At 38.5% G+C, this 121,795-nt stretch overlaps 7 protein-coding genes and 1 long non-coding RNA gene across 11 annotated transcripts; 7 read left to right on the top strand and 1 right to left on the bottom strand.

Moving 5' to 3' along the window:
• Positions 1-6,119: 6,119 nt before the first annotated feature.
• LOC145492236 (uncharacterized) lies at positions 6,120-11,977 on the top strand. The gene is made up of 4 exons (XM_081471593.1): positions 6,120-6,383; positions 8,612-8,654; positions 9,275-9,371; positions 9,887-11,977. The coding sequence occupies exons 1-4, from the start codon at positions 6,372-6,374 to the stop codon at positions 10,050-10,052; spliced, it is 318 nt and encodes a 105-aa protein (XP_081327719.1). The 5' UTR covers positions 6,120-6,371; the 3' UTR covers positions 10,053-11,977.
• Positions 11,978-12,341: 364 nt separating this feature from the next.
• On the top strand, positions 12,342-18,958 carry LOC145493406 (uncharacterized). The gene is made up of 6 exons (XM_081472875.1): positions 12,342-12,645; positions 13,894-13,953; positions 14,048-14,144; positions 15,641-15,755; positions 17,119-17,240; positions 17,377-18,958. The coding sequence occupies exons 1-6, from the start codon at positions 12,582-12,584 to the stop codon at positions 17,387-17,389; spliced, it is 471 nt and encodes a 156-aa protein (XP_081329001.1). The 5' UTR covers positions 12,342-12,581; the 3' UTR covers positions 17,390-18,958.
• Positions 18,959-19,083: 125 nt separating this feature from the next.
• Positions 19,084-26,592, top strand: LOC145493092 (uncharacterized). Its single transcript, XR_014050090.1, has 4 exons — positions 19,084-22,750; positions 23,312-23,511; positions 24,651-24,780; positions 25,530-26,592. It is a non-coding gene; the product is annotated as an uncharacterized LOC145493092 (long non-coding RNA).
• A 45-nt stretch (positions 26,593-26,637) lies between these two features.
• Positions 26,638-32,572, top strand: LOC145493090 (uncharacterized). Its single transcript, XM_081472496.1, has 4 exons — positions 26,638-27,094; positions 28,804-28,854; positions 29,435-29,537; positions 30,247-32,572. The coding sequence occupies exons 1-4, from the start codon at positions 27,034-27,036 to the stop codon at positions 30,500-30,502; spliced, it is 471 nt and encodes a 156-aa protein (XP_081328622.1). The 5' UTR covers positions 26,638-27,033; the 3' UTR covers positions 30,503-32,572.
• A 49-nt stretch (positions 32,573-32,621) lies between these two features.
• Positions 32,622-56,747, top strand: LOC145493091 (dynein light chain Tctex-type protein 2B-like). The gene is made up of 5 exons (XM_081472498.1): positions 32,622-32,811; positions 32,949-33,082; positions 44,273-44,342; positions 45,281-45,344; positions 56,295-56,747. The coding sequence occupies exons 1-5, from the start codon at positions 32,759-32,761 to the stop codon at positions 56,340-56,342; spliced, it is 369 nt and encodes a 122-aa protein (XP_081328624.1). The 5' UTR covers positions 32,622-32,758; the 3' UTR covers positions 56,343-56,747.
• Positions 56,748-56,829: 82 nt separating this feature from the next.
• On the top strand, positions 56,830-83,508 carry LOC145493093 (uncharacterized). Its single transcript, XM_081472499.1, has 11 exons — positions 56,830-59,892; positions 60,086-60,269; positions 68,926-68,943; positions 70,200-70,217; positions 72,312-72,329; positions 72,632-72,694; positions 73,897-73,923; positions 74,422-74,490; positions 74,934-75,052; positions 75,587-75,653; positions 78,047-83,508. Exons 1-11 carry the CDS (start codon positions 59,587-59,589, stop codon positions 78,427-78,429), a joined length of 1,272 nt encoding a protein of 423 aa, XP_081328625.1. The 5' UTR covers positions 56,830-59,586; the 3' UTR covers positions 78,430-83,508.
• Positions 83,509-91,493: 7,985 nt separating this feature from the next.
• LOC145492230 (uncharacterized) lies at positions 91,494-104,321 on the bottom strand. Of its 4 annotated transcripts, none has more exons than XM_081471585.1 (6): positions 102,689-104,321; positions 99,361-99,485; positions 97,500-97,577; positions 95,258-95,345; positions 94,235-94,312; positions 91,494-92,981 (listed from the first exon to the last, which is right to left on the bottom strand). In XM_081471585.1, the coding sequence occupies exons 1-2, from the start codon at positions 103,200-103,202 to the stop codon at positions 99,472-99,474; spliced, it is 528 nt and encodes a 175-aa protein (XP_081327711.1). In that variant the 5' UTR covers positions 103,203-104,321; the 3' UTR covers positions 91,494-92,981; positions 94,235-94,312; positions 95,258-95,345; positions 97,500-97,577; positions 99,361-99,471. The 4 variants fall into 4 exon arrangements, with proteins under 4 accessions (XP_081327711.1, XP_081327710.1, XP_081327709.1 ...); XM_081471584.1 differs by having other exon boundaries at positions 95,258-95,356; XM_081471583.1 differs by having other exon boundaries at positions 95,258-97,577.
• A 2,743-nt stretch (positions 104,322-107,064) lies between these two features.
• Positions 107,065-117,865, top strand: LOC145491959 (uncharacterized). The gene is made up of 7 exons (XM_081471264.1): positions 107,065-107,598; positions 109,931-109,999; positions 111,329-111,533; positions 112,716-112,857; positions 113,752-113,884; positions 114,973-115,031; positions 115,832-117,865. Exons 1-7 carry the CDS (start codon positions 107,373-107,375, stop codon positions 115,856-115,858), a joined length of 861 nt encoding a protein of 286 aa, XP_081327390.1. The 5' UTR covers positions 107,065-107,372; the 3' UTR covers positions 115,859-117,865.
• Positions 117,866-121,795: the final 3,930 nt, after the last annotated feature.

The following is a 121,795-nucleotide window of genomic DNA, read 5'->3' on the forward strand; positions in this document are numbered from 1 at the left end:
ACTTCTTTTCCGGGGGACACTAAACAAAAGTTTATGCTAGAAGGCTCCACACCAAATCCAAACCTTTGCGCTATTATACACCATTTTTGACACAAGAGGTAACCTTTTCGTATACCTTCCAGAGGAAAATAGCGTCCTTTATGGCTTTTACATACTTACAGTACAAACGCTGCCGTGATGCGATAAAAAGCTCCTCCAGTAAAAACCTCTCTGTCATCGAAATTGCGATAAAATATGGCTAAGGGCCATCAACAATGTCACCATAATATAAAGTCGAAATTGGCGAGACAGTTGTAAGATATTTTGGAAAGCCCTTTTAAATACCTAAATGATAGTTGTCCTCGACCCTTTTCTACATTTCAATCCTGATAGTAAAAACCCGTCCCCTTTCGGGCGGAGCCTCCCCGCACAGTTCACTATAAGGAGTACCCCCCGAGACTTCCTCTATTTTTGAAGTGATTATGCTGGTCTCTCTGGATCACTATCCGAAAACTTGTTTCAATTTAGAATATTCCATCATATCACCTATTATTGTCCATGCGATTACGTATACAGGCATGTGGTTTTCTAATTTTGAGCCGTTTAAGACATAGTGTATGAGAAAGCACATAAATTGCTTTACATAATGTATGTGGAATGGAATTAAAGTGGTAATCCCCGCGGGACTTTCTATTTTTGAAATGATTATACTGGTCTCCGTTTCACTATCAGAAAAACCCTCCGGATGTCGCGAAGCTAGTTCCTGCTTAAGACCATTCTTGGAGTATAACTACCATTTTGAAAACCAGGAGAGGCATTTATATTCAACTCACGTAGACCGTTTTCTGAGCCAGGGCCGCCTGTGGTGTCAGTACATATACTTCTTTCCCCGGGGTCTCCTAACAAAAGTTTATGCGGGGAGGCTTCGCTCTGAATCCAAACCCTTAGGCTATTATTCACCATTTTGATAGGAAAGTTAAGCCTTTCAAAAACCTTTCAGGGGAAAATAGCATCCCTATCACATACTTACAGTAGAAATACTGCCGTGATGAGTTAAATTTAAAAGCTCCTCAAATAAGACGCTCACTGTCATCGAAATCGTAATAAGATTCGTCGCTAAGGGCCATCAGCAATTTCAATTTTTAAAGTGGAAAATGGTACAACATTTCAAGATATTTTGGAACGTTCTTTTAAATACCTAAATGAAAGTTCTCCTTACCCTTTTCTACACTTCAACTCGCGAATACCCTACCTTATATAAAAGGGTTCACTTTCGGGCGGAGTTTCCCCGCATGGTCCATTATACGGAATGCCCCCGGGAGCTTCTTGGAATTTTGACCATGATGTTTTGAATTTTGCCCTCTGGCCTGAATTCAATAATGCTACTTCACTGACGAGTAAATTAAAAATATAATAACAGTAATGTAATCGTAAGCTCTAATTTATTCTTAGCAATTGTTTGACTTTTATAGCATGCTCCATGCGACTACATAAGGTGAGTTTGTAAGTTCGGTTTTTATTTTTTGTTTGTTTTGTTTGTTTTTTTTGCTTTTTTTGTTTTCAATTCTTTAAGACATTCAAGTCACGTAGACCGTTTTCTGAGACAGGACCGCCTGTCGTGTCAGAAGTAATTGTACTTCCTTCACGGGGGAATACTCAACAAAGGTTTATTGGTGGAGCTAGAAAACCCTCACGCTATTATATACCATTTTTGACATAAAAGATAACCTTTTCAGTTACCTCCCAAAGGAAATGGTATCCCTTTCACATATCTGCAGTATAAACTATAAACACCGCTGTGATGCCTGAAATATCTACTCCAATAAGAAAATCAAGCTCTCTGCGTCTAAACCGAGATAATATGCGTCGCTGAGGGCTATCATGAGTGTCTATGTCAACTGGAAAATGGTGACAGGTTTATAAGAACTTTTGAAGGCCGTTTTAATTATCTAAATGATATTTTTCCTACCCTTTTCTACACTTCAACTTGTCAAAACACTACTTTTTTCAAGTTGGAGGCATATAAAAGGATTCCCTTCCGGCTGGAGTCGATCTATTATAAGGAGTATCCCAGGGAATAGCTGGAGACTAGCGGACTACTTAGATTTTTGAAATGATTATACTGGTCTCTCTGGATCACGTTCAGAAAAAATCTAAAGTACGACGCCGTGCTAATTCGTCGCTTAATTCGTGAAGTCAATCAAGTCCATTCTGGGAGTGTAACTACCATTTTGAAAAACAGAGACATTAAAATAACACAAGACAAACATAAGGTGAGTTGGTAAGCTAGTTTTTTTTTTTTTTACCAGTTCTTTCAGGGATTTATATTCAAGTCACGTAGACCGTTTTCTAATCCAGGGCCGCCTGTGGTGTCAGTACATGTACTTCTTTCCCGGGGGGACACCGAACAAAAGTTTATGCGAGGAGGCTCCGCCCCGAAAACAATCTCTTATGCTATTATACACCATTTTTGTCACAAGAGATAAGCCTTTCATATACCTTCCAGAGTAAAATAGTATCCCTATCATATACTTACAGTAGAAACGCTACCATAATGAGTTAGAAGCTCCTCCAATAAGAAGCTCTCTGTCATCGAAATCGTGATAAAATGTGTCGCTACGGGCCATTAACAATGTAAATTTAACGTAGAAAGATACTTTGGAGAGCCCTTTTAAATAACTAAATGATAGTCCACTTACCCTTTTCTACACTTGAATTCGTGAAATCTCTACGGAGGTATATAAAAGGTTCCCCTTTCGGGTGCAGCCCTTCCCCGCATAGTCTATTACAGGGAGTGCTTACCCGGATTTCTTCAATTTTTGAAAATGTTTTAATTTAATCGAACGTATGACGCGAAGTTAATTTGAGTCAACTGGATCGATTTAAGCTGCAACTGCTCCGTGGTTTTAGTTTGACTAGATTTCCTCTGCGCCCTGCAGGGACAATGCTAGTGGAAATGTACTGCAGCGTACTTGACTTCTTTACAAACAATATCGAATTGCTCGTTTACTTCTGTTGTCAATTTCTGGTTTTAATATGTAATTAGACTGTTCACAGCCCTCTAATTTGTCGTATTTTTATTCGATCGTTGAACGCGCGTATAGATTCACGAGAGAACTGGTCGCCAGCGCAAAACGGAAGACTTGACTGGGAAGGGTTTAAGCTCAACAGATTAATTTTCCTTCAATATGTAAGAAGAATAGCCAAAATTCCCCAAGCGAATAGCAAAGGAACAAGCGCATATCCTGCAAAAATCGGACGGACTGCTTGCTTTTGGCTTTCTCCCCCTTTTTCCAAGTTTTTTAATTAGGAGTTGAAGAAGTCGTCTTAGACGACTTCCTCAACACCTGAACGTACGTGTTGTTGTTTGCAAACTGATACTTGTAATCAATTAAACAAGCAATTTACCGCTCAGATTTTATTGGTCCGATTTAGTTAATTGGTCAAGGGGCGGAGCTGTTAATAACAAGGCAATAACAGGGGGAGGAGTCTAATAAGTCCATTTTTTTCCAATGTCTACAGTTTCTCTGTTGTTCTTGCTCTCTTTGCTCGCAAACCCCCTCCCCCCCCCCCCCTCCCCCCCGCGTGCTTCACGCTCGCGCGCTTCGCTCGCTTTTTCTTTCGCGTGCGCGTGAATAGAGAGGCTGGGAACAGTCTAGTATACAATCGACGTCTTTGTTTGTCTGAAGCGTCAGACGTCTTCTCTCCCTATGTCACGGTGTCACTAATTCCTTACATGGATTATAATCAACACGTTGCTGATTATTTGAATCAAACAAGTTTTTCGACTTCGTTTAAAGCCACCATCTGTTTCTAGATATCAAGTAACATACTTGACCTTCGGAGACGAACATTTGATAATGCAACTAATCTGTATTTCACGGTGATATTAAAAATAGAATTTTAATGCCCCTAAGTTCCTGATGTCAGTAAGGCCATTCTTGGAGTAAAATTACCATTCTGGGACCCAGACATGAAAATAACACGAGACAAACGTAAGGAGAGTTGGTAAGCTAGTTTTTCTCCAGTTCTTTCAGACATTTACATTCAAGTCACGTAGACCGTTTTCTGAGGTAGGGTCAGCAGTATTTGTACTTGTTTCCCGGGAGGGGGGGTGGTTACTCAACAAAGGTTTATGCGGGCAGCCTCTGCCCAGAATCCAGACCCTTACTTAAATTATATACCATTTTTGAGACAAAAGGTAACCGTTTCATACACCTCCCAAAGAAAATAGCATCCCTTTCACATACTTACAGTAGAAACACCGCCGTGACAGGTTAAATAGCTCCTCCAATAAGAACCTATAACTCTCTGGCATTTTATGTGTCGCTCAGGGCTATCAAATATCTTATCGTAAGAACACAACCTTTCTCAAGTTGGAGTTATATAAAAGGATTCCCTTTCGGGTGGAGCCTCCCCGAGTAGTCCACTATAAGCAATACTCCTACTCCCAGGGAATTCTTCGATTTATGAAATGATTATTCTGATCTCTGGATCACTATGATCAGAAAAACCCAATGTATGACGCAAAGCTAATTCGTCGCTGAGTTCCTGAAGTCAGTTAAGGCTATTCTGGGAATATAACTACTATTTTGAGGTAAGCTAGAATTTTTTCCAGTTCTTTCAGACATTTGTATTCAAGTTACGTAGATCGTTTACAAAGCCAGGGCCGCCTGTGGTGTCTGTACATGTACTTTTTTCCCGGGGGATACCGAACAAAAGTTTGTACGGGGAGGCTCAAACCCTCGCGCTATTGTACACCATTTTTGACACTAAAGATAACCTTTTCATAAACCTTCTAGAGGAAAATAGTACCCCTATCACATACAGTAGAAATGCTGCCGTAATGAGTTAAAAAGCTCCTCCAATAAGAAGCTCTCTGTCATCGAAATCGTGGTAAGATACGTCGCTAAGGGCCGTCAACAATTTCAAGTTAAAGTGGAAAATGGTGAAATATTTATTTGATATTTTGGAAAGCCCCTTTGAATACCTAAATGATAGTTGTCCTACCCTTGTCTACACTTTAACTCGTAACAACCCTACCTTCTTTAAGTTGGAGGTACATGTATATAAAAGGGTCGTATAGTCCACTAAAGGGAGTACCCCCCGGACCGGCTTCTCTCTGGATCACTATCCAAAACACCGAACGTATGAAGCGAAGTTAATTTGAGTTAACTGGATCGATTTTAAAAGCTGCAGGGCCGCACCGTGGTCAGTTTTATCTTAACTGCAACTTCCTACAATTGCTCATGTACTTCTGTTGTCGGTTTCTGTTTCTGTAATCGACGTTTGCGTTTGTCTGAATTCTCAGACGTCTTCTTTCGCTATGTCAAGGGGAATTCCTTATTTAGACCGTATAGATGTAAGTGGTGTACAAACCTATATACATTACTTAAGCCGTTTTGGTCGAAATTAGGGCATGAATTTTGACACTAATGTTTCGAATTGTTCCCACTGGCCTTAAATTGCCTACAATGTTTCCATGAAACTGAAGTTTCCCCCGTCCCTCAACTCCCACCGTTAAAAGCGAGGAATTTGAAACCATCTTTCCTTTTGCGCCAACGTTAGCCATTCTTGGTTAGCTGATGTCATGTGATAGAGACGTGAATTAATTTTAGAGTTCTAAACACAGTTAATTAATAGTGAGAAATTGGCAAAGGGAGGAAACAAAGATAGATTTATGTTGCAAAAAAGCCAATAAAAACATACAACAAAAACCTTTGCTGGGTTTCACAACCATTTCCCTCTTCTAACTAGGGTCTGAACCAGAGCATAAATTTTCGGTCAGGTCCGTAACTGGGCTTTGAAAATCATACATTTCGCTCTGAATTTAGGAAGAAACGTGAACTGCTAGCGTAAAATTTTCGAGAAATAAGCTTGTATGTACTCCCCCCGGACCTGCATAGGACGTGACTAGAAACGATTAATAAAACATTCCGAGACATGGCCAGTGGCGGATCAAGGGAAGGGGCCCGGGGTTGGGGGGCGGGCCCCCTCCTAATTTTGGGTAAAACGATAGAAAATCGCATAAGAAAGAAAAGCCGGCAGGGCAAGCAAAACAAAACCGCTTTCCCTTCCCCCTCTCCCCCCCCACCCCCCCCCCCCCCGCTAGGTCAAGGTCTGGATCCGCCACTGCATGGTGCATTTAAAAAAACATTAGAGGGGTAAGACATATGACCAAGATGTGAATAACGGTCATATTTGTGACATAACATTCCATTCTATTCTAAAACTCGCATGTTGGTCACACGATTTTCGTATGTTTTTCATACACGGTTTGATTTAACAAAAATCCAGTAGTTACCAAGTGTCTAGACATTACCACTTTTCTTCCCAACGGAGGAGAATTAAGCACGCAGCTAGCTAAGAAAAAGGAAGAAGCGCCCGCTTTGATGGATGATGAGGTACCCATGTATTTGATTGTTTTATTTTGAATGGAGATGCTTATATCCTTAAAATTTCCGGCCCATTACCCTCAGGGGTTATGGCAAAAAGTGAAGTTAACTTAAAAAATATTGTACGCTAGGAACATTACCACTTTTAGCATCCGGAACCGAAAACTTTCTAGTTTTCCTTAAAAGTTTTGTTCGCCGGGCATTGGTTTAATGCACAGTTTACTGATTCAGACAATCGACCAAAGAATTGGCAAGCAACCAGAGTTAAAGTTATTAAAAAGGTTAAGAAATGCGTTCTCTTGTTAAATGTATTTTAAGCCCTACACGAGGTTTCAGTTGCCCGGTTAAAATGTTTAATCTTTAGATCGATACGCTTAGCGGCAAATCGCTAGTTGTCAGGCATGCCAATTCAAACTGAAAGAAAAAAGTATTTGTGGAAAGAAATAGTTGCAGCGTTTTTCGAACGAAAACCATCTTTTCAAACAGGCTGCAACCTGCAGAGCTGCAAATTCATAGCTTTAGAAGACTTTTAACCGGAGACAGCTTTTCAAGCTTTTTAAGCAAATTACATCATCAATGGGGAAATCCCAATTGAAACCACGAGTCACGAGAGAGTGAACTCTGCAACGCGTTGGTCAAATTATTTTGTCATTTTTATGGTCCATAGCAGTGTAGATCATAAAAATATGTGGTCAGTTTGCTTCCATTTTTTACAGTTACTCTGAAAATTTACTGGCGAACAGTAGCAAAAATTGTTGGGGGTGTGTAGGCGGGACAACTCGTTGTATCACTTTCATGGCAGCCGACGATCGAGTTCGTCCCAGATTTTCGCCTCAAATATCAATACCGAGACACTTCAAAACTCACTGGTTTCAATATTTTGGAAGAGATGAAATAATTTCTCAAGGTTTCCAAAGTTGCCTTTGGTTACGTTACAAGCCTCACAAGCTACATCATTTTTAGGGAGAAGGGCATATATCGCATAGCTCTCTAACATTTTATTTCAAAAACATAACTAACAAATCATTCATATTTGATGATTGACAGACACGCTGACATCATGCTATTTTAGGGTTCTTTCATTCTGCCAGAGTAAATCATATTCTTTTACTTTTTAAATAGTTTACCCTTTGAACATTTTACGGATACCCTGTTCCTAATTTGGGATAAATAATTTCCTTGAAATTGATCTCGCAAAACATCATCATGCTTCGGCGAAAACAAAATGCATTTCTACGTAGACTGAAGCCTTGTAAAATTCGCTAGGACCTCGTGTTAGACAGATCAGTTGAACTTCGTTTGAATTTTATTTATATATAACTGAGGGGGTCTCCTCAATGGTCGATCTAGTTGACTTTTCCTAGCCGTTATTCTATTTTTTTTTTTTTTTTTTTTTTTTTTTTTTTTTTTTTTTAATGGTGAAGTGAGTTTAGTCTATTATTATTTTAAAAAAGTCTGAAGTTGCAACGCAAACATTAACTTGCCTCGTCTTGCAGCAATTGCGCCATAGGTAGGGAAATTCCCATAATATTTAAGAAATACCTTATGTATTTGACTTGAGTCTACCTTCGCCAGACTTCACGTCTGGAGCGTTCTTTTTAATCACAGAAGAAAATACTCTCTCAATTTCTTTTTGGACTAATGGAAAGGGCCTCACATGTAATTAAGTTGCAATTGCTTATCAAAAAGTAGATTATTTATCTTTACTGGTAATATTAATTGTATTTGACGGAGTAGGTTCAGTTATAAACTGCACTTAGTCGGCTTTTCAGTCTCATAGGTCCTACGATTGTTTATCCTCGCGAACGCGAGTGCAAAATAGTGGTATGAGTGAGAAGGGATTGGAGCGAGACGATGTTTTTCATGGTTTTTCTTCTTGCCCGCGTTGTGCGCGTCACTCTTGTCGCTTCTTAATCCCTTCTTGTCTTAAATCCCCTGCCCCGTACTAGATTACCATTATCGCTCCTTACAGTAATAAAGCGATAATAAATGACTTCATGCATTTTACGCATCTGGAACTGTTACGATATAACTATCACGCACCATAGAAAGTTTTTACAGTTTGAGGTAGAAAGCAAGGCGACGAAAAAGACTGTTGTCCGTTGCACGTTGATATTTGAAAGTGACAGATTTGCTTACCAAGCCCTTCAAACTGAATGGTGGAATCACCTGAAGTTCTTACACCATTACAATAAAAACGAAGCCATTCCATAACTGAATTTTTTTGTGTGTATTAGGGTCCAAATGCAAATCTCAACAAGGAAGAAAACAACGGAGCTAGTAAGTCTTATAATGTACTCATCTTTCACGATCATACCCTAACTAGGGAATTTCTCTATGATGGGTCTGAGTCGTGAAAAAAATCGCGTAAAGTCGCCTGAATTTGCTCAAAATTATGGTGGCTTAATCTTTCGAACCCAGAGTAGGCTAGAGTTGGCTAGGGGCGTAGCTTGCCAGCAGGCAAATGGAAAAATAAAGAAATGAACAGACCAAGCCTAAATCTCCTAGAAATGCTGACCAATCCTTTGTGTATCATCGAGGGAGATGGCTTGGGATCATATACTGTGACCGTAATTAATTTTTGTCCACTGCTTTTTCTCTCCACTCAAGCTAAGCGTTTTCTATCAAATAATGGCCGAATTTATATTAGAGACAAATTATCCGACGCCGAATTTGTATTAGGAGACGATTTATCCATCTGAGATAATTTATCCCTCACAGGCAGACGAATTACCCGTCTCAGAGGGCTAATTCGCCACAGACGGATAATTTATTCCTTGCAAACTTTGGTCAGTGACAATGCTAACCAACGTGTCATATGTCTCCACCTTTCTTGTTAGCTTGTCGTAAGTGTGCATTAGCACATAAAAGCCTAACATGTTTTTCTTTACTTTTTTCAGCTGGTTTCACTCTTTTGGTCGTGCTAGGACTTGTCTTAGTCATTCAGTTCATGGTATTCATTCTGTTTGCATGTAAAGGATGGTCTGTCGTGTTTGGGTGAGTATTTTGAAGTCATTCCATAAAGTAGTGCCCGAGTGTAGATTTACTCATCAAACAGGGAGATGGCATAGTTTGTCATGTGATACTAACACATCTGAGCATGCGCATGCCTATTACACTGGATGCGCACGCGCATCCAATGTAACGTACATCCAACGTACATCCGTACATTCATCCTTCGCATCGCACTCGCTGTCTTTAAAAATAAACACGTATTTTTATGCCATGTGTTTCCTAGACTAAATCACAACAGAAGAGACGAAAACAAATGAGAATGAGATAACGTTACATGGCCTGACCTGGCATGACATTGAAATGATGGAGCGGTAAATGTGAGACGATTTTCCCAAAATGCAAGGAAAATAATCATTCTCCTTAATTTTTGCAGCGAAATTTCAGCCTAAATTTATAATATCGCATGTGAAATTACAAAGTAGTAATTTTAGTAAGTTTTTAAACTCTCTAAGCCAAAACTTGTAACTATTCAGAAGAATTTTTCTTTCGCTCTGCAGGCATCGACCAGTAACGGAGGAACCTGATTTGCCCTGGCCTTACCAATTTCCATTCTTGCCCTCTTATGATATGGCGGTGAATGAAATGCATGCAACTCCACAGAGCATCGACGCCGTGCAAGACAATCCACAAGATGATTTTAGAGAAGGAGTTGTCGGAGTGTGAACGGGCAACGACGAAGCAACGTAGTCTATGATGGAGTTTTACAACCATCAGTTCTTGGGCAGTTTCCAGTGTGACTATGTCCCTTAAAAAACGAACACCATAAAGTCAAGCGAACCAACATTGTGGAGGAAAAACATACCATGTAAACATACCATTAAAGAACTCATATAAAGACAATGAAGTCTAATTAAAATAGGTCTGACAAGCGTACATATCAAGTATAAGGATTGTAAGATGGTCAGAAAATTCACATTGGAGTAGGCATAAGACTAAGAAAGTTCTTATCTTATCTTATCTCATCTGTCGTAGAGAACCACACGCTTTAGCTTCAACCGAAAGGTTACCTCCTTCTCGACAAAATTGTCGTTTGGTTTTTCGCGCCAAATTTGTACACTATTTCATCGAAAACTGTTTCTACACGATCAGTCATAGTTCCTTTAAGTTTGACATGGACTTCATCATAAAAAACATTATAGAAGTACTAACAAACCGAAAAAGGAACGATGATGCTAATTAGATGTGAGAAAGAACACGGTCGGGTTACGGGGGGGCGTTATTAAGGCAATTATGATAATGATGATGATGATGATGATGATGGTAAATTTATTATCGTGTCAATTACATCTAGCAGTGGAGAATCCCCACTGCTAATAGGTGGGAACCTAACTAGAACTATCTAAATATAATATACAGAAAAGTCCTATAAGAGAAATTAAAATTATGAGTTACAAAGATGGCAGCCACTACATCCATCTAGGATGTTGCCTAGATCTAGCCTCCGTACGTGGGTCTTAAACTGCTTGACACTTGAAAAGGCAGAATTTCTGCTAACTTTGTCATCACGTTATGATACATATGACACGTAGGTGTAATTAGCTTAGTTAAGCAAAACGTTACCTCTGAGAAACATAGGGTTTGATTTTGTGTACTACAAAAAAATTTCACTCAATTTTATTATTTAAAGAGAGCGAAAGAGTTGTCTGTTCCCAAATCTTTAATTTTATCTAAAAACAACGCCCTTGTTTGTGATCCGTCGTTTATCTCATGACCTCTCTGTTGATTATGGTTTTTTAAGTACCGTCATTTTCACGACTGGATTGACTGTCATGAGATTGCATTTTCAATAGAGTTACTTGAATGGAGTTGCACATTTTCGGAATTTTTGGACTAAGAGAGTTCTGACGAGTAGGGATTTTAAAATGGGAATAATTGTGCCTTACCGTTCTATATTCAGTGTAACAAATGTGTCATTTCGTTAATGCGTTATAACGTAGATGCGTAAACAGAGAGTGACTAAATTAAAAATTTCGTTTGCCCAAAAGTGACTAAGATGGGGTCTATAATTAGCCACCGACATGAATAGACTATAATGGGTAGGGGTTCTAAGAGGCCAGCGGCACATGTCCTGCGAAAAATTTCCCAAGTTAACCCCCGCCTCAGGGCAGTCATTTTAGTACAGTTATAAATAGGCCTCGTGCCTAGTTCCATTCCCAAGTCACTCCCCCACCCCCCACCCCTCACCACACCTAGCCCCTCTCCTCCGTGCAGTCATTTTCGTACAGTTATGAATAGGCCTCGTGCCCAGTTCCATTCTTGCATGAAGAGATTAGATTTAGAAAGAGTCCATTGGTTTTATGTCATGCGGACAATAGATTCGAAACACCAGTGACAAATAAAGCCTGCATAGAATATTTATGTAAATACGATCGTAAAGTGACAGGCAGTAGATAAGCAATGTTAATTAATATCCAATTCTTGTACAAATATAGATGTGGATTTTAATGATGAAAATATGGAATACACCTTTGTTCTAGAACATTCTAAACGATAGATTAAATAGTCAAAACTGGAGTAACGATCAGCATGATACCAGATTTATCCACCTACAGGTCTATACTTGACTCAGTTCATGCCCGCGGGTGGATTGCACAAGGTGACACCTTAGCACTGGTTAGCTTTAAAAGACAAATTCGTATCTATTTATTTTCCTCAAAAAAATACGTTAGCTAACAAGAAATGTTATGGCCGTTTATTATAAACAGGCTTTAAGTTGGAGAAAACAACATTTGGAAAACAATATATTGCTTCATTGTAACTGCATTGTTTCTGTTCAAAATTAGTCCGTCAATTTTCTTTCATTAACGATTCCATGTATAAGCTGTCGCTGTTCAAACACTGCTGCTATACATGTCTACATCAGTTTTGGATAAAATACTAAAGTTTGCAACATGCCGTTCGTAAAAAACCCCAGCAACTGAGAGATTGTTTTCATTCTTTCCAGCTCTTTCTGTTTTTTCCACGCTTCCCTGATGTCCATTGTGCTCATTTTAATCCATAGGGGAGAAAAATATCATGCTTGAAAAGTCATGCAGAACCTCATTACTCCTCCAAAAAAGAACTCTGAATTTCAATGCAAAATTTTGTCGGTGTAACCTAATGTTTAAGCACATACTGCATTTGAAGGCCTTCAAGTGAAATTTCTCGACGTTGTGACACACAATCAGGATTTCCGATTGACAACTAATAACTATGCAGCTGAACTCCAAAGCCATTTTTGTCGCTTATTTGTTATTCCTTAGTTTATGCGATGAAGGTAAGTTAATCATTTCCAAGCCGAGAGAGAGAATACAAATATTAATATGCATTTCACAGGTAGCTTTCATCCAAAGACGAGAGTTTCACGATATAAACTTAATTATGTATCATTCTGGAAGTAGTTTCACTTATGTGGTCTGTCCAGCAACGAATCTATTACAAACAGCTTTATATGATGTTGTTTATTGTCAGTGAATTTGATACGTACTGGCTTGTTATTGATACAAAATGGCGTACAAAATGGCGTCATGTTCATATTTATCGATATTCTATGACTTTGACTCTGCCAAACCTGGAAATCTTAAGATACTCAAGATTAAAACTTAGTAGCAAATAAATTAAACAATGTAGGAAGATTAACGGGGCGTATTCATTTCAAAAACGTTACATTCGTTAATTTTCGGCGATATTCGGAAATGATTCGGACACTTGACGGATAACTTCGTAAAACGCTTTATCTTCAAGTTACTGTGGCTTGGACTGCTACTTGATTTCGCTAGCTGGGCTACTCCACGTGCAGAGCCCTCTTAAAATTGATGTGTCTGGCCGGCTGCCGTAAACGACAAATAATGTGGATTTTTTTTTTAACATATTTCCGTGTCAACGATTTCACTAGCGCAGCATTATACGCAGACGAAGTTAGAAGTTGATAATAAGCACCTTTTGTTTGAAAAACTTTTTAAAAAAAGGCACCACTTAACATCACTCTAATACGTCTTCGCATGTTGCTTAATTATGCTTATGCTTGTGCGTTCGTGGAAACCATAATTGATAAGGCCGCAGAGAGTGGAATTCTGACCAAATTTCTCTTATTAGTACTACTTCACGCTTAAGCAAAATATATTGCATGTGGATTGAACTGTTGTTAGAAACTTGCAGCTGCTTTCACGCGTTCATCAGTTCATTGAACAATTCTGAGGTTTTAAAGTCGCACAACGGTCAATTTTCGTTTTTTTACAGATAATTTAATAATCCAGTAATATTTCTACAGTTTCCTCCGAAAAATCGAAGAAACTAGAAACCGTTGCCAATGCCATGTGGCAACTCTGAACTATTGCACACCAATGGCTGATAATGTACAAAGGCTCAGCCAATCAGATTGCAGCATTTTCATTAGCATTCTAGTAAATTTATGCATATTAAGAAAGTCACGTGAGCAAAGATCCATTGTCTTTTTTTGTTTTCACTGGAATAAGAGCGTAATTGATATTCTCATTTCATTATTGTTATTACTGTTATTTTTTAGTTTCAGCTGAGTGTTGTTCTGGCGGTACACTGATATGTTGTAGCAAGACGATCGAAATACGTGAGTGTGAAAATTGTTGTCTGCTTGACACCACAGAAAAGTATTTGAATGTAACTAACTCCGATGTTAATAACCTGAACTGCTTCTCTTGCAGTCGTCATCGCTGTACTCATCGCATTGTGCGTAGTTTTCTTCATTCAATGTATTATCATTGTCTGTCTGGCACAAAGGCTTAACAAGGTACAAAAAAGGTGAGGCTGTTATTTCATTTTCTCAGCTAAACTGGGAGAGCCTTCCGTGCCGTAAGTCCGTAAGGGGGTGGGGGGGAATCGGGTTTATTGGTATCCCACTAACCCACCTGGCCGGGCCTATGTCTAAGAGGCATTGACTTACATCGAGGAATGCTCTGCTTACCTTTCACGGGTCTTTGTAAAAATCGTGATTTGGTAACACTTAGTATACTCTGATTATAACTGTTGGTATTAAATGTTTATAAGGCGAAACCTCTGCTGGTATATAAATATTATGCATGAAACCAATTGAAAGGCTGACCAGACGGCTGAAAAAGGTTCATATCTACTTAGCTTCAGTTTAGCCCCTGAAGAAGGTTAGTCCTGTCTAACCGAAATATTGGGCATTAAATTTACTCTTGTCAGCCGTCTGGTCAGCCTTTCAATTGGTTTTATGTTTTATTTTACACTGCTGATCCTGATCTAAACCAAGATCCAGCTTCACTGCGCTGCTGTTTGTACAAGTGGTCCTTGCGCATGCATTACAGTTAACCCTATATAAATATTATCTCTGGTGACTCTTGAGGTACAAAATATATAAACATGAACCAGACGTAAACTGAACTGAACTGACTATTAATGTAGATTCAGATACCTTTAATTTTGGAATTGTCTCCAAAGTGTCTCACGACCATCCTAAATACCTTTATATAGAGGTTCCTCCGGGTTTGTCCCAAACTAATAAGGCAGAAAAATGTTCCCCAATGATACACCCAAATAAACAATGAAAACATTTCCATTTTTATTCATTCTCGCTTTTTTCTTTCCTTTTCCTCCTCACTACCTTATTAGTTCCTTTATCTATAAAGCACAGTTCAAAACAGTCAATCCACCATTGGTCAGCAGTCCCTTTGCCCTAGATCTGTTATACCTCTTACAGGTTTTCAAGGGCATCTAGCCCCTTCTTACGTGTAAAGGTTTAGTTCCATATGTCTCTGCCTTCAGCTGAATTCGGTGGGATTATAAAATCAAGTCACTTGACCTATTCGGCCTTTTCAAAGGCGTCAAGCCCCTTTTACTTGTACTGGTTTAGTTCTATGTATTTCTGTCTTTTGTTCAATTTGATGGGGTTATAAAATCACGGATCACTTGAACCATTTAAGTAGTCACTTGAGGCATTAGGTTTTGAATGACATCAATCTCCTTTTACTTGTTCAGATTTAGTTTTATGTATCCCTGCCTGCTGTTGGGTGCGGTAGATCATAAGGTCAAGTTACTTGAGTCATTTAAGGAGATAAATACCATGTAATCATCATGATCGCAAAAGGGGGTGGAGCTGAGGGAAATTGAAATTTGACACCAAAACAAAAAGCCCGGTATTTGTTTCCCTCGTACATGCATGCCCGTCAGGGCCATGTAAGAAGTCCCCCTCCCATCCCCGATCCCCCACCCCTCCACCCGAGGGATAATCTAGTAATCTAGTCTAACCAAGATGCTTTTGTTTTTGTTTGTTTCAGACTAGACATAGTATGTTTACACAATAGAGGGTCGTCATACACGATGTATTCCACTTACCCCGGACATTATTCAGCACAGGAAAGAGCACGGGAAGAGACAGAGGAACCGAATACGGTAAAAACTACCTCTTGATAACGAATGAATTTACCGTTTTTCTTCTTTCTAACCGCTCTAAAATCAATCATACAGTCCCAGTGAACTGATCACGAACAGTGAAAGATTTCTACCTGGTAGCCTCAAAACTTTAACCTCAAAACAGTCTCGAAAAGTGGAAGACAACGTTACTTGTTCATTTTATAGAAATAAAAGATCAGTCTGATTTGAAGGTACACATGTACGATTGTGAATTAAAATCGTGCACTAAATCACTTTTGAGTTTTATTTCATTAGCACTGAAGTTTCCGGAGGTGCGGTGGTGCGCTCGTCTCCGGATTGAGCGGTCCGGGTTCGAGCCCTGGCTGGAAACACTGTGTTGTGTTCTTGGGACACATACTTTGCTCTCACAGTGTCTCTATCCACCCAGGTGTATAAATGGGTACGTACAGGGGAACTTAATGCTGGGAGTAACCCTGCAATGGATATATTCGCATCCCATCCCGGGGGAGAAAAAATATTCCTAGTCGCTTTATGTTACGGAAACCGGGACAAGCTCCGGCCTGATGGACCGCTTGGCTCGTATGCAGACTTTGCCTACTGGAGTTTCTAGTTAGCCAAAAAGCTAACAATATTAAAAAACGTAGTTCGCCATTTTTAAGATTCAGTTTATTGTTATTTTGCCACACATTAATTTAAATGTTCTCATAGATATCAAATCTATGAGGCAAGGAAGTCCAGGGAAGTCAATAAGGCTTATGTATAAAAAGGGCTACCTTTTGAGATATTTACGACTAAATAAATTAAAATACTCTCACCGACAGAACAATTTATCTAAATATATAGATACATGGATCACTTATATTTTTTCTAAGATTCAAATATGATCATTATTTAGGACAAAAATAGAGAAGCAATGCTAAACGCGTAAATGCGCGCAAGCCCCGTCCACATTACGCCGGAGAAATATGAAAACGGCCTTTTCAATCGGAAAACACGTCAGATGTGTCTCGTCCACACTACGCCAGAGAATTTTGAAAACGCAACAATCACCGTTCATCTGGAATTGTGCTTGAGGAGGACTCGAGCAGGAAAATCTCATGATTATTGTGACTTCATCGTTTTAGAAAAGCTCCGTTTTCAAAACGTTTTCTGTCCACATTAAAACGCAAAGCTGACGTTTTCAAATTCCTCCGGTTTGAAGAGCGTTTTCAAAAAGTTCCGTTTTCGTGACAGATTAGTGTGGAAGTTAGGAATAACCGTAGACATTAAGTTGCTTTTTCAAATTTCTCCGACGTGGTGTGGACAGGGTCTAAATCTCAATACCAAGGACAAAAGCCTTGGTCTCGTACAATTCTTAAAGCTCTAATATTTCTCTTTGTAGCACATCCCTCGTGCACGCCGTGTTTCTGGAGCTCGCGCCCTTTCTGCTCTCGTTCCGGCTGGAAAATCCAGCCCAGTTGCAATTTTTGATAATCTAAACGGCAACAGTGACAAGGAGATTTGGTAAGTTTCAAGTTATTAATTGTTTGCCTACTTGCCAGCTTACCTGCATGCCACTAGAAAATTGCATTAGATCTTCCAATCCTTCCCTATTTGCAAGCTATAACTGACTTAAACCCACTGTGTTGTTTCTCTGTAGGGGCTTGTACTAACCTCACAAAGACGACGTACCATGCCTTTCAGAATTTCCCCCCATTTATGGCACACAGCAGATTTACTCTGAGAGCCGGTACCGTGAGGCCATGTTCACTAACAACTCGATCGCGGAAAGTCGAAGAGACTCTTCGTAAAATTTAGTTCACGATTTTAACAAGTTTATGAAGCGTTAGCAAGTACACTAAGTATTAATTTGACATAACCAAACATTTTTTCAACTAAATAAAAACGGAGATGGAATCAGAGAAAGCATTCTCTTTTATTTACTTTGCAATAACGCTTCCACATGATTGTCTGGACTTGGTTTGGCTTTTTTCGTCGAATCAGTTGTACAGTTGAACCCCGCTATTTCGTAATCTCAGGGGAAACGAAAATTTGCTGGAAATAACGAGAGTTCGAAATAGCCGATAACGAAAGGCTGAAGGGCAAATCAAAGGGAAATAATCCTGAGTTCGAAATAGTGGGGAATTCGAAATAACAGAATTGGAATTAGTAGGGTTCAATTGTAAAACCAAAACCAATAGGCCCTTTGCAGGATCTGGTCACATGGTACGGAATAAATTATGCTGGGACGCAAGTTACACAGTGGGACTTCCAAAACAAAGGAACTCGTACCAGTTCGGCCCGACTTTCCTTTGTTTTAGAAGTCCCACTGTGTAACTTGCGTCCCAGCATAATTTATTCCGTACCATGTGACCGGATCCTGCAAAGGGCCTATTGCGCTTTCTCTCACGAGCGCTTCGTACCAACTGCAGGTATTTACTTCACTTTTGTTTGGTTCACTTGATTGTCTGGGTAACGCGTGCGTGATTGGCCAAATTCATAACTTCGGTTTAGGTTTCACGTCAAGCAATTTAAAAATCGCTAAAGCTTATTTATCATCGTTCCATCCAAAAGCCCTTGCCTTTGTTCTGTTCTAATTTGATTCAGAGTCGACTGGACTATATAGCCTAAAACCAACTGTTGCCTTTTTAGGTTGCGGAGTTTCATATGTTATCAAATGTTGACGCTACCTTTGTATGCAGATTCCAAACCATGTTTTTGGTCAGTTGAATAGCTTAATTTGGCCGAGCCTTTTAAACCTACACCATGTTAAAACAACGTGTGTTTGCATTATTTTATTGCATATATTGCAGCAAATCCGTGTTGTACATGCGTAGTTTTTTGCCAAATTTCTGTGAAAATCAAGCTTCTGATCAAATTAGATTCTCGTCCTTGCATGTCTTTCAGAAGACGCGTGCGCGTTTTAGGAGCGCGGGAAGTGATGGGAAGGGAAAGTGGAGACTCTCCGGTTTCTTCTCCTTCCCTTCGCGCGCCGCTCCTCTATGACTATAGACAGACGGCTGGGGTCGAGTCTTATTCTACCCGAAGATATTCACTTGGTAAAAGAGTGAGACTATTTGGGTTGGAAAACATTGGAAACACTAGTATTGAAAATGGATGTAAGTGATCTAAAATGTATCACATAAACGCACACAAGTAACAATTAGAAAACTATTGGATCTTTTACGCTGGTTTCTGTAGGAACTGATTAAGTGCCTCTGACTGCTGCATTCCCCTAAATATGTTAGATGGGATACAAACATACATACTTTATTCGTCCCAAAAGGGCTTTTTGGAATAAATAAAGGAACCATTAATTAAAAAATTAAATTAATTAAAAAATTCTATTTACAACTCAATTAATTAATTAAATAATAAGTAACTAATTAACAATTAATCCATGCTAATTTTTAATGCAGGCAAGTTATCTTCTAGAAATATTTACAACAACAGCTCGCTCATAACAATTAATATCATTTACAAGCTCTACATTCTGGAACATGTATAGTTCCCCCTCACCCCTCCCCCTACAATGTTGAAAATCGGTTATTTTGTCCCTGACATAGGTTAGGGGAAATGGGGGATATTTCATCCAGCTTAAATGTCCCAACTACATTTGTCCGGGATTGTGAGTGATGAGAAGATCCATCGGTGATTGACGTGGATTGTACCACAATAAATATCACAGACGCCATTTTTGCTCATTCCTTGTAGTGGCTGACATTTCATTGGCAACAGTCCCTTTTTCAATCGTAAGCTCAAGGTCAAATATCTCTCTAGGTTTGGAAATTTCATTTCAGTGTCTTCTTAATTCTAATTTGAACTTCAAATTAAAAATACGACATGAAATACTCATTTGCTGATACCGTCTCAGCCAACAAATAGTAAGTAAGTAAGTAAAGACTTTATTTAAAGAGGCTAGCACTAAAATAGTATAAAAATACCAACAAACCAGTGGCCCTCTAAAAGTTATGTACGATACGGATGTTAAAACTATGCCATAACTATGATATAACATAATATAACGAATAAAAATACGATAGATAAGATATAAAATCAATTAAAAGTACAAAAAGTATAACTAAATCACAGAATAAAATGATTTAAAAGCTGCTGTTCTTCAAAACAATTTTTCCAAAGAGAGTTCCTAAAAGAATTAAGCGACGCTATTTTCCGCATTGATGGCGGTAAGCCGTTCCAGGCTTGACAGGCAGTCACAGTAAATGTTCTTCCTCCTTCAATTTTACGTTTTATAACAGGGCGAGCAATATTGAAGTTGCCATACCTAGTCTGCCGTGAATAAGTGTCGCTAGTAAGCTTAAGTAAACTTTTAAGATAGATAAAACGAATGCTGTTTACTCAGGCTCCGTAGACCATGCTCTATTCATCAGTACAAATTAACTAAACATCTATTATTTACTTTTCTGTCCTTTTGTAGTCCGATTTGGGCTTTTCAGAAGTTCATTACTCAATTAACTAAGTCCATGTTAAGGATAATGCACTTCCGATCTTTTCTCATTTTGACACATCCCGTTGCGGCTTCCATTTGCCACCGTAGTACTTCATCTGTGTTTTTTATAGCTTTGTAAATCAATTAGTTGCCATTTTACTCGACGTGACTAAGATCACTTTGTAAGTAACAAATCACTTCATGTAGCGTTGACCTTGCGCCCACAAAATACCTTTCATCGTCGAGTTTGTGAAAAAAATAAATATCTGCCATCTTGTTCCATTATTCATGTAAACGTTTCAAAGATTAGAGAGTTCTTTAGCTTCTTCATTCGCATCTTATTGCTGCTAAAGGTTTTTAAATTTAACGCAGCGATACATGTTATAGATAACTCTCGTCACAGCTTTATTTTGTTAGTTCTCTTGCAGCCATTTGAGCGGTATAGCCGGCTTGAGTTTTAGAGAAGAATTATTCGTTGTTACAGTTTTCCTCATATTTTGTCATACGCGCCTCTTCAAACTTGCACTATCTGTGAAGAATCCATTATTGCATTTCCATTTTCCTTGCCGTTAGCTTTCAATTCTCCATTTCTAAGATCTCCACAACATCCCACATCGCCCTCAGCGGTGCACAGATATTCATGGCAGCAGGTAAAATACAGACACAGGTAAACGCCACCAAAGCAAAATAACACAATTATCAGCATGCCTACGAAGGAAAACTCGGCATCGAAGATTCCATTGTCCTGTCCATGAACGAATTCAGTTCCTGTGATCAGAGCCAGAAGAGCAATGATTTTCCAATGCATAATTCGTTTGGATTAGTAAATCTCTTGTTTTGTTCTAGCGCTGAGGTCAGGATAACAGAACATTCCTCACAACAATTTGTCACCTGATAAGGGAGCTATAGATAACCCGTGGGCACTCCGTCGCAAAACATGGATCGATCTCAGCGGCTTCAAAGGGTATATGGCTTTGAGCTGTTTTAGTTTGAAATAGGGCATAGAAATCACTTAATCATTCAATGAAACTACATTTCCCATTAAAATCGAGTGATTTCGAGCCCTTCCGATATGTTTGACGCATTGTTACCCAAATCCATTCTTAATTAACCAAGGACCCACTAAGGCATGATGTATGTCAGGTATAAGAAAAACATATAATAGTTTTAGAGGTCTGAAATGGGTAATCGATTTTTCGGTCAGGTCTGAAAATAGGATTTCGAAAATCAGTCATCTTTTTATGACATAGCCTATTCAAGTCTATTCGTCATAGTGTCACGCTTTTCGGCAATGATTCAGATTTGTCAAGAGAGAATGATCTGTCATATTTTATTAACTTTCGATATTTTCATTTTTTCAGCGTTTTTAATTACTCTTTTGAAGAGACAACACGGTAGCTTAGTTTTCCTCTGGCTAAAAGAACTATTTTGTGTGCGGTAATTCCTAGCATCTATTTTCTTTCGGAAGTTTCTTATGGATTTGTTAAACATAGCCACATTAAAGAAGCACAGTCTGCGAATGAATTACTAGACGTTTTAATGAGGACTTACTTTTTTATCCATCATGGAAAGAAGGAAAGAAATTGAATATCAAGACACTTGATGAAATTAGGAGTGGACTGAAAGGATGTAGGACTGTAGCTAGTAACAAGCACTTGTCTTAGTCATATTTTTTACGGAATCCCAGTGTTGTTGTAGTCATCATAAACACACTTACTGACCTAGGAAGGGAATTTAACCATGGACATTGTCTCATTCATATTTTTTTCTCGATCAGTAACCGTGGACATCATGCCTCAGTCATAATTTTTTTCTTTTTCTGGCTACGGCCTAGGCTAAAGGACGTTTTTGGAAGAACAGCGGGATTGTAATAGCGGTATGGATGAATGACCTTTCTGACTAATCTTTTGATCAGGAGGTGCAAGCATAGCCTCCTACGCGCACGCGGACGTCCTTATGGTTAGTCGAGTCACGCATTGTTTCCACCCCATGTTCTGGGTAACGAAGATTGCGTGAATATAACCATAAGAATGTCTGCTCAGGAGGCTATAGTGGAAGCAAAGCTTTCAGACCACAACTGAGTACGAATCTTGGAATGGACTGCCTTTTGTGGGGGATGGGGGAGGGGGACTAATCAATCTCGAGCAAATCTTGAGCACGTATTAAGAATTTAGTGGATACTTACTAGCCCAGTTAGTTAATCTAGCCTGCGTAGCCGGCCTTTATTTTCAAATGCACGCAAAAGGAATTAAACCGCGAGCGAGCGCGAAAAAATATGAGGGGGCAGGGGGAGGGGGTGGGGCAAGTCGCTCGCTAATTCGATCCCCCGCCTGGGAAATGAAAAGGAAAGGTCTACTACGCAGGCTACAGTTAATCTGAAGTTAGTTATTACCTACATAAGGAGTTAATTATAATTTTGTCACAGCATTTACCTAATCAAACATTTCAAAACCAAAGCAAACAAAACAACTGTGACTTTAATTAATCCAACTTGATAAGTAAAAGATTCATAATTTTGCACCAATGGATCAACTGTTCATCAATACAGTTGGCGCTTAGGGCGATCTTGAACCTTTGGTTAAAGGTGAGTTTGTTAATTTGATTGTGCTCGAGCTGGTAAAAAGTACCTCTGTGGGGCTGCAGTGAAACTTGAACGGCATATTTCCTTGTAATGGTGTCGACTACAAAGGAATTCGGCGCTTAACATGAACAATGCCTTTGCGCTGCAATTCAGCTGTCATGTAGAACTTCATGTCCTGCATAAACGTCTCGAAAAGCTTCTTAAATACAGTAGAACTTTCCAAAAGGGCTCAGTCTGCTATCTCGAAAAGCACGCAGTGTCCGTGTAAAAATCCGATGCGAGTTGCAATCGGTGTTCTGCGGTGTTTGGATGCGTATTGATTGGTTAAATGTAATGAATCCCTTTGTTTTTAGTTTTATAAACTGCAGTAATACGGAAAACCTCCCTTGGTAGAACAACTAAAAACGTTATCACCTACATACAGGCATATTTGCAAGTGTCTTTTACCCTGTGGGGATGAAACTTGTAGCGTTTGTGGGCTATCAAGGACAACGGTTCTGTGTCGCTATATGGAAGGTGTGCCATAGAGCGGTTTTTGACCGTGCCACTCACTTTTTATTTCAGTACAAAGGAAAACTGGTACACTTGGATTTCTGTACCACTGACAGTGAAAACTAAACAAGTGCTGCATCAAACTGGTATTGACCGCGACACCGTGCAAATACTCACCATACATTGTACACTTCGTACATACCTTCCCGGTGAGCCGTCAACTAAGGACCAACGGCAAACTGGAAGTAAGCCTTTTACAAAATGATGAAAAAGTAAGTCCAGCTGAAAAGTAGTTATAGCATTATAAATGTCTCAATAACACAAAGGAGCACTCACGTATAGCCTAGGCAGAACTGATTTGATCATGTCACGTTAAATTGTTGTTTGGCAGAAAACGGAACACGCAAGTGCGCAGTTCTGCTTATTCAGTAGATCTTTTGTTTATTAGTGACTTTCCCGCAGGTAATCGTTGCCGTTGCACTTTTCTTAAGCTCCCTAATATTACTCGAGCGCCTGCTACACAGGCTATTGACGGACAGATAACATCAACTCCATATTTTTCCTTCCTTTTACCTCGTACCGAAGTCGACACGAGGTGAAAGAGAGTACTAGTCAGACATCCTTGATATGGCGTTATTACCACCATTGCTATCATTAACATCCTTATCCAGTACCATGCTTTAATTAATAGATAAATAGATAGACAGCCTTTATTTTAAGGCGATCAGAATTAAACGTAACAGCTTGTGGGGTAGTTTGTACTAAAGCTAACTGATCTTTGGTAAAACTGTAGCTAGAAAATCTACAATAAAAAAACTGAAAAATCAAGTATATTCGAACTATTCAAATCTAAAACTACCAGTGGATGGATATATAAATCACGTTACAATTGAATTCATTAAAAATGTCTAGTGGTTTTTAAGCCCCTAACGTCGCTGAATCGAGTCCTGTTCGCCAGGCCATTATGTTTGTAAGTCACAGTATTTCAGAGGATTGAACCTCTGTACACTACATAACCTTTCATGTCAGTATTACAGAATGATACTACAGAATCTTACATTTTCTTGCACTCTCGCATCTGGTCCGATTTGACCAATAACACTAAACAAAACACAAAATCATCTAACTCCCACCCTTAATCTTTTGACCCATCCTTCAACATTCTAGCTTTGAGCACTTTATATATTTCTTTAAAAGTCTTCTTTTATTTATATCGTTCAACAGGAGTCCACATTATATAACGTAACAGAAATAGTAAGAGCAATCCAAAAGCTGTAATGTCACTTTAAAGGTCCATAAGATACGTCTCGTTGCTAAGCAACATTTAATCAGTATAGTGCTATATATGTGCTCACCCTAGAATACGTATTTTATTTCTCACGTGAGGTGAATAATCCATATCTATTCCCAGGATTGGCCACAGTCGCGCGGTGTATGAAATCAACTTATCCGAAGATCATGGGTCTGTTCCTGCGTCGAGTCCCGCAGGTGACACCAGAGTGAGGCGGCAAGAAGAAATGCCCATTCCATTGAAAACCGCGGTACTTTATCATGAGCGTTTTTGCTGTTTTATGGGGGGGGGGGGGGGTAGGGGGTCTTTTATCCTTTAGCTTTCTAACCAAGAAAAGTTTACGCTACCTATTTGCATGTAAAACCTTTGCTCCCTGTTTAACGTAATGAAAGATATTAATGCGACTTTCATTCACCCTGGGTCCTGTAGTTACACACACGAAAGAATTTTTGAGACAGTTAAATAAGTATCCAGCTTCAATAGACAATAGACCAATTTCGATATATTAAAATTCAGTACACCTCAGAACGAAGCTCCGGGGTATAAACCTCACAAACTCTGTAGTTATTCTCCGGAGCCTTGTGCTGAGGTCTATTGTTTTAGGATGAATTTTAATATATCGAAATTGGCCTATTTCCCTCTGTGAGACACGCCAGCAGGGAATCATGGCAGTTGTGTTCATCAATAATAACAATAATAATAATAATAATAATAATAATAACAATAATAATAATAATAATAATAATAATAACAATAATAATAATAATAATAACAGTTAATTTATCAAAACACATATCCAGTCCAAGATGATGAATACAACTACCATGATTCCCTGCAGGCGCATCTCATAGAGCGGAACTGGCCATTGTAATCACTATTCAATTGTTTGGCTAAAAATAAAGGTCAAAACTGTGGGAGTTTAATAACTGTAGACTTATATTTGATTGCAGTATTATTAGTAGACTGATTTCTTAGATACGTCCATTACTTGCATTGCAGAGCCCACGAAAAGAGGAAGAACCAAAGTTTAAATTTACCAAGTTCCCAGTACGCAATCAAGAGGCAAAGAGCTCTGAGGAGCCGTGTACTGCTCCTACTCAAGTTAAATGACATTTTATATGTTTACATCCTGTCCAAATTAAGCTACATTTCAAATGCTAAAAAAAAATTGAGTGAATGCTGTATACTGTCTTGCTGACGCCTGGTTTTTTCCTTGCCCCAGTCTGAATTTGATGTATGACGATAAACTCTAGTTACACGTTCAGGTATTTTTCTTCAATATTTTTCAAGGAGGGAATAATTTTGAGGGGGAGCAGGGGAGGAGGATTTAAGGGGAGGAGGACGTGGCGTCTTTCAAATCAGTGACTAGCACGTATAGAATATGTGACAGGCCTGAATAAATGTTTATTATCTCAAACAAAGAAACAATAAAAGATAAATGTTATGCATTTCAGTATTAATAAGCCTCGACGCATAGTTACCTCGAAATAAAAGTTTTAATTCCTGGTTTCAAATTGTCTTTTCTTGTCATCTTGGGAACTGGGGTAGTAAAACGGGGAAATGGGTGGAGATGGGGGCTGGGAGATGGGGGCTGGGTGTTCTTATCGAAAAGTTGAAGTTCAAAAAGGATTTTTTTAGAGTGTAATTTATAAAAATTGTTAATCCTGAATCTTATAAAAGACCCGATTCATAAATGGGTTCCAATTAAAAATTCTTTTGTAAGTATTAAAATTAGCCCAACTAACGTCATTTTTGAGTTGATGATTCAAAAGAATTTTTACTCTCAAACGAGGGTAGTCGGGCTAATTTAAATCCATACAAAAGAATTTTAATTGGCAACCATTTATGAATAGGGTCTATTTGTTTTCCCATGCACCACTGCTCTCACTAACTATAGCAGAAGTCTACAAAATAAGGAAATACGGTAAACATCTGTTGATTTTAAAGCTTTTTGCCTATTTTAAATAAGCGGCAAATATTTCTCGATGAAAAAAACACTAACACAAGGATCTGGTAGTTAATAAAGAATGTGGCTATACCGCACAATACCCTTTGTGTATTGGAATGACGCACAAAAATGCGAGAAACTAGATTATGTTAAAACCGATATGCTTGAGCTGGTTTCTACGTGCGGTTGCTGAGTTCTGACACAGGAAAAGTTGTCGACCGGTTTATATGCTTTCCTTACGTTATTAAGAAACTTGCAGCGAGTCAAGGAAGAGACTAGAGGACTGGGTTTTGAACAACGCAAGTTACCAAGAATCGAAAGAAAGTCCGAAATTTTTGTTCGTACACAGACTTTACAGCCAGACTCGATAAACATAATTTCACAATGAGAGAAGACAACTGAACAGCTTCGGAACAGCAATATAGCCAAGAACAGCCTGCTCGTAACCCACACTAGATATCAAGATTAAGTCTCAACGACTGTTCCTTCTGTGGAAGAATTTACCGAAGGAAATTTTAATCGTGACGAATCATTGGACATTTGAGAAGGCTTCAAATGGCTGAAGGGTATAAGAATCGCTTTCTTTGCAGAATATTTCTCATTTTGGCGTCAACAGGTACGAAACTTTATCCTGAAGTGTTTTTAAAAGATATTAGGTCAGTCAAGCTGAGTTGTCTTTACTAAGAAATGAAGAAGGCAAGATGAAAAAAGCAATATTCTTTTGTAATTGCGCGAGCTTGACTTTTCAATGTTTTGCAATTTTAACACATTATTATAAGCTGTGCAGTTCACTGTTATTTCTGTTACTATTTGTGTAAATGTTTAATATTTTATCATAGAAGTAACAATGATATAATAAGCTCAATATCGTGAACGCAGATTCCAAACAACTTTAAAGGTATAATTATTGCTCAGATCCGCGAAGCGCCATATTATATAAAATCAAAGAACTTTCTAGATAAATTCGTTTTCAAAACACCGAAAACTTCAGAAGATCTCAGACTTTAAAACAATGCAGTGATTTTCTTATTGCGTCATAAGAAGCTATTTAGCATATATAGGCCCCACATTTAGCAACAAAAACAGACAAAAATATATGGTCCGATCCGTTGCTATGACGAAATAGTTCAGATTTTACGGATTAATTAGCTTTGAAGATAATGACAGAAAAACTCCTGGGCTAGACAGATATGTAATCAGTGTGCCGTATGAATCTGGAATACTGGGACTTTAATATGTTAATAAGCCTTCGGTATCTTAGAATTCTAATGTTGGCTCCAAAGACCCGAAGATAAGAGCAAAAGAAGACACATTTAAATCGAGGGATAAAAAAAAAAAATACGCCTAAAAGCTGTACAATATATGCTAGAGTTTGAATTTAATTCCTATCAAGAGACGATGATCGTCGTCGCTGTTTCTATTTATCAAAATAAGAGGTAATGTCGGTGGAGAGGAAATAGTTTAGATAGGGGGGTATTTCAAATTATAAATCAGCTGGGGTACCTATAATATGGTCAATTTCCTCAGAGAGACACGCCTGCAGGGAATCATGGTAGTTGTATTCATCAAAACAAATACCCAGTCCAAGATGACGAATAAAACTACCATGATTCCCTGCAGGTATGTCTCATAAAGAAAATTAATTGAACTCGAATGACCTTTCCTATGTCTATTTGCTGTGTAATAGCACTGTTCTCTTTCATAAACCGTCATGATTTAAAGTGCGTAAAGGGGGAGGGGTGATTTTTAGAGAAGAAGGATGGTTATCCAAAGATATAAGTTTCGTTGTTTATAGGGGAATCCTTGTTTACAATATTTGCCTCATTAGCATAAGCACTTCAGTTTCTGATGGAGCTACAAATAAATAAGTTCTGAATATTGAAAGGTCAGAGTACGATTAACTCTGCCAATGAATATGAGCCTGATGTATTGAATACTTTTTGTGCAACACGGGTTTGAAAACTCAAAATTTTACAAAGAATGTACGAGCTCATTTTGCCGCCCATAAATTTTGCAGTTTTTGAAAGACAATATCTCCTTGAATATTACGCCCAAAGAGCTAATTATTTCACCATGTATTAAGTTTCACTAGCCCTTTAGCTGCCTGGAGTCAATTCATATCATAACATGATTCTTTCTCTACGCAAAGCCGTATGCAAATGAACAAAAAAGTAAACAACGACGTCAGCATGAATCCCCCTATTGACAATGCGTCTTCACTACTTCTAATTCGATTACTTCCTCGACGAAAAAATGTCCGCTTTCATATTTTTTGGGCATTGCTGGCAACGACGTTTTTTTTTATTGTTATTGTTTTTTTTACAGGGTTAGCAAAATGTGACAAACTGGACGAAATCTTGGAGGACAACGAGCTTCGTAAGTTGCACCATTACTGAATAAATTTAAACTGACAATGATGACCGGTTCGTTCTAGACAAGGCCTAGGTAACTACAAACAAGTGCCATTCAGTTATCTTCAAACAATGAATTCATCAATACGCTCTCTCTTTGTTCTGGTTTGTCCGGAACGATCTCTAGGCTCCATTACCAGCCGCTGTTCGGGAAAAGAGCCCGCGCTCCTCCCGCGAAGACACTCTCTTCTCGGGGAGAAACTTTAGACCGGACTCGAGAGAGCGGTGGAAACCAAGCCTAGAATGATCTCGCGACTGTCAGTAAAGTTAATTACCTTGATCAAGGGATTTTAACTTGAGTGTAAGTTTAGTGCTGCCATTGAAGAAACAAGAAGTTTGTGGAGGTTTCTATTCGTATTAAAAGAGTTTTCCGAGAGCCTTAAACCACCGTATATCACTTGAAAGGATTATAATTGTGTTGCTTCCAAACATCAAAACGTTGCCGGGAGGAGGCCCTAAGTCGCCTGCACAGGTGACTTGGTTTACGGGAAACGTCCATTGCTGTAGTCGATCTTGTCAGTAACACGTTGTTTTTCTCTCTCCAGTCCTTTACATAGCCATTGGATTTCTTTGTTTTTCTGTGCTGTTCCTGTTTGCTGTGATTCTGATGATATCTATTGTCATGATCAAGATACAAAAGATAAAAGAGTAAGTCGCACTATATATAATGATGCGAAACTAGTTTGCCGTGGACGTGGTTAGAGCGCAGCACAATTCTCGTATTTCTCGATCTTAAAACCCAAGTCTACTGTAAACTGAGTCATTTCCTTCGTATTTCCTTGAGGCCAACAACGCATGTTTGTGCGCATGTTTCTGAAATAGCGTGTGTTTCTAAGGAGCGCATGTTTCTGAAATAGCGTGTGTAAACGACCTCTGTAGCATTGATTTAAATCTTAGCGACCATCTGCACGACACCGGGTGCCATTTTTTCAAAGGGTGGATGACGCTCTCTTATGGATAAATCACTATCCTGTGAATAAATGTGTTCAACGTTATCCACTCTTTGAAAAACTGGCGCCTGATCAGTTTACATGACAATTCACTTTCCTATGACATCATTTGAAGCCTGTTTTTGAAGTCAGCAACTCTGAGTAACTTGTAAGTAAATTGGTGGTTGGTGCTTCACAGTTCTCCTGTCAAGTATCCCCAACAGGTTTGATTTTCCGGTACCAATTAATCCCAACGGATGTCATAGAGAGAGGTACTGTGAGAGTTAAGACACGAAAAAATTGCAGGCAGCTTTGTTTCTGAACCCTATCGTCACTCCACCGTACTTATCATAAAGCCACATGGCCTCTCAATTCTTCCTAACTTGCACAGTTTATATCCAATTCATTTTTGATCGTGTTCTTTACAGAGCGCAACTTGACACCCATAGTAGGATCAGTGAAACCGTCATCGCGAACCCTTATGTCTTTCCTCTCCCTGGAAGAAGCTTAAACGACCCAACAAAGTGGGACCAATACCTGCCTGAGCCGAGGATGAATGGTGCGAGTACGTTGAACGGTACAGCCAATGTGGATTATCTGGACTACATGGACTTGATTATCATGGACGCAAACAACGTGAATCTACCACGGGCTAAAATTGATATCGAAGAGAAGACAGTATAATTTAGTGGTGCATGTAGTCTTCAGCGTAATATTTGTTATAGAGACCCTTCAGTACATGCAAGTACGACCGCGAGAAAAGATTACACGTTTTTCACTAAATTCTTAGAAGCTGAAGCTTTCTGTCACTTTTCACGAGCGACATAATGAACTTGCCTCACTCTTTTTTTCCCGTTTTTGTAACGGTTTTGTTGTTCGATCTCGTTACGTTGTTGTTGTTCTTTTTTTGAGGGAGAAAGAAAAACGCTCTTTAATGCCTCACCCGTATTTTTCTCTAGCTGCGTCGTTGGTCATTGTGTCGCTTAAAGCCCGTTTTGATAGTTTCGTAATCGACAAAAGAATCATGTTACCTACCTATAGAGAACTTTTTTTCGTTTTTGCCACTAAGACATTTTCTTGAAAACTAAAAATAACGGCGCCGCCACTTCTTTTTCCGCCAAAATAACCCTTGCTCGCACGCGTCCACTTTTTTTACTGCAAGAGTGTTGGTAACGTTCAAACTCGTAGCCGCACTTGCACTAGAATCAAAATTAAACGGTTTTCTATATCATAGGATTGCTGTCAGAGCACGTGAGTCTGAGACATGGTGATTAGGATCTGAAACGACTTGCAAACGCTTGCGAACCAGTTGACGGTCATAGTTCTGTTCACCAATGATTGGTTCTAAAACATTGTTTCTGATGTGGTTAGTTAGAGTCTTACGTTTCACGAGTGTCTTATTTAAAATAATTTCTAAACAGGAAATTGAAAATTACACGAGGTACAATCAAACACCCGGAGAGGCAACTGACAAAACATGTAGACAAGGCTTTTTTTCCCGACTAACGAATGCATAGGTTATGAAATTAAATAAGGATAAAATACTGTTAATATTCCGTGTGCGGTCTATGTATATGAAACACGATAAAATATGCTAGCACCAGAAGTTATAAACAATACAAATCTAGCATAATAAACAGGATTTGTCTGTTATCAGCCTTGGAAGTCCATATTGTATTATTTTAATGCTCAAAAAAGATCGACTCATCTCATGAAGACTGATATGGGGAGTGGAATGGCAAGGCCCTGAGAAAATGATGAGCATGAAAACAATTCAGTATTTTGAGGTAATTAACTAGGTTTATAGAACAGTTCCAGAAAAAAAACTTATCTTTGATGGAAGCTGTACCATCAACAACCCGGGCCTGGAGGTAAAACAATAACATGAACGGAACGGAACGGCCCGGATTAATAACTAACGAGAATTTCTAGCATACGAGAAAAATACTCAAGGAAAGACGACAATGATGGAAGGAATTTATTCTTTAGCGATAGCCATTGCAGTCAGTCACACAAGGTACATGGAAAATACTCTAAGAAAAACAAGCCGGATGAGTGTGGTTCAACACTTATTCCTCCCCTATTCTCCCTTCTTACCCCCTGCTAGAAGAATATTCTCAAACTGTACGGATCGTAAAGTTTTGTCCACAGGCGGTATCAGTTTTTGTCTACTGCACATGCCTGGGGCTGGCATTAAGGACAACAACAACGAAATATCCGTGTGGGTAATTCAGAAACCCACAAACCCCATATAAAGCATCAAGCATCAAGCATCAAGCATCTACAACAGAACTCACTCCAAAAAATACCAGCCCACGCCGACTCCCCATGTTAGCGGGACTGCACAATTATAAAAACCTTAGGAACCATAACCGCAACGATTCATGTGAAGGTGGATAAAAATATGGCCATAAATGTTCTTCCTGAAATCTTCACGCCGATTCGATTTAACAAAATGTCGTCAGTTTTTCATGCGTCTGTCCTGTTACTGATCATGAATTTCGTCATAACATTGTCAAAGTAGCTGTGGATCCACGAGGCGATAGCCGAGTGGATCCGCAGACTACTTTGACAATGTTATGACGAAATTCATTGTCAAAAACAAGACAGACGCATTAAAAACTGACATCAATTTGGTTTTTTACGATAACAAATCGTCAAAAACTCCGCTATCGCCTGGCTCTTGCTCGCTGACGCATCGCATAAATTATACATTCATGTGTCTGTCCGCTTATTGATTGATTAAAAAAAAAAAGAAGATAATAAAAATTAGCCAATGAGCGCGCGAGAATTTGTGCAGCTATTGCGCGCGCCCTTTTGGCACACTAATCCTGGGTACAAGTTTATCTTTTTTTCGTCGTCATGGAGATGAAGCCTGTTCGCCGCCATATTTGAAGTAAAGCTTTTCGTCGAACGATTCAAGTTTTCTAACATAACAAAATGCCCGAGGACTCGTCGAATTCGTATAATATACGACCCAACTTTAAGCAGAAGTAAGTCGATTACATTGTTACCAAAATGGCTAGGTTTATTCACGTTCATTTTAGCTTTGAAGTAGGTTTCTATATCGAATTTGTGTTATCCCACATGATTAAAGGCTGAGATTTTCTATGATTTTTGGTGAAAATAGATTTCGTCCCGCTGCTGTAAAAGCAGTAATTCATGATGTTTTAAACGAAGAGTTGTCTGGAAAGAAATACAGTTCAGAAGAGGCTACTTCATGGTGTAAACAGATATCTGACACAGTGAAAGAAAAGTTGAAAGGTAAGTGTAAGCTTACATGTAAGCTATTATTTTAAAAACTAAAAATCTTTTCGAAACATGTGATAATTTGCAGAGGAAATGGGCCAGTCTATTTAATTTCCGCACCTCCCCTCCTATTAAAGTGCTTGTTACCTGTACCTCCCCCTCACTGTTCAGATATCTCCCTCAGGTATGCTCAGCACAGTCAGTAACCTGCAAAATGGCCACCCATGGCCCGCTTTCTGCATTTTATTCTAATTTGTGACCGCTTTGCACAGTGATATCATGTTATCCAAATTTGAAACTAGCCAATAAAGTCTACTTTCCTGGTAGGTCCTGGTATCCTTCAATAGCAATTCACTAATCTGGTTTACCTTTTTGTTCGCTTTGCCACCACCTACATCGATATGTTCATTATGCTTTGATCTAAAATTGGTTATTCCAGAAAAAATCCACACCTGCCCAACAGATGCGTTTCTGGAAATTCTCTCAGGAGGGGAGGGGGGAGGGGTGGGGGGTCAAAGGCTATGGAAATCCAGGCAGGAGCAGAGGGGGTAGGGAAGGTCTTGAACCTAAAAAAGGGCTTTTCGGGGATCCTGAACATGTGACACTTGAGTTCTCTCTGAATCTGAAAAAAATGTAATCTTTCAGTGATATCTTTCTTTCCTGATATACTTCAAGTTACTTGCACAGATTCTTCCCAAATCACAGTAAAAACACAGAAAACATGACAAAAAGACAAACATAAAGAAAGCCCTCAAAACAAAGTTCGCTATGAGTGTGTAAGGCCTACACTATTTGTATTGTTGTACCTAGACCCTGTGCGCTGCTGAACGTAACTGTTCACAGAAATAGCCGCCCTAGCTCACCATCATAGAAATTCACTGCTCTTGTACAGTTTACGTACAGTCGTTTAAATCCACAAGAGTAGAATGTTTTTCAAAGAGTTAGCATGGCTACAAGCTCTTGGTTGCAATACATTTCGCACCATTCTCCAAAACCAAGACAAGCTACAGCCAACCATCTGTGTTTGCAGGTCACAAAATCCCGCACAATCCTTAAAGATTCAGGGCTGTTGTTAAGTTTTGATTCACTGGTAGCCTTGGTCTTCACACCCATAACAAACTTGTTACTTTGTAGGTGAACTGTATTTTTTACATACAAGTTCACATATAGCATCAAGGGCCCATCAGGTATGCTCAGCTGTAACAGGTGCTAAGGGCTACGGCCCTTATTGACAGCCCTGAAGATTAGCTTAAATATTTCAATAAAACAGGTTCCTATTGCTTCCAGAGATTCCTACAAACTTTTCAGGCTATTTACCTTTCAAAGCAAGCAAGAAATCTCACGATTCTTCCTCAATCAAAGTGCTCCAGTGAATATTAACAATAACAAGGCATCAAATCCAATTGTATGTAATTTGGATAAACTTTCAGTTTGTGTTTTTTGTGGATAACATCCAAGAATTTACAAACCTTAATGCAGTTTATGAAGGAATATTCAAGCTATATATTTTTATTGAATTAAGGTAGGAATATTTTAAAATGGAACTCATTTATAATGGAAGATACAGCATTCTAGTTTGGTTTCATGTGTGTCGAGTTAGTCGTGTCATTCAACATGATTTTGTTTAGACAGAGTCAGTCACGCAACACAGTTTGCTTCACAAGTGGCAATTGCTAGGTGTATTTGAACTACAAGTGAAATAAATTTGGCTAAATTATCGTCAATGCAGAATTTCCTTGTTGTAGGACTAGGCAACAACACTTAAAATTGAAATTTAGTTCATCAAAAGATTGCACAATCCCGCACAATTCCCTGCACAATCAAAGTTGTTTTTCCTGCACAATTTTCCTTCAAAATTCAGCACAATTAATTGTTTTTTTCTCCGCACCCTAGTAGAAGGCCAACTTAGAGGTAAGATATTTAATTCAAGTTACCAAAAGTCTTGTCATTATAAATTTGGAAATGTACATGTATTTTGGGCGGTGTAGGAAACAAGTCACAGCTATGAGTTCTGAAACTCTTTTTGTGTTTAGCTTGTTTTATTGAGTTCCACAGCTTAATATTTGCTTAAGGTGGCCAAACACAGTTTTCAAGAGCCTACGCCTAATTCACCATTACTTTTAAGCTATTTATGCTTTGGCGCTCGTTTTTTGCAAGAGTCAAGGTTAACCACAGAAAAGTTTATTTTCACATTTTGGCTAAGGTGTGTGCTGTTGCCATGGCAATGGAGCTGGTTAAAAACAAGGCTTAAAAAATGGTTTTTGTTTATTTAAAAAAAATCCAGTCGTTAGATTTTTTTCATCTTTTGCCCACTACGAATTGACATTAAATCCCTTCTGTCAACACTGTTCTAATAAAATTTTGACATAGGCGATTTTTGTAATTCGCCGTAAATCGTTTTCACCACATGTTCTGTATTATTAAAAATTCCCTTTGTCAAAATTCAGATTTTTTGCGATAGATCATTCACGCGGTTTCTGAACTAATGGCTGGATCGTCAGAAATCCGTAAGTTTCTGCAAAAGCAATCGGTCTCAATTTTCGAGCAACTGCACATGCGCTGCATTTAACTGGGTTCTTTCGGTAACAAAGAGAAAGCTGAGAATTGCTGGTTTCTTTGCGTTGTTACCTTTTCTAACATATCTTTGTAATAAAAGACTAAAGCCATCAATACACTGCATTCAATAATAGAGAAAAAATAGCACAGATAGTGCGGGTGTTGAGTAAATAAAATGATCGCTCTTTGCAATCCTTGTGTGCGCGCTCAATTGCATCAGTAAAAGCGCGCGCGAAAACTGTGTTCGGCCACCTTAAGCTTTGGAAATTGCACAAGAGCTTCTTCTGGATGTGATTTTGCATATAATTCTACTGGATATAAGTTAAAGTTAAGGCTCTTAATGTTTTTTTTGGAAATCCAGGTGGGAGGGGGGGGGGGGTTTGCCTTGGAAATCCAGGTAGAAGGAGGGTCTAGCGCTTCAGGAAATCTGGGTGGGAAGGGGGGGGGGGGGGTTAAAAAAAGTGCCCAGTGTGTGGATTTTTTTCTGGAATAACCCAGTTTATAATCCATCAAATATTTTCGCTCATGCGCGATTGCTTTAAACGGGTCACCTGACCAAATATTCCCCAGCCAAAACTGGGGAATATCCGAGAATATTCCCCAACTTTTGAAACTGCGCATGTTGCCAGAAATATTTGAAGGATAATAAACACAATAGCCTCCATTTGTCTTTGAAAATATGCTCGGATATTTGTCCTTGGACAGTATCTGCTCCTTGCACCTCACAGTTTTCCTCGAGCTTTGCTCTCGGAAAACTGTTCGCATCTCAGAACAGATGATGTCCGAGGACAAATATCCGAGCATATTTTCACGCCAAATGGAGGCTATTGTTTACATATTCAAACGATTCACCATACATATCACAGTAAAGAAGGATAAGCACGCTTAAGTTTATCAAATATAGAGACATACAATTAGGCTCAATCAGGGTTTTCTGCAATTTAAGCTTGGCCTGAGGTAGTCATATCTAGAGATCAGAGGCATTGTTTATGTTAATCATCCTGAAAAGCCGGTATGAAAAAGACTCAAGGTAGGTCCCCATTTCCTATTTCCAGTCTTCAATAATCAAATTCTGAAAGTCTGTTAAGGAAATACAGTCATCAAAGTTGAGATTCTTTAGGCTAACCTTTCTGGTCGCTAGAGGAGGACATGGTGGGGGGTCTGAACACCGCAACACCCCACCAAAAAAATTAACAAACACCGCATCACCGCAAAAAAAGTCAATGAAACACCATCACTGCAACACGTATTTTTAGCACCATGATTCGTTCATCTACATTTAAAATAATACTTTTATTCCACAAAATAAACACATCACAATGCTTTTTGTATTGCGCATATGTTGATACTGCTGATGCATGTAAATCAGTTTTCTTGCTCTTGTGAAGAAACCTTGTGCAAAGCTAGGAAGCAGACAAAGAAAAAAGAGAGGAGCTTCAAGAGATGGCCTTTACCCCAGATCCCTCTCTTCTTTTACTTCGCTCACTTTTCTTAGTGTATAAACCCACTGCTTGAAGCCCTATCTTGACTGAAAGTATTGCTTTCTGGAGCTAGCTGCATTTGCGTTCGATATCAATAATCATTTGAGGAAATAGAAGGTCAAGAAAGTCGCAGGACCTTGAAGCGGGTATAGACTGGTATCAGAATGACCTATAGACAAAGCTGAATAGCTGCACAGTCAATAATACATTATATTCGGCCTTGGTGTTTCCAGAATTTCCAGGATTGTTTGTGTCTTCACTCCTCCACATGTCTACAGAACACTGAGCTCCAGGTGGCAGAGGTCGAGTTACTTGTCACGTTGTAAACATATAAATCAAAACAGCTTCGGATTGGCAGCCGAAGCATATTGAAGATTGACTAGAGGGTGATGGTCTGTATTTTGTTACAAATTATTAACCTGACATTGGTACATGTTTGTCATAAATTAACATCGGATTAACGAAGTTTACATGTTAAATTTAGGTCAAATTTAGGTTTTAGAAAGGTAAATCAAAAAAACCCAGTACCACAAACAATTTCATTTCACTGAACACCGCAGCGTGAAAAACACATTTAACATTGCACACTGTAGGGTTTGAAATCACTGCAACCCCATAAGTTGAGATTTTATTCACCGCATCACCGCATTAAAGAAAAACATCAACACCGCAACACTGCAAATCCCCATGTTCCCCTCTCACTAGGATATATCGTTTAGGGTCACTTCACACACTAAAGGATTCAACTGTAAAAGCCCTCTCTAAGCCTCTGTGACTCAACGAATTCCTGCAGAGTAATGAAGTAACTGCAACATTGAGCATTTTTATTATCTATTTCCCCACTACTGTCCACGTAAAATGAGGCCTTCCAAGGGGTAAAAGAGACAAGCAACCCTTCCCTGAAAACCAGAGACACAGGTATTTCTAATCAGTGACAAGCAAATTGAATGCACTGCTAAAATTCAACAGGGACACAAGAAGCACTAGAAAAGAAAGTGACATTGACCCTTAAATTGGACTTTTTACCTATTTAGAAATTGTATTCTCTTGAAGTCTGTAAATGTCAGAAACTTGTGTGCTTTTCCATTGAACGAACTCTTGAAAAAATCAACCTTGTTGCGACAGTGCACGCGACATACAACTTGATGCAGAAAAATGATCGTAGTGACATTTGCTTCCACTCAGGTAGGCAACATGTGTACACTAAAGGATGCAACATGGCAACATGGCTATCCCTCTTGGAAGGCCTCTAAAACAAGAGCTAAAATTATCAAAAGTTCAAGTATTCAATTACTAATACCAGATTGCACTGTTAAATTTGCCAGTACCCATTTATACAGTCCTGGGTGGAGAGAGAGACTTTGTGAGTAAAGCATCTTGCCCAAGAACACACCACAGTCAATGGATTGAACCCCATTGAGTTGATCTCCAGTCTAGTAGATCAATGAAACCATGAGACCCCTGGTGCACCTCTGGACATCTGGTTTAAATTGATTACAATCATTTTCCAGGTCATCTTGAGGCTTGAGTCTCTAAAGTGAGCCTTTGTAGACTGAGTCAAACTCCCTACTGGTATTAGTGGACACCTGGTATGAAACACACATCCTTTGTTAAGAGGAAAGTAAGAGGTCCCCTTGATTGGAATTACTTTTTTATTTGTTGAACATCTTGATTATCTCTCTATTTCGTGGTGGACTTATCTGTTAAGTTGGTTTGGGCACCTAAGCAGTGGTTGAAACAGATGATTCTATTAAAAACCTGGCTATTAATCAGAGGATTTGTAATACAAGTTTATTTTATAAGTACTGAGATTTATCCACAGAGATGACAGTGATGAAAAAGTCATTCTGTTTTTAGTCACAGCCAATCAGCGACGCAAACGATGAAATTTCACTAGTGAAAAATCATCGTTCGCGGTGTCTGATTGGACGAACAATGTTTTTCACTAGTGAAAATTGATCGTACGGCAAGCCACGTCATCCTTGGTGCAAAAACTGGCAAGCCGCCTTTTTATTTTCAAGATGTCGGAAAGCCTTTGTGGAAGTCGGTTCAGTTGACAATTTTATTGCAGAACAAGAAAACAAAGCCACATTACAAAAAACACAATGAGATGTAAAACTTTTGCAAAACTTTTTAGGAACCAGGAATGAACTTAGAAAAGTTGAAGAAATTCCAGCATTGCAGTTAAACAAATACATCTGCGAGTTTATCATTTCGGTCAGAACCAAAGATGGCAAAGACTATGAGCCTTCTTCACTTCGAAGTCTATTGGCAAGTTTTGAACGACATCTAAAAAAGACCAGCCACTCTGCCAGTATCGTGAATGACCTCGTATTTGAGAATACAAGAAAAGTCCTCCTGTCCAAACAGAAAGAGTTAAAGCAAAAAGGAAAAGGAAACAGGTCAAATGCTTCAATAGTTTTAACCAGTGATGAATTGAATACACTCTACAAAAAAGGCCTCCTCGGTACACGAAATCCTGAAGCATTGTTGAACACACTCTGGTTAAACAGCACTATGCATTGTGGGCTCAGAGGCTGCAAAGAACATAGAGACATGTGCTGGGGCAATGTAAAGTTGAAGGAAACAGCTGATGGCAAGGAATATTTGGAATTTAATGAAAGACAAACCAAAACAAGAACTGGTTCAGACTGCCGCGATATCAGGGCAATGCCGCCTAAAATGTTTGCCACTGATGGATCAGAAAAAGATCCTATAGTGGTCTACAAGCTCTACGCCCAGAAGAGACCTGAGAAAATGAATGAAGACGATTCTCCCTTTTATTTAGCTGTCAACAACAACTTAAAGGCAGAGTCGCTTCAGACAAAAGAGTGGTTCAAGGTTGGTCCTGTTGGCATAAACAAACTTAAAGGTCTCATGAAAACTATGGCTGAAAAAGCAGGAATAAACAACGAATGTCTCCAAAATCACAGTGGTAAAAAAACTATGATACAAACACACTTAGCGAAAATGATATTCCACCGACTCATATCGCTCAGTTGTCAGGACATAAAAATCTAAAAAGTATCGAAAACTACAGCAAGGTCTCGACAAAACAGCAGATGAAAATGTCTCAAGTTCTTAGCAGTGTTGTAGCTGGTACTGCAACCAAGACGTTCTCGTATGAAAAAGCCAATCCAGTGATTTCTCCATCTACTTCTGAATCACAGCAATCTATGGCTTTGTTCAGCGGGGCTGTCATTCAAGGGGACAATTTTTCAATCAACATAAACACAGTACTAGTTAATCAGTCACCAAAGCTCACACTACAGGAGTCTAGCCCACCAGAAGCATTGCCATGATGGAAGAGACTGAGGCCATTGGAGAACAGTGACGATGAGTAAAAACATTGCTATGATATGAATATGTTGTTATATATCACTAGCTTTAAAATTTCTTCTTTTCCCTTGCTGAAATTTTGAAAAGAAAATGTTGAAGTTTTTATGTTTTTGAGTGAATGAAACTCATTTCATTGTCTAGAAATTTTGAAAAGATGTCGAATTTTTAAAGAGCATATGTTGAGTAAATAAAACTAATTTCATTGTCTTATCGCTGTTAATTGTCATTATTGTTGGAAAGAAACCTCAGTACTTATAAAATAAACAAAGAACTTCATGGTTGGTTCGCTTGTACGATTTTTATTCACTTGTTGTGAAGAATCGCAAACTCACTTGCTTGAAGACTCACTCGTTCGTTTGCGATTCTTCACAACTTGTGAATAAAAATCATAAGCATTCACCAACCATGAAGTAATCTATATATACCACCCAACATGCCTTATACCAGGAAAAAGCCTGCACCAATAAACTGAGATGAACTCCAGATTTAATATCACAGTACTGAATAGGATAAAGCCATGAGCTTAAGTGCAGGATAATACAATAACACTTGAAGCATGCGTAGATGGAGGAAACTGTGGAAGACTGCGGGCGCGGCTTGTGAAGGGTAGGGATGCAAAGCCAGGGAGTACATTGTGGACTGTAATGAGGTATACAACCAGGTCCCGGGATAAAGACACAAAAAGGGCATTTTTACGATAACTGCAAAAATTCTCACACACTTATTGGTTAATTTTCATTGTCAATAAGCATAGACACATGAATTTATAATTTACGCCATGAGAGCAGACAATAATTTAACAATCTTATGCCAAAATTCATAGTCAATAACAGGACAGATGCATGAAAAACTGATGTCAATTTGTTTTTTACAATAACCAATTATTGGTTATTGTAAAAAAAACAATTTATCACAGTGGCAATGGACAGTGTTTAGGGTTGCACTGACAGCATACATTCTGATAGAACCAGCAGTCTCGATCCAGAGATGATCTTCAGATTTGGGGAAGATAATGAAATTGTTGGATGAATAATAATAATGAGAGAGAGAGAGAGATGAGATGAGAGAGCTTTTGGGGTGGAATGGAAGGATGCCAGGAGCTTATCAGACCAGGTCACTGTGTCCTGTGATTAGCAACCAGCGATAAGTGCTTCGAGTGGTGTAAGGAGGTGCACAAAACCAATCAGGACACAACCAAGCATCTTGTAAGAAGAGATGAAGGAGTGGGGAGCACAGACAGTCTTGGGGTGCTTACAGAATGATAGGACAGCTATACAATGCGGTGAAGCATGAATGGAGCCTTGGGATCATATTCAGGCAAGAATAGAAATGGAAGCAGGGCGAATGATGGTTTTACCACCAGACAGCTGAAGGTCACGCCGATCTACTGTCAAAAGGTTTTTGTGCCAGTTTACACAGTGTTGAGGATTGTTATAGCTGCTGTATAGACCATTGGCTATCTTAGTAACACAATCCTTCTTGAAGAAGATCATCCATTAATTTTCCTAGAGCTGTTCTGGAGTGAGGAATCTCCATATCACAGCAGCTGTAGAGCCATACTCCCTTGAAGGGGGAAACTATGCCTCAGTACCTCAGTATGTGCTTCAAGTGACTGTCTTGATAACTGGGATTTAATAGAAATCTGTTTGTGTCTGTCTGTTTGTTCACAAAAATACTATGGAACACGACCTTTATGCTGGGTGGCTCAACTGGGCCCTTATTTATTAAATGCCTCTTATTGGGCCAGCATCATCATTGTACCCAGGAACGCGAGGGTCAAATAGAACTTGGAATTCTTTTAGGAGTGACATGAGGAAGCGTGTAGTAATTCATAGTTATCAGCATGGACTGTCTCTATGGGGGAGTTCAGAGCTGGTTTAGGTCTGGTTGAAGGATGACTTGGTCAGTGTTGACTTGTGAGGAGGATCAGAAGTGACAAGGCATGCCGGGCAAAAATGGTCATTTTGGCTTACGAGTAGAGGTTCTTCTGATCAGTGTCTTTGAGAAGTCTCAACTTATCACCGACAGACTGAATAATGCAGGCATGAATGGATTTGAGGAAGCTAGAGGAAGCTGAGTTCATGCCAAGGTTTAATGGCATGTGAGATGTCCTTAACCAAGGCAGGAGGGGCTTGAACTTTTAGTCACTTTTCCTGGCCAAACATTGGTGTTCACACCAGAGGCACAAAGGAGATGGCAAGCCCTGACAGCTCAATGGGTTTGTGAGGTTTGAGAGAATCCATAAGAGAAAGTGTATAAACCAGCAATAATGATTTTGTGTTTGGCAGGATGGAAGGCAGTGTCATTGGTGGTCATGAATTGAGGTCTTCAACAACAAGGGAATCTAGTGTAAGCATTCTTCCACAACAGGTCAGAGGTCGATGGGTCCCACCAAGAATGGAAAGCAGGTGAGGCCGCCAGGGGGGGGGGGGGGGGGGGTACTCGCTTATATGAGCTATATAGGTATGTGCGGCCCCAAAGGGTATGGTTTTTCAACCGTTTTGGTCATAAATAGGGTATCGATTTTAGCTGATTTTAGCCATTTTGGTCATAAATAGGGTATGGATTTTGCACTCTAGCCTTGATGGATATGTTTTTAAGAAGAAGCCACTTTTTCATCATTATCGAAAAGAAAATCAACAAGAACCCCTCACAAATTATGTTAACGGCAATTTAACATTGGTCTGAACTAGGGGACTAATAGTAATGCAGGTCTGAAACAGGGTTTTGATGTAAGAGTCAGGTCATAAATAGGGTTTTGAATTTTTGGTCAGGTCATAAAGAGGGTAGGGAGTACGACCAATTTTGGTCAGAAACAGGGTAAGGGTTTTGGGAAGCGGGCCACACATCCCTGTCCAATTGTTCCGGGTGCACCCCCCGGGGTGAGGCCATCAGCTTGTAAGGCAGACTAGTAGCTCTTGGTGCTCATAGTGCCAATGAATTCTGCAAGGGAAGTTGTTATTATGTTGGTTTCTGCACCAGCATCAATCATGATGCTTACAGAATGGTGGTTGTAGATCAGAAGATGTGGAGAAATGGGGACCAGGAGATGTTCACACAGCAGAAACAGTATGTTCCTTTTGGGCTAAGCACTAAATTTTGTTAGTCTCTGGATGGTCTAGGAGGCTGTATTGATCATATCCCCACCCATCAATCATTGTCAAGGCCAGAGATTAATTTTGAAAACATAGTCAGTCAGGTGGAGGTGGTAATGACCAAGGTGATGACATGGGGGAGGAGACTGAAAAGTGTCTTTTTTCCAAACAAGTCCATAAACATTTAATTTTTTTGTGCCAGTTTTGGGGCTGCTTTCATGCATTGCTTGCATGCTTGAAGAAAAATAACTCATAGCAGAAAAATAAATGTCTGTGAATAGATTAGAAAATTGGTCCTCCCCACTTACTCAAACTGAAATCATTTTCCATTGGACAAGCTTCTTCTGTCATTTACTATTGGCTGACTCAGGTCCCTTCCATCTCAAACTATTTTTGTTTCTCTTAAGGTAGGTCATAACAACTGATATTGCTACCCTTTTTCAGTTTGTGATTTTTGTCTATGCCATTTAATTTCAGTGTTAACTAAAAATGAGTAGCAGTGTGAATCTATCAAAGTAGTGTTCAGAACAGGCTGGCAACTGTTGTGAGCCACCTTAGGAATTTGCAATTATTATAGCTTGGTTCAATGATGTATAGGTTATAACTAGCTGTTTGCTAGTACTATCGATGTGTTCAACAAGCTGATTGATTATGACTAGTTGCAGGGTAAAACAAAGGCCTTTGAATAATAATTCTACTTTAATATGGTTTCTCTGAATCTTAATTCATTTCAGAACTTGAATTGGACAGATATAAATTTATTGTCCAGGTAGTCATTGGTGAACAGAGAGGAGAAGGAGTCAAGTAAGTTTTGTATAGATATGTTCCATATAAATTGTGGAAATTAGTGAACTTATATTTTATTAATATTGTATCATTTAAAAGTACTGTTAGTGTCTCACTAATATTTAGTGAGATGACCAAATACATCTCATTCTTATAACAGGCAAAAATATTCTAAATTCGATAGAGGTAAGGGCACTGTGTTTGAGCCTATTGGCCTTGGCTGGTGCTTACATCCTTTTTTGTTACCGTAGCATGAAGCGACAAGGAGTAGTTCCCCCCCCCCCCCCCGGATGAGATGTCCGTCCATTACAGGGTTACCCCCAGGATTAAATTTGACGGTACCCATGTATACTCCAGGCTAGGGAAAGGCACTGTGACAGTAAAGTGTCTTGCCTAAGAATACAGCACAAGGAACCTGTTTCTGGTTCCAACCTGGACTCACTCAATCTTGAATCCACCACACTAACCATTAGGCCACAATGCCTTCCACAATAATATTCAAAAGGATTTTTTTCAAATATTTGGAGTTTCTTAGGTTTTTCAATAAGTGTATGATTTAATGGAACATATTGAATTTTAAGGCCCCTTTTTGCATCTCTGATCTGGGGAACTGGAATTGATGATGATGAGTTTCACTTTGTTTTTCAAAGTTTTGACTTACAGGGGAAGATGAAGAATACATACCAATAACTACAGTCGAAACCCACAGTCAAACCACTCTTTATGACGACCTGACTCGTTGACATTTGTATTTCATTTTGCTTTCATTTACAAAAGCCTGTGTCACCACTACAGGTCATCACCTTGTGGTCACACCTCTGATGAGTGACTGCCTCCCATAAGTGACATACATGTTTTGTATCAAATTTTTTTGTCACCTTACGGCAGGTTTCACTTCATAACTCTGTTTCAAACCAAGTTCTAATACAGTTCTAATAATTATCGTTCATTTTCAGGGTAGCGTGCAGATGCCTTTGGGATTCAGACACAGACAATTACGCCCAAGATGTTTTCATGAATGTAAGTTTAGAGTTAACACACATCTTTCAAACGAGAAAACAGTGCCTTTGTCAGCCAGAATCATCTACATGCACAAAACTTGCAATCTATAAACCCCACCACAGAGTAAGCTCCTTTCACTGTCTTCTTATTTTGTTCATCATCTGTTTATACATCAGCCCAATTTTTTTAAAAATTAATTTTAGCTGTCTTGTTCCTGTTGCTGATAATCCAAACAAAAAAGCCTTTAACTAAGTGTGAGCTAATAGCTCTTGTTTCAGTTATCAGTGGTTTCAAACACAAACAAGGTGAAAAGGTGAAACTGCTTTCTAGTGTTAATTGACTCTTTTACCTTGTCTGTATGCCTTGTTAAACAAAGGAATATTTCACTGCAGACTCAACTGCAATAAAAGCTATGTTGAAAATTACAATATGACACTGAAGACAGGTTTGGCTAGGCAAGTGGCAGGGAAAAATAGGCGTGACATGCTAAGAGAGTGGATAAGTCACTTTTAGGGGATTTGGGAACAAGATATTCTTATCTCACTTCCTCAGTTCCTTTACAGTTGAGCCTCTTGCTTCATTGCTTTATGCTTCATGTTCCCTCCCTGTGCCTACCTGTGCCAGCCATCCTGGTCTCAGTTATCCAAAGGATAAATAATGTTTAATCCAGTGGATAGCATTACCCACTCATTGAACAACTGGGCCCAGGATACAGCAGAATATTCAATTCCTAGGCACGTGCAAATGTGTTTTGTGCAGAAAATATTCAGACCCATAGACAAAAAAATGTTTGGTTTGAACCCTCCTATCTGGAAATTCCAGTTTAGTTCATGTAGCTTCATACTTTTCTTTGAAACCCTGCCCCTCCCCCCTTCGGAATTTTCTTTACCCCTCTTTGAGGTGGGTGTGGCTATTTTCTGGGGCTGCACAATAGAAGGTGCAGGAGTTTGACTTGCAATGAAATTATTGCATAAAATTATATTGCAGTGAAGCAAATTCAGATCAGTTCAAGTTGACTAGTATTAATCTGAGTTAACTGGGGTTTATGTTATGTGGAGCTTACCAAAAAGTGGCTTTCATAATCAAGAGCTGCCAGGTGGCTGCAGCTTAAATTTTTATCATCATAATTCACGGTTTTTTATTTTGATTAGTGCAATAAGTAATCAACAGGCAGCTGCGATAATTTTAGCAAACGTTTTAGCTACTTACAGAGAGTTCTTGAGATAATGATGCCTCATGATTGGAAGCTTGATATTAAAACTGTCGTCAGTTTTGACATGTATCTGTGTGTTCTGTTGCTTAATGATCATGTTGTCAAAATAACTGGACCAAATTAAAGATACATGGTGGCATTGTCTCAAATACTTAAGTGCAGAAACCTTATGAAGTGCATGCACTAACATTGTTTATCTGTGCACCCTCTGGTATTTCAGATTTAAGTCTTATCTTTGTGGTTTTGAGCGCCAATATCCATCTGTACTTGTTTTTTTTTTGTTTTGTTTTGTTTTTTTTTCCTTTTCTTGTGGAATCTTGATAAATTAATCCGCTTTGGTACACATCTGTCTGTTCTGTTGAATGTCAAATAGCTTGACCAAAGATATATGCTACTTTTGCCTCAGATGGTTAGTGTAGAAACTTAGAGAAGTACTTAGAGAAGCAACTCTATTTAAAAATCCATTACCTGTTGATAGTTTTAAGAGATAAAGAATAAATGTGATACCGAGTAAATGTATTGTGTCTATAATACAGGCAACAAATGCAAGGAATCGCGCGTGTAATATTTCGATATAATTCTATATCATCTTCAGACTGAGGTGACATACAGGTAGCAGAAATTTAAACACTGCAGGATGGTACATTAGCATTAGCACCTGAAAATACAAAACAAAGACGGTAAAATCAAGTATTTCCTGTGTGTCCTTTGAGTTTTTTTCGCTTCGTTCTGGTTTCTGGCACACTCGTCCATTGATGCTTTTTAGAAACAAACATTGACCACTGGATTGCGCTGGAGTTCTAAGTCTGTTGTTCTAAGGCAAGGCACTTTTCTCTCACAGTGCGTCTCTCTAGCTATGAGTATTACTGGTTACTGAACCTGACAAAAATATTGGGCGTAACCTTTAGTGTACTACCATTGAATTGTTCATTATTTGAACCACCGACAGAAAACCAGTGAGACATCAGACTTGGAACAGAGTCTTCACCCAACGACAAAGACGTGTTCATTGTTATCTCCTAAACAGTAGTATTTACACTTCACATCACTGGTCATACTATTTGAAAAGACAAACCGTGGAAAAAATCTCCAAGTTGAGCCGAGGCATTAGCAGGCATGACCACCCTTCGTGACAGTCTCAGACCTCTAACCTGTCGTCTTTTATGTGGTCTTTCCAAACTTAAGCGGCTCAAAGCATGGGAGCTACATGGATTTGCCAGAAGAAACTGTCTGCATGTGGTTAGCACATTCAAAAGAAGATTTTAATTCACAATAACTATCGACATTTTTGCAATTCCTGTTCTACATCAGCACATTGCCGAACAGAAGGCGACCAGAAGAAAGAAATCGTCAAGTCGAAAATACTGAGTGTATTGCGTTCATTGAACATCAGATTCTTACAAAAAGCTCTGAAAAGTAGTAGTGGTATTTGATAAGGAGAGTTAGTATTTTGAACTTACGCCTAAAAGAGTTGAAGAAAACGTAGATTTTGCACAAACGCCAAAACGTACTTTTCGTGGATTTGGTGCAAAAATGTTTAGCCATTCCCTGCAGAAAATTTAATTTAGTCTGCATTCTTTCAATTGTACGCGTATTAAAACCTGCTTAAAATACTTAATCTAGTTCTCAAGTCTAGCACTGAAAGGGTGGATTAATCAAACATGGATTAAAGACTTTGTCATCAAGGAAAACCAGACATTCCTATTAGCTTGCATTCATGGCTCTGTGCTTGGTTTGTGTCAATAATGACTGCGGCAAAGAGCTTACACAAAATTTTGATCACTTAATTGTCAAAATGATTAAAAACGTACTTTTTGAAACCTGCTGAATGAGAATCACTAAAGTATAAGAATCAAGACAGATTTGTTATCACAAGCTTTGCTTCACAGCTAAGTAATCGTCACGAATTTAATAACTTGTCTGAAAAGAGATGAAAAAACCTTTTTGCACGCAAACAGGAACCATGAGATTCGCGTCGCCTCAGGCTGAAAACAGTTTTTACTCACGAACACGTCGACAGAGCAGTTGTCTTTTAGACGATAAATTTAGCCCAACTACCAGCTTTCCTTTGCTGTTTCGCCAAACTTTCCCCGGTGTTCAGTAAGCAGATAAAACGTCTCTACTTTCAATGCTGTAGTCATTTTTCTTTTATCCAAACACTCAAGTTTATAGAAATTCTTACAAAACTAAGTAATCTCCAAGGTAGGCACTCAAACATTCAAAAGCTCATCATTTAGAATACAGCATAAGCTAATTGTGGAGGCTCCGTCAACAAGTGTTTTTCCATGCACTCAGCGAAAAATGTAACTGAGAGCACTGCTTAGGAAAACATAAATTGGAATTTGAGATTGTTTCTGTAGACCCCATCAGTAGAATAAACACAACCATATGCAGTCTTGTACTCACCAGCCACCTTTATTTGAATCGTAACATTTCGCATTTTTTCCATCAGCAAAAGCGTCAGTCACTCTTTTCTCAAAAAGGTTCATGCTGACCACAGGGGCTAGAATATTTTGGGACGTTCACGTCTCTCTGATATGAAACTCTCTTGGGTTTGGTCACCGCGCTATTAGCTTTACGCCATAACCGTGAAAGTTAAACCTCTCATCGATAGCTTTCGCTTTCAACAAGGCAATAATCGCCAGAACTATTTCTGCCAAGCGGAAGAGATTTCACTCATCATCAGCTCACGGAAATCTCACACTTCTTCGCCAATTCAATCCTGACTTTTGTTTGTGTGCTATCGGTGAACAGCGCTGCAAGAATATGCTGGAAAAACTGCCTGCATGACCTGCTCATTCGGAAAGCTCACCTATTGGGCTTTCAAGTGATTGACAGACATTGGATTTCGATTTAAGAATCAAAAACACGCAGGGCTCAGTAAATTCCTTGCCAGGGCAATACATACAGTGTAGGAAATTTTTAATGCGTCACGTTTTCCTCTTGTTTTTCTCACGTTTTTCTCTTGAAAAAGTCACAGTTTGAGGGAGAACGTTACAACGCTACCATGTGCAGCGCCGTTTTACTCTCCACAAACAACACACTTTCCTAAAATGCACTTTTCTAAATACTAAAGAACTTTCTGTTTCGGCCTTACCCTAAGTTAGCGTCTTAAAATAGCAGTTTGCGATCAAACCTCACGAGTATTTTATCCTATTATGGCTGTCGCAGGGCGACATAAGTAGAATTCTACTGCAGTCTATAAAACATGAAAGCGTGACAATAAAACAGCCATGTTAACCTTCACCGTAAATTAGGGATATTGTAAATCGAGCAAGAAAAAGAATTTAGCAGTAAGTTATGTTAGCGAAAAACATCGCTCTTTCTGCAGGTATATACGTGATTTCTTTTGTGCGACTTACAGTTTGTCGCTGTTTGCCGCACCTGCCCGCAATTGTTCGTCGACACGATCCGTCCATCTTATTGATACAAACGGACACTATTTCTCTTAGTTTAACTTTCCTCTGATTAGTTTTCAGGCAACGAAGACACTAAAAAACTTTTTAATTGTAGATCTTTCTGGTGTTTTGTAACAAAGCTTGAAATTCCACGAAAATGTTTAGAGAGTGAGAATTGATTGGTTGTTTTTTAAAACAACACCCGAGCCTCGTCCTGCTACCAGACAAAGATGATCTTTTCAAACAATCCTACAGAGCAGAAGTGTAGCGCTAGATGCATGGTTGCGTAGCAAGAAAACATATTTTAGTTTTCCATTTAGCAGGTGTTTTCAATCGCAGCTGGAACGTTCCAATTGTGTTGTAACAAATACACTTTGTTTTTGTGCTCGGTTCTCGCCAAGCCCCATTGACGGCGAATTCCTTTGTCTCAATTTGTATTACCTACGCGCGTTGGAAAATTCGGGAATTTGAAGCGGCCTTTCTCTAGCCACTTGCCCCCCTCGCAGTGTGCGATAATTGGAGTGTTTGTCTCTGCAAAATGAACTTAGTTTTTCGCACAGACAGTTCCTGCGGTGCTTGATGCAAAGAAACGATAAATATCGGCTGTTGTGACATATTTGTTTATTTGCCAAACTTGTTTCAAAACAACGTAGTAAATTTGCCCGAAAATAAGAAAACTTTTGGATGCTAATTGCAAAAGTTTAACACTCGTGATATTACAACAAGCGACTATACGGACAATAAACCACCAATGTTCATAGCCCCTGGGCACTTCTTGAATTTAATGTGGTACAAAGGCACGATTACTTCGTTCATTCAAGTCGTCGCACGTTGTTAAGTTAATGTTACATAACCTAACAGCTTTTATTCAGGCTTTTGTTAATCCTTTTTGGCGCGCAATCTGTCAGTAAAATCACGACCTGAAAACTGGACGTTTAGCTCGCGGTGCCCTTTTGTCATTTGGAGTTCAAAATTGATTGTCGGCTCGCGTAAACCAACCGATATCGTGTTGTTTCGTGGCGTTGTTGTGTAGAAAACGCGCTGCGGTAACAAATTTGCAAGTTTTCGAGACAACGTAATCCTGTTACGGATGAACGATCAACAACCTCGACCACTGTTATATAAACACAGAGCGCCTGAAACAATGCGACTTAACCGCGACAGGTGTGTTTGCTAATAAAGAGAATGAACTGAATGCTGCAAGCTTTTGTGGCCAGAACATATAGTTTTCTCACGGTTTGTTCCCACGACCCCGCTTCAGGCAAGCATCTAATAATCGCGACGACGTTACCGGCAAAGCGCAACGTCATTAGAAGTGTGGCTTTTTCCTTGTTTAGCAAAAAAGCTATTTGCATGGGGTTTGGGGTTTTAGCGCGGCATGTGAGCAAAAATAATGCGAAATAAACGAAGTGCGATACACCGGAGACTGTCAAGCCCCCTTCGGAAACATTTTTCGGTACTCTTTGAGAGTTGCAATGAGCCCCCGTTCTAGCTTTTGAGACAAACAGCGCGCTGGACTTCATCATGCTAAGAGGCGCAGGGGCGCTTGGCAACAGACCATATCGTGTGGAATCACATGCATCGGGGGGTTAATTTGCCTGCGTGGTTTGTATAGCTTTAATTTAACGTTTTGTATATTGGTCCCATAACTTGAATTGAGAACACGTGCTTGGCGAAGGAGCCCTTACCACGAGGCGGACCAAGCCTAGTGATCATACATCAAGCGGCGCGTTGTTTTGATTTCATGGGTAATTTAGTTGCACGTGAAGAGTTTTCGGGATCATGTTTCTGTGACTGCTTTTAAGCTTTTTTATTGTCTTTGTCATCCGTGTTCCATGATTTTGGCCAATAGAAAATTGGTTGAAGACACGTGAACTTCACTGAAAACAATTCATCTGTCAACTTGTTTTCGTCGCAAGTGTTTATTGTTGATCAATAGAGGCTTTACATTGTTAAAAAACACAATTTGAAATTAAATAGACAGTTTGTTTCCACCTGTCTGTGTATATGTTTGAAGTTCAAGGTTACCTTGGCAAAGTAGATTTTACATTGTGAACACTTTACAACTGACGAAAGCTATGCTTCGACAGAGGTTTGATTTGTTCGTTGTTCAAAGTAAAACCCTCAACTTACAGTCGATCAATGTTTTCTTTTCTTTCAGTTACTATATTTATCAGAAAGATCACTTATTAGAGGCTCGTTTCAATTCGGAAATTAAACTCATTGTGTCCAAAAACCGCGATAATTTTGGCAGAGCTGTGTTATTAAGTATCATTGTATCCCTTGCCTGAAGCTAAAAGTTGACAGAACTAATTAATCCTGCATTTTAAACTTGTTAATTATTTTCTCTTTGTAGTCAGTAAACCGCCACCATCATGCACAAGGTTCCGCATTGTTAAGCACAGTTTGGAATAGCTTCTCTCGTGTTTTTGCGTTGCTTGGGAATTTGTATCTTATCACCGGACTTGAATCCACTCCTCGGAGACGACGCGTTCAATTTCAAAAATATCAGATCTCCGGCGAAATCAGCAGGCAAACTTTCGTCAAGTGCTAGATTGAATTCTAATCGTATTTTCAGCTCTTGTAATTTCTCCTCACACCAGTTCCTTGCATACCAAACGATTTGCTCTGATGAGAGATTGTTTTAAAACTTAACCGGCTTACCATATTAATGTTCAAAGTAGCTGGGAAAAAATTGAACCATTTTGAAATGACGCCGACGGATTACTCTTTGTGCCCTCTTAGCGTAGCCGAACAACGATTCTCCTTATTCTAGCAACTCCTGCATAAATCAGGTCAAAAAAGGGATCTCGGTGAAAAAAACTTGTTTCTTTTTCTAGGTCGTTTTCGTTTGTGACTGTGTAAGCGAGTAGTTAATAGTAAAGTTAATGGCAGCATTCACGTTTTAAAAACGTGCCTCTAGCGAAAACACACCTTCGACCCCATCTGTTGACCGATGACTTGAATTTAGCTCCATGTCAAAGTCAGTGGTTTACATTACCATCAGTATTCCCGCTAATGAGGACGCTGGATTATTTTTTTAGGGAAAAGAAAAACAAGGTATTAAAAGTAACCAGCTCTCTTTGGTTATTTAACGTTTTTTTTTTTTTTGGCTATTATGTGCAAATGTCGTCAGTAGTTACAGAACTTGTTTGAACTCCCAGCAAACTAACAGTGAATAAACGAAATAGATGAAAAGATGAGTACCAACAAGGTATTGACTGATAGGACGGTTTTTAGTATTTTTGAACAGGTTTTAGATGGCGTAGAAAATGCCGAGGATATCCCACAAGAAAACAACCAAAACAGAAAGATTAAAATTATGAAGTGGTATATGACATGGAAAATGCCGAGGATATCCCACGAAAAAACAACCAAAAAGAAAGATTAAAATTATGAAGTGGTGTATGACATGTGAGATGTGTAAAAAAATAACTTTCCCACGGGACGCAGGGTGCGTTCAGATTGCCTATTTTGCTTTTGCCTGTTGTGTAGCTTGAAATCACTGTCGCTTTTTCATCGCGTGTATTTTTCTCAACGTGTGCTTTCTGAAAAGATGTTTTAAGGGAGGCGGGATTTATTCTTGAAGGCCGCGCGCGCTAACTCGTGCGCCTTACTGCACGTGTCGCGCAGAAAAAAGAAACTATTGTTATTTTAAACGAGGCGACTCTGGTTTCTGCTTCTGAATTAGTGTTGCTACTATTGTTACAGTGAGATGCCTTGGGCTAATAAACAGTTTTTGGTTCATGTCAGCTAGACATGCCCTTCTCTTAGACATAACAAGTGTTGTTTTTCACTTCAGAGATGAAATTGGGATATGCGGGGCTTTGATGTCGTCAATTTACCAGACTGCATCAAAGAACCGTGTTGTTTTCAACTGCAGGGCTCTAATTTTTTTTTAGGTAGTGTTATCAGCTTTGGTTTCATTTTATTACAGCCGTAAAAACGATTTATGAAGTAACTCGCTCGTATAAATAACAAACAAACAAGAACAGCGAAAATTGACGACTTTTAAAGCATTGAGCGGCAGTTTTCTATGCTGAAATGTAAAACATTAGTCTTACAGGGCATTTCAGTTGCCGTTTAGAATTTACTGTTATCACCCATTGGTGTCAGAAAAGAACTTAGGAAGCTTAAACTCGACGACAATAGCCAAAACACGCTTGTTAAAGACAAAGTTTCATGAGTAGTACAATGGTTCTGCACGTGGGTTGTCCGTCATCTTGGTTCGTTCATCCTTCACTTAGATAAATAAACTGAATTGAACAATGGCTATATTCTTGAAAAATACACCAATTGGCCGTGTTCGGATCAACAAGTAATAGTGGAGTCATTTAGTTCAGCGTGTTGTCAGCCTAGGCCGTCCGCGCTTTTGTTGTTCAACAGTTGTAAACCCGTCGGAGAAGGAGACAACTGAATGAGATCTTCATCTTGCAGACAGCCATTAGCAAGACAAACGATAAGGATTGGGATATGACGCGTTGACCTAACGACCCCGTTTTATGTCGAGAAAAGTGGTACACCCTTCGAGCTAACGCGAGAGCGTGGAGGTCGCAAATCGCGCATCGTGCGCGACAGCTCGCGCGGATCCCTCCCTTTGCGGCACTCCCGCGATCAGAGTGTGAAAAATGGGCGTTTCATTACTTGTCAAGAATACTCCACCGAGACATTCTGCGGTAAAATAATAGCTTGGTGATATTGTTTTAAGGCTCAAACCGCCGAGGCCGCAGTCTAATCACCATGCTGTTATGTTAAGCTGTGTGATACTGGCTTATAATAACCAAAATAGATTAGCGAACCTTAAGTTCGGCTTGAAATCATTTGTCTTCCCTGCGGGCACGGAAGCAGCCACGTCGTTAACGCTAGAGCCAGGGAAATATCGTGTTCCGCTTTCGGTTATTAATCTCTGCTAGTTCTTGTTTTAGAGAAGTTGACCGAAATCATTTGGTTATGCCTGTGCGCGTCTGATACCCTTAAACTATATTCAAGGCTTGACTCGCCTTAAAATAACAAAACTTGAAGATCACTGTTAACCTGAGTTGGGATTATTCTTGTAGATGTACAGCTAGCTGGGTGACTCACCCACTTCGGCTGAATTTCTAGTATTCCTTTCCTCTTTCCGCCTCTTTTTCCGTCTCCGTCACCCTTCCCCTTTTACACTGCAACGCAAGGTAGTATTTGCACAACTTTTTTACTCTTGTGTTTCTGTGAGGAAAAAATACACCATGTATTGTACACAAGGTTACGGTAGAGTTGGTTTGCTGCGGAAATTGTCTCTTTCTACTATAAACTGGCTGGAAATTTTAAATTAATTGTTTGATTTTAGCAGCATTTTCACGCGTTAACACCCTTAAACAAATTTTAATACGTCCTTCCTTCAGACATTGGACAGTTCGAGGCCGCGCGGAAACAGCCTGATTTCAAGCGGCAAGATCAGTTGTCGGCGCGTTTCACACCACGCTGAACTCCAAAGAACGTACTCTTTGTTTTCTCACAGTTGTAATATATTTGATATTTTTGGATAAACGACCGTTCACTACTAGTTGTTTACAAGTGCCTTTTCCGGTACGAACCCTTTTCAGAGAATTCAGCGAGCCCGCGCCCTTCTCGAGAGATACGTTGCTCGGCGACATGGTGTCATCGCATGACGTCAGGCTGACGTGGAAACTTTCGGCGTGCTCGAGAGTGTTCGTGCACTCTTCTGATTGGTTAGCTGCAGTCGCACTATTCGGAAGTTTTTCCGGGAGTTTTGGCGAGAGTAGGCGCCGAAAAATGACGGTAACATGTTTGCCAATACGTTCGCCAACTGAAGTATTTCTTTAGGTTTTATTTCGTTGACAGAGTGGATTTTTTTTAAAACTGAGAAGGTGAGAAGCTTTATAGAAAAAGCCCGATGTGACAGCCAGGGTTATTCTGCGTTTTTATGTTCTTGATGTAGCTGTAACGTTGTAACATCTTACTTGTGCTGAATACCAACGAAACGTACAAAAAGAATGCATGGAACTCCCGCGTGTCAGCGTGCACGAGATATTTAAATGTTTGTCTTGCGGCCAACCGAACGACAACAAAGAAATCAGTTTTTTAGGTAATCGCATTTGAATCTTTCGTTGAACAAGATCGTGTGTTTGGCTGCTTATGACTGCTTTTTATTTCACCGCTCTTGTTTTGCATCGGGAACTCATTATTTCTGCAAATTGCTTCGACTTATATTGGTGTTACTGAGAGAGCAGTGCCCCCTTAAAATAGTAAGCAGCTGATACAGACAGTCGTAGTTCGGCAGGCAGTTATCTCACAGTATTCACTTTCCATAAGAAGCCATCAGTTGATTTAGTCCTTGTTTCTTTCTGTTTTTTTTAGGATACCTTGTTTTGTTTGGTGGCAGCTTATGGTGTCTTCTACTATTAAACACAATGGGAACCTCGTGGATTCAATCAAACATCTCCGTACAAAAGCTTCGCCGCTGTAAATATAAATATTGGTCTTGTGTAAATATCAGTTTTGATCCCTTTCAATGCGTGGCGTAGTTTCTTTCTCGCCAGAGACTGTGGTAAAAATGCTGTTTTTTTTTATACAACATGAAAATTGTTATCCATGTATTATTTAACACTTTTCGCGCGCTCTTAACACGCCAGTCTTCTCATGTGTCTGTACGGAAATGAGCTTTGTTGTTAAATGCTAACTCGATGAAAAGTCATCTTGATCCTAGTAATAAGGTATAGAATTTCTTAAATACGAAGGGTATCTGATGTTAGGAATATTTTTTTGTAGCACGGTTTCTCGTAATAAAGTTGTCTCTTTGAAACTGTCGAAGAGCTGGGTAGATGGATTTTTTTTTTCGTCTCGCACTATTGATTGCCAAATTAAGTGGTCTTTTTCTTTATCGTTGTTTTATCCCTGCCTTTTTATCCGGTTGACTCTTACTTGACAAAGATTTCTTTCCGAAATTGTGATTGAATTTCCTACAATCGGAAATCGCTCAGCTGACGTGTAATCTACGTGGTTTCGTACTCAAGATAAGATGAGGCGATCAAGATTGTGGGTAACAACGTAGAACAAAGGAAAGACATCATGTTCGTCGTGTCTAGAAGAAATGGAAGAAGGAAATGCCCTTGAACAATTGAACAACGATTCTCGGAAATGCCAATACAAGAATCGAACTTCCATTTCATTAACCTGATCAATTTATGTTCTGCTCTGGTGTGATGTGATTGTATAGGAGTGCTTCAAGTTGTAATGAACACATACACAACACTGCCAGCACTGCCTAATAGCCTTTTTTGCTATTTATTCTTAACTATCAGTTGCGTTGTTAGCTTGTCATTTTCTGTGGGTGTGTCGTCCCGTAAGCTAAAAGGGAAAATGTGAGTCCACTTACATTTCCTAATACAGAAAACCCTTGCCTTGGCTCGGTAGCGTGTTCGGTTTTTAATTTCCTTTCCTTTCGGCACGTTGGGAAATAGCGACTGTAGACGTCTCTAAAGGGATTATCATCTAGCACATTTTATCCAGGACTCCAGATCAGAGGCACCTAACACTACTTATCAATTTGCAAAGATCACGAACGGGACCTTTTAATTTAATTCGCAGAAAAAAAAAAAAAAAGATTTTTGTCTCATTATCTGGCACTGGTTTGAAGGTTAAAATTAAAGATGGTCTGTAGCCTTTTTTAACAAAATAATATCAAATAAAACATCGCTTTGTTTCAGTTTGAGCTGTTCAGGGGGGCATCTAAACATTCTTATTTCTTTAAACCTGTTAACGCCCGTTTGACGAAAAGAGGGCTGACTGCAAGAGCAGATTTGAGCTTCTCTGCGAAGGGATGAGTATTAGCTATGTCTTGGTGGTGAAATAAGGAGCAAATCTGTCGAGATAGCGATCTACAGTTTTGTCGCGAACTAAAACAGCCCCACGAACAACTTGTGGATAAATCTGTGTGATAAATCTGTGTGATATCAATGCCAAAACAAACAGCATTCATCCCATCCCGTTTGCGGAGAGTTTTTATTTGCTTGCGTTCCATAAACAGTCCCATTGAAGCTGTGAAATCTGGTTTGTGTGCGTAGTATTTGTGTCAAGAAACTTGACGTTCGTTTTCTAATTCGTTTGTCGGAAACTTGAACGATTTCCGAACTTTTGAGCTTCTGTTTGTTGTGAGTTGTGGAATTGTGATTGTCACGGACGCTTTCTGTCACAATTGTTCCTGTGAGTGTTCATTTATTATTGATGTTACGAATAAAGATGATAAGATAAAGATTACATAAGGCATGGACTGGGCGTTTGGCATAGACTGGGCGGTGTATTGAATTCTCTGTCAGAGAGGTACTCAGTAAAGTTGATTTATTTTCCTTCGCGACAGAGTACACAAGTAAAATTAGTCGTGCGCGGTCGCGCGTGCTCGACAATTTTGCAAGTGGAATGAGTTATTCTTGACGTTGATCGATGAAAGACGCTCAAAGTTGCACAACGCATAGCTCTGTAAACTTCCGTTCCTGTGGCTTAAGATCGGAAGTGTGCTGCCTCGTGGGTAGGGATCGTCGCCTTTTCGAGGCTTTCCAGTCACGACTGGGGCAAACTGCCTCTCGCCAGCGCGGCTCTCGAGGAATTTGTTCGGCAAATATTGGGCAACACACGCAAATCGATAAGTTCACAAAGCTGTTTTGTCATTTCCTCAGAGACACTTTATTAACAATTTCCTGTTTATCTCGTGTTGTTTTGGCTGTTTACTTTTGAGTTCGACGTTGGGAAAAAGGAAAGAGAGGTTTAAAAATTTCTCACTATCGCTTCCTAAATCAATCGGCAACGCCCTGGAGTGTTTGTCAATGAGTTGCGCGCCCCATAGAAAATGACTTCATCGCTTGAGGTGCAATGGTCGACAAGAGACAGGCATGTCACGCCACTTAATAGTTCGGAACAGCGGTTAATAAATGCCATGTGCTTTTCTGGCAGCAATCCAATTGTTTCACTGTCTAGTCCAGGTCAAGGCTATGAAGCAATTTCACTCGCGGATGATTGAGTTCAACGTAATCCACACCCCCAGCGGATGTTGGAAATCGGTGGAGGGTTTCACTTCGAAATCGCTCCAAATCGCGCGCATTCCTTCACATGGAGTTGTCTCTCCACAGAGTTTTCTGAGCTCGCAGCAGTTCGCGAAAGGGATGAATTTGAATGACAATTGATCAATTAAATAAACCGTTTTAAGTGTTTTCTCTCGCCATAGAACCAACAATGCCATTGGCCCAAAAGTGTGAATGTATCATGCCTATTGTTTTCCACCAATCAGCGCTTGTTTGTAGGAGATCGTTATCCACCCAGCGCGTGCTGTGATTGGTTGAGTGCGCCTTTCTTGACACATTAGCTTGTTTTGATCGCGAGACACGTGTGTACGGTTCTTCCGCGAAGGGTGACTGACGCATAAACGCTTGGCTATTGTTATGAACAGAATTTTGGCGCGTAGAAATTGACTGGTACCAACTATATATACCACAAGACAGGCTAAGAGGAAGTTTGTAATCGCTTGCGCGAAGGCCGAGTTCTTGGTCCCGGAAAGTGAAAATTCGTATGGAAGACTGTAGATTTGGCAGGAATGTTTTGAAGTGGAAAAGTTGTATACTAGCTACACTTACACGTGGTTTCATCTCCATTAAGAAATATGGAGAGTTCACGACAAGATGAACACAACTCGCGCACACCATGGATTTGGTCTTGTGGAAAATGTGGTCTTACTGCAACGAACTTACTGCTGTGCTTTTCATTTTTGTTAAATATTGTATTGGTTGTACTCTTTTCGGTTGTATTTATTCAACTGGAGAACGTTAAAACGCGCTTAGAGAAACTTGAATCGCCTTCCATTGCGAGCGAGGGACCAAGTAAACTGCCTCTGCGAGGGAACTCCAGTAGGCTTACACCGATTCCCGTTCTCACCACAAACGCTACAGCTCCACCGAACTTAATTAAGGTACGTGTGTTTTCTCGTTGTTAAATTGATCGTAATATCTTTGGGAAGCAAAAGCAAGCGAGCTATGGATGATATCAGAAATTTTACGCGGAGGGTTTTCCATTGATTGGGTTACATCTCAGCGACACTATTCATGTTTGCCGTGTAATCTGAGAGATGCTCACTTGAAAAATTATTTTTCCGTCCCAAACAGAGCATTCCTATACACGTTTCGCGGAGAAGTACTTCACAACTGGATCCTACCAGACCCTCGACAACACATACTAAACCACATAATAAAGTGGACAGAGCGACTCGGGAATATGTCAAGAAACAGATCAAACGGGAGCTTATAGGTCGTGGGAGAGGGGCCGCACTTTGTTCGTCAATCTGTTCAGGTATGAAAGTTACATCATTTCTTTCGCGGAACGACAGCGATCGTGGTGGAACCATGAAATGCATGCTTCGTAAATCGAGTTCCGTTTCTGCGACAGATCTGCTTTACGAAGCGTAAAAACCACGCTTTTATTTTAAGCATCTAGACTGTGACATGGGCACGAATGAACGAATGGCTCAGAACCAAGATTTTACGACGTGCGTAGTTAAGCTTTTCATTCATTCCTATGCGTACATAAAGATACGATAGTATTTCGACAAGGTTATTTATAATTGTGCACGCCGCTTCGAAAGTGAAATAGTAATAAGGTGAAGTTTGTAAGTGATATTCCATGAATTGGCTTTTCGCTGTTTGAATTAAGCTCGTGGTTATTAGAAGGTCTTCGAGTTGGGTTTTCGAAGACATAATCGATGTATGTTGCATAAAAAAGATTCTACTCCACACTCCAGTCTTTATTTACTTATTAAAATCGCTTCATTGGCGAACTACTGGAGTAGAACGTGTATTGTGCTGTGCCTCGAGTGTACATTGTGAATATTGACCGCGAAACGCCAGTTCTTTTATGATGGTCCCCCATTCATCGCTTGGTTAGTTATAGCTCGTGATCATGTATGCCTGTGTGTGTTTTCTGCACGTGAACAAGAAAAGGAAAACTTGGACACTTCGCTTACAGATTGATTCATGTGTTAGGTCTGGATCAAAACGAGATATTTTTTTACCTTTCTCATTTTATCAGACGTTAATTTTTGCCCCATTGTGAAGAGTACCACAGATCGGCTTTTCGAATTTGCGATTTGCTGAATCGTTTCCAAGCACGGAAATTTTACAATCGATAGGCCTCATTACGATCTCATAGGTTCTTGTCGCTTCCTTTTGCAAACTTCGTGGCCATAGGAAACCAATTTAATTGACAGCTATTGAAATTACGCGTATTCATGATTTCCTGCAAGGAGTGTTTAGTATATTGTTTCATACATGCGGTTTAGTTCGCGTTTTTCGCCAAATAGGTTTAATAGTAAGGTTTAAACCACGCTGAATTCTATATTCCTAATCCTGTTTTATTATGGTGCGCACACCCATTCTCCACCTACACTTGACACCCTTCTCTCCATTGTGTCTTTTGCCAGTTTTATAAACTGACAGGTGTTGCTTTGTTAGCATACATTTTCAATAATTTCATTATCTCCAAATCACTCCATTAAGATTCATTCAAGATAATCACTCTAATTGCAAGCTGAAAAACAAAATGCATGCATTGTAAACTGGGCCAGTCATTCAATGTGGATTGTTGGGAATAGGAAATTCAAAATGTACACAGGCGTATGTGCATTTGAGAAGGTGTGGGATAACTTTAAAGCTCAAGCCTGTGTTTTACCAATCGGTTGTTTATATTGAAGACCGTTGTATATGTATATCACTATGTGTATGTGCTAGTCGTAACATAGTTACAGTGCATTACGAAGCGATCCTTTTTTCATTTAAACACTTGATGTTATTTAGACAAGATAGGAAATGAGCAATAGTTAACTTTAATACTCAAGCCTGTGTTTTACCAGGCAGTTGTTTATATTGAAGATTGCTGTATATTTATATCACAATTTGTATGTGCTAGTCCTAACATAGTTATAGATTGAGAAATGATCCATTTTATTTGAACACCTGATGTTATTTAGACCAGATAAAAGAACTTGCAATTTCTGCAGCTAGTTTTTCAAAAAAAAATATTGCATGACCTGGCAGTCCTCTACTCTGAGATGTTTTCTTTTGCAAACATAGTGTTGTTTTCTTAAGTCGCAATACATTTACCCTCTAATACACCAGACAAGGACAGATTAAATTAAACACAACATTAACAGGCAAGGCATTGAAAGGCAATGGTGTGTCTTCCACCATGTTTGAGAGAAAGTTGATAAGGAAAATAAGAAGGCAATGTCGTAATGGCTGTTTATTTGTTTTGTTTTTGTTTTGGTTTGGTTTTTCTGTAGCCTGCTTGATACAATGTATATCAAATATCTTAGTTCACGGATTGTTTTATGCCCTTTATGCTACATTGCAGTGGCAGATCCAAACCTTGAGCTAAGGGGTGAGGGGTCTTTTTTGCCTGCCATGCTGCCTTTTCTTCCTTCCACTGCATTGTTACAGAAGCGTTTCTTGTTAATAGTATTTGCTCACGTGAGTATCTGATTACTTTTGTTAAAAAGTTAAGGTAGTCGTGTTTCTCACCAGTAATAATTTACGTTAAATCAGGTTGTTGTATATAGAGAGTAGATTGAAATGAGATCAGCAAATATGAAGGACTGACAATAACATATTCTCAAAAAAAGATTAAAAAAATGTTTTCACAAATTAATTTGGGATAAGAATAGAAAATTAGCATTTAAAATAACCCTAGTGTTTGAATGCCATGTTATTAATTCCACTAATATTTGTCAGAAAGAGTAGTTCTTAATAGAAAAAGGCTAGTTTTTTTTTTAATTCTAAGCCAAGATTTCATTGCATAGTACAGTTGTTTGAATCTTTGATTCATGGTGCAGCTCTCACTCCATCAACTAGCAGTTTCAAGACATCTATCTACCACAAGAAGTATTTGTAATTATTTGGAGAGCTAGAAGCTTTGATGTTAAGAAATGATATTTTCCTAACTTTATAATTCAAACCTTTGTGATTTATATGCCTCTCATATGGCCCACCCAAAATATGCACTTAATTGTCATAACTTTTATCCATACACTTAGAAGCGGTTGCTAGGAACAAAGCAAAATTCAAGTTATGGCTAAGAAGAGAGAACAGGTGTTGCGAACAACAAAGCAAACCACAAAATGAAAAGGCATTTGCAAATGTTGAATTGTATCTGGGGATGCAGAAAACTAGCAAAAACATGCCCTTAAAACAAACAGTTATGTCCCAGTTGTTCAAAGGATGGATAATGGTATCCACTGGAAAATTGCTATACAGCAGATTGTAAAATAAACCATGCTATCTGCTAGTTAGTGATTTATCCAGTGGACAGTGTTATCCACCTTTCAAACAACCTGGGCCAGGGAGATAAATTTAAAGGTTAACAACTAAACTCTTAAACAAAGGGTGGAATTATGTCAAACATTAAGCAGAATGACGATTATCTGGCTAAAAATACTTATGTGACAAACAGTGAAGAATGTGATTGTGAAAAATAAATTATTATTATTATTATTTATAGATAATAGTTTAATAAGGAAAAAATTGCCAATTCACTACACAGAAGTATGGGTACCCAGCTTTGATTTACAGAGAAGGTAAACCTGATAAGGAAGTCAAAACATTAAACCCTAAAGTTATTACAAGTTGGTTTTTGTTGTAAAAGAAGACAGAGCATCCAAAAATGAACAATTTTAACTATGGAAATAAATTATATTTTGCATTTGATTCTTATTCTAGCAGAAAAACAAAATTAAGTGGTAAGCTGAAACAGATTTTGATCATCCATGAATAACTCAGTGCTTTCAATAAAACCTAGCACCCACCCACTTCTTTGATTCTCAAACAAAAACAAGGCTGTAAATGTGTAGATTTAATCAGCTTTGAATTTGTTTCCTCGTGTTGTGAGCAAATAAATGTCCATGTTGTATGTTTGGCCACCTATGCAAGAATTAAATTTCCAATCAACATAAATTATTTTAAATGAATCAGTTAATGGACACGAAAAATTTCTCGAATTGTTATCAATCAGTTCCTAGAAGAAGTGACAGTAGTTCCTAATAACATTAATTTTTAGTGCTATGTCACATATCTCAAAGTACCATGATAACCATCCTCATGTTGGTTTACTGCGTGAAGTATTATATTTACAGATTTTGTGTAAGAAGATATGGGAATTTTCTGCCTGGTTTTCCAGACCTTGAAAGCAAAGAACAAATAATCGTGTCTTAAAAAAAGTCTGGAATTTTGTACATGTTGTAACCAGCTCTCATTTGTTAAGTAAAATCAACAGTCTACCAATGCCTGTCCACATGTGGATACGGAACTCAGTAAAATTTGCACTTGTACCTACTCAGCAAGGAATGGTGTCTGCCAAAAGGAGAAGTGACTGTATAATATAATAACATGAGTTAAACGTACTCAGTGGAACAAACTGTATTCACCCAGGGGTGTGTCACTTTGGCCCTCAACTTCAAAAGAAGCTGGAAGTAGAGATAGCTAATCAGAAATTTCAACTCTACTTCTCTCTTAGGGAGACACTACTCTAAAGCAGACATATGAAGCTGCTGCCAATCTTTCTTTGATCTTACCATGATAAATATTATAGCCTTTCAAATAAATGGTGGTCATGTCTCTTACTATAGGAAACAGCCTTCTAAAGCAGTTACTCTGCTGAGGAATTCTCTCTGAGACAGCCATACAGGTGTCTGAACTAATAAACTCCCCTTAGGAGATACAGATTTCTTGTTGTTTCCATCTCTTTCATGGCCATATTTACATTTACATTTGATTCTTGCAAAATCACTCAGTGACAACTTGACTTTGACTTTTAACCAGAATCCCCAGGGGGTGATGGGCTGGAAATTCTTCTACACCATGTCACTCAGTCATGTGCAACCACTGCTGTTGCGTTCTATGATGAAGAACCCAAGGTTGTCCTTTCATTCTTTGCAGTTCTGCCGGGTGTCATGAGTGCAAGATTAAATAAACGAAATTTGAACACAATAATAAATAGAGAACAAAACAAAATACTGGGGACAAAACTAATTAGCCACCGCCCCAGAATAAACACCGCTCCAAGAAGGTATCTTTAAAGTGCACACCAGAGGCAAAAAAACCCTCTTGTTGGAGACCTCTCTCAAGGGAAATCTCTGTCTCTCTAAGGTGGATAGCCCTTTGAAGGAGAGTTAAGTCAATTCCAAGTGCGGCAATGTAAAGAGACATCCTTTAGGCATCAGATGAGCTGATTGAAAAAGTAGTTGATTTTGTCGCAAACTGTCTACTTGATCTACAATGATTGTGTATCCATTGTAAGGATAACTTTACGGGTTTTTTGTGTTGGTGTTTTATTTGGTATGCAGTCTTGTGGTCAGGCTATTCTCAGAGATCATTATTTAGTCTTGCACAGATTGACACTTCAGTGACATTTTTTTTTTTTGGCGAGAAGTAATCATTGATAGCTTCTTTTGTTTTCATATCACCAGCAGCTTGTCTAAACCTTCCTGAGACCATGGTCTCGTTCAAATAAAGAGTAGACATGTCAAAGAAGCTAAACACGAATCATACAACTGTTAAGCTACTTCTCTTATTTCTTCTTGTTTACGTTGTGTTCATTCACATGCATCAAGTTACCAAGATCAAGTGTCAAGCCACAGAAATAAGCTCTGAGCTTCTTCTGTAAACACTGAAATCAGTTAAGCTGCTAACGTTAGGTAGTATTAAATCAAAATGTATTTAAGGAATGTTAGTAAAGCTAAACCACTTTTAAATTTTACACCATGGGAACTAATTATGCAATAGGTATTTTTCTTGTTGTCATCTTGAAATAAAATTTATTAAAGCTTGCATGTCACACAAAATGAAATATTACTCTCTATAGGTTGTCTTAGTCTCCTTTATGCTGCAAAAAAAATATATTGTCTGTTTTGGACGGATGGCAAAATGATCCATTTGTAATTTACTTAATATTACATTTTTCATTTGTGAAAATTTGTCCACATTGAGGTGGAGTTGTTTCTGACCAAATGTCCCCCAATTCTCTTTGCCATGAAAACTGATTCACTCTTCTGTGTTGTTTAGATTTCAAATTAGGCAGTTTACGTTTTTTTTTTTTCTTTTCCTGGGTTTAATAACTTTGGTGACGTTCAACATCTGGAAATGTTTCAGACGGTTGGCTTCTGCTGTCATGAGGGTTAAATTTAGTACATAATTTAGTCACGTCCAAGAGAAAGCAATTGATCAATTTAAAGAGACTTGACTTGTTGAAGTGCTAAATATCTTTAACAATTGTTGTTTGGTTACACTCTTGCTGAAAACTTCACCTTTGATTTGATTTTGAAAACAAGGAGAGTTTGTTTGCTAAAAGTTCAGATTGATTTAAATCTAATTAAGTGGCTGTTTTTTATTGTCTTAAAATATGTTTGGGAGGGAAGTGTGATCTGTAATAAGGGGACTTTTAAAGGTAGGAGGGCGATTGCTGTTTTTTGTCTGTAGTTGGGTAATCCTGTTTAAGATGTCTGGATCAAATTTCAATGCTAGACTGAAGAGCTAATTTAGAAGTTTTGATTAGTGTAAAATTAAATTAAATTGTCATCGCCATGAGAAGAAGAATATGTTGATCACCTCAGGCAACTATAGAGTAAGTCATGTTAGAATTTTCCTATATTTTGGGAAGAGAAACTGACAGTAATGTTAAATCCAGTTGGCAAAATTTTGTATCTGTGCTAAAAATACTTGAGTTTCAGGTCAAGAGACACCAAATTGTTGACAACTTCTTTCATCAACTCAAACTATCATCTACACATGGTTACCATTCCCTATACACTAGTCACAAACTGATGCTTTATTGTGCGTTTACTTGTTGCAAAGAGTTATTTATAGGAAGTAATTGTGTGATGTGTTGTTTAGATTAAACTTAAATTAGGGTTAATAGACTGTAAAAGTTAAGTAAAACACAGAGGAGAGGAAACAAATAACCAGCTATTAATCATCCAAAAATCCCAGTGTCAGTTACATGACATACTGAAAGACGTGTAGCCTTCAAATTTTTTCTCTCTAAAATTAGGAGCAATTGTTATGGCTTTCATTTCATTAACACTGAAATCATTTCATGTTCAAGTAGAAAAGTAAACATTGGGAAATCAGTTGGTAAAAGTAGGTTTTGGTCAAATTATTTGTGTGATATCACCATTGAAAGCTACAAATTAAGGAGTGTGAATTGATTTTTTTATTTTTTAATGATTGTGTTATGGCATCAAGAATATTCTTGTATGCATGTTTTCCCCCCTTTAATGTGGACATTGGAATTACTAGGAATATTATGTAAATCTTGCTTGTTAGTTGTGGGACATACATTTCTGCTCAAAACCACTGATCCACTTACATTAATGGCAATATCTCAGAAGGTTTTTTGTTGTTGTTTTTGGGAGGGGTTTTAAGATAGAAATTCTAAGAGTAAGAAGCTTGACTGACATTGAGACATATTGTGCAGTTAGGTTTTCTCACTTCAAGGCTTTTGAACACATTTTCATGCACACTATATATTTTTTAAACTTCCTTTTTTATACTTTGTGGATTAATTACCTGTTTTTACTGGTCAGGATTAAAAGCCGCTGTATGGGAAAGTGAGCCCGCACTCCTACCCATACAAAGAATGACAGAAATTGAGCCCTAAAATAATGCGTTTATCCTAAAGGGTTTTGTTGGCTTTTTCTGATGATTAATGGGCTAATATTTATATGTGTGGGAGTTTGTATTAAAAACACATCCTAGTATATACAAGTTATACCAGACTACCATGCAATGTAGTAGTTCATAAAGATAAAAATTAAAAACTATGGTAAAAGAAGTATTATGGTGGGTAAGTGTTGAACATGTGTATACACGTGTGCTAGATCTAAGGATAAAAGTAAGGTGGAGCTTTTATTACCACAACAATTTTTGTCTGAGATGTGTGGGATATTTTTGGACATCAGTCAATTACTTGTAATCTGGCATTTCACGGCAGTTGTTGTTCTTTCAGAGTGTTTCCAAAATAGAAATTTATTTTATCTAATTTGTAAAAAAAAGTGTCTGACATAGTCGAACAAGCGAAAGTGTAGGCTTTTATATGAATGTCATTAATATACATATTAACTTTTACTTCGCTTGTCCATAAAAATGTCAAAAGGTGGTCTTAAACTGGTATAAGTTTATCTCTTTTCACTGGAATATTTGTGGTGCATTCCTGAATTTCAGTACAGTTAGTGGAAGATGCAGCCATATTGAAGTTCCACTGTTTTTGGTTAAACACATAGCTAATAGAAATGCTTGCCTGTAGGTATTTATCATTTTCTGGAGCTGTATGTCTATGAGAATAAGGAACAGCTTTCGCATGCAGGCTTATACCACATTAATTTTATCTTTTCTTCTATTATTAGTAATAATAAGTCTTTTGCATTCCTGACATTTTGGCATCTTTAAGAATTCTATTTTTGCCATTAACTTTCCAATTAAACAGGATATGTTTTTTTTTGTGAGTCTTCAATGTCATGACATATGTTGCAATGTTGATTGGCAGGCAGCTAACAGGAACTTGTAAATTTGCTCGTAATGAGCAAGTTTTAGTTTGCTTGCAGAAAGAGTGCTAGGCTTATCTTTCTCCAAGATGCGGTCTTCATTATTCACAAACATGGGTTTTTGCCCTTACATGTAATCAAAGTAATACCACATTGATATCATAGAAGGAGAATTTAGTAGCCCTCTGGTAAACTGTTAATCAGCAGATATAGATCTTGAGGAGGTCATCTGGTTACATACAGTGCACATTAAGGTTTCCTTGAAATGATATTTCAAGTCCCACAAAGCCTAACTGCCAAAGATTAGAATAAAGCCATTGAATGAGGAGTATTGTTGCAGATCTGCTGCATAGATATTTGCACTTTGGTGGAGTTTAAAGATTAACTCAACCCTTTTTTATTTTATTTTATTTTCTTTTTCAGGGTTGAAGGGAGAACAAGGTGAGTTGAGTTAATTCTTATTGCATCTTCCATTGATCTTACTTAAGAGTGAGAGTCCCTTTGAAAGGAAGTTTGGCACTTGCCAATTCCTCTCTCGGGTACTGCTTTCAATTTGCAGGAAGAGCTAGGTGGGATGTGTGGCTGCTAAGTAATGTTATCATACATGTATGTGTTTTTCCAAAAAATAGACTGAAAAGTTTTTGTTCATTGTTTGCAATGTGGTTTCCAGTCATTGTTTTCTCTTGATCGTAGACTGGAAATGAGAGAATTGGTACAGTACTTTCAAACAGTTTGTACCAACTGGGATGAAAAGATTACCTCAAAACCCAACTCTAACAAATGCCCAGAAAGTTATTATACTATTTGCTTTCCAGCCAAAGTTAATAATGTGACCTTACACTGGTAAATGTACACAAGCCCTTATCCGTTAAATGGATTAAACCGTGTATCATCCGTTTGCTATCTGTTTGTAATCTGTTTTCAAAACACCTCATGAAAACCATTTCAAGCATCAGGCAAAGCGTTTTAACATTACGATCAAACCATTTGAACGGCTTTCACAACCGCTCATTAATTGTTTGCATCCATTAATACCGAAAGAGGTTTTCGTTAAGAAAATCTAAGCACCATTAAAACAGCAAAAGCAATCCGTTGAAAAATCCAAGCATCCATTTAAATGGCAAAAGCAATCCTTCAACGAAATCTTTGCATCCGTTTTAATGGGAAGCGCTATCACATATCCGTTTAGAAAGTCTTTGAAACTGTTATAAAAACGTTTTAAAGAGCATTTTAAGCTTACTGTTAAAACAACCAGAGACAAAGATAACCAGAAGCTGCAGAGCTTGAATTTGAAAAAAAAAAAAAACAGAATGGAAGTTAGACAGCAGAATGGTAAAACAACCTGTCAAACCGACCAGAAAGCCATGGAATGCATCTCGTTCGTGAATGCTTGATTTGCAATTGTCTTATATCATGTTTTGTTGCAGATTGAGATTTATATCATAGAAGGAGAATTTAGTGATCAACAGATCTAGACTTAAAGAAGGTCATCTGGTTTGACTATTAACACAGACACACAGTGCACATAAAGGTTTCCTTGAAATGATATTTCAAGTTCCACAGAGCGTAACTGCCAAAGATTAAAATAAAGCCACTGAATGAGTATTGTTGCAAATCCCCTGCATAGATATTTGCACTTTGGCGAGTTTAAAGATTAACTCGAGCCCTTTTTTATTTATGTATTTATTTTTTTTCAGGGTTGAAGGGTGAACAAGGTGAGTTGAGTTAATTCTTATTGTGTCTTCCGTTGATCTAAGTTAAGAGTGAGAGTCCCATTGGAAGGATGTGTGCACTTTCCAATTCCTCTCTGGGGTACTGCTTTCAATTTGCTGGAAAGAGCTAGGTGGGATGTGTGGCTGCTAAATAATGTTATTACACATGTAAGTGTTTTTCCAAAATCAGCCATTGAAACAATTGAATGGCAAAATTAAACCAGAATGGAAGACAGGTGGCGGAACAGTATAAAACAACTTATTGAACCAACCAGAAAGCCATGGTATGCATCTCATTCACAAACACTAGATTTACAACTGTCTCATGTATTTTTGTTTCCTCTTATCGAAAACAAAAACATTGAAACAAAAACAATGAAACAAAAAACAGTAGTGGTTGAATGAAACAAGAATGGCTGTGTTTGGGTCATGTGAATTCACGTAAAACTATGCGAAGTGCCGCTTTGTTTACAGTGTTAGAATTATAATTATTACAACAAACATACTTTTCCGGTAATCAATCCCCTGCATTCTATTTTGTGTTGAATCTTACTGAAGTCATGGACAGTATATTTCTAACTTGAAATACGTGTCATTTGTTGTCCAAGGACTGACATTTTAGGCTATGAGCAAACTTCCCCTATCCCGTCCAGGAAAAGTTTTTTACCTGCATCATGTGTGAATTGTGCCTAACAATTCGGAGTGTGTTGGCTATTAAACAAGATCGATCGTCTACCATTTGTAGTATTTTATTGATAGTAAATCGTGTTTCTTCAAACTAATTTGCGACTGGAAGTTACTTTGTTTGCATAAATGGAATTTCATTGGAAATGTTTCTTGCTTGACACTGCATACAATGATGACTTCGATTAAACAAACATGGACAGAATTGTGTTGTTGTTTTCTCAACAATTTGACAAACAGATAATTTCCAACTGTAAGTAGATACTCACTTGCCAACCATTCAAATGCTTGAAGTCATCCATTTGAAAACATGTGAAAACATGAGATATCTGTTTAAAACTCTTCAAGTCATCCCTTCGAAAATTTTTGCCAGCCATTTTAACACTTCAAGTCATCTGTTCGCAAATTCTCACTAACCGTTCGAATGCTTTCCAAGCCATTAGCCAAGATTCAAGAACCATTAAAACGTTTCCAGGAAATAATAAACGGACAGGAAATGCCTTTAAAAGCATTAAAACATTTCTAGGAAACATTTTAATGCTTTTAAAGGCATTTACTATTCGTTTATTATCTTTTTACTATCCATTTGTTTTTAGCTGTTTGATGGATAGGGGCTAGTGTATGCTTTTCTGTGTAAGGTCACAAATACCCCTGCTGGTGTACTATTTAATGACTAGATTATGAGCGTAAATTTTTCTTTCGCATGATAGCTGACAAGGATGCAACCCAAGTTGACTATCATGCATAGAAATCAAGACCAAATAATCTAATTGTTTTAGTATAAATCTACTAGTTGTTCAGAACTTTATCTGAATCCTCTTCATTTTGTATACAACTGCACACTGTTAGGCTAGTACTCACTATCTTATAAGGTTTTATTATTCCTAGTTTTTATTTTTATTTTTACAGCTAGTTATTTTATTTTATTCATGTTTTAAAATCGTTGTAAAGCACTATTAGATAGCGATAGAAATAGTGCTATATTATTACTGTTGTTATTATTATCTACAACAGAATAGTTAGAGTAGTGTAGCCAATATGAGAAAGGCTTTTATGATAGAGTACTGGTAGATTTATACTGCTTATCAGTGAACTCTGCATTGCAATGCCTGATGAAGGTATTATTCCTTAATACATCTCTGTCAATATGATGTCATGAACTGTTTCAAGTTCAACCAAACATTTCTGTATGGAAAACTCTGTTGGCATTATCCTGATAAAAACATTCTGATAGACTGTTAACACACAGCATATCTGCTCTTTCAAGAAAGCAAATGATCAGTAAAATGCCACTCTGCCAAACTGCCATTTCAAGCTTAACTTTAAGCTATTTGGAAGTATTGCATTTCCCACTTCATTAGAATCTGCAGTTTGTGGAGTTTAAAGTTAACCCAAACCTTTTCTTTTTTTCAGGTATGAAGGGAGAAAGAGGTGAGTTAAGTGCTCCAGTTGTGTCTTTAATACATTGCTCTGGTAGAGAAATGGCACATGCCATTTTCTGTTCCTGAGTTCTGGGTTGATGAAAATTGTGCAGAACTTCACCTAAGCAGACTAAAATTGTCATGCTGAAAGAACACCCAGTGCTCTGATATAACAGTGATAAGGAATTGCTTATCACTGTCTGTCATCTTTAATTTTTCAATCCATTTGTAATGGGTATTGTATCAATGTTTGCTGTTATCGTTATATTCAAGCCATTCATACTATTGTTCGTTGTTTTTTGTCATGTTTAGGGAGAAAAGGCGCCACTGGTGATCCTGGTCCGCCAGGTCCTCAAGGTCCCCCTGGCATCAATGGTGAGTGTCATAATAGTTAATCAGCAACAATTAATAATAATAATTAATTGGTTTCTACAGAGTGTTTGAGCAATGATGGCAAAAGTCACTAAATATTACTAAATAAACCTCATGGCATGGTAATATTTTGAATACAGTTAAGAAGAACATACTGAGACTGAAGCTCTCAAACTGACCCTGCGAAAAAAAAGTGAACTTGAAGTTATCCATATTTCAATTAAAACATACATTTCGTGTTAGTTGAAACGACAATAATACATGCTTTAAGCATTCTTACAAGGTTTGGCATTAAGTTTCTCGAGAACACTTGAAAATTTAATCACGGGGTCACTTAGAAAAATGAACTAAAAGTGAGATGTTTTCAATAGTATTCCAAAAATTACCATGCTATGAGTAGATTTTTAGTAAATAATTTTTGCAGTTATTGCTCGAACTCTAAGCGGAATCTGCCTTAAAAATAATTAATGATAAATAGTTTTTATTATGTAGTAGTACATGACTGTGTCCTGTCAATTTTAATTTTGGCCAGACATTGATTAGCATTTAATGAATTTGCATACACATATAGTCTGACAACTTAATCTATAGCCATACCTGAAGTAATGAGAATGTTTATTGACTGATGCATTATAGGGTGCTTGTCAAAGCAGATATTCTTTTTACATTTTATGGAAATCCTTAGAGGTTATTTAAACAAAACAAACTAAATCCAATGCATATGTTTCGTAATTTTTCACATTTCAAAGAAAACATTGTTAGTTAAGTTAAGTTTAGTAAATATAATGAGTTTGTCACCAAAGTGCAAGATGGGTAAGTTCAAATAGATGAACAAATAAAAAGAATCAAAATAGTATGGGATGTGACAGGGGAAAGAAACAGAACTAGTGTCCCAATTGTGATCTAACCCCTTACTACACTCAACATACACTCAACGTATACACTAAAAATTAATACAAGCAAATAAAAATGTGATAAATATGTAAATTATGGTATAAGACCTTACTAGGTTTTAGCCTGGAGGACTATAAGCTCCGCGCTTTGATAAATAAATATTAATTAAGTTGGTCTTAAATGTAAGATCTTCGCATCTAGAAAGTTAGGTCATTTTGGTGCTTGGTTATGATCTGAGATCATATTGTAAAATGTACAGATCACTTCACAGCTGTTACATAAGCCAATGAAATTTATTTTTCCATTTCTAGGAATGCAAGGGCATCAAGGATTACCAGGTATGATTGCAGTAAACATCATGCTTCATTTTGGGGTTACATTGGCAGGAATTGCACTTTGTTTCATTGGGATAAAGAAATTGCGACCATTTGTAGTTTGAATCCTGGTGACTTTTCAAAACATGAATTCAACCGTATGTGATTAATCATTTCCAATCACCATGGCAACTAAAATGGTTGTTTGGAGCACAAGGTCATGAAGTAGCATTGGTGGCGGTAGCAGTATCACCCAATTGTATTAGCAGTAGCGGTAGCGGTAGCAGTAGTAGTAGCACCAATGGCAGCAGCAACTTAGTTTCAAGAGGCTCCCATATCACTGTTTAAAACTAATAAGAAAGTGGCCCTCTATCCTAAAAATCAGTATTAGTATTCATTGCGTACAGAGATTGTCAACTTAATATGAATGTGACTTCATGATAAGATCAGATAAAGCTAGTACTTTTTGTTGGGATAGCAATGATATATGAACTTACATTGTTACATCAACTTTGCCCTCAGGTAATCCTGGTCAGAAAGGAGAGCCAGGAGATAAAGGCGATACAGGCGTGGGACTGCAAGGACAAACAGGTATCGTACTGTGTATAACCTGATTGATGTCATTAAAAATGTTCAAGCCATGCTCTGATGTTAATCCACACATTTGATTGGCGAGCTGTGCCCGCATTTACTAGTTAACAATGAGAATATTGGCTTTCGATTTCTTTGAAGTGATAGTTGATGCAGCCAACACAACTATCACTTCAGTGGAATGGAGAGTGCAAAATGTTATTATTTTGGTAGAATTCTAACAAAATGTCATTGAAATAACAATTTCCAATCGTTCCTCAACATATTAAGTAGCGTTAAATCTCACGCTCTAGGGAAATCACCCACGGAATAATCTGTGAATTAAAACTCTTCCTCATACCAAATGTTAACTTTTCTCCTCTGATTCTACTTAGTGAATATGTATTGTACATAGAAATGTTATGTTTATCCTGCATTACACAACTCATTGTCTTTCTTTGTAGGTCCCCCTGGGCCTCCAGGGAAAAGAGGTCCAGAAGGTAAAAGAGGAGACCCAGGAATACCGGGAAAGAAGGGTGAACAAGGACCTCCTGGGGAAAAAGGCGATACAGGCTCGCTAGAAGTAAGTGCTTTATTATTGCCAGTTCCTTTTTGCATTTGGATGCAGCAATTTGCTAGTATTAATTGTAATTACAATATTTAGAGAGAAGCCAAATCAGCTGACTTTTAATAACTACCCTCACCTCTGCCTTCAATTCTCCTATACATCGTGGACCAATTTGCCATATATTAAATTGATAAATAAATAGAGAGATTTTATTTTCCTCATTTCTCTATACAGTTCTGGTATTGAGTTAAAGACTTATGACTGAGTTTATGACTTATTAGAATTTTGCCATGTTAATCTAAATATTCAAATGAAATGTAAAAGTAATTTGAAACAGTTTAAAGGAAGGTTACATTTTGACAACAAATTGCTGAAGCTACATGTAGCAATTAAATCATCTTGCAGGGGTGAGCAACCTTCAGTGATATTTATACTTTATAAATCTAACATGGTGATTTGCGTGGGAATGTTTGTTGGATAAACATGTCTGTGTTCTGAAGTTTGTGGAGAAAACTTACTGGGGATGATTTTTTTTTTTTTTTTTCACAGTCATCACAGAGGCCATCTGCACACCTCACAGGGCATACACGGAACACCCAAAACTCTCCAAGATCAGGTAGATAAAAACTTTCTTCAATGTCTTTTATTTCAAGCATCATAACCATGATATCCACAAGCAGTAAGATCTCAGGATGATCTGAAATGAATTTAACACTGTCACAGGGCAGGAAAAAAAAAAAATTGAGATCTAGTTGCCTGGTCAGCAAGTTCATTTTAGTTTATTTAGTTGTCCCCACTAAAATATTACTTGCCCAGTGGGTGTTTTTCATCACCATCTTGAATCTACCACATGCTTTGTTAGTAGTGCATCTGTTGTGTGCAAGATCCAATATGGCAGCCAATTATGGCAACTGGAGAGCAAACACAAGCAAAGCATGCTTGGATTTTAAATTTATCTATGCTTTCAACTCAGTGTTTTGCTCATCTTGCAGTCTTACTTTTTTAAATTGTTTTTGATTGGAAATTATCACTAATAAGACTACTTGACCACCAGACCACCAAACTTCCATTTTCACTTCCCCAAGAGCAAAATTTACTTGCCCTGGACAATCGGACCTGGGTTTTTTCCTGCCCTGTGTCAGTCATAGTTTAAGTTCCAGACTGGAGGAAAAGTGTTTCTGTTATCTGGCAAAACTCTGGAAGTAGACTACGTATATAAGAATCCATTGATTCCAACTTAGGAAAGTGTATTATCTATGCTCTTGTTGTACACTACTAACAAAATAGAACAATCAATGTTTACAAAGCTTAATGCAGATGCAGTGGACTGTTTGAGAACTCAAAAGCCACTGATGAACACTCTGCAAGGTTTTTTACCTGATTATTTGGATTTGGCCATGTTGTAAAATAGCTGTCATATAGTGGGCCTTTTCAACGATACTGTGGCCATTTTGAATTCTGTTATTTCAAATAACTATTTTCAATGTTCCAGATAAGTGAGGACTCTCAGGTCAAAAACCCGACAAGGTCAGCTACATGACAAATTAATAGAAAATTTATAATGATTTGGTGGGAGCAGTGGGAATTGACCCATTCAAATTCCTTATTGATACCCTGCCCTAAAAACTTATCTGTTACCCTGTATTATGGGATCCTTAGGGGCAAACAGGTACTAATTTGGATCCCATAATAGCTATTGGAAATAATAGTCTTCAAAATGGTCACCGTATCGCCGAAAAGGTCCATTATGTCCTTTTCAAAAATAAACTAGAGATCATCATGATGAATCAAGACATGCAAAACATGTAAATGCCTATGTTGCCACTGTGCAATCATAACCTGAATAGATGGATTTGGCCAACAGGTGTAATCCTTGTTGCCACCCAATTCAGATCAAATGATGATTCATTTGGGAGATTACAACTGTGCAATAAATATTTGTCACATGCAACTGATTGCATGAGAGTATGTACAAACAGGACAATAGTAACCTCCCAGATGAATCATCACATGATCTTAATTAGATGGCAACAGGGATGTAAACACGTCAGCTGATTCCATCAATTTTTGAACCAAAATTACAATAAGACTGCCACCAGTGTAAAAGGACTGTATTATTTTGCACTAACTCTAACTCGGAGCAGTGGGCCTCTGCCAAAGTGTTTTACACTTTGGTTTCTGTGCTCTCTTTTTGACAGGCTTCTTAACTGGCTGGAATGCCTCACTGCTCCGAGGGGGGATGTTATATGGACATGGACAACTCACTGTCCCTACACCAGGAGTGTATTTTGTGTACAGTCAGCTTTACTATACAGCACCCTCGGGAAAGAGCTTGAATTATTATGTTTGTGTAAACAGGGTAGTGAAAGTAATGAGTGTCCAGTCTGGGAGACACTCTTTGAATACTATGTCGCACAGTTTCCTAGTGTTGTTGAATGCACTGGATGTGATTACTGTTAAGCTTGGAGATGACAGTAGCAGAGCTTTTCTTGTAGAGAATGCAAGTTTTTTTGGAGCATTCTTGGTTTAAATAATGCATTGGGTGAAGGCAACTATATATTAAAATTATTAATAGCTTATTAAGGGTTAAATTGGGTTAAAGAATGAATTAATGAATACAACTAACATTTTCAAAGTATAGCTTATTTTGTCACTACAAAGTAGTCTAAAAGAATTATATATTAATTTATAGTGTTCAAAGTTTGGGCATGTGCTAGTTTAGAGGCAAGATAAAATATAACTTATATCATAATATTATGTAAATAATTAATGTACATAGTTCACAGGATGCAGTTTGTTAATGAATGATTGTATTGGCATGTTCATTTGTTGTGATTAAGTTTCTGATGACAGTGGCATGGCCCTCAAGCAGTGTTTTGATGTTTATGACACACTGACCCTTTGGTCCTCAAAAAATAAATATCATTGCTCTTGTGCATAACTTGAACAAATTTACACAAGCAGCTGGTTACTCCATAGCCTAGAATTCATAAAACTTGTTTGTTCCAGGAATTCTCAGGCACTGGGAAGACAACCTGGGATTTGCGCACTCAACAGGTGGCATGCAATATGAGAATGGAGAACTCATCATCCCACGTGCTGGAAGATACTATGTCTACAGCCAATTGTACTTTCAAGTAGAAGATGACAGAGCTCATTTGATTCACTTTGTACATCTAAATAGAACTGGTGATCAGCAGGTTATAATGCGATCTGTGACATCAAGATGTCGCGCCAAGAAATCAAAGACGTACCTCTATAGCAGCTATCAAGGTGCTGTTTTTGAGCTGCGCAATGGTGACCACATCCTAGTGGGAGTGTCAGAAGATAACACCCAGTCAATATCAACGGGTGAGTCGGCAAGCTTCTTCGGAGCCTTCTTGGTAAATTAGTTTTACAAAAGTAGGAATAATAATTATATCATGTAGCAATCAATAAATTATGCACCGTTCACATTCACTGTGGAGTAAACTGTCCAAAGTCCAGAGATGTGGAAGTAATAAGCTGCAGTGAGTAAATAGATGTCTTTGTGCACACAATTTTTCTTCAGAGCAAGGGATGGCTAAGGTGTGACCCAGAAATGTACACACTGGTCAATTGCGCAGCTATTTAGGGAAATTCATATAGATTTGCAGAGGCACTACTTTGATCTATGAGGATCTCATAATCTGTATGAAATTTAAACCTCAATTCACAGACGTTCCTCGAGTATAGGAAGAACATGCAGCTCAAGTAGTGTCTGTTACCCCTGGCTTCATTGAGCTGCACTCCCACTAGCACCCTGCACTAATATACTAACCAACAAGCACATTACCAACCATTTTGGGTTGTAAGTAAACCATAATATATCCAAACTGGAAGTAATATCTGGGTTAAACTGGTAAACAGTTGTTATGTATATTTTAAACGTGGTCCACTGCATCAGTAACGTTTCAGTTTAGCTTTGTGGTTGCAGAATTTCTTTAGGTCCAAAAATTAATTAAATGTGCTCTGAATCCAGTTTGTTTTCTTCTTATGTTATGTTTGGGCACTTAACCGTGGACTGTTCGTATTACTTTTAGTTGCCTTGAATCTATTTACAGAGTCAAACAAGGTGTTCTTTTTATGGGAACTCTGTACTGTTGTAATGCAATTTTCCAACATTGCTGGGCAGTTTGGTATGCAGCTACCTTCAAATTTGAATTCAAATATCCTCAACAAAGTAGCTCCATTTGACTTTTGACAAGTTTTCTTTCCAATAGCAATACCTCTGTGTCAAAGAAGGAGAAAGCAGTTGTGCAATAGTTGATGTTTTATTAAGAGATTGAGAGAGAAAAAAGAGCAGGTTAAATTGAAATTGCCAAAGTGAAAATCATGGTTAAAAAGTTCAAATTTGTTCCCAAAGTTGTAGCTGTAGTTTGAAGAGCAGTTAACAGTTGGGTGATTTGAACAATCAAATCCTAATTATATTGAATTGTCAATCAATATTCAAACCTTACTCAGCAGCATTGAGAGTTCTGTCAAAAAGACATCTCATTTGACTGTAAAATTTCCCAGGACCTTAAGCAGACGTGTTTATACAGTAGTGTTCTCTTGAATCCATATGCAAGTATTTGAGACTTCATAATCATATTTGCAATGAAAAAATCACTGCATTGGCATTTTGCAGTAGATGCTGTAATTTAGAGCATCACCAACTTTAAGACAGTGGCAGGCATTACTAGGAACCAATAGCATCTCTTCAGAAGAAAGGCAAAATTGTATCTGCCTTGTGTAGTAATGGGACCTGCGGAACAAGCCGTAACATTATGATACTATCTGTTTGTGATCAAACAACTGTGATTTGCAGTCACTGTGGAGTCCAGTGAGTAGATTCTTGCAGTGGTTGTTTCAAACTCATTGCTAAGCTGTCAGTAACAATTGTAATTTGTTTGAGGAACCGGAGACTAAATAGTGGAACTTTACTTGATGCAGTGTTGATCAGTGTTAATTTTGCCACTTTTGTGACACCGTTGTTGCCTCTATCAAGGGGTAGATGTGTTGATTATCAAGTAATCTTAATTTTATTAACCCTCATTAACAGGCTAACATTCACCGCACAAAGTAGACATTGATCATTAAGTTTTGCATGCTTGTCAAACAGGCTAATTACTGCATAATTTTGAAATTAAAGGTAGGTTTAATAGCTTGGAATCATGCTGCAAACAGTAAACAACTCTGAATGACCACCTCTACATATAGTTAGAATCCAAATGGTTATTTTTTTGAGGTTATCAAGTCTTCCTGTTTATACCGTTTAAGCAGTCTCAGAATCACATATCAGAAGTAAAAATTATGACAAAAAAATGTGACGTTTTATATTTATTTTTTGACCAAATACAAAACTGATAGACTGACTTGAGTCACCAAAACTAACATTTGATTATGTATCCAAAGAAGACTCTGCCTTGACTATTCTCCGGAATCAAAATCTTAAGATGCAATTCCATGTGTACCTCGCATTACAAGTGGACAATTTTAAAATGTAGAAATCTAAGGATACCACAAACTGGTGAATAAATAAGTGTTGCCATGTGATGTCTAACATACAGTTTGTATAAGTAATCAGATGATTCCGAGTGCAATTTGGAAACTAGCTCAAGTAAATACTGTCAAGATTAACAATCATTGCACAAGTCCATGGGGCAAGTGCAATTTGTAGTCTGTAAAACATTTATGAGAGCTTATTCATTTCAAATTACATAAAGATATCATTTCATTACTCGTTAATAATATACATGCAATTTTATTTCAACTTTCTGCAGTATCACATTTTTTCATGTATATCATTAACCAGCAAATTGCACAAATTTCAATTGTTGTATGTATCGACGTTAATTTGTGCTTTTCCCCTTCTTATGCAAAACAATTGTCAGTTCATTAAGACTATTTTATTTGCTGTGTATGATTAACTTCCTCCATTTAACTCTACTGACTATATTACCTTCTTGTGGTTATTTTATTTTTGTGTTGCAATTTATTTGCTGTAAAATTGCTTGCTAGCTAGCTAGTTATATCATTTAGTATGACCTCAAAACATACCGTGACACAATCGAGAATATTATTGGTCAGTCACACTAGAAAATAGACCATTACTTAGTTAATCGCATTTTGTGTGGATTCTTGTAACAGAGCACAATCACAGCCAAATAACCATACTGAAAGTACAATGAAAAAACAGTTCTTTCTCATAAAATTGGACAAGTTGGGATTAAGAGCATACTTAGTTTATTAGCAAAGGGTACCATACTCAGCTTACGTTCAATAATTTTTATTATAATCTATTTTTGGCCTAGATGTGGCAAGCCAGTTGATATTTTTAGAAAGTTTGAAAAAAATGCTGGTGTATTGCCAACGTGTTTCTTATTGAAAAATTTTTTTTGTATCATTTATACTTTCATAACGACTGCATTCTGTGAAACATGCATTAGGGAACTTCTAGTTATGCCGCTTTGTTTGGTGAGTAGCTACTAATCTTAAAACATGGTAAAGGGCTCCGTTAGTCATGATAATTGTAGTGTAAAATTTTTAAATTAAGGAAAGCCTCAATATTTCCAAATGAGAAATTAGAGTACTCGCGACTAACTGCTGCAGCTTACAGAGTGCCGAGGCATCATTGAGGGTATTCTTTTTAGTTAAACCCAATGGGTGTTAAAATTACAAGTAATTATAACCAGATTTAACATAGGAATTATCTATGTATGGCAGAGTCCCTTTAGAACGTAAACATATCAGCTTGCTGTAGCGTAGGAGAATTCAGTGGTTTTAATGATTCCATCTGCTGTTAATATGCGTAACAGAGGTTTTCTGTGGAGATTGATCAGAAGTAGTTTTAAGAGTTGTGTCAGGAGGCTATTCAGTATATATGAACGTGTAGATAGTAATTTTCCTTGCATCTTATTAAGGATCCTGAAGGTGACACCAAATTTCTAGTAGCCCCTCTCTCCCTCTCTCTTTTCCACCAGCTCCTAACCTTTGATCAAGGTAGAGATAAACATTGGAGGTGTAAAACCGGGAGATGAGATCAGAGGGTGTTTTTTTTTTTACCTTCCAACTCAAATACGTTTTCCGATTGGAGGAGAACGTGTCACGTGTCATGGGTCAAAACTCACTATCTCACTAGGGCGAAAAAACTTGATCTTGAACTTTCGATTCGCACGTGGTCAAGTCGTGCACCTTGAAACCTTGCGTCAAGCAAGTAATTTTTTCGCAGTTTGTGCTATTTTTGAGTTGGGAGGTATAACAAAACACTAAATGACTGGCCTTGACCCTCAATGTTTCCCTACGGGCCAGTCTTTAAGTGCTTATTGTATCACCTTAGTGGATAAAAAGGTAGAGGTACAGTTTCGTGTCACTGTTTACGTGAAAGGGGGCTGTCGTTCTCCCTCCATGTAGACAACTGGTATTATATCTAGTAATCTGTTCCGAGATTAATTTGAAGTAGGGCACCTGGGTGGTGTTTATCCATACATATCCACTCAGATCTCAGCAATGTTTTTATACAATTTTCAACAGTTAAATGCATTAGACCCATTGGGATGTAATCAGATTTGTCTAGTCATTTTTTTAAAATATACATTCCTTTGTAAATTATTTACATTTAGAGTGGGAATTTTGTACAATATTTTTGTATCTTCAATGTTGCGCATATTTTTGTACAGTAACTTCATATTTCCAAGATACTGGTTTCTTTGTCTAGAGAGTTGTCTGTGAAGGTAGCTTTGTCTCTAGACAAAGTTATGGCAACTCCATACAAAGCAATATCAGGGGATAGTTCTTGGGAAAAACAAGTGCTTTTAATACTTAAAAGCTTCATATTCTGCTCTGTATTTTTTATGACGAGATATTGTCCCCACAGGCTCAAAAGAAGTTGTTTTTGCTGAACCAAATAAAAGCTATTTTTTTACTACCAATACCACTCCTTACAGTACCAAAATGCAGAATTTATTTTCCAAAATATCGAAAAATGTACAGTAAGACTTCGGTAATGCGCGACAGGATCTACTGTGAATCGACCATATTCGTATGCTCGGTATTAGACTGGAACTAGTGTGCAATAGAGGCTCATGCGGGGGAATATCATTAAAAAGAGATTAATGTCATTCGCATTTTCCCGCATTAGCCTCAGTTTCAAGCTAGTTCTAGTCCAATACCGAGAATACGACACGAGCGTAGGTTTCATTCCCCTCGCTCAGAGGTTCTTTTGCATTACATTTTTTTGTTATTTACTAGTGGTAAAAACAATTGTGTCTTGTCGAGTTTCCCAAGTCGACTTTCAAGTGTATTTCGCGCCTGTGGTCGTTACTCTTCTCGCATCTTCCTTTCTTGATGATTGGAAGCAGGTACAGAGCAGAAGAGCCAGCTTGAACGTGTCTAGTCGGTTTAGAAGGAAAATATTTAGGCTCGGGTAGTCTTGTAATAAAAGCTGGTAATAAAATGTTGTATTTTTATGAGCTGTTGCGTCTTTCATTGGTGGGAAGCCCCATTGGTGGGGAGAGAAATTTGTAAAGAAAGTCGAACCCAACCTAATCTCCCAGCTCCCTTTTATCCAGTCCAAATAGATCAGTGATCCAAGATCATGGTGCATCAAAGGAACCGATGAATCCACTCTGGTCAAGGATTCATCATCGTTTTCCTTGATGCAGCATAATCCGAGTGATCTTGGATCTTTGATCCTGACCCGGATCATACCAAAAGAGCACAGCCAAAGAAACTGATGAATCCCTGCCCTGAGTTGAGTTACCGGTTCTTTTGATGCACCATTATCCGAAGGATCTCGCATCACAAATCCTGAGGCAATCATAAAGGAACTCGCACTTAGGAGCTCATGTCCATTGGGTTTGTCAAACAATCTCCCCCGCGCTGGAGAAGAGTGGGTGACGAGCCGTGGACACTAAGATGGCAATTCTTTGCCAGTCCAGTGTTTTCAAACCTCAAGATATTGAATATAAAATAACTGAGCTACTGCGCGCGCTCTCATTGGTCGATAGGTGTGGTTAGATGAGAGTGGGTAAACACGGTTGTGACGTTTCAGATTCGCGCGTATTAATTTTTGAGAATTACTTTATAAAAGCAATAGAGCACTTTTTCCTTGTTTACATAACTTCACCTAAACGCTCGGGGGCTGGGAGAATTCTCGAAAGTTATGCAAACGGATTGGCATAACTATCTCAAATTCTCCCAACCCTCGTGTTTAGATGAGGCTATGTAAACACGGAAAGAGTGCTCTATTGCTTAAATAATTATGCTGACATTGCTTGTATGGCGTGAAACAATGAATCGCGGAGAACCCGTTGGCATCCCAAAATAAGCTAGTTTTTCTAAGGCTGCGCTCACACTACCAGAATTTGAACACAGTACCCGGGTATAGGGTCTAGACCTTGTACTCGGGCAATAAATGGTATCAGGGTTTTTGGAGTACCCAGTGTCTTACAGCAACACAATTTTGTGAAGGTGCCCAGGCACCAAGAGTGAACAGGTCCTAACCCTTGCTGAATTGGCGAGTCGGTTTCCTGTGCGAGTTAAGTTTTTGACTATCGCATCCTTTCTTTTAACCACAAATTTCTGTAATGACTTGTTAAATGGTTCTGCTAGGGTTCAATCTGGAATAGCATAGTCCCTTCGTCTTTTCTGTGGCCGCGGTGGCCTCATGGTTAGTGCGCTCATCTCTGGATCGAGCGGACTGGGTTCGAGCCCTGTACTGGCCCGTTTCTGGAAAGCCCCGGAAACTTTTCGGGCCCGAAATGCCATTTTTAGTTAATCTGTATCCACAAACAGAGAGGTGTCTTCTTACATGAACAGAACCCCTTTTCATATTTAGAATATGTGAATAAAACTGATCTATAATCACAAGGTTTATAATCACTACGGCTTTCCGGGTACGAAAAGTTTTCGGGACTTTCGAGAAACGGGACCATTGTGTTGTCTTCTTGGGCAATACATTTTACCCTGACAGTGCCTCTCCCCACCCAGATGTATAAATGGGTACCGGCGAACTTGATGCTGGGGGTAACCCAGCGATGGACTAGCATCCCATCCAAGGGGGAGAAGAAATTCTCCTAGTCGCTTCATGCTACAGAAACCGGGATACGCGCCGGCCTGATGAGCCACTTGGCTCCTATGCAGACTTTGCCTTTTTTACTGTCGTGAGTGCCATACCTGTCAATGACTAAGTTTTTGATTGGCCAAGTAAAGGGGGATCCTAACATAATGATGACAACAATTAATCAATTAATCAAGAACGTTTGACAATGATTATCGCAGCGAGTGAAATCAAAAGCAACGGAGAACTATAGGTCACTTTATTGAAATCTTCAAAGCGCCGTTTTGTCACCATTACCATGACTTTTTCCATTAATGAAGATGATTCTGCATGAAGTAACTCTGGTAGTTTACGGTATCAACACTAGAAATTTTTTTTGAAAACAGCAGAGTAATCTAGCGAGCTACATGGCTGAACTAAGGACGCGATTGCCTATGGGAAAACGCGCGGAACAACGTAGAGCGAAACGCCCTGGAAATAGGAAAGAGAAAGGTCATGACTCTGTCAATTCCAAGCCCACTCTTTCCACCACCTGGACAGCTGACGGGTATTTGACATTTTGTTTTCAGAAGGCGGCAAATGCCCCACCGTTTTGCAGCTGGCGCCACAAAATCCCCTGGGTGGGGCCATGAGAAAAGTGCTAATGCCCCACCCATGGGAGAGCGACAAATTAACAAATTGACGTCAGTTTTTTTAATGCGTCTGTCCTCTGATTGATGATAAATTGTGTCATAACATTGTCAAAGTGGAGTGGTTCCGCAGTAATGTTATGACGAAATTTATCATCAATAAGAGCACAGACACAAAAAAACTGATGTCAATTTGTTTGTTTGTTGTTTTTTTTTTTACAATAACAAGACCCCAAAATGGTCAAATGCCGGGAATAAAGGAGGGAAAAAATGCCGTAACCTTGCCTTTAACGTAAAGATAAGTGAAGTTTATTCAAAATGACGCGAACATTGTCAATAGCTTTTCTTGCTTTCTGATTGGCTACTTAAAAAAGTCCATAAAATCTCATTGGTTAAAAAGTTGGCAGTTTGACAGCTGAAAGTTGAACTTGAAAGCTTGCATAAATTAAAATTTTATCCGTCTGTGCTGTACTCTTATTGATGATAAAAATGAGCCAATCAGCGCGCGAGATATTAGACAGTTATTGCAGAAAATTATATTTTATAACATTATTGCCGTGCACTCGTAAGCGCTAATAAAACTTGAAAAAAGCACCTTCTGTTTGTGTAAATTGGTTGTTAAAGTTTGATTTTGACTTAGACATGTACTGAAATTTTTTGTATAAAGCGTGCTGAAATCCATTCAAACACGGTCAAAAGTAATGTAAACCCGTGTCGGGAAAGATAAGGACAAACTCGCAAAGACGATCTTTCCAGAGAAAACTTATTGAGAGAAGGCTTATCCCTTCAAACAAAAATACGATCCGTTTAGATTTAACAAATAAAGAAGCCTAAGCCGTGTATTACACTGCGATAAAACACTCCGGAGATTTGAAAACACTTGAGAAACGTAGAAAGCACTCGCCTTTGGCCCGTGTTTTCTACATTTCCCTCGAGTTCTCAAATGCCCGTCGTGTTTTATCACAGTGTAATACACGGCTTAGGCTTCTTTATTTGCTTTATGATATAGGCGAAAAACAACACTTTTTCGTTCTATGTTTTATACTCTGGTAAAACATGGGTTTTTGACCAATCAGCTGCAGAGCACGCAAAGGGTCCTATCTATATTATAATATAAAATAATTACCTTTGAAGGTTTCTATTAAACCCTCTAGGCCCTTTGGTCTTAACCAACGACCAACACATACTCGTTGCTCGCCTCGATTCTCCCGCACGTGGAATGTCTAACATGAATTGAAGGGGAGCGAAGCTGGGACACGAGCTAGTTTCCAATAGGTTAAATCTCAGGAAATAATTTACATCCACGTTGTTTACGTATGGTTAATCCTCTTGACTTAATAATAAAGCAAGCTTTCGTCTTTACAAAGTATCGATTTATAATTCTTTTTATTATATGGAGAAGAGTGTTTTACTGGGAACTAAACCACTCGTAGATTCCATACGCCACTTCATCCGGGACCCGAGTGGCGTATTTTCCGTATGTCACCTTTGTGAGTGTCGTATCGTTCAATGACGTCACGATTCCCGCCTTTTGCTTTTGATGAATTGGTTTCTCCATATAATAAAAAGAACATTACGCGTTGGCTCGAAGATATGAATTTTATGTTCTCGTGGCAAGAACAATATCTCACTCGTTCGCTTCGCTCACTCGTGAGATATTGTTCTTGCCACTCGAACATAAAATTCATATCTTCTCGCCACCGTGTAATATCCTCTATATATAAGACTAAATTGGCAGCCCCTGGTGAACAAATGCCAGACGGTGGGGCCCCAAAACCTGTCAAATACTAGTCAAATGCCCGGGGAGGGGAGGGGATGATATCAAACTTAAAAGCGATGTAGCTCTTTTCTTTTAAGGTCATTCCTGACATTTGCATTGCGCATCCTTACTGCGCATAATTTATGGCGTCATTAGTGCGCGCTCGTGCACGCGCACATTGAAAACACGACGGAATTGCCTTGATATTGAGTTCTGTCAGTTGAAAAATGGCTCTAGCTCACCAACGAGCATGGGCACCCCAATTTTTTTTCCAGTCATTGTAATCAACTAATCATAAGCTTTGCGTGAGAAAAGACTGATCTAATTTCTATTGCTGAAAATTGAATAAATAAGAAAAATAGCAGATACACTGTGGTCTTTTCTATTTTGTAGTCGGCAACCACGTCAAGAAATTTGGTTCAAATTTTTAATCAAGGATTTAGCTTTCTGTCTAAATCAAACTTAAAACGTTTATTTGTGTCCGACACATTATATTGACTGTAGTTTAATGCGTGTTCTTATGAGTCCGGGCGCACAAAGATGTTACAATTACTAGGAATGCGTTCTTATAACAAGCATTAAATAATGCCAAAAGGGGGCATTTTCAATGCCTCACTGCTCCTTAATGAGCATGGGCAACCCCCTTTTTTATTTCAAAATTGAAGTTATCATATGACAAATATTCAGTGGACAAAGTTTGAACAAAAATCTATTGTCACTTTTATTTCAGAGGAATTACCTTAAATCGTTCCTGGCTTGTACCTAATTTTAAGCTTTGATTCGTTGGTTATCGGGTCTTTACACGGGGATGTTTAAAGACGTAACCTGCTAAAATCGACAAATAAGATTATCAGAAATGGTTTAGTTAACGAAGTATGACGGTCGCGCGAATCAGGAATTGATGTTTTTGAAGTGACACGAATAGTTTTGCATAAGAATTAAAATCCAAGTCGTAGAAATATGCCGCGACGTTTTTGTCAGCGATTGGTTCTATTTTGTAATCAATATTCATGACTACTGTGTGGAATTTGCGTCAAACCAAACACTTGGTCATAGTGTGAAGACGTGGATTTATGTGCTCCTGGTGATGTCAAATCCGGCTATGTTCTTCCTTCGAAGAATATAAAACAGGGCGAGAGAGAAGGATTAAAATATTAATGGTGAGTGTCCGGTTTAACCTTTTTGCTCTTCACCAAAGGGAACAATTTCTGCCTTCTAACTGAGTTAAGTTGACCCATCGCTCGCAATTTTCTTTGCAGAGCTAGCTTCGTTCATAAACCAGATAGTCGTAGTTTTACAAATACTGAGAGGACACGTTTCAGTGCAGGGTTAAGAAATAATTTTGCGCAAGTTTGTAAGATACTTGCACTGAATTTGTTCGATATTTCCAGTTCTTCTCGTTGCGCGTTGCTACCTGAAAGCTGAAAACCGTTACCACGTGCAACCGGTTCATACGGGCTTTGGTCGCCGCTTGCCCTGGTAGTAATAGTGTATCTTGGAAATACATTTTTCCCGACAAAAACTGATGTTTCTCTTTATTGTCTTCTTTTTAAGGAGAGAAAATGGCTTAACGGCGAAGATGGAATTCATTGGTATGACTCGGCAAACGAAAGAAGAGATTGAAATTCACGAGGAGTTAATAGTTATTCAACATTGGAGATATCGGACAACGAGATAAGAATTTTAATTTCAAAACTTTCGATTAAAATGGTGGCAATATATTTAAAGCTTACGTTGTAAGGATTAGTTGTCAAGATATTTATTTGCTTCGAACGACTGATATATATTTTTCATTAGTTAACCTTCGGCCATAATTAATCTGACATCTCGAGTCTGATAGCCACCATTTTGGTCGACATGATTTCAGGAAATATTTAAAGTGGATAAACAACGTTGAGTTTTTATGGTGGCACTATATTTTGGTAACACCATCTAAATTTTCGGGATCAAAACGCGTACGTTTTAACTCTGAATCGACAAAGTAATGTTATAATGGCCGGTTTTGAGTTAAAGTAGATTTAAATGGCCTGTACGACAACGAAAAAATATATTTGGTAACAACAATTTTCACTCCACAACAAATAAATTGTCCGGCTTGGTAGAAGTAAAATTATCATGCAACATTTCACTCTCTTCAGATCGAGTAAAACCTCGAAGTTAAATAAATTATATTAGAAGTTTTATTCAGGAGATTCATAGGACCGCGTGCCTGTAGGGTGAATCAGAAAAAAATGTTTTGGAGCAAACGAAATTATTCTATATCAAATTTAAATTGTTTTGCTACCATTAAGATTATCTTCAAACATTAAATTTTCATCGACTAAATAATGGCCATCTGAATTAATCACACGAACACACAATTGTATTATGAAATTATTTGCAAACATGGTCAACAATTTGAAACACACTAATAAACAAATGTTTAGACCCTGGCCAAAAACGTCGATGGCAAATTACAACGAAGATTTCTGATACGAAGATTACGACAGCGATGCGAGGTATTCCGAAAATCGCCGATGATAGAATTCCGGAGATCACTCGAACATTTCCGAGGACTCAAGAAGATTTCCCAACGGTAACGAAAATTTGGGAATACTGCATTCAGAATTATGTGATTGTTATCTGTCGCTGTAAATGTTTTTCTTGCTGCATATTGTTGTGCCACAGATACTTTAAAACAAATTTAAAATATCTTCAGGTTATTGGACATACTACACAACTCTTTCAATTTTTGAAAGTGCCACCTTAACAACAGATCAACGTTTGTTTAACCTCTAGATAGTTTACGCTTCTATGATCAATATCTGGTTTGTAAAAGGTGTTGTAGAAAGGAAAAGGCAGAAAAGCACAGCGAGAGTGATAACAAAATCGACTAGGAGATATTTTCTTGATGTGCTAGCAAATTCTCAGACCTACAGTTAATAACAAGTAAGGCAATCTTTATGGAGAATTAATATTTTCAGCTTTAATGTACGAACGAGTTCAGGACTGTGGAGAACTGAAAATATAAAACTTGTTTCTGAGAAGCTTTAACATTTGTAAATCAAATTCGATTCTGCCATCTTTTGTTTTTCAACAATTGTCTTGCAATGACCTCCAAAAAGGGAACCTTTCGCATGCAATTACTTCACAATAAACATTTGATTTGCTACTGTACTGCTTGCTTTTCAAGATTCAAAAGGCTGCCAACAATTTTGTAACAGTCATAACCAAAACTAGAAAGAACGGCAGCAAATTTGTCAATATTTGCATTCTGAAATTGGTATTAAAAACGTGCCTTGTCATACAAAGTTCTCGTGGCGCCTTTGCAAAACATGTTTTTCTTTGTCATTTCTTGCGTTTAAATTTCTATATGTCCAAAAGAAGTATATGATTTTTTTCTTTGATAAGCTTTGTTCAAAACAGCGAAAAATATTTTAGAAAACTTTTCAACAAGAGATTTAAAATTTCACGGTGGATTATTCTGACTTTGTTTCGACTTAACCAGTCCATACTTAACCGGCCGAAGAAATTTAGGGTTATTTTAGGAATAAACACCTTAATCCTACCAGATATTGATTATTTTGTGGTGTTTACGCCTTGGTTGTTGCACAGGAAGAGATAACGGAGCAAAAGGTCGCATCGAAAGACAAAATTAACTTATTTCAAAACTTAAACGGGTTATAAACCATCGAAATTGGGCAATTTTATGGGGGGACAATGATTGATCTGATTTTGACCGATAAGTGTATTCTTGCTCCTGTGCAACTGATCCGAAGTGTACCATCTATATTATCGTCTGACAGAGAAAGATATGAAATGGCAAGCTACAAACAGTTGCAAAAACAGTCGATTGGATATAAAATTAAACTCGGTTAGTTGAAACACTATTTCACGGTCACTTTGCGAGATTTAAAAATCCATTTTGGAATTGAATTTTATTTTGACGACTATTTGATCACTTTGCCATTTCATCTTTTTCATTTCTTGAAGAACTCTTGCATCACATCGTACAAAAACCATCGCGAAGTTCGTTGGAAAATGAAATTTGAAGGATGTTTGGCAAAAATTTATTTTTGACTGAAAAAATAAGCTTGAAATATCAAAATTGATTTTTCAACGCGAGGTGGTGCAGTAGTTTTTACGGGATTTTCTGTCAACTGTTCCATTTGAGAAATTTTTGCGATGAAACACTTTGATGGTTAACCTCTTTAAATTTTTCTCAAAAAAAGTTGTAAGGGGAAACGCTGTGCAAATTTGTTCAAATTTTCCCGCCAAAAGTCTTAGTCTTTAAACGCGAACTTTTTTCTTCACATATCTTAACTTTATTTAACTGATTTTCAATTAATTAATTAATTAATTATTGTGAAACAATAAAAATAAATGAAATGAAAAACAGCAAGTGGTGGTTGTTATTGTGTACATTATTTTAGCATTGTTAAAAAATATTTAAAAACGATAAAAATACTACAGCAAAAGAAGTCAATTACACACACGTCTTCAATATAACTTTTATTGGCTTTTTAATAATTCAAATAAAATTACAAACAATTTGAATAAGTGAACAAAATAAAAAAAATGCGCTTTTAAAAGGGCCTGGTAACTAGTCAAAATGTAGGCTATCTCTTTTACTATTTTTTGACTATGTAGGGTTGCCAAAAAGAAAAAAAATTCTGCGCTTTTGAACAGAGTCTAGCCAGAAATCAAGCATATACTGTGACTTCTGATGGGAAAAATCCAACATAGTGCAAGATTTTTCCGCCAAAAGACTCTGTATATGATTAACTCAAAACCAGACACCATTTAAAATTGCAGACTTTTTTTTCAGAGGACAGTTTTTCCATTTTTCGATTCCTTTCCTTAGCCCTTTTAAAAGCGCACCCTTTTCATCAATTCAATCAATTCGAAAACTAGACAGATTTCAGTAACTTGTGAAATAGTAGCCTCTTCCAGGCGTTCAGTCAGTTGGGGCGTAGCGCGAAAAATGGCGAGCGAAAAAACAGGAGAGAAGTGCTTTTTCTCCTCTAATTTTTCGCTGGCCGTTTTTCGCGCTGCGCACCAACTAACTGAACGCCTGGAAGAGGCCAGTGAAATAGATACGAGACAATTAGAAAGTACTTTGAACGGGTTTAATAACGAGACTTCCAGTCTGAAATTCGGGTTGCAAAAACAAATCCAGGTAATGCCAAAGTTCTACCTTAGTTTTAAAGCTACAAACTTAAAATACAATTCACGGCTTCTTCGAAAACTAGCAAGAAACGAGCCAATTTGCCAGTATTTCCAATGTCTTCTTTTGACTCTTGAGTTTTGTGTTTGTGTTGAGAAATCACTGATACGAGCTCCGCCCTAACAATCTTTCGAAAGAAACTTAGTCGAGATAAACTTTGTCTTGTAAATCTACCTTACAGTGTACTTTTAAAACGTGATCCACTGAAGAAACCTCTAAACGAAGTTCTTTGCTTTCCTTTGCTTCTTTCTCCTTGTTAATGTCGCTGCATGTACACTTGAGATAGCAGCCTGAAAGAAAGTTAATTAAAACGTCCAATTAACAATGGCTAAACTGAAACCTAAAGAACAAAATATACATACAGTGTACACTCGACTTAAGTTCGCAAATTTAAATTAGAACTCTCATCAGGATGTATGCTTGTCGTTTGGCTACATCATCATAGCAGAGATAATAGGATATACTAAGATCAACTCAAAACGCGGACAAGCAGCAACACGAAATAAGTAGCACCGGCTAAAATATAGCACTAAAATTAACCTTCATTTCCAACGTTTGCAAGCGAAAAGCTCACCAGCAAAATAGCACAATAAAAATTTCAAGGCAAAAAAAATGTTCCCGGCAAAACGGGCAAAATTTATATTTTCTTCCTGAGGATGAATTTAGGAGTGGTTAATAGTCGCCAATCTTAAAATGACTCGCAAAATGTTTGAAAATAAAAAAGCTCTCGGGTAGCTTGACATTTTTAAAGTACTTTGCCGGACGCTTATGACCAAATAGAAACAAAAATTGAAATATTTACTCAAGCAAATATCAAGACAAAGTTGTTGTCTCAAATGCAATATGCATTTATGCAGACAATATATTTCACAGTTGTTTACAAGTAATTATGGTTTTCTTTTGAAATTTTGGGCTGATCACTCATGAGGCGCATTGATACATAAGCTACTCTGAAATCCGAGGGTAAATAAAGTAATGTGTGTATGCATGTATACATGAACCAGAAATCAATTGGTCTTTAATCAAATTAGGCCCCTTTTCTCACAATTTGAATATTCATCAACAACAGTACCTCGGGCATTGCATTTGTAAGGAATGTTTGTATAACCTAACTCAACTAGTTTTCTCACTTTGAAAATAGTCCACCTCAACCTGAAATCAAAGTACATCTTGAAGTCCGCTTCAATCTTCGCAGTGTTTTGCTTGATTTCCAATCGTTTACTGAAAAACCTGTTTTTGGATGTGCTTTTGCTTATCCTATGATATTATTTTTATCATATTTAGTTAAAAAAAGTATGGATCTAGTCTCCGTGATATGCAAATTGGATATGAAATGGTATCTAACACGCATGTGCACCAGCTGACTGTGTCCAGTTAGCCATATAACAAAGGTTTCTTGAAATATTCGTACAGTGAAACAATAACATCTCCATTTGCTTAAATTCTTTGCCTGCATTGTGTACTATTACACTTATTCATTTCCTATTACCTGCACCATCACGTGATTAAAAACCCTTCCTTTTAAAAGAAAATTGTGACTTACCTAATAAGGAATCTAGTGTCTCAATTTGATTCTTTTCCCTCTTGAGTCTCAGCATAGTGTTTGTTTTTTTTCCGTGTCCTATCAAGTAAGAATTAGGAAATGTTCTAACCTTTATGACATTCTTGGTTTCATGTCTTAGTTTAGAAACTACACAAAAATAGACCAATTTTTTGTTCCATTTTAACCCTACTAAGGCAAATTTCGACAATAAAGGTATAGTCAAGTCTGCACCAGGCCAAGTGGTGCAAACCACTCCAGCTTATCCAGGTCTCTGTCGCACTAAGTGATAAGCGCATTTCTGTTGCACCTGGATGGGATGCTGGTCTGTCACAGGGTTAGGAACCAGTACTTATTTGTACAACTACAAGTGTGGACAAAAGTCCTTGAGACACTGATGTAATGCAACAAATTATCGGTGTTTTTCAACTGAAGTTTGAAAAAGCACTGCTATCCTTGTAATGTGTTGCTGTTCCCCTCTCCGTATCCAATACTGTTACAATGTTGAAACTCAGGAGATATGGTAGGTACCAGTTTTAAACAGTGTATGTGGGGTGGGGGGAGAGGCTTGGCAGGTGAAGTTGTATTAAATAAACCTTCACCTGCCTAGTGCAACTGTTTGTCCAGGTTGTGTGCAAAAGCCTAAAAGTGCAAATTTGTCCAAAGACTTTTGTTTATGATTGTAGCTGGAGAGAAGTAGTGTGAAATTTAAGTACGCAATGCAGAGACCCTTACAATTGGCTCAAAACTAGACTTGATGTGCAGTCCAGTACACTAACTGTGTTCCTCCTCACACACAAAAATACTCCTCAACAACAGTACCCCAGACATTGCAGTCTTAAAGAATTTTTGTACACCCTACTCCTGAAGGGCTAAGGTATACAGCCACATAACAATGCTTGTTGAAATAGCTGAGTAGTAGTGAAACAATAACATCTCTATTCGTTTTAATTTTCTGCTTGAGTTGTGCACAATTATTCCTGGTACATGTACATGATATCAAACATAAATAAAATTGCGACTGACCTGCTATGGGATCCAAGGTCTCAATTTGATTCTTTCTCCTCTCGAGTCTCAGCACATAGCTCTTTTCCTTTGCATCTCTGTTCTGTACCTAATGAGAAACTGAAAATGTTTTTACCTTTGAGGAATTCCTTGATCTCTCAAGTTTTACAAACTACACAATTTAAAAATAAGTCATTAGAAGTTTGGACCTCACTTGGGGGAGTTTCAACGAAGAAGGTAAGGTAAAGTCTTCATCAGGCCATCAGTGATCCAAACTGCCAAACCTTACCCCAGTTTCTGTAACATCAATTGATAAGACATCTTTTTCCACTCCCCCTGCCCCCTTAAATGGGATGCCTGATCATTACAGGGTTAGCCCCAGTATGAAATTCACCCAGTACCCATTTGTATATCTGGGTGAAGGGAGACACTGTGAGAGTAACATGTCATGTTCAAAAACACAATGCAGTGAGCTGTCAAACATAACTTCTCTATTTGTTTTAATTTCCTGCCTGTCTTGTGTGCCACTATTCCTAGCACAGGTAAAGTAAAGTTACTGATGACCACTCCAATAAAACACAAAGACCCACCTGATATCATATCAGGTGAGTCTTTGTGTTTTATTGGAGTGGTCATCAGTAACTTTACTTTACCGCTTTCAAGAAGAGGAATAATTCCTCTTCTTGAAAGCGCTTTATCCTTAATGGTGATGTAAAATCTGAAGGTGTGGGATTTGACACACCACTTTACACCAAGAACATGGTCAATACGGCAGGGCTGTCAATAAGGGTCATAACACATAACACCTGTTATGGCTGAGTATGTTTGATGGATCGTTGATGTTATGGGTCAACTGGCCTGTGGTTGATACAATTCACCCATAAAGTAACAAGTTTGCTACGGGTGTGAGAATCAAGGCTACAGGTGAATTAAAACTTAATAACAGCCCTGATGGGGTGGCTCACTGAAGTTTAGATCCGACCTTTTAACATTTTTGAACTGTTGTTCTTCAGCAATGGACTGAAGGGCATTCTGTTGCTTGCAGATGAACGTTGTAAGATTAAATCCACCTTTAGTGCATGCTTGACGGCAGAGGAATTCCTTTGATTTGTTCCTTGGCTATGGTTTCTGCACTGACAGAACAGAGGTAGTCATCTGTGGAGCGCATTGTACTTGCAACAGCACTCCCACATATTTTTCCGTTATCATTTGCTGTCCTTTGTTGGGCATAGTTGGAGCAGCTTGGGGAAGAGATAGCTCCAAAAGGGCATACAGCCTTTCAATATTCCACAAGGCCCTTGGAGTAGTAGCTGCCCTGCAGCTTGGAACAATGATCTCCTCGGGTTTTTCAGGATGGTACATGCCATGATGGGGATGGTCCATGTGCATTACTGGGATCTGTCTTCAGGGTGTCTTGAGGAACCTTCCCTGCATAACCTTACATGATTATTTTGTTGACACATACTACATAATCCTTCCAATACATGCTGCTGTTTCTTCCTCATCCAGTAATGTTAATTTGTGTTGATGCCGATTGGAACAGTCTTTAATTAAGTGTTGTAAAACCAAAACCAAGCCAATTACCGGTACATACCAATTAGACTACTCAGTGAATCTCAAACCGTGAAACCAAAAACAAAACCAAAGGAATTGCCTGATTACTTTCAACAATCAATTGAAAACTGCTGTATAAGCATCTTGAAATTAAGAACTAGATTGTGTAACATTGCACAAACTATCTACCGACTCCAAAACCTCTGTCAGCCAACATTTCTGTGGTCAAGACAGAAAGCATTTACTGTAAAATTTGTGAAACCAAAGTTCTCAGGGTTGTCATAACTTGTAACACCTATTGAGGCCGAGGTATGATTGATGGTGGATGGAACCTTGACATTACAAGTGAACTTCCCCATTGTCTATAAAATTCACCCACAAGTCATGGTCCAAGTCTGTTACAAGTGTAGAGATACAGAAAACAGATGACCCAGACTTTACTGACAGCACTGGTTAGATGCCATTTATTTTTTTAAGTATAGTCAATATAGACACTCTCTGTGGTGCCATTTTGAAATCCCATTTAGCAAAGAAAACATGTTAAGCATCACAGGATACTAACACAGGCAAACATACTTTTTGCTCAGTGTTTGCATGGGCTGAGGGTCAAACAAGACAGATATTTTAATACACCTAGAAGCAGCTTGTCACTCAGAAAATAACTCATCCATCCTTTGCACACCTTTTAATAACTTTTGTTATCACTTACCTACTAATCATACTTTCTATGTTGATAACATGTCCTGTCTTCAAAATCTAGGCTCCTTTCAGTTTGACGTGTTTCATTCTAACAAACAATGTACATATGAGGTGACTCTTAAAGTAAGTTACATTACATACATTTATTAGATACATTTATAATTAAACAATTAGTCAGTATTGTGCCCTGCACCCTGAATGCGCATATGTTATTGAGCTATTAGAATTCAAAACTAGCTATAACAAAATTCATCATTCAATGCGTAGTCACTTAATTGCAGGTATCCAGTCACAACTAAATTTTGTAATAGACCTTTCCCCCACGCATTCCAACAAACATTAGTGCTGAGTCGAGGTCAGGGTGGACTAAAATACAGCAAATGTATGAAAATGTCCACCCTAACCTCACTTTGATACTATTGTTCATAAGCACGGAAGTGGAATGCAGGGGGGGGAGGGGGAGCTAAAGAAGAATGTGTGGACGATTTTTTTTTGGAGGGGGGGCATGCTTGGGAATTTTTATTTAATTTCTCTATAGTGACAGAGAATACTATTGTAACGATAAAACTATCACTTTTTTCCACATCTTCAGTGATGTTGCTATCAGGTCTCAAAATTCACCATCACTAAATTGAAATATCATAGACTGTTATGCTACTGATATCAACCTTTAACTACCACAAATAAGCCAGAATAAAGAGACATTCAACAAAACTTGCAATTGGAATGCTCCACGAGCTGTGAAACCTGATATCAAAAGATGGACTTTGCGCTGATTGAGATAAAATCAGGGCGTACATTAACAGGAGAAACAATAACTTCATGATCTTCCAAAGATCAAGGTTGAAACTAATTAACAATTTGTTTGAGAATCGTCTTATAAACTAAACCCAGTTATTACTTTGAATCGAAATTGACCAATTACGAAACTACACATTTTCCAGAGAGGTCTGCATGAAAAAGAAGCCAATTAAAAGATGTTTACCTCTGCTGGCACAAGTTAGATGCAAAAAAATATTTCATAATTGTAATGACTAATACTTAATTCTATTTATCTGCGCGTTTGTCTTTGCCAGTAACTATGGTCACTTTCGCATAAACAATTTTTTGCTATTTTTGGCTCTGTTATTTTTGTTAAATTATTTTTTAATTTACTTTTATTTTTGCAAAAAAATGGGGGGGCTAAAGCTCCCCCAGCCCCTCCCTCTGTGCGGTCTCTGGGATACCTATGCTATTCACACATCACTTATACATGGCTTGGGTTTTACTGCAGCTTTCTTCTTAATGTTTCCTACAGTGTTAAAACTTATGGAAAACACTACTGAATTTTTTGCTCAAAAGAAGTTTTGAAAGACTCTTTTAATCTTGAAATATGTTACTCATGGGATAATTAGTTATCAGCCCTTTGTCCTGTATGCTCATTTGATTTGAAATTACTCACACCATTGCATCCTAAATTGTGCTTCACTCAGTCACATTACATATGGATTATTGACCAACCATGAGGTCAAGATGGCTGAATATTGGCCAAGTTTTTGTTTTTGGTTTTTTTTTTCTTTGCACATTTACGGACCAAAACAGAGTCTATGTCCATAACCACACAAAAAAGAACAAAGCCAATATTCAGCCATCTTGACCAAACTAGGAATCATTTATATATGAGCAAAGAACAAAGTTTTCTTGTGGGACTCAGCATATAAACCTCGAGTGGCAGGATAGTGCCATCTTGCCTGCTGGTGCTGGGGTAGCCAATCACAGCACAGGATTTGGTTTATCTTGCTTCTCTTATCTTGTTGCTGTGAGGGTGATTTTTGACCATCTGCAGAAACGTTTTTCTTATAAAGAAGTTCAGTTCAAAATGTTTTGCCCACCTGTGGAAACCAGTCGCTCTCCTGCTGAAAACGCTGATAAAAGCCATACAATTTTGCTTCCAACTGGATTCAATATGCACAGCTACTTGATCTTGAATTGGACGCTATTTGTTATGAAGACCAACCTGGTGATCAAACCAAAACTAAATTACTTTTGACATTCAATGTATTGAAAACCGTTCTATGTGCTGGCTGTTGCTGTCAGACTGTGGCATTGAAGCCCTTATGGAGAATCATGAAGCCCTATATGAAGTGTTAGAGTCGTTGCCATGTGCTCACCTAAAAACGCTTCCTTCCACTTGCATTAACTTCTGCAAGCCACTTTTCAATTTGAAGGAATAAATCGTACTTATGATAATATAAGAACAAGCCACAGAAGAGCAAATAATTTTTTAAAAAAATAGAAAAACGCCAAAATGTTTTACCTTGCATGTAAAGATACGTACAACACCCGCCATATTTTTGAAGACGTCATGCTTCTCGACACGTGATCTTAGAGTGCTTACAGTGTATGATGGGATACGTTCAGACGTCTCCCGTCTTTCAGACGTCTTTCTCGCCTAGTAAAGAGACCACCAGCAGCTCTCTCCTCCGCAGAGGTTCGAAAGGTTCGTTATAGAAATCCACTGAGAGATGCAAAGTCGAATGGATCGATCAGGCGCAGAACGGAGAACGGAGAACGCCCTCACGTAATCCTGTGTCTGCACCCATATCGTTCAGCGTATTCTCTCCACCCGAAAAAACCCCGGAGCCTCTCCAGGAGAGAGCGCCAGCAGCGCAACCCAGCTAATCGTATGAAGTTGGTCCCAGCTCATGGCTCGTGTCAGGAGCCCATCACTAGGGGCGCTTACCATTAGTCAGAACTGGCCGGCCAAGCCGGTCAGTTCGCAAATGGTACACGTCAGTCCGTAGAACTGGTTCTGGCCGAAATGGCCCTGCTCTTTGACTAATGGTAAGCGCCCTAGGATTGTGGCACTACAATACAAAGCCTATGTCACGGCATTTTTACAGACCGGTCTATTTTTAGGGTTCTTTTCCCGCGAAGTAGGTCAGTTCCGGTCTACACGAGCGTGCATCGGTAAGGAAAAAATGGCTTACCCTACTACATCAGGACGTCAGTAAGAAATTAAGTCTGTTCTTGTGATTGGTCACTGAGGTTCTTGCGAGGATCTGAATTCGCGGTAAATGCAACTAAAAATAGATCGGTCTGTGAAATGCCGTGACAGGAATATGGGGTAGTTGAACGCTCCTATTGATGGGCTCCTGCTCGTGTGCGACGACCTGACTGACGTCATTAGTTGCAATAGATAAAGGGAACAGGGGAACAGTAGGAATAGAGGATCAGAAGAACACTAAGAACGCTAAGAAGTGGCAGCAGGAACATAACAGTAGGAACGGAAGGATAGGTAGGAACGTTAGAAGTAGTAGGAAAAGAGTAACAGAGGAACAGTAGAAACAGTAAGAACAGAGGAGCAATAAAAGTAGGAACAGTGGAACATTTGGAACAGTGGAACAGTTGGAACAGTTGGAACAGTGGAACAGTGGAACAGTGGAACAGTTGGAACAGAGGAACAGTTGGAACAGAGGAACAGAGGAACAGTAGGAACAAACAGTAACAACATTAGGAACAGAGGAACAGAGGACCAGAGGATCAGTAACAACAGTAGGAACAGAGGAACAGAGGAACAGAGGATCATTAGGAACAAAGGAACAGTAGGAACAGAGGAACAATAGGAACAGAGGATCGGTAACAACAGTAGGAACAGAGGAACAGAGGAACAATAGGAACAGAGGAACAGTAGGAACAGAGGAACAGTAGGAACAGAGGAACAGTTGGAACAGAGGAACAATAGGAAAAGAGGAACAGAGGAACAGAAGAACAGTGAGAACTCTGGGAAGTGAAAATAGGAACAGTGGGAACAGTAGGATAGGTAGGAACGTTAAGAGTAGTAGGAAGAGAGTAACAGAGGAACAGTACGATTAGTAAGAACAGAGGAACAATAACAACAGTAGGAAATATAGGAACAGAGGAACAGTACAGTAGGATAGGTAGGAACGTTAGGAGTAGTAGGAAGACAGTAACAGAGTAACAGTAGGATTAGTAAGAACAAAGGAACAGTAACAAAAGTAGGAACAATATAGGAACAGAGGAACAGTCGCAATCGTAAGAACAGAGGAACAGAGGAACAGTAGGATGAGAGGAACAGTAGAAACAGTAGGAACAGAGTAACACCCTCCCAAGATCAAGGTTTGATTGTATAGGCTCAAGTAACGTACAGTAAGGCTTGATAACGGCAACTAAGGCACTCTACCTCAAGGGAAGGTATCGTTTATGCCACGAGCCGTTGTGGAATATCCATCGCCAAGAGATTATCAAGGTAATCTCTTGCAATCGCTTATATATGACTGAATTTATGAAAACCGTGTTAAGACGTGTTAAGCACCAAAATGGCTAACTGTACTTTGATTTCACAACTCCAAAAGGCCTTAAAATCACTCAAAGCGAGGAAAAAAAAAAAAGAGAGAGAAGACAGCAAGAAAAGGAAGATAACAGAGTGGAGGGAAAAAAAAGACTGACATTCCTTTCAATTTTTGTACCGTCTACTTTGTCTGCAGAAAGAAAACAAGAAGCCACATTCCCCCATTAGCTGAGGAAAAAACAACAGAACATACCTGCCCATTCACCAAAAAAATGAATAGACGAAAGTCTAAACACCAGAAATTTAATACTTAATTTTGACGATTAATTTTCCCAATCCGTGTACACAGTATTGTTTGCAAACCGAAAATACTGTTGAACGCACTAGGTCTCAGCAGAACATGTCCACCATTTATTCCGTTTTGTTTTGTTTTTTCTTTTTTTTTTCTTCTAAAATCAAGAATCATGAATACTAAACGAGTACGCCTTAACTTTGGTACAAATCTGATTGCTTCTGATGACTTATACTGCTTCTGTGCGGCTTGAGGTGTCGCGTTAAAAGTACGTGTAATAATTGTAGGCGATGACGGAGAGACTCTGACAAAACGAAAACGCAAAATTGCCTGTGGGAAAAAAACGCCAAACACAGGAAGGTCTAAAGTATTTTGCACTGCCTTCATTATAATATAAGTCAACTGAACTGAGAACAGATTGACATTCGTGTTGGAAGACTACCCTAACAAGTCTAACAAATGAGGGTTTGTACAGGCAATACTTTTTTTATTATCAAGATCCGGCTTCAAGGAATAATATCGGTTTATGAGTTCCCGCTTAAAGTCATCGGTCGTTATACTATAATCAGTGGTCATCATCTTCTGCTGTATTGAGGTAAACGCGATCAAGATCTACCTTGTCGTGGGACTTCTCCAAGCATTCTGTTAAAATGCTCCCTTGAAACGAAATTGTTGTTAGCTCTTTCGCTGAATTGATCACGGTACTTTTCAAGGGGTGACTCCACATCCTCTGAGGACCTCATCGTTTGTGTTGCACAGGAGTCTCTTGCAGAACATGGTTGTATAATTTTAACAGGCCATCGCTTTGCAGATTTTCCATCACGGTTACGAAAGGACCAGGGCAGAACTCCAGGCCAGGATAATACTCTGTTTGCAATGGAGTTGTTGTCTGCCTTCTTGCTTCCTGGTTCCAGACTTCCAAGCTGAATGAGTAATGTTATGGACATTATCTTTACATCTTCCGTAGGACAAACCTGCGAAAATACGCTCTCAGTGTCAGTAGTGGAAGGAAAATCATTTTTTCTCATCTGATGACTCCTGTCGTAAACTTTACAACTTATCAAATGCTCGATTCCTCGAGTTGCGGATAAACGATTTTCGTAAGTGGCTGCCATCCGTTTTGGTACCATCTAGTTCATTACCATTATTTGTATCCATAATAACGGAGTCCAAAAATGAACATTTCACGTGGCTGCTTAAGAGTTGTAATCCTATTAAAGTGTAATTCAAAATTGTTATCACTAACATTGAATTTTTTCAAAGTGTATATGACACGAATTTTTTTTACCCAGTGTTTATTTCTTTGAAATATGCAACAACGAAATCAGGTTTAGACATGACGAAAAAAAAATTCGTTTCTCCCTGCCGCCCGAAATGGGTTTCTGCTCATATGCTTAAAACAGCTTTGATCTTCCTAGAATAACTATAAAAATCTCCCGCTTATCGCTAGTCCGGTTTTCACTCCATTGCCTGTTCAACGTCTCCGCAATTGAGCCCGGGAATTGCTCGAAAGCTTGATCGCCATCGACGTCCGATGACATCGTCACCACATCGCTTACTTCGTGACAAAAGGAGTATATTCCCTCATAAACCAATCTCTGGAAGACAGACATAAAATGTCAATCTGGAGTTCAAGTAGAAGTCTCAGTTACTAAATACTTGTCCGTCATTTTCCCACAGACAGCATGGAGACTGGAGTTGACAAGCATTGGATAAACTGGGGCAATATGGCTGCTTCTGTAATGAGTATTTGGAATCCGGCCATATCGCTCAAAACTTGGTGATTTACATTATCACACAATATTTTCAAATTAAATTCACTAAAGGATGATGGTAGTAAGTCTAAAGAAAATTTACAAGTCTGCGATGAAAGTCTGTTTGATAAACTGAAACTAGTAGAAAGCTCTGCCCTAGGAAGTTAATGCCGACATGGTTCTCAATAGATTTTTCCACAGGCGCCCGACACAGCATTACAGGTTGTGCCGGAAAAGCGAGGCCCGGATGGCTTAGCCTCTGGGGGAACATTTTGAAATTGTAGGTTCGCAAAGACGGATGCGATTTCTTGCTTTCTGGGACCAAAGTGTTCTATTAAAGTACTTGATTCAGTAGAGGAACGACTACACAACGACTTACGTTATAAAACTTGTTCACATGCAGTGTTAAAATACGTATAAAACATTGCTAGTAAACAGCGATAAATTAATTAAAACAACTATTGAACTTATAAGCCTTACGATTAAAAAAAGAGAACTAACTTTTACCCAAAGCAAGAAAATACATACCAAAGATTACTAATAAAAGACATATTGAAAGAGACATCAGCTGACTTTGATTAAGACTGAAAGACAAAATCACACTTTACAGAAAGACTTTGTTTGCAATACCCATAGACTTACAATACTATCATCTGATAAACAGTGTACTCGACTATTAAGATGACTTCCGCTAAGATTGAGGAAACGTCAAACAAACAAACAAACAAACAAACAAACAAACAAACAAACAAACAACAATCTTTCCCAAGAGTCAAGACTATGATCGCAATGGATCGACGAATTACACTATTGAAACTCCTGGTTGAAAACTGTTCACTGTTCGTTTACCTCCGAGTGCAAGACCAGCGGCAGCTTCAGCACAAAATTTCTGTTTTAGATTTCTAGAGAATATTTGACACTTTTAAATGCCTTTTGAGCCTTATATCTAATTTATCAAATGTCACGCATCTTATGAGTTTTTTGCTCATTCCTACTGCGGTCATTTAGACACTTCGAAATTTCTTTGCCTGTTCAAGAAATGCGGAGTGATAACAGAGAGAAACACAGCACAAACATTCGCGGCGCCATCGGTAATTCCCATACTATTAAGTACAGTCAGGAGCCAATCACCCATGGGCTCCTGGTACAGTGGAATCCCGATTTCCGTCGAACCCTGATTTTTTCCAGCGTCTCGATAACTCGAACCAAACGTCATTTCCTCTCCTCAGTCGAACACTGTAATTTTACCTCCCATTTCTTGAACTATCCGATTTTTCGAAACAATGTTCGTTTCCCTTGGAGGTTGGAAAAATCGGGATTTAAGCTCACATAAAAATAAGTAACAATAAACCTGATAGTAGAAATCCAGCTGTGAATCATGATTTTAAAATGTTGAGTGGAGGTAAGCCTGTAGCTGTTTTCAAGAGGGAGGGGAGAAATATTTTCGGCGTTTATCTACGTTCCTGCAACAAAGCAGAACCAGTGGCTTCCCTGAGCGCTCCACCCTCTTTGATTCAGGGCCCACCACTGCTGTCAAGAAAGGGTCAGGCCTTTTGTCTTTCGTGCTTGCGGGAGTTTCGACAGAATAAGGTAAGCAATAGCCCACAATTTTCAATTCTTTCGTCATTATTCCAGTTTCTTTTTGTTTCATTATGATTTGAAAGTTCTTTTTTTATTTTCTTTCATGCATGAACCATTATTTTTCTCGAGATTATCTTCGATTGAACGTCAAGTTTGCCCGTCAAAGCATGTAGCGTGACACAGTTCGTGAAAAAGATGTAAAGCCTGGATGATCGCCAGTTGGCTTTAGCGCAAGATTGATTCCCAAATTCCAGATTTTCCGTTGAAAAATAACAGATTAGTTATCAACAATTGAAGTAACGAATTAATCGCGCTAGTTAGAATTGCAGTGAGAAAAGCTGGCTGGTTCAACTGTAGAAAACAAAGATTACGTTGGGTTATTTCTCAGAACCATGGCGCACTAGAACAGCAAACATTGCTGTTCACCAGGGGAGGACTCTCATGCTAACGGAAGACGCTGCTCGTCGGAAACTTAGGATTAACCCGAGACCAATCTACATGCGGCGAAAGCTTTGTTTGAATCCAAAACGAAAGCATTCCAACCTGGGCAGACACACGTTGAAATACGAGATGCAGTGGCTCTAATAACGATTAAGACATTGTCATCAAATGCTTTCATCTATGAAAAATTTGAACGATTTCGTGCCATATCTATTTGATCTTACGGGGCAACTGTAAAAGATGCCTTGATTGATAAAAGCCATATTACGTTCCCGTCTCCCGGAGGGCTGATTTATTTTCAAGACATTAGTCGGATAATTCAATAGAAATGTGGGCTTATTGCACTGGGGGCTTCATTTAAGTCGAAAATAGCTTGCAGTCATAAACAGGGTAGCCTGATTCTAACAGGGATGTAATCATTAAAATGTATCGTGCTTGTTTCCATGTCATCTCCAAAAGAAGGCAGCACTAAACAATGACTGTGGCGAGTAGGTGACTTTCAACCTCGCGAGAACATTTCCTCCAGGCGCTAACTCTGTTTCTTATTCTCAGTTTTCAGAAACACACCACAGCTAATCAAAATAAAAATTGCTGGCATGAGTGATAATGGCCTGCCATACGAATTCTGTGGAGTCAACAAAAATTGCAGTTGTGGCCCGAGGAAGATACGGCCTCTCTGGGCCCCAGATCCATTTTGGTCTACATGTATTCTGTGCCAATTTTGACCTGATCTTAGTCACTTTATTGGCAAATGTGAAGTATCCCAAGTTAGTGATTTTGCCCCCGAATTTAGCGGGAGAACGCTTTTAAAGAAGTGGTTGTACATGTAGACGACTTAAGCTTTACTCTGAACCCGCTAATACTTTTAAAGCAGTTGAGTTGAAAATCTAAGATCCCATTCTAGGTCATTCTACTGAGTAACTTGGCCTTTTTTCGTTTTTCCTTGGTAATCGAGACGAGTGAGGTCGGAAGAAATTTCCAGCCCGGCGCCCGGCAGTTCCAGGATATCTCCAGCAAAAATCGAGCTTTCAGAAATCGCTCTTTATTCACAGCTAGCTACAAGCCAAATGCAAGGGTTTCTTGCTGCGATACATAAAAAATACCGCATTTCCTAAACACCTTGGAAATAAAATAAATTTGAAAGATTCGAAGAATGTTATTTATGGTCAACAACTTCCGATAAAATGATATCTAATGCTAAAATACGCATAACGGTGCCCACCGGAGTTGCGCAACATTGCACCCCAAAACGCAAGACAGCGTGACACATGCAAATACGGCACTAAAATTGACTTGCAAATCATGACCTCAGGTTTTGAATTCCCCCAAAAAAGATTTAGTTCATTGAAATGCGTATTTGATAGCGAGGTCGATCGGAGTGAGCGTCGCTTGAAAAAAAAAGGCCGCCGATCCGTTAGCTTACACTGCACAGTTCTAGCCATCTCGTGACAGGGCGGCGTTGAACTTAGTCCCTACGTGGTGAAGAGATAACGCGGAAGAAACGAGAATCGGATTGCAAGAGATATGGCGAACACTACAGTAATACACCAACCGGGTATTAGCTACCAGAAGGAGTATTCCGGTTCGGTGCAGTACATCGGAGGTTATGAAGGTCCTTATGTGGACGATGCAGACGTTTCCATGCAGCAAGCTCCGGGAAGCTCCAATCACGTTCCCATTCCAATGGGTTTGGAGGTGTTCGAAAACGTCAGCAAGTTCGTTGCACACCAGAACGTCGCTAAAGAGGATGGTAAATGAGTTTTTAATTTGTTCGCGCCTTATTCAACTCTCCATTTACCAAAGACTGCTGCTCGAAAATCGGTCAATTAGTCAAAGAATCTGCAAGCAAGCAAATCAAAACAATTGAAGAGCAGAAACTGGTCTTAAAACGCCAACGAGCTTCTCTCGGCGCGCCAGCATGGGCCACGCGACAAGTTTATTAAGTTTCACGAACTGACGCGTTGATTTTGCAACCGTATTAATACCTTGTTTGCTCTGAGGCTTTAAGGCAGTAATTTCATGGTTTCCCAAAATTAATTTAGAAACAGAACAAACTACCAAATTCCAGGTGTAAATACAGCTCTGATCAGGAGGAATCAAAGCGCGATTTATTTACATCATAGCGCACTTGACTATCGTTTTATTAATAGGCTTTCCCCGGCCGCCCCTGTCGAGATAGCATCCACGCGAAGCATTGTCGTTCTGATTCTTTAAGGTCAGGACGTAAATTTCTCGTTCGAAACCTAAAATGTGTGCCCTTGGTTCGATTATCGAAAAAGTCTAAAAGTGTTCGCAAATGAAATAAACAAAGACGACAGCAGCTCATATTTTGATTAAGATGTTACGCGTACTCGATAAGTCGTCGTATCGAATTCGCTTTGTGAGTGGAAACTTGAAAAGAAAACCTTGTACTTTTCCAAGTCGCCTTATTTTGGACGTCAATTTTACTCGCTTGCTGCCTTAATTACAACAAATTTCGGTCATCATGATCTTCAAAGACAGTGAATCAAAGGGGCATTCGTGACCAGCGTGTAACAGGATACATCAAAATGACAATTCTTTTAACACTTGAGAATTCAGGTTGTTGCCAACACGCTGCCAATTTACACCGTCAACTGGCTTGTTTGTACTTGAACATTTTGGCGTTGTTTTCATTCAGTCTGTGGGTTAAGGCGCTGAGTGCGGATGAGAAAAAAAGGAAAATTCCTGAAATAATCGTGACCGATTTTGTTTTGCACGGTTTATGTAATTATACATGGGACAGATAATACAGCGTAACGTATAATATACTAGACTGCCTTCTGCTTGTAATGTGAAGTGTCTACATTGAGATAAACATTTCTAAGCAGTCTTTCAGGCGCTTGGTTAACTTGGAACCACTTGAGGTTCGTATCATCAGTGAATGGTTCCTTGTTATTCAAATTTGTCGAAAATTAAAATTAAGACACATAAAATGGACAAATAAGTCGTTCAGTTGTTATTGAATTCAGTTTAATTTCATCGTCTGAAAGTGAGGTTTACGTCAAAACATCTTTTTTTTCAAAATAAACAGCGTTAAGTACCTGGTGTTAAGATTTGGACTGCCCCACAAGCCAATCATATAATTCCTCTTTAGTACTGATACAATGATTGCCGTTTGAGTGATGGGAAGTTCACCAGGAAAAAAAAATCGAAATTGTTTAAAACAGTGTGTGATATAAAATTCCCAAAAGTAGAATTACATTGCAAACATTGATATCTAGCAACTGGGCCACAGAACTTTGAGAAAAAAACCATAATATTTAGCATATTATAATCATTTATATCTGTTTTGTTCTTATTTCAAGGCAATTTATATCCTGTATTGTTCAAAGTCAAATTTGTTTTGTTTGCAAGACTGACACATTGTGAAGTGAAGTATTTTAACTTTTATCGGTCTCAAAGTCAAATGCAGTTTACTTTTGTGAAAATCAGAAGTCATGAACGAGATAAGATGTGAACAACTCATGAATTGGCTAAGTATTAGATGCAAACAGGCTGCTGGATGCATGTAGTTTTAAATTCACAACTCATTGTCATTTTATGCACTGTTGTGCTGGGAAAACAATTACGGTAAAAAATTATGTATTGTGTAATATTTGGCAAATTTAATTATATGCCTACTTAAACCACTTTATGCATCAGAGTGCAAATACAAAGGCATCAGTGATGGCCTGAAAACCAATTATTTTGATTAGTTTTTTTGTGATTTTGATTAAGGAAGGGTGAAAATTAAATTTGGCAGAGGAATGCATGGCACCCTTGAAAGTTCAACCCATTGATTGCTTGCAATCACTCTGTGCTTTTTCAGTCATCTTTTTGGTGAGCTATAAAAGTTTTATATTTGGTGCAAAAATAAGGTTAGCCTGGGTGCCAGGTAGATGATTTTTTTTTACCTCGCCATAACAGTGTCTGTCATGGTTCAGTATCACGGCTTTACCGCTCACAGATCATGCAAAAAAATTACCCTCTGGGACCCAAGCATAACATGGTTCACCTTGATAATAATTCTATATCAAAAAAAAATTTACTAAGTATGTGGTTGTTTGATTTCTCATGTCTAGCCTGGTGGGGTCGCATGGACTTTTCTGTGGATGACGGTGCTGGCAATCAGCTGTTCAATGTGAAAGAAAGTAAGCAATATTCAAAATCTACTTAGGTTTAATAGGTGAATGGTTCAGTTGAGCACCCTGGACAAAGTGACCCATCCCACCAGAGCTTATTCCAGCTTCCATAGCATGCTGTTGCTTGTAGTACTGCACCCCAACCTGATGTGATGCTTGTATATCTAGACTACTGTCAAGGGGTTGTTGTGACATTTAGCTTTGCAACAAAGACAGATTTCCAGCTGTTGTTTCACAGCAATTAAAAAATACTTTGGCAGCATGAAACAGCAGTTGAAAAACCATCTGGTTTTCCTGGGGTGGGTACTCCCAGAAAAGTTGGGTGAGAGTGTGCTGCCCACCTTCGAAAACCCTTGCCCTATTTATGACCAAAATCTGCAATTTTCGCTACCCTATTTATGACCTGACCAAAAATTTGATACCCTATTTATGACCAAAACGGCTGAAAAACCATACCCTTGGGAGCCCATGGAAGGGATACCCCCCCCCCGGTTTTGCAGACTACTTAACGGTTCACCTTGAGCATAGAGTCCAGTTTTTATGGTAAGTGCTTTCTAGATTGTTATACATGGCCTGTGTAGGTCAGGAACTGAACCTTGATAGCTAACTCATTTATCAATAAGTATAATCCACTTGTTATTGTGAGGCATGTGGTGGCCACTTGTTACTGGGAGGCATGGTGGGAGATGTGGTGGGAGGCAAAGTGACCTTGTAAATGTATTAGTTTCCAAATCAAGCTAGTGTTGGGCTAGTTGACAACTAACATGTTACTTTCACATGCACGCTACTACTCTCTACCCTGTAATATGAATAGCATATCTTAAAACACAATTTTATCTCGTTTACATATAGATATAAATTCTTAAAATTCTTAGATATCTTTTTAATTGTAAATTTAGTTAGCATCGGGCAGGCGAAGAGCCACCCTGTGGATATACTGCCCGAAATGCCATTATTATTATTATTATTATTATTATTATTATTATTATTATTATTATTATTATTATTATTATTATAATTAACACCACCATCTGAACTGTGAAAGCAACCGGACAGAGTGTTGCTTGGGACAGGGAGGTGGGTTAAGCCTACAGGGGGCTGGGCTCCCTTCAAGGAAGACCAAATTTCACACTGCTGGTCATTTTGTGCTCGAGGCACTGAGGTAAACACTGGGGATGTTTGACATTTGGGCCAGTCTGAATAAAAATCTTACCTCCTCCCACAAACAAGGGTCCTGTCAGCTACACAATGGCCATATTGCTCCCAGATGACTGTAGTTTTTCATCACGTATCATAAATCTTATACCAACTGTTGATCAAGTCTTCCATCCTTCACAGTCCAAACACTTAGCAGCTGGATCCAAGCTTTGCTTGGGAAATCCAGGCCTTTCTACTTGAAGGTCATCAACAGCGCCACAAACAATTGGATTATGGAACTGGAGCATCCAGCCAGCTGCTCTTGTCCTGCTCTCTGCCCCTGGGCTGCTCCAGAGATAACTGTCCGCATGCCCACTGGTGAAGTCCTAGGACACATCAAACACTCGTAAGTCAACTGACAGTTAATAGGGAGCTTATAAACAAACTAAGATAGCGATACCAATGAAAAGATTATGGCAAACGAAAGGTTTAATGTAATAAGCAGAATGGCTATGCAATAAATCTTTGTATATATCTTTGTGGCCATCCTCTGCATATTTTGGATAAAATAAGCCAAAATGGCTAATTTTTGTATTTCATTTTGGAATTGATTGCTGACCCTGTATATTTAGTTGGAGCAGTTGTTTTAGACCTATCAGTGTGCCTGGGGCGGATACAGGATTTTAGAGAAGGGATTTGAGATACAGACTGCTAAAGGTGCCCCCATGAAGGGGGTCTGGGAGCCTAGTCCCTAACACTTGAAACACCTGGTTAATTTCAGCTTTAAAATGCAGATAGCGACCACCAACCCATATTTTCTTGAAATATTTCTGAAAGGAAACACGAATTATCACTCGAACGTCTCAGTCACAGAAATTTTTGCTCATCAGATCAGTTGTGCACAATGGTATTTATTATCTTGCAATTCATTGACCTATTTGTTACTAGTAAACAAAACTTAGCTTGTGTTGTCTATGTAGAAATTATATGTAGTTTCTTTAATTTGTTTAACAATAATCATAACGGCTTGTAGTGTATTTAATGCAGTAATACATAATTTCATGCTGTAATCCCATTATAATTCCACACACATACCAACATTGAAAGCCTGAAAAGATATAGTATAATATATAATAAATTTATCTGTTTTTTTGTCATTTTGTCTTTAAAGCACACCCCTAATAAATTAATCAGTTGAAGTCTGCCATTATTTGAGAACACACGAAGACAAATTATCTTGTACAACACAGTGTGCATGCATTATATTTCCTATACCCCTACACTGAGCAAATATGTATCTCAAATAACAAAGACCTGTGAATAAAGTTTGTCTTTCACAGGTTGTAGTTAAACAGCCATTCAATTCACATCTGATTTATAAATAAGGAAAAAAGTAGGTTGAATGTTAGTATCTGATGTTCTCCTTTTCAAAACACGCACATCTATGTAGCTGACAAGATGGCACTGGAAACTACTACCTTTTTATGTTTACACTTGTGTAAGTACAGGAATACAACATGTAATTAACACCTCCATCTGCAATTCATTATTAACAACTCATTTTAAGAAAACTTTGGAACTTCAACAGGTCCAGAGAGACTTGTGGTAGTTGGCTTGGACCTTCTGTCTACTTTGAGGTGTACAACTATGAAGGCAATCTAATCTACAAGGTGCAAGGACCCTCAGGGTACCCCTGCGAGTGCACAAGAGACAAAGTCGCTGTCTTTAAGGTACAGTAACTACAAAAGCCTAGCACCTCATTAATGTGACTCCCTTATATTTGGACAAGTTCTTCTTTTCCTGAGGACGTACTTATACATGATTATATGTCATTTGTCCGCATCTTGCATTTAAGCTTCCCTACTGGAGATCTCTTTCTCTTTACCATACCACAGAGAAAATACAATAGGTTCAGACCTTTGTGCTTTGTCACAAACAAGTATGCCTACCTGTTTTAGGTTTTGCTATTGCTCTGTCCACTATCATTGTAAAGCTAAGTATGACTGTGTAAAACACCGTAAATCTGTAGATCAAGTTATGAGATTAACCTGTTTTTGTTTTCTTTTTTAATGCGGGTCAATGTTTTAAAACTTCCAAACTTTAGTTCCAGTCTCTTTCACAAGAGTTATGGTTGGTACACAAGTTTAAAGTGTCTTGCATTTTCCTAGAAGCATGCACTTAGCATTAGATGTACATTTTTATGTCCGAGACACATTATTCATTTTCCTAAAATATCAAAATTAAGACAGTTACTGTTCTTTCAGTAGCCTGGGTCCTAAATCATGGGGAGCCTGGATGGCGCAGTGGTGATAGCGCCCGCCTCCCACTAATGTGAACCGGGTTCCATTTCAGCCCAGTGTCATGTGGGTTGAGTTTGTTGTTAGTGTTCGTCTTGCTCCAAGGGATTTTCTCCAGGTTCTCCCCTTTTCCTCCCTCAAGAAAAACCAACATCTCGACTCCAAATTCCAATTCAAGCAGGATAGAGGACCTACATGGCAACCAGCTATGGCTGATGTGGATTTCTCTCTAAATATTGTAATTTATGTCAAGCCCTAGCTAGAGAATAATTTAACTGCTGCGCAAATTTCAATATTTCATTCTCTCCTTCTGGACGTGTTTGACAGATTCTCAAAGAAGGGCCTCAAGGGGAGTCTGGAGGCAATCAAGTCGCAGAGATAACTCACACCTGGAGGGGATGTTGCGGAGGTCTTTGTAGTTGCTGTGTCACTGCCGATCCAGATTTTGTCACCATGACATGTAAGTTAAAAATACAGTTCAACCATTATTAAACAGCCACTCTCAGGGAAATGGATATTGGCTGCTTAATGGGGGCTGGCCATTTAATAGAGGTAAAAGCAATAGACAACCCCTCATCGGAACTTTGATTACTGGCTGCCTAATAGGGGTGGCCATTTGATAGGTGGCTGCTTAATACAGGTTCGACTGTATCTGTCATACACAACCTTATTTACTGACTTAGGTCTCTTTGTGCCATATGGAGCATAAGGTCCCCACAAGGTCCCTCCATACACACCCTATGTATTTTTAAAATGTGTTGTTCTGTTGTTTTAGAAAATAACCACACACCCCTCCCTCTCCATGGAAGGTTCTTTTTTTTTATTTGGACCCTCTCACACATCTGGTGAATTGTGTGTCAGTAGCTTCATAAATTGCTTTAAAATTTTGGCATTTAAGACCCTTGCCCCATCAGAATTTCCATTGACCTTCCATGAGGTGTGAATGGATATTTGGAGTTGCTCACTGATTTCTCCAAAAAATAAATTAACTTTCTGCACCAGAAAGAAAACAAGCAACACGGGCCAGCCAATAACCAAGCCCTGAAAAAAAATCATTTGTCAATGAATGTTTCTCGCTTATTTGCTGCTCTCTCTGAAAGCATGCCCATTCATTTTTTTAATGGGGTGTTGGGGGGAGGGGTGGGCTGGTGGGATAGAATAGTCGGTGTAATAAATATAATCTCACATCCTCTATCCTCGCCCATGAACCCCCTTTTATTATGTAGAAATCGTGGTGATCACATGGAAACTGTTATTTGTAAGGAACATGCAACTCTTTCTGTTGTGATCACAACAATCACAGCCATTTTTGTAATTGTTAAAAGGTACCATATTATGTAGCAGCTGTGAAATGTTTAAATGCGATATCCCTAATGATACTCATAAAAGACAATTTTCAACCCAGAGAATGTTAACATTCACGCCTGTTTGTACCATACAGAGAACCTCCCTCTCCTCCCCCAGGAAAGATCCGGCCAGATTCAGGCTGTAATACCTCAACCTGTAAGCCATGCTGCTGTGTAGAACATTTCTTTGTTTTGATTACAGTTCCCAGAAGTCTTTCAGCCGAAGACAAAGCCTTATTCCTTGGCCTGCTGTTTATTGTTGTAAGTACTTGAATGACCACTATGCCTTTATAATCACACAAATCTCACAGTCCATAACCAAACTAACAATTGCATTTTTTGGCCACTGTCAATCATAATTACAACGACAACCAAATACGAACTTCGACAAAAAAGAAACACAATACGGGATCGAGATCTGCCAATCACGACCCAGTCATACCCATTGGGTACTGAAATATTGGTGTAATATCTTTGTAAAAGTTTTTTACTCTGTTGGTAAGACATAAGCTGTAGTCGTGAATATAAAAAAAACCCACAATAATATAATTGTTTTCAGATTTTTTAAAAGTGCTGCTTTTTAAAGTAAAGTAATCTGGTCAAAATAATTTCTCTGAAGCTATTTGTGATTTCCGCGGCGCATTGTATCTAATGCAGGTTTGCTCTACATATAAGATAAGCATCTAAACTAGACTTGCAAATAAAAATATCTATCGAACACTCGTGGGGTCAACAATAAAACGTAAATTACAAGAAGAAAGCTTACCTCGGCTTACCCGTGTTGATCTTCCACTTCCTTGTAACCTCGCCTCGAGAAAGTTCATCGGGGGTGGGATGTGTAAGTGGGAGTTGTCCAGAAAAAGCTTTCATGCACAGGGAATGCTTAAAATAGTTGCAAAACCAAAATTGCAATCTTCTCTCTAGAAAACGGGATCTAAACCCGTTTTCATACTTATGGGTTTCCCATGGAAACGAGTTGTCCAAATTTTAAGGTAAAAGAAAAAAAGACGGCAAGACGTTTGTCAGTAATGTGATTTCCGTGTTTTTCTCATTCTTTTCAGATGCATTCTTATCTGGAAATTCAGTAAATACAGCAGCAAAGGATATCATCACAGAATATTTTAGTTAAACAGTGGTTAGACAGAATAATCGAATATGATAGCAGAGCTCGCTGTCTAAAGCAATGTAGTCATTGCTTGCGACAGGCTCTTGCATGGAAGTTTGATTTTGTTCGTTTGTATTTGTATCATCTTTCCTTCTTTTCAATCTCTTTGTTTCTTAATTCGGCAGCAATCTAATCGGAAATCCTTTCTTTAGGTTTTTATTCATTACTATAAAACACATGAGGCTGATTTTCTTTCATTGGTATCCCGATCTTCCTTGACCCGTTGTAGCCTGGCTAGTCACTATATTTGCTATAAAAAAAACTTTCAAACATAGTTTTAAAACAACATTTTCATCTAATGCAAATACGGTGTACAGTAAAAAAAACAAAAGCAATACTAAGAAGAAATATATATTTCTCCCAAGGCCCTCATTATTTTTTTCCGATTGACTGCGCCAATTTAGAGGTGCCATTTTTAGACGACAAATTTTTCTTTCGCATCAAATATGTGGTTGTGATCAGGAAGTTTGATTTCATGTTAGCATAACTTTATTCGCTTGTCGATTTAAATTAACAAAGTAAGTAGCTTTTGAAAGGGAAGCAATTTAGTTTAGCAGAGGAAATCTCAAGGTTTAAGCTTCAGTAGCAGTTCTCTAAACTTGGAAAGGTAGGATTAGTTTTTCTTTTCTTTTTCTTTCTTTTTTTTTTTTTTTAAAAATGTTTTCGTGAAGAGCATGCATTTGTCCCACGAGGATGAAATCACGTGAAAGTATAAGGAACATTTCGCAGTCGAAATGCCAAAAGCAGATCATAATGAGTGCAAATTCAGTGGAGCATATTTAAATTACAAGAGGTATAGTTTCTGTAAGCCATGTATGTCTTGAATTTAGCGGCTTAGGAAATATGAATGCGTGAGTGTGCTTTAAGAATGTTGCACTCAGATAACTGTTGTATTTTCCACTAACTTTGTCTGACGTGCTTTTGTTAAATCTGAAATCAAATTAATATGCGCTTTCATGACTGAAGGAGTGGATATTTCACGTGTTGCATTTATCTTCATGTCTAACAGTTTACGGTTACACTTATTAGGATCGTGTATATAGATACGGTCATCTTCTGATTCGGTTTGATATACCAGCATATATGTCGCTACCCTGGTCCTAGAGGTTTTTCTTGATTTTTCTTCTTTTCGCGAAGCGGCGAACACAAGTCGCAAAGCTTTTCAAGAATTTAACTTTATATCACTCTTAATTAAGTCATATAACCTATTTTTGTATATTGCCCAAATGATAGAGACGACGCCTACGGCTTTTCGCGCGGCCATTTTTCTTCTCTCGTGAATTTTGCCCGCTTCGCTGGACAATCCAAGAAATAACTGACTGTCCACAGCCTATCTTTTTTGATGGTTTCAATGTCTAGCATTTTGCAGCCAATTAGTTTCGCCACCAGACTGTGGTGCTACGGTACTTAACCCTCCAAGCCTCAATATCAGGAATTTACACATCTTGAAAAGTTTAGCCTAAATTCTTCAAGTTCATCGTTTGTAATCCGCGTTAATCTTCTCCATCTTAAACCACCCTTGTTTATATATGGGTTATTATTAGCTCTTAGTAAACTACTATTTTCCTGTTTTCTTCAATTTAACGGTTATTTTAAACGTGGCCAAAATAACTCAAAATATCGGTGACTGAGCTCCTATAAGAGAATGTATCACTGGTGGCTGGTGAAGTATTCATTTCATGCTGATAAATTAGCTCTTGACCATGCAGATTATTGGGGCTTGGAGGGTTAATCCTGTGCGATGTAGAGAAGTTGTTATACGAGTTTATATTGAACGAACGACCAAGTAAACTAGATCCTAGTACGAAATGAGTTATCATTTAGTTTTAAGGAGGAGCTAGTTCACATTAGGTCCAATACTTGTATTAAACCCATCATAATTAATGAATAGTAATTAACTTTGGGGAAATAAACATGCTTTGAAATGAAATCTTTTTGTCCATTACTGATTAAGTTATTCAGTTTTAAGAAGGAATCCAACAAAAGCTCGAGCAACAAGTGGTCAAAAACTTTGTACCTAGATTATTTGCATTGTATTGCAAACGTCTGTGTGACTGTCTTATATATCCTCTCGAAACAAATCAATGACAACACCAAATTTCGAAAACAAATTTTGAAGTTCTTAAGAAACACTTGAAAGTACTTTGTTGATGAATTTTTACCTGTGCTGGCACAATTTCTCTGAACTATGAAGTAGATTTTCTCAAGTTCCCTTGCAAAAATTGTTTTTGGTGCTATTGCAGGCAACTATTTATTTCTTATTATTTTAGAAAATTTAAACAGAACTGTAATATACTCAAAATTATTCTGGTACCAGGTTTTTGTCAACAAAAAACTGAAATTGCTCAGTTCCTATCGGATTTCAACTTAAGCTTTTTATGTCATCCTACCGAACAGCTATCATTTTCTCCAGAATCCTAAAGAGATATCACATAATTAATTTCAAGAAGAAATAGAATGTTGAATTTTTCAGTTTTAGTTCTAATAATAATGAACAATGTAAGAGTTCTTCTCAGCTCTGTTCATTTGGCGTTGGTTGTGAAAATTTTGCGGTTTACTGCTTGACCAAAATTCAATTTCGTTAGTTCGTAGGCGGAAAAAAAGTCGAGTCTTAAATTTGCATCGTTGACAGCTTACATACTCGTCCCCAGAGGCCGCGCTCCATTTAGGCAGCGATTTTCTGAGCATGCGCAGAGATTGCGTTTTCGTATTCTCAGCCAATTAGCTTTGTCAGATTTGACGGAAAGTCTGTAAACCGCAGACTTCCGGTGTTGGACCAGCCCAGAGGTCGCGATTCTTGGTGCTGACCAAAAGGAGCGCGGCCTCTGTGGACGAGAATGGACAACTTACAACAATCCGCAGGATTTCAATACACATTCTCGTCCCCAGAGTTTACTGCCACTCTCAGTCAGTGCGGGATTTGGCACGAAGAAAAGGTGGGTCTGGAGAAACATGATATGATTGGGTGGTTTTTTGGAGTAAGACTATCACTAATTCAACGCTGGTTTCTTTCTCGAAAATATCCACTGATTGATCTCTTACTAAATCGTTCGATACAGCTTTAAATAAACGGAATTTAACACGGCAGAAAATTATCAAATGCACACCAGAGTGGCACACATGAGTTTCGCTATGGAGAGCTTCACCGGAAATTCTCCCTAGTCCCCCATACGTTAGTCAGTATCAATCAGTGATAGTTTTGAGAAAGAAACCAGCCTTGAATTAATGAAAATCTTAGGGCCATCTGTACCTCGTGCCAAGGCCCCATCGGCTAAGAAGTCCAGACGGCTCTAAGGGCGAGAATAAGAGTCACAGATCGTTCTGTAGCCTGTGAACAGGCTCCGGTTGGAATGGTCAAAAAGGAACTGGCTTAGCGTGTAGTGGCCGAGGGGGAATGGGGTAGGGGTTGTCCTCTTTTTCCCCCTCCTCTCTCTTCTATCCTCTTTCTTCCAGCTTTCACAGGCTACTCGCTCCCACTCCCTGCTCCTCTTGTTGGGCAGAGGGTGGAACGAAAGCGAACGACCTTGGGCGGTCTGTGGTGCAAGTGACCTGCCGCAATGCCCTGCTGAAAATTGATATTGATAAAGACATTCCAAGACATGATGAATAATCATAACGGGGTCAAGCATATGACAAAGGTATTAACAACATACAAATAACATGCTGAAACTCGCTTGTTTGTCATACGCTTTTCACTTGTTTTTCATACGTTTGCTACCTGTCACAATTTCAGTAGTTACCGGGCATCTAGACACTGCAATTTTCTTCCAGACTAAGGAGAAAGACGGTCGAATCTTACCACGGAAAAAAGAAATGAAAAAAAATACGCCTACTGGATAATAAGGTACAAATTTATTTCATTTCTTCATATCTGGGACGGGAGGGTTAGCGATTATTTATTTGAATATTAAGGTTTTTAACATCCGGGACCGCGAGGTTGTGAACTTAAAACAAATTCTAACCATATGAGGAAGTAGCAGATCCCATTAAAATAGTGCTCAATACACATATAGTGTAGAGCTGAGTATATGAGTAATAGCGAAGAGGCAAGATTTGCTGTTACTCCGAGTTTCGTGCTTACGCACTCATCAGACAGTATTTAATGATAAGCATTCCTATCAACTAGATATATATACACGGTATTAAACAATAGGCTAATTGCTGGACTAGTTGCATTACAATAAGTGATAGTTATACTGGAAAACAATAGGTGTGAAGACAGAAATTACGGGGACGAGTATAAACTGCGTGGGTGCAGTACAATATAAAGAAAGTGTCAAGCGTTCTTCAAGTAGAATTTGTTCTCGTGCCGGCATTTAGAAATAAGTTCTGATCTTTTGTTTAGTAGATTGTCGTTGCTATGTTTGATAATCATTAGTTTTTCTGTGAGGCAGAGGTCGCATCGTTTGGAAATGTTGTTGTAGGGTCTTGCACGGCTAATAATTGACCATTTGATGTTGAAGTCTTGTTTTTTGTCGTGTAGTTGCCAGATGTATTTAGAAAGCTCGGTGCTGTTGATGTGTTTTCTGTGCTTAAATGTGGATTTGTGAGAAACTTCTTACAGACGCAATCAACTTCGCCAAACAATTCACTTCCATTACGGACCGCGACATCGATATTATTATGCATTCAAGAAAATCCCTTCTCTTTGACAGTAACACCGCCTGGATCAAGAAAAACAACAGTTCTTTTGACGTTACTATGGGCAGCTTCGACGGAGCCGAAGTATGCGAGCTCGTAGGCTTATTCATTCTCGACGACCTGTGTAACATATACGGGATAGACAACATCGGGCTTTACAGAGACGACGGACTTGCCATCTTCAAAAACATCTCCGGACCTCAAGCAGACCGTACAAGGAAGGACATAACAAGACGCTTCAAGACATATGGACTTAACATTACCATACAGACTAACATGAAAATTGTTAACTACCTGGACGTCACCTTCGATCTTACAAAAGGTACCTACTGCCCCTACAGAAAGCCTAACGACGAGCCGCAGTACATCAACACAAAGTCTAACCACCCACCTAACATAATAAAGCAACTTCCAGCATCCATCAATCGCCGTATTTCCGCCAACTCAAGCAACGAACACGAATTCAACAAGGCCAAACCAATCTACGAAACTGCTTTGAAAGCCAGCGGATACTCTGAAACACTAATTTACAACGAAGACAATCAACCAACACGCCCCCGACGCAACAGACAAAGAAACATTATATGGTACAACCCTCCATTTAGTAAAAACGTAAAGACAAACATCGGTAGAACATTCCTGAAGCTCATATCTAAGCACTTTCCGAACCAACATAAATACCACAGCCTCTTCAACAAAAACAACGTCAAAGTCAGCTACAGTTGCATGGACAACATGAAAACAGTAATCAACAAACACAACATGAAAATAACAAACGCCGGCAACAACGCCAACGCAATCACCGGAGAGCAATGCAACTGCCGCAAAAAAGACCAATGCCCGCTAGACAACAAATGCCTGACTTCCAGTGTAATCTACAACGCACAAGTTACAACTAACAACACAACCAAGAACTACATTGAACTGACAGAAGGAACATTCAAACAGAGATTCTCGCAGCACAAATCCACATTTAAGCACAGAAAACACATCAACAGCACCGAGCTTTCTAAATACATCTGGCAACTACACGACAAAAAACAAGACTTCAACATCAAATGGTCAATTATTAGCCGTGCAAGACCCTACAACAACATTTCCAAACGATGCGACCTCTGCCTCACAGAAAAACTAATGATTATCAAACATAGCAACGACAATCTACTAAACAAAAGATCAGAACTTATTTCTAAATGCCGGCACGAGAACAAATTCTACT

The sequence above is a fragment of the Orbicella franksi genome, chromosome 7 (assembly GCF_964199315.1).
Source record: "Orbicella franksi chromosome 7, jaOrbFran1.1, whole genome shotgun sequence".
Lineage (NCBI taxonomy): Eukaryota > Metazoa > Cnidaria > Anthozoa > Scleractinia > Merulinidae > Orbicella > Orbicella franksi.

Coding starts and splice junctions, on each gene's coding strand:
- LOC145492236 (XM_081471593.1), top strand. Junction 8,655..9,274: donor GGAAGAAAACAACGGAGCTA/GTAAGTCTTATA, acceptor TACTTTTTTCAG/CTGGTTTCACTCTTTTGGTC. Junction 9,372..9,886: donor GGATGGTCTGTCGTGTTTGG/GTGAGTATTTTG, acceptor TTCGCTCTGCAG/GCATCGACCAGTAACGGAGG.
- LOC145493406 (XM_081472875.1), top strand. CDS start 12,582: ATGCAGCTGAACTCCAAAGCCATTTTTGTCGCTTATTTGTTATTCCTT. Junction 12,646..13,893: donor CCTTAGTTTATGCGATGAAG/GTAAGTTAATCA, acceptor GTTATTTTTTAG/TTTCAGCTGAGTGTTGTTCT. Junction 15,756..17,118: donor AGACAGAGGAACCGAATACG/GTAAAAACTACC, acceptor TTCTCTTTGTAG/CACATCCCTCGTGCACGCCG.
- LOC145493090 (XM_081472496.1), top strand. CDS start 27,034: ATGGCTGAAGGGTATAAGAATCGCTTTCTTTGCAGAATATTTCTCATT. Junction 27,095..28,803: donor TCTCATTTTGGCGTCAACAG/GTACGAAACTTT, acceptor TTTTTTTTACAG/GGTTAGCAAAATGTGACAAA. Junction 29,538..30,246: donor AAGATACAAAAGATAAAAGA/GTAAGTCGCACT, acceptor TGTTCTTTACAG/AGCGCAACTTGACACCCATA.
- LOC145493091 (XM_081472498.1), top strand. CDS start 32,759: ATGCCCGAGGACTCGTCGAATTCGTATAATATACGACCCAACTTTAAG. Junction 32,812..32,948: donor CGACCCAACTTTAAGCAGAA/GTAAGTCGATTA, acceptor TGGTGAAAATAG/ATTTCGTCCCGCTGCTGTAA. Junction 45,345..56,294: donor CCCAAGATGTTTTCATGAAT/GTAAGTTTAGAG, acceptor TGTTTTTTTTAG/GATACCTTGTTTTGTTTGGT.
- LOC145493093 (XM_081472499.1), top strand. CDS start 59,587: ATGGAGAGTTCACGACAAGATGAACACAACTCGCGCACACCATGGATT. Junction 59,893..60,085: donor CTCCACCGAACTTAATTAAG/GTACGTGTGTTT, acceptor CGTCCCAAACAG/AGCATTCCTATACACGTTTC. Junction 75,654..78,046: donor CCAAAACTCTCCAAGATCAG/GTAGATAAAAAC, acceptor TGTTTGTTCCAG/GAATTCTCAGGCACTGGGAA.
- LOC145492230 (XM_081471585.1), bottom strand. CDS start 103,202: ATGGTACCAAAACGGATGGCAGCCACTTACGAAAATCGTTTATCCGCA.
- LOC145491959 (XM_081471264.1), top strand. CDS start 107,373: ATGGCGAACACTACAGTAATACACCAACCGGGTATTAGCTACCAGAAG. Junction 111,534..112,715: donor CTAGGACACATCAAACACTC/GTAAGTCAACTG, acceptor GAACTTCAACAG/GTCCAGAGAGACTTGTGGTA. Junction 112,858..113,751: donor ACAAAGTCGCTGTCTTTAAG/GTACAGTAACTA, acceptor CGTGTTTGACAG/ATTCTCAAAGAAGGGCCTCA.